Source organism: Globicephala melas, chromosome 12 (genome assembly GCF_963455315.2).
Source record: "Globicephala melas chromosome 12, mGloMel1.2, whole genome shotgun sequence".
Taxonomy (NCBI): domain Eukaryota; kingdom Metazoa; phylum Chordata; class Mammalia; order Artiodactyla; family Delphinidae; genus Globicephala; species Globicephala melas.
In genome coordinates, this window is record NC_083325.1 from 35,549,479 (window position 1) to 35,693,657 (window position 144,179).

Below are 144,179 nucleotides of genomic sequence, written 5' to 3' on the forward strand. Positions count from 1 at the left end.
TCTGTTTTTAATTTCTATTAGCTCTATAGTTTTCCCTTTCCCTTTTAGGTTTTTTATTCATTGAAATTTCACCTTTCCAAATGGTATGAGATATGGATGCAGCTTTACTTTTCTCCACGGTGAACCAATTTTTCCAACATTATCTATGAAACAAAACTTGTGTGTTAGGTTGGATTATTGTTCCCAATCCTTTGTGTCCTCCATGCTATAGAATTATACTGCCATGCTCTTTGCCACGTGGTTTTGCAGCACCTTCCACCAATTTGTTAGACTTGGCCATGTGACTAATTTGGTCAATGAAATATTAGGAGATGGCAGCAGACGTGTTAAATGTGTTTGGGTGATGAGACTTCATCTCTTGAGCTCCTGTCATTGCCAGAATGAGGCATGTGATAAAGACCTGAACTAACCTGTGTCCTGGAGCAAAGCCCAGCTGAATTCGGCTGAGTCCAGCCAAGTCTTGACCAGACCAGATGAGATCAGTAGAGACCTGTGAGAGAGAAAAAACAATGGCTGCTATAAGCCACTGGTATTTCTGGGTTGTTCATTACATGGTATTATTACTGCAGCAATAGTTGACTATCTCTACATGATTTTCTCATAGATTTGTGATGTTACCATTATCACATACCAAGTTCTCATAGGTAAAAGTGTTGTTTCTGAGTTCTCTATTCTGTCCCACTGTTCTACATGTCTGCTACTGTGACTTATGTCATTATCTGGAAGGGTAAATTTCCCCTCTATGATTTTTGTTTTCAAAAATGACCAGATTATAATGGAATTCAATCTTCCATATGTATTTGAGAATGTTTAAATTCTTCAAATCCCATTAAAAGTTTGAATGGTTTGCACTGAGTTTATGAATACATTTAGAGATCACTGATATCTTAAGAATGTTACTCCTATCCACAGACATTATATATACCCCTATTCAGGTCTTCTTTGAAGTCTGTTAATAGCATTAACATTTTTTCCCATGAAAGTTTTGTGCATTTTTTTCTTAGGTTAATTTCCAAAAACTTTAGAGTTTTGTTGCTATTGTAAGAAGTATCTTATTTTCTAGTTTGTTAGTACTAGTATGTAAGTATACTTTTGGTTTTCATGAATTGATTTTGAATTTGGGAATCTTGCTGTATCAGGATAAGGTTTGGCTATCTGTAACACCAGGCACACACATACACAAACTAAAATAACAGTGGCGTGAATGAGATAGATGTTTATTCAAGAAGTTCCAAAGTTTGGAGGTAGACATTTTAGGGCTGGTGTTAGTATAGCAGGTGCCTTCTTTCTTGTTCTGCTATGTGTGGCTTCCATATTCAAACTCAGCTCATGGTCTAGGATGACTGCCGAAGCTCCAGCTATTGTATCTTCATTTCAGATGGCAGGAAAGAGGATGAGGCACATTCCCTCCTTTTAGGAATGTGTGCACCAGTTCTGCTTTTAACCCATTGCTTGGAACATGGCAGTACTTAGCTACAAGGGAGGCTAGCAAATGTTGTCTTTATTCTGGTTGGCCTTGTGCCCCATTAAAAAAAAAAAGTAGTTCTTTGGAAGAAGGGGAGAAAAGCATCTCTGTCACCTTGCTGCATTCTTTTATTATTTCTAATAGCTTATTGTTTCTATAAGGTGTTTTATGTGGTTGATCATATTACTGCAAACAATCCCAATTTTATCTCTTTCCTTCTGATTCTTCTATTTAATTTCTTCTTCCTTTTATTACAAATCTTATTTTGTCAGCCAGGACTTTCAATATCATGTTAAACAGCAGTGGCAACCTTCTCTTGATCCTACACTTAAATGGAATGTGTTTAAAGTTAATCAATTTATAATATTTTGCTGTACATTTTTGGTCCTTCATAAAGTTAAGTAAATTTCTTACTATTCCTAACTTTCCTGAAAGTTTTTATTATTAATAATGATGAACATTCTCGAATGATTTTTCTCTCTTATTCTTTTTGAGGTGAGTTATTTGGATAGGTTTTCTGATGTTAAATCATACTTGAATTTCTAGAATAAACCCTACTTATTATGTTTTCATGATAAATGGCTAGATAGGTAGCTAGACAGGTATATTCTAAAGAGAGGGAAATGAATATCAAGGGTTTTCCTAGTTCACTGGAGTAAGAATGTTGGATTTGGTTAGTTAATATTAAGAAATTTTTGCATTTATGTTCATAAGCGAAATGGGCCTATTTTTAAATTGTCCATTTTCAGATTTAGGGTCTAATTCTGCTGTTTTTCTTTTTTTCCTTCTCTGCCTCCTCTTGCTCATGGTGGCGATTTTTCTTTCTTTCTTTTTTTAATATCTTTACTGGAGTATAATTGCTTTACAATAGTGTGTTAGTTTCTGCTTTATAACAAAGTGAATCAGCTATACATATACATATATCCCCATATCTCCTCCCTCTTGCATCTCCCTCCCACCCTCCCTACCCACCCCTCTAGGTGGTCACAAAGCACAGAGTTGATTTCCCTCTGCTCTGCAGCTACTTCCCACTAGCTAGCTATTTTACATTTGGTAATGTGTATATGTCCATGCCACTCTCTTCGTCCCAGCTTACCCTTCCCCCTCCCCGTGTCCTCAAGTCCATTCTTTACATCTCTGTCTTTATTCCTGTCCTGCCCCTAGGTTCTTCAGAACCTTTTTTTTTTTTTTTTAGATTCCATATATATGTGTTAGCATATGGTATTTGTTTTTCTCTTTCTGACTTCCTTCACTCTGTATGACAGACTCTAGGTCCATCCACCTCACTACAAATAACTCAGTTTTGTTTCTTTTTATGGCTGAGTAACATTCCATTGTATATATGTGCCACATCTTCTTTATCCATTAATCTGTCGATGGACACTTAGGTTGCTTCCATGTCCTGGCTATTGTAAATAGAGCTGCAGTGAACATTGTGGTACATGACTCTTTTTGAATTATGGTTTTCTCAGGGTATATGCCCAGTACTGGGATTGCTGGGTCATATGGTAGTTCTATTTTTAGTTTTTTAAGGAACCTCCATACTGTTCTCCATAGTGGCTATTATCAATTTACATTCCCACCAACAGTGCAAGAGGGTTCCCTTTTCTCCACACCTTCTCCAGCATTTATTGTTTGTAGATTTTTTGATGATGGCCATTCTGACTGGTGTGAGGTGATACCTCATTGTAGTTTTGATTGGCATTTCTCTAATGATTAGTGATGTTGAGCATCCTTTCATGTGTTTGTTGGCCATCTGTATATCTTCTTTGGAGAAATGTCTGTTTAGGTCTTCTGCCCATTTTTGGATTAGGTTGTTTGTTTCTTTGATATTGAGCTGCATGAGATGCTTATAAATTTTGGAGATTAATCCTTTGTCAGTTGCTTCATTTGCAAATATTTTCTCCCATTCTGAGGGTTATCTTTTTGTCTTGTTTATGTTTTCCTTTGCTGTGCAAAAGATTTTACGTTTCATTATGTCCCATTTGTTTGTTTTTATTTCCATTTCTCTAGGAGGTGGGTCAAAAAGGATCTTGCTGTGATTTATGTCATAGAGTGTTCTGCTTATGTTTTCCTCTAAGAGTTTGATAGTGTCTGGCCTTACATTTAGGTCTTTAATCCATTTTGAGTTTATTTTTGTGTATGGTGTTAGGGAGTGTTCTAATTTCATTCTTTCACATGTAGCTGCCCAGTTTTCCCAGCACCACTTATTGAAGAGGCTGTCTTTTCTCCATTGTACATCTTTGTCTCCTTTATCAAAAATAAGGTGACCATATGTGCGTGGGTTTATCTCTGGGCTTTCTATCTTGTTCCATTGATCTATATTTCTGTTTTTGTGCCAGTACCATACTGTCTTGATTACCGTAGCTTTGTAGTATAGTCTGAAACCCAGGAGCCTGATTCCTCCAGCTCCATTTTTCTTTCTCAAGATTGCTTTGGCTATTCAGGGTCTTTTGTGTTTCCATACAAATTGTGAAATTTTTTGTTCTAGTTCTGTGAAAAATTCCAGTGGTAGTTTGATAGGGATTGCACTGAATCTGTAGATTGCTTTGGGTAGTAGAGTCATTTTCACAATGTTGATCCTTCCAATCCAAGAACATGGTATGTCTCTCCATCTGTTTGTATCATCTTTAATTTCTTTCATCGGTGTCTTATAGTTTTCTTCATACAGGTCTTTTGTCTCCTTAGGTAGGTTTATTCCTAGGTATTTTATTCTTTTTGTTGCAGTGGTAAATGGGAGTGTTTCCTTAATTTCTCTTTCAGATTTTTCATCATTAGTGTATAGGAATGCAAGAGATTTCTGTGCATTAATTTGGTATCCTGCTACTTTACCAAACTCATTGATTAGCTCTAGTAGTTTTCTGGTAGCATCTTTAGGATTCTCTAAAGATTCTCTAGTATCATGTCATCTGCAAACAGTGACAGCTTTTCTTCTTTTCTGATTTGGATTCCTTTTATTTCTTTTCCTTCTCTGATTGCTGTGGCTAAAGCTTACAAAACTATGTTGAATAATAATGGTGAGAGTGCACAACCTTGTCTTGTTTCTGATCTTAGAGGAAATGGTTTCAGTTTTTCACCATTGAGAATGATGTTGGCTGTGGGTTTGTCATATATGGCCTTTATTATGTTGAGGAAAGTTCCCTCTATGCCTACTTTCTGGAGGGTTTTTATCATAAATGGATGTTGAATTTTGTCAAAAGTTTTCTCTGCATCTATTGAGATGATCATATGGTTTTTCTCCTTCAATTTGTTAATATGGTGTATCACATTGATTGATTTGCGTATATTGAAGAATCTTTGCATTCCTGGGATAAACCTCACTTGATCATGGTATATGATCCTTTTAATGTGCTGTTGGATTCTGTTTGCTAGTATTTTGTTGAGGATTTTTGCATCTTTGTTCGTCAGTGATATTGGCCTGTAGTTTTCTTTTTTTGTGACATCTTTGTCTGGTCTTGGTATCAGGGTGATGGTGGCCTCGTAGAATGAGTTTGGGAGTATACCCCCCTGTGCTATATTTTGGAAGAGTTTGAGAAGGATAGGCGTTAGCTCTTCTCTAAACGTTTGATAGAATTCGCCTATGAAGCCATTTGGTCCAGGGTTTTTGTTTGTTGGAAGATTTTTAATCACAGTCTCAAATTCAGTGCTTGTGATTGGTCTGTTTATATTTTCTATTTCTTCCTGGTTCAGTATCGGAAGGTTGTGCTTTTCTAAGAATTTGTCCATTTCTTCCAGGTTGTCCATTTTATTGGCATATAGTTGCTTGTAGTAATCTCTCATGATCCTTTGTGTTTCTGCAGTGCCAGTTGTTACTTCTTGTTTTTCATTTCTAATTCTATTGATTTGAGTCTTCTCCCTTTTTTTCTTGATGAGTCTGGCTAATGGTTTATCAATTTTATCTTCTCAAATAAACAGCATTTAGTTTTATTGATCTTTGCTATTGTTTTCTTCATTTCTTTTTCATTTATTTCTGATCTGATCTTTATGATTTCTTTCCTTCTGCTAACTTTGGGGTTTTTTTGTTCTTCTTTCTCTAATTGCTTTAGGTGTAAGGTTAGGTTGTTTATTTGAGATGTTTCTTGTTTCTTGAGGTAGGATTGTATTCTATAAACTTCCCTCTTAGAACTGCTTTTGTTGCATCCCATAAGTTTCGTGTCGTCATGTTTTCATTGTCATTTGTTTCTAGGTATTTTTTGATTTTCTCTTTGATTTCTTCAGTGATCTCTTGGTTGTTTAGTAGCATATTATTTAGCCTCCAAGTGTTTGTATTTTTATAAACTTTTTCCTGTAATTGATATCTGGCCTCATAGCGTTGTGGTCAGAAAAGATACTTGATTTCAATTTTCTTAAATTTACTGAGGCTTGATTTGTGCCCCAAGATATGATCTATTCTGGAGAATGTTCCATGAGCACTTGAGAAGAAAGTGTATTCTGTTATTTTTGGATGGAATGTCTTATAAATATCAATTAAGTCATGGTGGGTTTTTTCTTCATTTGTTTTGTAATTTGGATTGTGAGCTAATGTTTGGGCTCTCTCTTTGGGAATGCTAATGAGACCGGGTTGAAGCCTCTATCTTCAATAAAGGATGTGCTTTTGCTTCCCGGTCCATGTGGGTTGTATATAAGCTCTATGACATAACAAAAATCTCATATAGTACTTTTTTTTTTTTTTGGTAACCATACTAGTTCTTAGCACATCATTAGTCTCACTCCACTGTTTAGAAAAAAAATGACAGTAACAATATAAATGTATTGATATCATTTGTATATTGAAATTTGCATTTTGAAATGTGATTCCCACATATAAAAAATTCTGTCTTTGTATACTTTGAAATCATAAACTAGTAAGTTTCACACATATTGTAGATTTATACATAACATCAATTACAATGATATTTTTAAGCTTTATACATTTATTTGACTTCCCCATATTTTAAGTGTTGTAGTTATAAGGTATGCCTATGGTATTTATGAAAGCCCATTTGCCAACTTCATTATTTTTTTGTTAGGGATCACCCTGCCAGTGTATAAGACAGTCCTGTGCACAAGAAATGTAGAAAGGGAAGTGATCACAAAAATGAGAGATAGAAAATATATAGGAGAAAGGAATATATGTGGAAGAAAGGAAATAGATATGTGTGAGAAAGGGAAAAAGAAGAAAGGAAGAAATAAATAAGAGTTTTTAAATTTTCAAAAGGAAGGAGTAAACAGGGGTTTTCAAATGAAACATTTGATATTTTAATATTTATTCAAGTCACTGGGGGTATTTGCTAAAAAAACAGATGTCCAGGACCAGACTACAGAGATAATGAGTCAATAGATCTGAGAACAGACTCAGGAATCTAGGTTGGCCTTAGACAACCATTTAAGAAATACTGGAATAGGGTGAGCACAGAATTAGAAAATGACACATGGTGGGGACTGGAGACATGCCAATAACAACTGACAAAGGAGCAACTTCTGCCACAGGATGCTAACCCTAGCTATTTGGAGATCCTCTGAAAGATACTAGTGTATGTCTAGACTCAAAATCTCTTTCTGTGTTTTCAGTACCATCCACAGTATGTAAGATAACACTCCGACCAATGATATTCACCTGAGCCATAAAATGACCTCACAGTGAAAGAAATAAGAAACAGGCTTTCTAAAAAGTATTATCAGCATTATTCTTAAATGCAGTAAAACAGCCCACACTAGAAACAGAGCTGATTTTTCTCACATGAGGGATTTAGTGTGTTTAAATTATCACAGGGTGACCTGGCTAAGGGAACATGGCCCACCTCCTGCAGATCACTATGTCCTGGGATGAGGATGCTGGCCTCCTTGCACTGCCGAACTCCGAAGAAGTTTCAAAACACCGAGGGGCAACAGGTACACAATCTGGGCACTATGAGAAGTCTGCAGCCCGATTCATTTTCTTAGGTGGGCTTAGGATACAGGCTGAAATCATGGAGTAGGGCTAAAATCAGAAAGAGAAGACGTAAGTGGTGTCAGGCTGAGTGTCACAATTACAGTTTAGGGGAAGGATCCATACCTTAAAATTACAATAATCAAGGAAAGCCCCAATATGACTGGAATAAGCCTGAAGGCTTATTGTTCACTTATTATGTCTCCTCTGAATTCCAGACCACTGTAGGTTTTAATCTTATAATTATGGGGGAAAAAAAATGATCTTGCTCACTTCAAGACCGTAAATCAACCCTAGGTCTCTCTAGTTGACTTGTCTATGGAGAATGGACTTTGGGTATTCTAAGTGGTTTTGAAAATCTTTTTTTTGTAGGTATGCGATATGTGATTTGTCTTTCCTTGGTTTCTTGGTAGGAAGCAATTGTCGTAAATTTCAAATAACGTGCAGAAATGCACCTTGTGGGAAAGAAGGTGGATTTTTGCCAGTGTATTTTCTTTTGTGGGCATCTCTGTTCAGGTTTATTAGTGATAACAGTTCCTTTCAAGTACAAGTGCGTGGAAAGTGTTAAGGTCTGTAAAATGATTACGAGACAGTAGGCAAGAAATTGAGAAAAAGCCATAGCTCCTGGGAATGAGCCGCGAGAAGATCTAGTAGTGAGTGCTCCCTAGGATTGCTGTCAGGGTACAAGGTGAGGACCGTGGGCAGAGAAGTGGGAGCGGTGCGGGAGAGAGGGCTGGAGGGAGCTAATACATATATACACGCACAAAGCCCATACGGCTTCACTCATGCCAGGTTAAGAAGTGCCTTTTCCAGAAACTCAATAAAGAAATGGTATGCATTCAGGAGCTGTTTCAACCTGTCCACACCCTACCCTGACTTCCCCACAAAACAGGCAAGCAAGGAGGCAAATGCCATTGCCAAGCCTCCGGTCTCTGGCGTCCAGCTCCCTCAGCACAGCCCCACAGGGCGTCACACGGAGCTGTCTCCAAGAGTGGGCACTGCACCGACCTGAGGCAAAGTTTTGATCTGATTCACTCCAAATCTGTCTGCCACTCGAGAGTGGGGTTTGGCCGCAGAGGCTCCCCGGCAGCACCAGGCAGAGGCTGAGCAGCAGCAGCAGTAACAGCCTGCAGGCTGAGTAAGGAGCCAGCCTCCGCCGCCTCCTCCTCCTGCCGGCGCGGAGTCGGCAGCACAGCCAGTCCCTATCGCTGTCACGCCGCCAGCGGCGCGGCCCCTCCGCCCCCCACCCCACCCCACCCCGCACGGCCCCAACCCTCTCACTGTTGTTTGCTTGACTGACCCGAAATGGGCAGGAGGGAGGACCCGGGCGCCTGAGGGAGGGGAGGGCGTTGGCCCGCCCCACTCCTTCCCCTCTGGCTCTCTGAGGCAGCTTCTCCTCCTCATTGGTCACACACTTGCGTCCATCACCTCCACGCGGCCCCGGGATTGGCAGAAGGCGCACTTCGGAGCGAGGAGGGCAGAGTGACTCCGCTGGTCTTCGGCGCCTCATCGTTCCCTCCACCCCCCTTTTCAACGTCCACCCACCTCTCCCCAGCCCCCACTCCATTCCCCCTCCCTACTCCAGTTCGCGGCAGTGTCCTTAGAAGACTCATTGGGCCAGGGGCGAAGCCAGCCGCCTATCGAGCCGCGCCGTCATTGGCCGACGCCCACGCCCGTCGGAGCGGCAGGCTTCGCCACTGGGTGGCTTCTCTCCGCTCCCCGCCCCCCCCAAAGCCTCGCCCTCTCAGTCGCCTCCTCCCCTCCCGGCTCTTCCACTGCCCCCTTTCCCCTCCCGTCCCCGCCGCGTCTCCCCTGTCCAGCTGGGCGGGGACTGCTGTACGACTCTGTAAAGTCTGTGAGTCACTGCACAACCTATCAATCCAATTAAATGTCTTGAGCGAGCCGAGCAGGCGGTGCTGCCGCCGCCGCCGCTCGCCCAGCCGCGGCCGCCCCTTCTCGCAGCGCCCCTCTGATCCATGGCTGTCTGTACTTGTTACGGTGTAACCTCCTCCTCCGCCTCCTCCGCCTCCTCCTCAGGAGCCGCTGCAACTTCCCCTCAGCCAGCCTCCTCCTCTGCTTGGGGACTGCAAAGGCATGGGATAGACCTAGAGCCACTTCTCTCTCCCCTCCAGCCCTCGCTCAATCTCCCCCCTTTAAATTAAAGTCTATTCCTCGCTCCTCGTCGTTTTAGGGATTTATTTGTCAGTCTTTTATTTCCCCTGATTTTATTTTCCCTCCCTGGGGCAGGGGGGTCGCAGGGGCCGGTGGGTTTATTTTAGGGAAGGGGCTCTCCCCCCCCCGTTTCTCCTTGTCGCTTTGCGGCCGTGACTTGATTTTCCTGCCCCTCTCCGCTCCCACCCCTCGAACTCAGCGTCCTGCACTCGAGTGACGCAGCGACACCCTCCGCCCACAGCCCAGACGTCCCCTCCCTCGCTGCCACCCCGACCCGTCTCGGGGCTGGACCCGGTGCCGACTTCACAGAAGGGTGAGTACCGTGTTGGGTTGGCGGAGGGGTGGGGGAGAATCTAGAAAAATGTTGTAGCCGGTCCACTCTGGGGAGGGCAGGGATCACGTTGTGGGCTGGAGGTTCCCGGTCAGGCGTGGATTTGAGGTGGCGACTGCCTCCCCCTCGCTCCCTCTTCCCCCGCCCCTCGACTCCTTATTCACCAACCTTGCTGTATTTCTAGGTATTGCCAGACTTCCACCATCGGGGCATTATAATGCTTATAAAATGAGCTGTAATGGCATGCTTTCTTAGTGAGTGGTCATAGTCAGCGATGTGATCTGATAGACTGTATGACCTGCAAAAAGTGCAAAACGGCTAATGGGTAGGTTTTCCTCCAAATCAAAGTTAAACTTTTATTCAATAAAGGCAAAGTAAAAGATATTTCTAATTTGAATGTGTGGAGACAGACCAAGAGAAGACAGGTTGCCTTGTGGCATGGCTTACTATTTTTATTTTAAAATAGTTCTTTAGGTTCCCTTTTGAAAAAAAAACGTGAATTCAGTATTAACGTAAAGGTTATGAAGTCTTTGAACCTGTTGGAGGAAAGCAAGGTAAGATGCAAATCCAGCTTGACACTTCATCTTTAGCTCACCTCTATTCTAGCAAGAAATTAAAGCACAGAATTTTTTATTTCTCCGTCACTGGGCACAGTGGGGTGTGCTAAGGACAAAAAGGGCTTTTTTTTTCTTTTGATATCTCTCTTTTGTATACTTGATTGCTCTTGAACAAAATTTTAATTTGGTCTCTTGGTTGTTGGCTGTTCAAAAGTACACATACTTGGCCATATATGCTTTATGAGAATCTTGCCCTGTGCATCTTTAATATTTAATTTGAGATAAAACTAAAAATTATGAGAAATAGTTACTCTGAATCACCTTCTGAGGTCGCTTTTGAGAATTCAGCCTATTTAAAATGGTATTCCTCTTTTTGAATCAAGTTCTGGTCTAGTTGTCCACAAGATTCAAATTAGGCCAAACCAAACATGTTTTGAAATATTAAAGTACAGGAAAGGCCTTTTAGTAGTTCATTCTCTCCTTCTCTTTCAGACTAACCAGAATAAGTTGTTGATAAATTTAATTGTAAAGAATAGACTGTTTCTGTACTGAAATCTGCCAAGTTTCTACAGAAAGATTTCTTTTTAAAGAGGAGAAATGTGTTTATGATCAGCCAAAAGTAGTAAAGTTGACTCAAATGTAAGTGCTGTCATAAGGAAATGCTTATCATAAGCCCCAAAACCTTGCAGAGTGTTTCAGGAAGACTTATACAAAGTCTTTTTGAATTGTTTAATAAATTTCATCATGTGGTCTTTTTCTTGAGTGTAAGACTGAATTATTGAGAGGCCTCAGAGCAGAGGGGAGCCATGCTGCCTGAGTTTGAATCTAGCCACCATCCCTGGACGGCTGACTGACCTTAGGCAGGTTTCAAACCTGGCCTGTGAGGGTTTTCTCCTGTAAACGGGAGGAATGAGTTTTCATCTAAGGGTTGCCTTAAGGATAAGTGAGGGGCACAAGTCACAGAGTACTTGCTGTTCAGCTGCCCCATCATCATCATCACCATCATCATCGTCCACTGAGAGGATGTGTGATGTAGTGGTTAAGGGGACCTCCACAACCAGACTGTAGGTTCAAGTGCCAGCATTTCCTCTTGCTATCCTTGTGATCTTGGCCGCGGTAACCTCAGATTCCCCATCTATAAAGCGGGGATAATAGAAAAATTTACTTCACAGGGTTACTGTGAGGTCAGAATGAGTTTGACTAGTATTTGGTACATCTTTTCAAGTTTAATTCTGTTTTGTTCCTGGTATGTCTTGAAACAATGGGTGACTATATTTTTTAGAACTATACTTTTTGTAAAGATAAAGAATTATTGCTGTCATTGAAAAAAGCAGAGTTCTTAACCATATGCATGATGATTTATGGGATTTATACTTTTCAATGAAGTTTATATGAGTTTTTATGAAAGTTAGTTATTGGATGAGTTGAGTTGATCACTCTTTCATTTAAACTTGCATAACCAAATATATATACCACTATTATAACGATACCTATCACATATTTGCTGTTATATGTGATTTTCTCCTGTACTAAACAGAAAGCTCTTTGAGGGTAAGAATAGTGTTTCATTCATAATTTAATCCCAGGTGCCCAGCAGAGTACCTGGTACATAGATAGGCTTAATGAATGCTGTAGAATGAATTAAACAATGTTATTCTCAATTTGTTTATGAGTAGTTGAATGACATTGTAAGTGATGTTATGGAGCATACTGTTATTTGTGGTGTTGAGTTGAATTTTTATGTTCTCAATTACTATTTTTGGAAATAGAGAGGGAATTATAACATGTTTTATTAGGAAAATATTTTTCATTTTGAAGATTGAACTTAAAAATATTCTGAAAAGTACATATCAAATGTCTTCTTTTAATACCTGATGTGGCCATTTTTTTTACTGAAAGACTTTCTGACTCCCAAACTTCCTGTAACTAAGTTGGATGTTATTATAATTAATACGAATTATACAAATTAGATTTTGAATGTCCCAAATGATGATGTGATGTTATTATCGGCTTCAGAATCAATAATAATAAAGAGAATTTATCAAACCAACACTGTGGAAATAAACCGATATCATTTGCTTAAGGACCTAAGCTTTATTTCTCTTTCCATTCAAGAGTGAAATTCTTTCTCTTGAGCAGTCTTAATAAATAATTAGCTTTTCAAATAGGCGTAGTAAATAGTGTAATAGGAATCATAAAGAAGGTATATGTAATTAGCAAATAAAGCACTTTAACTAACTTCACCACACACTTAATAGGCATTACACAATGGGGTAATGTATCTTTTTAAATAAGAAAATTGATCGGGCCTGTGCCACCCGCTTCATTTATAGAATCATTCTGCTTTACTTGTCAATAAAACCAGTTTAATTACTGTGCCCTCTGAAATTATAAAAATGCAAGAAATATCTTTCATGAAAGAGATATCCTCAGTAACAAAATCTGAAAACTAATCTACTCAGAAGTGTTACAGAGTTCCATAACATTGTTAAAACTTTTCAAATATGTGAACTATCTAGTACAATGTGGGTAATTTTGTATATATAATCCTTTGTCTAACCAAATCATCAGTTATCCAATTTAGTTGAATATATTGCATTTTCACTGGCTAAAACAATTAACTTTTTAAAAGTCGCCCTTTTTTGTTCATACACTTTTAAAACAGCTAATCTAAAATGAAACTTTAAAAAATTAATTTATAGGCACTTAGAAACTACACTTAAGTGTCTGGTCTGCAAGATGAAAGGTCTGAGTTTTTGCTTAACACATTTCAGCATGACTATTTTTGTAGCTCATATCTCTTTCATTTAACATTTTTCGTTTTGTTGAAGACATTTGAGTATTTATTGATATTTTACAGATGTATATAATGTCTTCAACTTTTAAAAAAGTGAAGTTTCTGATGAAGAATTGTCTGGGGGTTTCCCTGGTGGCGCAGTGGTTGAGACTCCGCCTGCCGATGCAGGGGACACGGATTCGCGCCCCGGTCTGGGAAGAACCCACATGCCTCGGAGCGGCTGGGCGCGTGAGCCATGGCCGCTGAGCCTGCGTGTCCGGAGCCTGTGCTCCGCAGCGGGAGAGGCCGCAACAGTGAGAGAACGGCATACCACAAAAAAAAAAAAAAAAATATATATATATATATATATATACACACACACACTCTGTCAGTGATCAAAAGGAGAGGAAAATTATTTTTGTGTTATCTATTGACATAAACTTAGAATTAAAGTCCCTGGAGTTCTAGACTGAACCATGCTACCGATTGGCACATGACCTTGAGCATTACACTTAACCTCCAGGACTCTCCCTGTTCTTATCCTTTTTTTTTTCATCGTTATTAGATTATAATTGCTTTACAATGTTGTGTTAGTTTCTGCTGTACAACAGAATGAATCAGCTATATGTAACCTATATCCCCTCCCTCTTGGGCCTCCCTCCCACCCTCCCCATCCCACCCCTGTGGTCCTCACAAAGCACAGAGCTGATCTCCCTGTGCTATATAGCAGTTTCCCACTAGCTATCTATTTTACACATGGTAGTGTATATATGTCAATGCTACTCTCTCAATTCGTCCCACCCTCCCCTTCCCCCTACGACCCCGCCGTGTCCACAAGTCCGTTCTCTATGTCCTGCCCTGCCACTAGGTTCATCAGTACCATTTTTCTAGATTCCATATATATGTATTAGCATACAGTATTTGTTTTTCTCTTTCTGACTTACTTCACTCTGTATGACAGACTCTAGATACATCCACATCACTACAGATGACTTAATTTCGTTCCTTTTTATGGCTGAGTAGTGTTCTTATCCTTTCAGTGGGAAGAGGGAAGGCATTTACCCTGCCCTCACTCACAGAGGACATTGTAGGGATAAGTTGCAAGTGCTTTTTAAAAGCATTGGAGAAGGACAGGGTGCAAGCAAATGCAAAGTAAACATTTGCATTTAGAAATGGACATTTGTTTGTCATTATTAAAAAGTTGTGACTTTAGATCTTTTGTCTGAAGGGCATTTTTCCTTTTAACTTTATATTTGTAGAGACTTCTTACTGGTATGTTCACAAGAAAGTATAAGGTACCTAAAAGAGCCAAGAAACTTTGAAAGGGATTTTAAATGTTAACATTGAGTTTTGGTATATCCTAGATTATAGCAGATGTTGATATTGTAAGAACAAACTTTATGTATCTAGGAGATAATACATTTTATTAACTTAAAGCTTGTAAAACTTTCACGTGTGTTGCAGGAAAAAATGTTTAGATGTATCAGTTTTGTTAGTAGTATATTCAAAGAGAAAAATTAGATTATTTACTTTTAAATTTCAAAAGGATTACTTGGCTAGAGGACCCCTTCTTACACTAAGTTATTTTTGTACCTTGAATACAGTGAAATGTGCACATTTCAGAATATAGTGGCTTGAAGGATTTTATTTACTCCAGCGAATCTTTTATTTAGGAAGATGAGTGAAGACAGGTATGGAAAGGCTATATTTTAAGAAACTAGTTTTTTTTTCCTCTTGTCCCTAAAAATGAGTTCTGAGTCTTTAAAAGTCAAAAAGCCCAGAGTTAGCACATTATGTCAGTTTCTTTGAATTCAGCTTTCCCTCTCTGTGGTTATTAACAGAAGAGTTGTCACAACCTTATGATATTATCACTTTTTAAAGTGGAAATGAAATTCTAGTGTACTCAGAGTAAGACCTATTAAAACAAGTGGGACATACAAAGAAATATTTTTTGTTCCAACTAATATTAAGTATCGTGAACAGTGATCCTCAAATGCGAGGTTGCTAAGCAGAAAGCAACTTTTAAAAGTGTATTGTCCTTTTGTCCTTATTGTTCAACATCCAATTGATGAAAACTCAGAACGATCAGATTTCTTTTCTACTTTTTAATGTATAGTCCACACTGATGTTTATAAAGTTTTGTGTGATGTTACGTACAACTCTGTAGTATTGAATGTTTACTTTTAACATATTAAATAAAATGACCAAAACAGTCCACCTTTTATTTAAATTTTATCTGATTTTCACAACCTTCTTCCCTTTGTTCTACCATTGTTGTTCAGTTTTCTTAATATTACCACTTGAATTTGTGTTTCTTTTAATGCGGCATCTTTCTCATTTTGCTCTTCTTTTCACATTGGTCTTTTTCCTTGATTATGACAGGTTTTTTTCTTTGCCCCTCTTTTGCCTTTGCCTCTGTTTAAGGCATGGAATAGGGGTTTTCATCTATTTCAGTCTGCTTTTATGAGACTGAGGCAAAGGCCTTCCATAAAGAAAATTTGCTTTGCCTTATTTTGGAAGATGAGCTCTCTGATCATCTTATCTACACAAAACTTAAGGGGCCATTTTGTAAACCTAAAACCAAGTTTTAACTTGGTTAAACGATGTGTTTATTATTTACTGCTTTTCTATTAATCTCTTTTTTTGGGGAGTTAACCACAGAATTTTTTCTGTCCACATTACCTTGAAACATCTCAAACATCCAGGCTTTGTGCTGCTCGGTGCCCAGTGCTGGGCGAGCCCTGGTGGCAGTCTGAGCTATGACCGTGGCCACCTGACCACGTGGGGGGCGAGTGGGCCTGAGAACAGCACATTAGACATGAAGAGCAGGTCCTTTGTTTTGTTTTTAACTCCGTAAAGCCAGACAGAACCTCAGACTCTGTCCACTGTGAGGTTTTCCAGGGTTCGCCATTGTTGAATGACTAATGTTCCTGGTGAAGTAACCATTAGCTTTATTGTCTTCCAGTGGCCTCAGCTCAAATGAAATGTATCCCTTTGAGTTAATTTTGTTTTGATTTTAAGACTTCTTTTCACTGAGAAAATCAAAGGGTATGAAAATGAATATGTATTTTTAAACAAAAAAGATTTACATAAAAATCCTTTGAGTAAAAAGATTTTCTAAGGACTCAAATCCATTAATTTGGAGAGAATGTTTAGTAGTTTCTTTCTTTCTTATTTTTTTAACATCTTTATTGGAGTATAATTGCTTTACAATGGTGTGTTAGTTTCTGCTCTATAACAAAGTGAATCACCTATATGTTTAATAGTTTCTTAAAATACTTGACATTATTCAGACATTGGTAGTAGAAAACCTTTCAATTTGATTAAATGAAATGAATCCCCTTTTTGATTTACAAAACAAACAGTCCATTGTTACTTTTTATTTAAACAATTCAAATATAGGGTTAGATAAACTTCATTTTGGAGTTGATTACATAAGAGACTTTCCAGAAATTGTACTTTGTAAAATCTATGCCTCTTGGAAGAAGCTTGGTCTTTTCTTTTTTCTTTTGTAAACCTATATCCCATTCCTGACTTCATTCATGTATTCATTTCATTCAGCAGATTTATTGAGCACTTACTATGTGCCAGCTACTCTTATGAGGCATATACATTATAGCAGTGAAGAAAAGTAACAAATATTATTGTCCTTGTAGAAATTACATTCTAAACTATTTTGATGTGTTTAGAGCTTGTTATCTACTATTTTGAGTAGTGATAACTAAACACTGTGTAATAATGGTTTGAAAAAAAAGTCAAGATTTCTTCATACGGATTTTATACCTTTTAAGTTGGTACAAAAGTCTAAAACTGAGTCCTGAAACAAAACTGCATTCAAATGGACAATTTTTATTTGAGTTTGAGTTGAAATATTAAAAACCTATAATGTTGCTGATGTTTCCACCAGAAATCATGAAATCATCCTTGTTTATGAACCCTGGGAAACCTTACATTGGACATGGTCTGAAATTTCTCCTAGCTTTTCTCCTAGCTTTTCTTTACATCTTTGAAGTTGTTTTCTCACTTTGCTTTGTTTTCTTTGTGACAGAGCCTGAAAAACATGTGTAACACTGAAAATTGCACAATGGAAATGTAGTCATCTCAGCTATATGGCACAATTAACAAGAAAATCTTAAGTTTCCTTTGTCTAGTGTACATAAAGAACTAATCTTTTGTTTCTGTGATTGTAAAAACTATGTAATTTCCTAAACAAATAAAACTCTTAGTGTACATTTCCACCTCAAATATTAAAGAAGATATATGTGTTTTTGTGGTACAAATAGCACGAGTATGATATAATATAATGATTTTCATTAATTATTTTATTTTTGTTCATACACATGTCCCAAGTGCTTGGGGATATCAGAGACTAATAGACATGGCACCTGTCCATAATGGTTTTCACAGTCCAGTTGGGGAGACAAAAGATCCCCACATGAAAATTGTCTCTTGTGCTGGGCAATATGAGATTTAACTTGATGGAAAGTCTGGTGTAGGCCACTACAGTAAGCAAGGTCAAATGGACTTGCCTTCTGGAAGTCCTGGATGGCCTTCATAGGAATCCATCCTTCCTTTTTTTGTTTTTGTTTTTAATCCTTTTAAGTTTGGGAAAGATTGCCATCTTTGTGCCTTAGGCACCTAAGGGTAGAACAGTCCCTTTTCTAGCTACTGCAACTGCTCAGCAAGGAAGGAAAGGAAATGGAGTACACACCCTAGCCATTTATTATCAATACATTCGCTAGCTATCCCCGAGGGAAGCAGGGACTCTGAACTGAAAACAGAATACAAATGCCCCAACTTCCAATGGTTCAACTTCCAATGCTTCAACTTTACCATGGTGTGAAAGTTCTATACATTCAGTTGAAAATGGAGCTGGGATTTTGAGTTTGAGTTTTTCTGGGCTGACAGTATGCTACACGATCCACTCGTGATGACAGTCACGAGGTAAATAACTAATACACTTACAACTATTCTGTACCCGTACAACCATTCTGTTTTTCACTTTCAGTACAGTATTCAATAAATTACATGAGATATTCAATACTTTAGTATAAAATAGGCTTTGTGTTAGATGATTTTGCCTGATTGTAGGCTAATGGAAGTGTTCCGAGCATGTTTAAGGTAGGCTAGGCAAAGCTATGATGTTTGGTAGGTTAGGTGTATTAAATGCATTTTCAACTTAACAGTATTTTCAGTTTACGTGGGTTTATCAGGATGTAACCCTGTTGTTAGTTGAGGAAGATCTGTATGGGCACACAATGGATATGGTTCGGGTTCTTGAGGACAAAAATTTTTCCAGAGCTTTGGGAAGGCTGGTACATCAATGAGGGCCCTGTACACAAGGGGAGTTCCCTGAAAAATGGAAGAAACACTGAAAGGGGAGGAAAGAAGTGGAGATGGAGACTTTTGATAGCTACTGAAGACACACTCTTTTTCCCTCAGTTTTGCCTGGAGCAGTCCTGCCTGTGAGATGGGCATACCCTGGGTCTAATATGCCAAACTTAGGAAGTCTATATATTGCTGTAATATGTAGGTATGATCTTTCTAAATTGTTTTGCTTTTCAGTTAGCCGAGATTCCTGATATGTGTGTGTTTAAATTCTAAAATATAATCCCATGTGACTATAGCTTTTGTTTTCATTTTCCTGCACATTTAAAAATATTAAGAATTTCTTTGTTTTTTGAGTATATTTGTTTATTTGGACCTAAATCTAAGGTAGAAAAACACAATATATGCTTGCCTGTTAGATTTAAATTAGGGGGAAAATTCTAAAGCCTTAATGTTTATTTTAGCCATGGATGAAAGCATTTGGACACTTGTATGGAGACTTTTTTTTTTTTAATTGTTTCTTTTCTGAGAAACTGTATCTGTGCTAGAACCATCACATATCTATTTGATTTAAAGGCCACCTGGGATGGTTATGTTCATTATCTTGACTGCTGATGATTTCAAGGGTATATAGATATGTCATGACTTATCGAATTATACATTTTAAATATATGCATTTATTGGATATCAATGAAACTTTAAGAAAAAGCCACCTAGGTTGTAAGGTATATTTTTCAAGACAAAACCTCTATTGTAAGATTATATTTTTAAAGTTTGTCATTTATTTTTTATTTCTTTTTAAATTTTATCTACTGTTTATTTACCTCTAGCCCATACCCCAGTCACATATGTTTTAAGAAAGACAAATGGAACCGCAGAGACTCACGTGCCAGCTGAAATTTTGATATAGGACCTTAGAGAGCTTTCTGCTGTATGTAATGCTCACTAGAGTATTTTTAAGTAATTTGCACAAATTTGAATTTGGAGAATTGGAGTTGTGTATTTTTCAAGGAATTCTTCTTTCCTTATAGTTTAACAGATTGTGACTCATCTTTGGCGTGGAATAAAGAGCATGATTTTAGTAGGACTTTTTTTTTTAAAAGAGATTAAATGGCGTAATGCTTCTCCTTAAATATTGTTCCTTTTTTTAATGGCTTTTTTTTTTTTTTTTTTTTTTTGCGGTTCGCGGGCCTCTCACTGCTGTGGCCTCTCCCATTGCGGAACACAGGCTCCGGACGCACAGGCTCAGCGGCCATGGCTCACGAGCCCAGCCGCTCCGCGGCATGTGGGATCTTCCCGGACCGGGGCACGAACCCGTGTCCCCTGCATTGTCAGGCAGACTCTCAACCACTGCGCCACCAGGGAAGCCTTAAATTGCATTTTTATAAATTAAATTTTGGCATGTTGGACCATAGAGTCTATGGATAGATTTGTTTAGGGAATAACCGAGTCTGCTCCGTTCTTCTTGCCCTCGTGGTCTTGAGCACAGCACAGAAGGCTTCATTATCGATCTGTTAGAGTCCTGGTCTAATTTTAATTGAGTATTCCTTATGTTACCCAATGTGTGTTTCAGAGAAATTTCTTCATTGTTGGAATTAATGCTTAACTTTAAAACGGCAATTTTGTGTGTGTGTGTGTGTGTGTGTGTGTGTGTGTGTGGCTGCGCTACATAGCATTCCCCGACCAGGGATCAAACCCCCACCCCCTGCAGTGGAAGCGTGGAGTCTTAACCACTGGACTGCAGGGAAGTCCCTAAAACGGCAATTTTTTATGAATAAAGAACATTCCAGAAAAAAAATTTGAGTTGTGTTTTTGGGATTGGGACTGTCAGGGTATTAATGAGTTGTGCCTTGCAAGCTCAGGCTCCTTCTACCATACAAGAGGGCCACATTACAATCACCCATCCCCAGGCCACAACCCAGGGTGAGGCCCTGGTTTCAGTATTTTTGAAAGTCCTCAACTTATTCCAGTGTAGAGCCACACTGTGCTCTGCAGTGCTGTATCTCACACCATATTCCCCCACACCCAAACTTTCTGTTGTAAAACTTTTCAACTATGTAGAAACCTTGAAAGAATAATTCAACAAAGACCCATATTTCCTCCACCTAGATTCAGTAATTATTAACCTTTTGCTTTATTTTGCTTTATGCCTCTCTGTCTCCCTTTCTTTATATGTATAATTTTTTGTACCATGTGAAAGTAAGTTTTAGATATCATGACTCTTTACCATTAAATATTTCAATATGCATCTCCTAAGAATAAGGACATCTTCCTACATAACCACAGTACCATTATCACACCTATGAAAATTAATAATAACTTGGAATGCTTTTCAAGAGCTCAATTCCATTTATTAAAGATGTATGAATTCACATTCTGCTAAAAGTTAAATGCATATGAAGTGAGAAGTTCTGCAGAATATGAAATTCTGGGTATTTTTGCTAAAGATATGTTTCTTATCTGTGTTTGCAAGTAAGGCCACTACTTCAAACATTTTTGTAAGGTAAATGCCTTTTCTTATGTATGGCGAGGTAAGATCCTTTCTAGATCTAACGTCGCATGATCATATCATGAGAAAAAAAAATTTATCGAAGTTCATGCCACAGTGTGGTTTAATGGAAAAAGCCCTATTTTGAGCCAGAACGATGTTGGTTCAAATTCTTGCTCTGCCACTTACTGCAGGTGACCTTGGAGAAGTTGAATTCATGTATCAGGATGCTTTTAGAAACCACCCTCAAGCTTGCTGCAATCATCAGGAAATTTATTATTTCACAACAAATCCAGAGCCACGGCGGGCTCCAGGGTTGGTCAGTTCTGTAGCTCAGGTTCTTAGCGTCTTTTGGCTTTCAGCTGGGTTCCTTGCTGGCTCCCACGTCTGTTTTGGCTCCTTCCTCAAGCTGGTTCACATGCTGATGTTATGGCATTCAGAGGAAGTCAGAAACCTCCACAGGTGTGGACTGTCAGTCTTTCTGCCTGATTGGGCATCTCTGCCCACATCTGGACCAGAGGGCTGGGGTTCTCTTAGGGAGAGGAAGGAAGGAATGGATGTCGGGTATACCACTAACAGTGTTCATTACCCCTCTCTAAGTCTCCGTTTTCCTCGCTATAGAATAGGAACAGTGATAATCTACCTCTATGATTATTAATGGTATACAACAGGTAAAGCAACAGTACACAGCTGATTTTAATAAATGCTAATTCCTATTTTTTCTTCTCTCCTTTTCATCTTATGGAAAATTCTCTCTTCCTTTGATACTGCTACACTCCATTCTAGTAAGTATATGTAAGTGATTCTCTCAACTGGTCTTTTACCTGTCCTCTAACCTCAGTATCTAGGGCATAGCATTTTTTTTTAAATAAATTTATTCATTTTATTTATTTATTTTTGTCTGCACCGGGTCCTCACCGCTGTGCGTGGGCCCTCTCCAGCCGCGGCGAGCAGGGGCCGTTGCTCGCCATGGCACGCGGGCCTCTGACTGTGGTGGCCTTTCCCACTGCGGAGCATGGGCCCCAGGCGCATGGTCCTGAGCAGTTGTGGTGCGCAGACCCAGCAGTCGTGGTGCGCGGACTCAGTAGTTGTGGCACACGGGCCCAGCGGCTCTGCGGCATGTGGGATCGTCCCAGACCAGGGCTCAAACCCATGTCCCCTGTATTGGCAGGCGGACTCTGAACCAGTGCGCCACCGGGGAAGCTCTAGGGCATAGCATTTTATGTGAATTTTGCACTTTGGTCAGGCACCCTCCATTAATCTATCTTGGCCCTTCTTATTTTTTCTTATATGTTTCAACTTTATATTATTCCAAAGCCAGGGAAGGGAAACTGTCAACAGTGTGCACATATTCATCAAGAGACAGATCAGATGGGAACAAAAATCTCTTTAATTTCACTATTCGTAAAAACAACAGAGTTGAAATAGATTTTTTCCCTTTATTTAAAAGAAATGCACCATGACCTGTGGAAAAGTCAGCAAAATAAAGCACTATATTTGAAACACAGTACTTTATTTGTCCGGGATAGACCGGGTCTTTGATATTTTGGGAATATCTAGTCTTGTCATGGTAGGTTAGCCAGGCCTATCATGGCAGTTTAGCCACTCTGGTTTCTCTAGAACGTACTTTCTAAATAGAATTGTGTCTGATTTACGAGTCAGTCTTTTCTGGATTGTTTGATCTTGAGCCCTCTCTCACCCACTGTGAGAAAGTAGTCTTTTAAAGACGCGTTTTCCAGTATGTGTGCACACTGGTGGGTTTTTGTTCACGCATGCCCTTCTCAAAATATGTAGAGAAGGATTGTCATATTTTCCCCCTATGGAATTTCTAAAGCACTCCTGAATCACCTGCGAAGCCTGCAACATTGTCACAACCCAATCACGTGGGAAGATCTTCACCTTTTTTAAAAATTTTCTTCCTAAATGATGGGATCACTCTTGAAGGAGAGCTACTGATTCTTCTTGACCCCTCAAGTAGACTATTTGATTCCTGCCAGTCTCCATGGAAAGAACAGAAGAAGGGAAGAACAGAAGAACAGAAGAAAGTCTTGTGTCTCTCTTGACTTGGAAGATGCTAAGTCTTGGCTTGTCCCTAAATTTTCAGTTACAGTTTTTTTACTTTGTCTTTCATTTTCAGGCTTAGTGTTGATGAGGTACCTATTGCTCTAGTAAGCTCTGTGAATACTGAAAATACTCAGATTTTGAATGGTTCCATCCATAATTCAAAGCTTCTGCTGGCATGAATTGTTTTGAGCCAGAGGAATACTTTTTAAAAGAACTATTTAAGGGCTTCCCTGGTGGTGCAGTGGTTAAGAATCCGCCTGCCAATGCAGAAGACACGGGTTCGAGCCCTGGTCCGTGAAGATCCCACATGCTGCGGAGCAGCTAAGCCCATGCGCCACAACTAATGAACCCACATGCTGCAACTACTGAAGCCAGTGCACCTAGAGCCCGTGCTCCGCAACAAGAGAAGCCTGTGCATCGCAACGAAGAGTAGCCCCTGCTCGCCACAACTAGAGAAAGCCTGCATGCAGCAACGAAGACCCAACACAGCCAAAAATAAAATAAATTTTTTAAAATAAGAATTATTTACGTATGTTTTGATGTTTTTTATACATCTCAAATGAAAGTTCTGTAAACTTTAAATTACGAAGCAGCACAATGAAAGCAGAATTCTGAAATAAATTGTATTTTATTAAAGAAGCCAGAGAAGGACACTGTGGCTATAATCTTAGTTAAAAGTGCTAGAGTTTGGGGGAAAAAAAGTTAGAACTTTGTATTGCATTTCCTCAAAGTGCTGTTGGTTACTTTTAAAAAGGGTGACATAAGACTGTAACTTGTGAAGCTTGGTTTTGTTTGGGCAAATTTTTAATTTTAGTACCTTGCAGAAAAGTTTAGTGGACAAGATTCCCTTTGCTGTGTAACAAATGCTTTTACTATTTAGCTAAGGTTTACTACCAGTGGCTCAGAGGCTGAAAGGAAAAGTGAAATGACTGTTGTTTCCCATCTAATACTAGATTTTATTTTTATTTCCACTACCCAGTGTTAAAAAAGGAAATGAAAAGAAAGCAAAGATCAAGATCCAAAAGCTCAAACTAAAATGTAATTTCCGGGGCTTCCCTGGTGGCGCAGTGGTTGAGAGTCCGCCTGCCGATGCAGGGGACATGGGTTCGTGCCCCGGTCCGGGAAGATCCCACATGCCACGGAGCAGCTAGGCCCGTGAGCCATGGTCGCTGAGCCTGCGCATCCGGAGCCTGTGCTCCGCGACGGGAGAGGCCACAGCAGTGAGAGGCCCGTGTACCGCAAAAAAAAAAAAAACATAAAAAAAATAAAAATTAATTTCCTAACTAGAATAAGGCTGGTTTTGCCATGATGTGAAAAGTCATCCGTAGGAAATGTTTGTTAATAGCTAAACAGTTGGCCATACTGATTGCTGGGATTAGTAGTTCGATTGGGATGTACTCCTGTCTTCAGATAGTCAATCAGGCCAGGTAAAAACCAATCAAGGCTAAGCAGTTGGGACTGACTCAACTTCTTTTTTGCCTCCCTACAGAGAAATGTTTCAACTATGCTTCTTGCCCCTACTTTTTCGTCTCCCTGAGAGAATGGAACAAAAGTCCAAGTGACAGTGGATTGGAGAGCAGTGCATTATCTGCCTCTTATTACCCAGGACTTATATACTCTAATGATAGAATAATTGCTAGAGCTTTGTTTATCTTTCTTGATTCTATCATTTCTGTGTTGCCTTGGGAGCTTCTCATGGGCGGGGTCTAAAGTTGTGTGGAATGGATTCTAAGGACAAACTGCTTTTGTCCCAGGCCATTTATTGTCTTCATTTTCCATAAGAAGTTCTTATTTTGGCTGAAAAATTGCAGCATGACCAACAAAAAATTGTTGACCAGCTAAGAAAAGTATATTTACAGTAGCTTTGAAAAAACTATTTGCAAAAGAGATTATACTTAAAGATTATTATTTCTGAAAGACCCATATACCATGGAGAAATTTTCTGGCCATGAATCTATTTTGCTGTATTAACCATTCGTGCCATTCAGTCTGTGCATCTTTAATTATATGCTATATATTTGAGCATGAGGCATTTGGGGACACTTACTGGTCAACTTTGAGTTTTGAGAAATTTTTTTTTTTAAGTTGCAGGCAGACAAAAACAAACGATAGTTTGAGGATATTAATGGAATTGAATTATGGTTGAAAATTTTGATTGTTAGAAAATTTGTCTGTAATTAGCCATAAATTTAGTTTTATTGTGGACCAAGTCATGGACTCTGCTGGAGATGCAGAGTCCTAACTTAGTGTGAAAACGTTCTGGTACAGGGACCCTCCTGTCTTCTCAGCACTGTTGTCATGTTCCACTTCAACCCATTTCACATGTTGTGGCTAATGTAGTGACTGCTGAGTGGTACGTGCACTAGATCAACAGGGGTCATAAGTTTTTGGTTTTGTTTTTTGCAGTACTTATGCATCATAAGAACAACATGGTGAAAACTGAAGCATTTTCTATTTGGGTTAATTTAGGATCACCAATAGAGATATAAAGCATTTAACCTTTTTTTTTTTTTTTTTTCTGTTTTGCTCTCACCTGATTACTGGATGGGGAGATGGGCAAAGAATCGATGTTGAGGGAAGGTGATGGAAGAGAGGTGCTTGTTGCTACCACTTTTTGTCCATCTGTGTAATCTACTAATCATTTCATATGGTCTCTGGCAACTGTTCTGGTGACAAGTTTTACTTCTTTTGGAGAAACTGTGATTTTTATTTTTGAATAAAAATAAGAATAAGAAAATGGGTTTTTAGGGCTTCCCTGGTGTTGCAGTGGTTAAGAATCCACCTGCCAATGCAGGGGACATGGGTTCGAGCCCTGGTCCAGGAAGATCCCACATGCTGTGGAGCAACTAAGCTCATGCGCCACAACTACTGAGCCTGTGCTCTAGGGCCCGTGAGCCACAACTGCTGAGCCCGCGTGCCACAACTGCTGAAGCCCGCGCACCTAGAGCCTGTGCTCCGCAACAAGAAAAGTCACCACAATGCGAAGCCCGCGCACTGCAACGAAGAGTAGCCCCCGCTCGCCGCAGCTAGAGAGAGCCTGCGCACAGCAATGAAGACCCAATGCAGCCAAAAATAAATAAATAAAAAATTAATTAAAAAAAAGAAAATGGGTTTTTAAAAACAGATTTCCTATTTCCTAAACTACAGTGGGAAAGGACTGCTGTGAGGCTGAGAAATGTGGAGGCCAGGAGACAAACAGTGGGTGCTCAAAAAATGCAGCTCCACGCCCTTGGGGAAAAATAAAATAAATGTGGAAGCCTTTTCTTTTGTTCTTCTGCTTCATCTTATATTTGTATGCTTATAAACATTTGGTGTGAGAATTCCTCTTTTGAAAACTTTCAAGTTGTTTTTCGGTCCAAGTTGTTGGCATTCTACCTCTCAGTATCCCTACTTCTTATTTGAGGAATACAAAAGGAGATGCACTTTAGACTACTTATCCTTTAACTTTTGAATACTGGATGCAGGTATTAGTGCAAATTCAGTATGCCATTATGCGATGAGGAAAAAAAAAAGACATGTTTATGACTAGGAAACAGTTCTTGGCAAAGAGAAGTTTTGTCCTGTTCAATCAGTTACTGAAATGGAGTTGAGTTTTCTTTTATGTATGTCTTTTTTTTTTTTTTTTTGCGGTACGCGGGCCTCTCGCTATTGTGGCCTCTCCCGTTGCGGAGCACAGGCTCCGGACGCGCAGGCGCAGCGGCCATGGCTCACGGGCCCAGCCGCTCCGCGGCATGTGGGATCTTCCCGGACCGGGGCACGAACCCGTGTTCCCTGCATCGGCAGGCAGACTCCCCACCACTGCGCCACCAGGGAAGCCCTATTATGTATGTCTTTGAAGTTGAAATGATTCAGTAGTCATCTGTGAGCACTAGAGTAGTGAGTTCTTGGGAACGTTTGTACTCCCAAGGAGGCAGTTTGTGAAGCAAATGTATAGTGAGTAAGTATATTGTGACTTTTCTGACAAGCGTGCTATAGAGCAGATGATGTTTTGGTATACTGGAGCACAGCAGTTAAGCCACGAGGTGTCAAGTGGAAACTCAGGCACTTGGTCAATCCAGTTATCAGTTTCTACTCTTCATATGCTCTCATTTTCTTCGTGTGTATTTGTAATTGCTTTAAAGTGATCCTGCCAATTTGACAACCAGAAAGGGTAACAGAAATAAAGTCCAAATTGTTGATTTTAGAATTTTAAGTAAGTTGTATTAGGGGAACATATTAAGTGTGAGGATAACCATCAATTTGATTTTTCTTACTGTTCCTCTTGCTTATCTCCTTGACTGACAAGTTGACTGCTTCACTTTATGTAAAGTTTTATTTGTTTTAAATTAAAAATAAAAGTTCATGAACTTTGTACTGACTTAGGATGTGTGATGCTGTGTTTTAATCACTGCTCTGTTCAGTCAGTAAAATTCCTATACTTTTAAAACATCCCTCACTGTCAGGTTAGCACTGCTACTACGTGCCGCCATTTTGTTATCATTGTTTTGCATCATCATTGACTTGTGTGATCAGGTGTCTTTCACCACATGAAGGGATGAAACTGGCAACAGTCATTTTATAATGGTGTATGTTAATGTATAATGTTTAATCTACTCCACATCTTTCTGCAAAGTTTTGTGGCATCCTTTTTTAGCATTCATGTTAAAGGAGGCACCCAGGATGGCCCTTCAGGTTTTTTGATGTGTTTAAGAATATGCGGTCAATGTTACTTGCTGGAACCAGCCCTGGAAAAGTTGAACTGGTGCCATATATTTCTTGCTACTGTTATGTCTAACTATAAAATGAAGGAAGTGCTAATAACACTTCCTACTTGTTTAGCACGTTTTCCTCCCCAGCTCTCCAAGGAGTTGGCCAATATCAGGCAAGATTCCCAGCCCATGTTTCTATTATTTTATAATTCTTGTAACAATGTTGCATAACGCTTCCACTCGGTATCTTTTTTCTTAAAAAAAGATTTCTTAAAATCTTTTTTCCTAAAATTTGGAAAGTAATACTTGCTAGTATCATCCCCGTTTCTCAGATAGTAAGAACAAGGCACATCTTGGCTAAGTATTTGACCTAGGATTATACTATAATCAGCCGCAGTGCCAAAACAGAATGCGGGATTCTTCCTCGACTTCATTTTATTACCGAGCAATAGTTTCTCTCCTTTACAGATACATATACTTACAACAGGACCAAAGAAAATACATTTCCAGTTTCCAAAAATATTTCCCACATCTCTTCTTCAGTGTTCCAGTGTTAGGATTTATACTAGATTTATTGTCTGAAGTAAAGTTTCAGTGCCGGTTATAAACACGATCTGTTCCCATATTATTCCTGATTTGACTACTATCCCAGAAGGTGATGGATAGCTGAAGAAAGAGTATAAGGAATGTATCCCCTATTTTCTTTTTGCCCTTCTAAATTTGATTTAATATAAGGTTGCTTTCTACCAGGAAATTTCATGAATGGGCATATGTTAATAAGCCAGAGTTTTTTTTCTTTTATAGTAATAAACTTAACAAGATATCTCCCCAAAGTGGATTCAGTTAGAGTGTGTTAAACTTGAGCGAGTACTTCCTGAACTTACAGGGGGAAGCAACGCCGGCCACTCTGAAAATGAAGTTGTTCCTATAAAACTTAGTTACTGCAGTCTGAATATATTTTGTGCTTTGATGTAGATCTTCAAAATTCCTTTTGTTAGTGAATGTATAACTTGAGGAGGAGTCTGTAAAAACTAGAAGAATTGATCGTTCTGCTTTAAAAATACTTAAAAAAAACTGAGGATAAAGTTTCTGAGAGTGGCAGGTTTTTGTTTTTTTTTTCCTTCAGAGTAACAGAAGTGAAAGCTGCATTTTGGTCAATTTTGCTCAGCCTTCTTAGTGACAACTCCAGGCGCAAAGCGTGTGCTGGTGTGCACACACAAAGCAGTCTTCTTGTTTTGGTGCCCCGCACGTGAACCACTGCATGTCCACACATGCCTCACATAAAGAGTCCATTCTTGCTCACGCGCAGCCAAGGAGGCTGGCCGCTGCAGTCTTCTGCTCAGGGGAAATTGGCAGCCTTTCTTCTCCTGTAAACAACAGCCTGACGTCACCCCCTGCAGCAGTGATAGTGGACCCACTTTAGAGATTCTCAACTGGCATATCTGCTGAAGGCCTGTCACTGGCTTTGATCATCTTCACTCACACTTGAATAAATGCAGTACAGAGAAATTCGTTAATGTCAGGAATACTGGTGTAGCCCTTTAAAATGGTTTGTGAAGTACTTGACCTTGAATTTTCACATATAATCCTAATGGGAAACCTGTGTGACGAGCAGGAGAATTGTAGTTATTTCTATTTTAGAAATAAGGTAACTCAAGTCCAGAGAATTAAAAAGTTAGCCAGTGGTGGAATGACTGAAATTCAGGCCTTCTAAACACTGTTTTGTCTCTTTTTACTATGTTAAATAACTTCTTTAGTAATTGTTAATTGTTCTGTTACTTCCTCTCTGAACTAAAATGTGTGGGATGATGATTTATGAGTTTTTTCCCAGTCAAGACATCTGTGCGTTAAAATCAGATACAGTCTTGTTGCATTCGGAAACTCCCAGACAATACATTAACCCACTTCCTTGCCTCAGAGAGAGCCTTTTGAAATATCTAGCATAAGTCTACACTCACCAGCCTAATTGGAAAGATTTATTAACAAGATGATCCTGTTCTTCATTTGGCCTCTGAAAGCTACATAAAATCGAGAGGGTGGAAGATCGTAATTCTTTTGTGTTGTTAACAGGAAGAGACAAAGCTAACATGAAGGGGCTGTTCTATTAGTTAGAAATCAGAATTTTATTGGGAAGGAGGGGAGAGTTGAGCTACTGGTTAAAATATAACTTATTTGTTGTATAAGTAGTTGTCTTTCTCACGTACCCACTTCTAGTTTATTTTCAGGCAGTTACAATGACCTTTCATGATTTATAGTTGTGTATGTGGTTTGGGAATACTTCAGGTTGTAGACAACTCTTGGTTTTCTCTTTTTGACTCTGAGTCGGTTTTTCAATGTGACGTTGAAGAATAGGTAGGAGGGTGTTTAGGTGTGTGTGGACTACGCACCGTAAATTAGTCGGACCTTAACTTCTCTGCTGAACGCCGCAACTTGAGCCAGCTCCCCTGATTTTGAAGTGTATGTTTAGAGAATGCAAATTAATGTTGATTTTAGCTTACCCCTGACAGAAAATGTGTTTAAAGCCTATGTATTAAAAAGGCAAATATAATTAAAAAAAAGAAACTGCTTTCTAAAACTGCACTTTGGTATACAGTAGGCACTCAAAAAGGAATTTTAAATGAAACTGTGATAATCAGAAATTAACTATGTTAGCAACCTCAATAAGCTAGCATCTATTATAGTAGTTGACTAAAGATATACCTAAGGAAAAAAAGTGCGTTTGGGGTGGAAGAAACATGTTTTATTGCATAACTTAAAATGAACCAAAAGAGCTGTTTATTTTGCTTTTTATTTCACTGAATGGAAAAAAGTAGCTTTGCCTTTAAAAGACAGTACTGCTGGTTTTAAAAATTATAGCAGGTTGAAGGAATAGAAGGGTAGTACATCAAATCTACTTTAACAAAGAAAACAAGTCACTGCCTTCTCACCATCTTTTGCTACTGTCTATGGCAAAGAATAAGGAGCAAGTAACAGCTGCCAGTCAGAGCCCGTCATTTCTGTTGGGCAGCGAAGTCTCAAAGTCTGGGTATGCTGGGGGAGTGGAGTGGCCAGTGCAGTGAGCCGCCCCAGCAGTGGGGGCAGTGCCACCGGTGCAGTGTGCGTACCAGTGCGGGGCTTCCCCAGCGCTGCCCTTGGGGGAAGCCCATGCCCACTTGTTACAGGAAGGGCTGCAGGGGGTCTGCCCAACCCAGCTTTAAGTTAATAAACTGATGCTTAAAGTGTCCCAGTCTGTCAAGTAACAGCGTGGAGTTTCTCATCACTGCAAGCGGCTGTTTGTAATTGTAAGCACATAGTAGTAAGGGCAGAGGACAGATGTTAGATAAGTGAAGTCAGTGGGAGAGCAGTGGGAGAGCCAAGCTGGCCTTAGCTTTTAACTTTTAAGTAATTATCTTGCTATGTGTTCCACAGTGAGTAACATATGAGCAGAAAACAAGGTGGGATTTGAATTTTAGCCCTCCATAAAAGCATTAGCTTTTTATTTTAGCATTTCAGAGTTGGAAAATACCATTTTGGCAGATTTGGTACGAATGATGATACCACCTGGATTTGTATGGTGCCTTGCAGTTCATAATCGCTCTCATGAGCATTATTTTATTTAACACTTGCAGCCGTAACCACCTCGTGAGGTACTGCCCTTTGCCTTTATAAATGAGAAAACAGAGTTCTGAGAGGTTATGACTGGTCAAAGGGCACCCAGCTAGCAGGCAGTACTAGGGCTTCGACTGGAATCCCTGTCCTTTGACTCCAGCGTTCCTGTCACCGAGCTGGGAACAAGCACCTTGATAACACCCAGCTTCATGGTCTTCCCACCTCTTGCTCTCGCATCTGCGCAGAAAACCACAGGCAGCAAATCGAGCTTAGTGACCGGTTCCTGTTGCTCACAGTAAACTGTATCGTCAAAGGGTAGCTTCTTGAATGACTTTGAAGTTAATAATCCAATAAAAAGAGAAGACTTGTTATTTCTAATGCAGGATTAGAAGAGTAGTGCACAATGAACCATAGGGACCATTTGGTTTTAATACACATTGTTTTACCCAGAGTAAAGCCCCCCTTCATAAGGAAAGTGAAACTCCAGTTAATTGCAGAGGACTAGAGCCCATTTCCCCAGCCTCTGACCAGGTGGCGTTTTCTTTTAAAAAGGACACCTCCTTAAACAGAGGCTAGAGTCCTCATCCCAGGAGCTAATTTGACTTGAGCTTCCAGCAGAAGCATTTACCCTTTGCGAAGCCTTGTGCTGGAACCAGGCTTGTGGGAGTTTAGGATCTAGTGGGGGAGACTTACTCCAGGGTGAAATGCCCCAGTGCTAAGCGTTCAGTCATTTAAGAGACTAAGAAGGTCACGGATAGATTCATGGATAACTCACATTTGGTCTCAGTCTTCTGGAAAACATTTATGAAGAAGCCCTTTCTTATATGACCTTCTATTTGTAAGAAAAATGACAACTGTGGCCACTTAGGAGTGTTTCAGAGTAATGAACGCTGCCTATCCCTAAGAAGCTGAAGTGTGAAGATTAAAAGCAGATCAGATTGTGATTGTTAGCCCTGGATTTCTCTTTAGGCATTGTCCTAGAAGTTTTGACTGAGAAAATCATATATTATTTGTGCCTTGTTATAAAAGCTCTGCTAATACCTTTTAACTCCTTGGCATACATTTTCAAAGAACTGATGGCGAGCGAGAGCTTGGAGAGCCTTTTTGAACCCCCTGGTAATTTGGGCAGTCTCCAAGTCAGGCTGAGTTGATAGGGGATGCAGAACTGATCAGAATAATTACAAGTTCCATTATGTAAAACTTTGCCAACAAAAATGCTCAGGGAATGCCTTTATAGGACCTAACTTGCACCAGAATTAAACTTGTCTTTCTCGGTAGTTACTTCCAAAGCTGAACAAACTTCATTGAGTAAACGGGTCAGTTTGTGCAGTATTCTTCTTGCATGACGTGTTCAGGTATACACAAAGGCAGTTGGATTATAAATTTCAAGGCCAAACTAGCTTCCAGTAAAGCAGATATATGAAGAAGCTATATTATATTATATTCTTAGAGGAAGAGAAAATTCTCTTTAAGAGCTGCGTTCAATTTCCCAGTCTCTTGGATTGGATCGTGCTCACCTCTGTCAGCTCCAGGTTTGGCTCTCACGTTCCTGCCTCTAGGTTCTTCAATCATACTCAGCAGTACTTGCTTATAATCGGGTGGTCCTGTCCTCACTCCGTTCTCCAGGGCCTAAGAAGTGGATAGAATGATTTGGGGTTAGCTTTAAAAAAATAACCAGATACCCCATTGATTACAGTCTGTGTAGTACCTTTCTACCATAATGTGTCTCACTGGCTTCAAATCAGGCCAAAGACAGACGTAAAATACTGTAAATGGTACATATGTAAACTTTGCTGAAGAGGCTGTGAGGGTCCTACATTCACTTACCATGTTTGCCCAAAAGTGTCCCTCATTTCATTTTGGTAGTGAAGACCAAAGCTGAATTTCATTAACAATCTATGAATATTTATAGCTTTTTGTGGGTTTTGCCAGTTTTCCCTCTTAGGTGATAAATGGTGGTGGTGAAGGGGAGTTCCATAAATTTTAGGGCAAGAACCCAACTCATTATTCATTCAATTCATTATTTAAATTTTCAGTTCATCACTTCAGCCCCCAAGACTTTAGGAGAAAAACAGGCATTGCCTGTGTATTTGTTTGACGGAAAGTGTCAGAAACCTATCAAACTAACTTAGAAAATGGAGACTTACTGACTTATAGAATTTGAGAAAGGCCTGGGCCACCAGACTGTGGGAGGAGCAGTACCGCAGTCGGCTTGAACGCGGCCAGGACTCTCTCCGTCTTTCATCTCTGTCTCTTTCTGCATTTTTGTTTCATTCCTTCTCATGGCTGGCAACATGGCCACCAACAGTTTTTATTATAGCTTCTGTCACTGAAGAGTTCTCTGAATGCCAAGTTAAGAAAAAATCATAGGCAAGAAACTCAGATCATTGTGTGTCATGTGTCCATCCCTGGGTCATTCAGCAGGGTTAGGGAGGTGGGGGTCATGTAGAAACATGGTGACACGTGTGTGTTTACCCATAGGACTAAAAGTGGGTAGGTGGGTATTGCCCAGGGTAAGACATGCTTGTTGGGAAGAAAATTCCCCAGCATGTGTGCTCACTATAACATGTCAGACCAGTGCCTTTCAAATGTTTTGACAGAAAACCATAGTAAAAAATACGTTTTACATTTAAGCACACACACACACGCGCACACACACACACACACACACTTAATTGATAAAAAAATTGTGAAACAGTATTTACCCTCACTATGTACAAGGCATTCTGATACTTTCTGTTACATTCTATTGTAGTTCATTTTTAAGAAATATTGATTATAATTTACCTAACTGATTTCATGACATTAAGATCTGTAGTTTGAAAAATACTATGCTAGATGTTAAAAGTAGCAGATAGATAATTTCACATGCAAACAGATACTTGCTAGTGGATATTTATTCAGTCTTGTTGAATAATTTATGTTCTAGAGAGATGCTGGGGTCTCATAGGGTGACAAATATGTGATATGAATGCCTTTTCCAGTTTCCATGGTGGATGATATGGTTGTGCTTTTCCTACCGAGGAATATTCTGGAGGCTTTCCCAGCCCTTTGTAAAGTATAGTAAGCAAGACGAGTGCCATATGCAATCAGCTGCACTCCACTCTGTTATGGACTTACCTCTTGCTGAGAAATACTGAAATCCTTTGGACCTAGAAAATTTCCCAAAGTGCTTTCACTTCTCTCTTAAAACAAAACATCAGCACCACTTTCTTGAAAACTTTGTTGTGGCAGCATGAAGGGCAGCTTTCCTGATCATTGTAATACTGTAAAAGGGTGGATGAAATCTTTGCTTATCCAAGAGTCTGCGGAAAAACTAAGACCTCTTGTTTTTTATTTTCTACTGAAACATTTGAATCCCCAGCCTCCTACTTTTTAAGTTGAATTGAGAAATTCAGATGGAAACTTAACAGCAGTAGAACAGAGTGACTCCTGAACGAGACATACGAAAATGCAGAGAAGAGTAGTAGAGTTCCTTCTTGCAAAAGCCCATGGAGATCCTATATAACAACTGATTAGCATATAGCGCCGTGAATCTTCCTGTGAAATGCATAGCCATAAAATGTTTAGAAGAATATATTGGAGAATATAGAATTAGGAATACAGAGAGATTTCATAGAACAAGATACAAAAAGTACTGACCATCAAGGAAAAGATTGATAAGTTTGACTACTGTTGATGAACTTTTATTCATTAAAAAGATTGGAAAAAGTAGATTGAGAAAAGTATTTAGAACACATATAATAGACAAAGGACTGATATTCAAAATACATAAAGAACTGTTGATGGGAGTGTAAACTGGTATAACCATGTTAGGAAAAAGTTTGGCAGTGTCTAGTAAAGCTGAAGATAAGATACCCTGTGATTCAGCAGTTTCACTCCTACTAGATTTATAACCTAGAGCAATAGTTCGTCAAACCTTTTGATCTCACTGTACACTTTTGAAAATTATTGAGGACCTCAAACTTTTGTTTATGTGGATTATATCTGTTGATAGCTACCATATTAGAAAATTAAAAAAAAATTTAATATTTATTTATTCATTAAAAAAACCATTATGTGTTAACATAACTTGTTTTTTATGAAAAATAACTAAATTTTTCCAAAGCAAAAAAAATTAGTGGGAAGACTGGCACTGTTTTACAGTTGTGCAGACCTATCTAATGTCTAGCTTAATAGAAGAGAGCTGGATTCTCCTATCTGCTTTTGCATTTATCTGTTGTGGTATGTTGTTTTGGTTGAAGTAGACAAAGAAAGTGTAGCCTTCCACAGATATGTAGTTGGAAAAAAGAGGAATATTTTAATAACCTTTTCGAACAATTGTGGATATTCTTTTTTGTAAAATCTGAAACCATATCAATATACTTTAATTTACTTAAAATCTTTTAGTTTACCTTGCATGTTGTTGAGTAGATTTTTCACTCATGCCTGATTTTGTAACATCATACATTGATTGTTTGGAAAATATTGTTTAACTGAGTTATGCAGATATTTTCATTGTTGACACATTTCATTATACAATATTAAAATGTCACATTCTTTAACTTTACTACTGATATCATCAGAAAAGTGTTTAAGTATTGGGAAGCTGTCAAGCACGTAGTGGCAGATAACAAGTTTTCCAAAATTCTAATTTTCACTTGAAAGCCCGAATTTTATCACTGGCACCAAAACTCTGTTGTTTTTCTCGAACTGATTGGCTCACTTGTCTGCTAGATACTCAAGTCTGAATAACCACAGTTTGTCTGACTGTCATTCCTTCAGTAAGAATGGTGTCCCATGAAGCAAGCAGCTACCGTCAGCTCAAAGGCAAACAATTGCCCAAGCCCTCTCTCCAGGCAACCTTCGTCCCTTGGTATGTGGTAGAAGTGCTTTATGTGTACTCTCCCATTTCGTCACACAGAACATTAAAAAGACATGTACTTGAGGGTTGAGATTTAATTAAATTAATATTTTTTTCTGCTTTAGTGGGTGAAGGTCAGGGAAACAATGACTGCTAGTACCATTTGGTGCTACTGCCTTTGTTCATGTCATCCTGAATCCATCTAAGCTTTTCACTGTTTTTCAATAGTGAAAAAGGCAAAAAAAAAAAAAAAAAAGGCAAATAATGTCTTAGAATTATTATGAAATAGTTTTTGACTTTGTGAATCCTCTGCAGGGGCCTGGAGATCCCCAGGGGTCCTAGAATCCCCCCCCCCCCCCGTCCAGGAATTGGACCACACTTGAGAACTGTTCCCTAGAGAAAGCACAACTCTTGTGCACCAGGATACACAGGATCCATCAGGTTTACATGAATGTGAGTGTGGCGGGGTGGGGGGCATATGATCAAGGAGAGGTGTATGGTGAGGAGGATGCTTCTGGGATGCTGACAGTGTTCTATTTCTTGGCCTGAGTGGGGGTGTTTGTTCTATGACATGTGAATCTGTCCATTTTTATTTATGTACTTCTCTTTATGTCTTTTATTTACAAGTCATTCTCTGACTTTCACTAGCATTGTTAGTGTTCGTCTCTGGTTTAGCAAAATAAAGGGTGTTGAGAAGGGAGGAACCACCCTCCAGTGCTCCCCTCTTTGTATTGTGTATGGGATGTATTTATCCAGCCTTTGTATTGTGTATGGGATGTATTTATCCTGCATTTTGGGCTGTGGTTCTTTTGGTTATATTACAGCTGAGGTAGGAATTCAAGTACTTCTAGTGTGTTTTCCCCCTCATCGTTTCTGAGGTGGCTAAGGCAGTGAAAATTATGAGGAAGCTTTTCTTCTTTCAATTGAAAACTTTATATAGTGCTTAGTTATTTGAGACTTAGGAACCTTACCATAGAAGCTATTCCCATATTCTTATTTTCTGGAAGGAGAACAAAATGAAAAGTAACTCGAGTAAGGACACAAATGCAGAGTAAAACCATTTCTTCTTTTGCTGTTATTAAATCATAAAACTATGGTGACCATACATGAAATAAGAAGTTGTAATAAGATTTTGGCATTACTGAATTATCTTACTTATGGTCATGCTTTGAGAACACTTTCACTTTAGTTGTCTAATTTTATCTCCATAACACTGAATTAAGCACAGCAAGTACTAATACTTCCATTTCATAGATAAGAAAACTGAGGCACAGAAAAGATCTGTGAATTAATTCAGTAGCAAAGCCAGGACTACTCTAGATTTCATGACTCCTAAGGAATTCAAGATAGTCATCAAAACCTGGGCATTTTTGTCTTTGCCTCGTTAGTTCTCCTAACAAGCCGAGCTCCTCCACTCTTGGTCAGGAACATCAGTCAGTGCTCTGTAGGTACATCAGCACCACCTACCATGCTTCCTTATGCTCTGACACTTGGAATGAGAACATTTAGAAAACCACAAAGACTAAATTAAATTTCAATTTTGTCTGTTAGAAACTGACTCCATTGAGGTGTGTGTTCTATGCTACTAATCATGGCCTTCAACCTGAACCCTCGTGCCATAAGTGAGAGGAGTGTTTATGCTCCTTTTGTTAGCTGTCAGAGTGACTGGAAGGTGGTGGAGCTGGACTGCAGATAAAACCAGTTCACTTTCAGATGTACCTGATCTCCCAACAGTACTATCTTCTTGTTCCTTGGACGAGGTCCACACATGTGGGATTTGCGTGTGCAAGAGTGCATGCACTAACAGAAAAGAATGATCCCAGCGTGGCTGCAACAGACTAGGCAAAGAGCCTAGGCAAAGAGCTCCTGGGCTCTGGAGGATATGGAGAATGGCCTATAGAACCAACTCTGACTTAAACGGACATGTGAAGTCTTCCCGAAAGTGGCAACAGAATCTCTGGCAACGGAGTGAGGCAATTAGAAAAAAATTAAGTCTCTTTTTACAGTTTGTCCAGGTTAATCTTTTTTCTTTTTTGAAAGTAATGTTTACCTTTGTTTAATGTTAGAGTCCCAGGATGAATAGATATTATATATAAATGGATATCATGGGCCCTGTATTTCACAACCAGGACCTACATTTAGTAAATATTTTTCTCATTAACTCCTACCAGGATGTTATTTTTGAGATATAGGTCTTAATCGAGCCTTTCACAAGTGAAATATAACAGAAGTCTTAGAAATGAATCTACTAACTGCATTTTTCCGGATGCATTTCAAATACGGTAGTCTAATTATAAGCAACCCCTACACACAAATGGCTGCTGCTCTTGCCCCACTGTTCCCCTTCTGACCAGGCCCAGGTGCGGCTGCCACGGAAGGCCCGTTGTCAGTGCTCAGAGAATCTGTGGGTGGGAGTGGAGGAAGGAGGGACAGTTAAAGAAACAGTGCCTGGGGAACAGACCCCAGGAGCAGAGCCTGTGCCGTCATACTGTGGCAGTTTCCTGTCCCCTTGTCCACAACCAGACTTATTTGTTTTACTTATCCTCATCAAGTGCCATTGGACAGAGTAACAAGTGTGGATTAGCAGGAGTCTTCTTTTTTTTGTTAATTAATTAATTTTTGGCTGCGTTGGGTCTTTTGCTGTGCACGGGCTTTCTCTAGTTGCAGCGAGCGGGGGCTACTCTTTGTTGCTACTCTTTGTTGCACGGGCTTCTCACTGCGGTGGCTTCTCTTGGTGCTCTAGGTGCGTCGGCTTCAGTAGTTGTGGCACACAGGCTCAGTAGTTGTGGCTCACGGGCTCTAGAGTGCAGGCTCAATGGTTGTGGCACACGGGCTTAGTTGCTCTGCGACATGTGGGATCTTCCCGGACGAGGGCTTGAACCCGTGTCCCCTGCATTGGCAGGCGGATTCTTAACCACTGCGCCACCAGTGAAGTCCAGCAGCAGTCTTCTTTAACCTGTAGCAAGGAGAATAAGAGCATGAGTCTGGAGTCTGACACTGGAGACTTGAAATTGGGTGTTACCACCTCCCAGCTGTGTGGCCTTTGAGCAGGTTGCTTTACCCCACCTAGTGAGTCTGTTTTGTCTTCTGTGAATGGGAATAATTGTACCTACCTCCCAGGGTTACTGTAGGATTATATTATGACCTGTATGCATATGGTATACATGACCCCATGCCTAAGCTGTATTGATAGTAAGCACTCAATAGATGGTAGCTCTTTTCCTATATGCAGACAAAAGGTTCATTCATGATCCCTACAGCATAAATTATTTTTAAGACAAGCCTTTATTCCACATATCTATCTGAACTCTACTCCCCGGAGGAGCTGACATTTTTTTTTTTTTATGAAATAATTTTTTAATTTAATTCATCATTTTCAAGGTATCTTTATTTTTCACACTGGACTTATAACCACACATCCACTAAAGATCAATGTGGATCTTTTTTTTAATTTGAATTTTGTTTTTTTTTTTTATACAGCAGGTCCTTATTAGTCATCCATTTTATACACATCAGTGTATACATGTCAATCCCAGTCTGCCAATTCATCACACCCCCAGCCCCACCCCCTGCCGCTTTCCCCCCTTGGTGTCCATACATTTTTTCTCGACTTCTGTGTCTCAATTTCTGCCCTGCAAACCAGTTCATCTGTACCGTTTTTCTAGGTTCCACATATATGTGTTAATATACGATATTTGTTTTTCTCTTTCTGACTTACTTCACTCTGTATGACAGTCTCTAGATCCATCCACGTCTCTACAAATGGCCCAATTTCATTCTTTTTTATGGCTGAGTAATACTCCATTGTGTATATGTACCACATCTTCTTTATCCATTCGTCTGTTGATGGGCATTTAGGTTGCTTCCATGACCTGGCTATTGTAAATAGTGCTGCAGTGAACATTGGGGTGCATGTGTCTTTTTGAATTATGGTTTTCTCAGGGTATGTGCCCAGTAGTGGGATTGCTGGGTCATATGGTAATTCTAATTTTAGTTTTTTAAGGAACTTCCATACTGTTCTCCATAGTGGCTGTATCAATTTACATTCCCACCAACAGTGCAAGAGGGTTTCCTTTTCTCCACACCCTCTCCAGCATTTGTTGTTTGTAGATTTTCTGATGATGCCCATTCTAACTGGTGTGAGGTGATACCTCATTGTAGTTTTGACTTGCATTTCTCTAATAATTAGTGATGTTGAGCAGCTTTTCATGTGCTTCTTGGCCATCTGTATGTCTTCTTTGGAGAAATGTCTATTTAGGTCTTCTGCCCATTTTTGGATTGGGTTGTTTGTTTTTTTGTTATTGAGCTGAATGAGCTGTTTATATATTTTGGAGATTAATCCTTTGTCCATTGATTCGTTTGCAAATATTTTCTCCCATTCTGAGCGTTGTCTTTTTGTCTTGTTTATGGTTTCCTTTGCTGCGAAAGCTTTGACGTTTCATTAGGTCCCATTTGTTTATTTTTGTTTTTATTTCCATTACTCTAAGAGGTGGATCAAAAAAGATCTTTCTGTGATTTATGTCAAAGAATGTTCTTCCTATGTTTTCCTCTAAGAGGTTTATAGTGTCCAGTGTTACATTTAGGTCTCTAATCCATTTTGAGTTTATTTTTGTGTATGGTGCTAGGGAGTGTTCTAATTTCATTCTTTTACATGTAGCTGTCCGGAGCTGACATTCTGAGAGGGGTAGGATAGTAGGGCACTGTTAGCGTAGATATGCTAGGGAAAAGGGCAGGCCAAGGTGAGAAAGTCAGGAGATGTGGAACATCATAAGGCCCTGGGAAGTGGGGAAAGGAAGACTAAAAGGTGAGACTGGGTACATTCTTCCCCCAGAAAAGGGGTGAATTCTTCCTCTTCTTCCTTCCTATTGAACCACATACACATTGTTGCTAGGACCCCAAACTCAGGCTGAGACTGTTAATACTGTATCTGCCCTCTGGCTGTACATTCAGTCACCTGCAGAGCTTATTAAAAAGGAACCATGCTTGGGCCCTGCCCCAGTCCCTCAAATCTGAATTTCTTAGTGGGTGAGACCCAGCAGCACCTCAGGTAACCAGTGTGCATCCAGGGTGGGGAAGCATTTTAGCTACGTAGGGGTTAAGTATACCTGTGAAGGCTAGCCTGGAAACCTGCCCATTCCAAGTTCTAAACAAGTGGGAACTTTCCACACACAAACACATGCACACATACATACAGACACACACACACGAATGTACATATGCAGTCTTAACTTCAGCAAAAAAACTCTGTCCTTCATTTATTCAACAATCATGAGGAGTGTAGAAGAGATGCTGTTGTCAATACTTTTAAGTGGAGAAATAAGCTTTATCCATGAATAACTATAAAAATTCCAAGATATCATGAATGCTGTAACAGAGGCCTAAATTAGGATGACAGTTCAGAGGAAGGACAGAGTATCTCATTAGTGCCAGCAGGGACAATCTGGAGTATTGAGGATGAAAAGGGGAACAGCATTTCAGAGAGAGGGAATGTTGTGAGCAAAGACTTGGAGATGAAGAAGCCCAAGGTATATAGAGGAACAATAGGTGGACCAGCTGGGGAGAAAGTTGAAGCTTGTGCTAAGGAATTTGCCAAGTTAGTGCAGGTTTTGAAGAGGAGGGTGGTGTGGATGGAGCTGTCTGTAGGAAGCTGGATCTGACGGTAATGGTACCCTGAGGGGAGAGGACTGGAAATGGATGTATTTTCAAAGACCTGTAGAATTGAACATAGACATAGAGTTGAACAGTGAGCAGTGGGGGAGGGGTGGCACGGAGAGAATGGGAAAGGGGAGGGGAGGGTCGGCAGCTGGAATGAGAGAGGAAACTCATTCTTTCACTTGGCCCTGCTGTTGCCCAACGTCTCTCTGTTATTCTGCGAGATCTATGTCAGTCCATCTCTAACCACACTTTGGATTTTACGTAGGGATGCAAAGGCACAGAAAAAAGCTGGAAAAAAATTTTTTGAAAGCTACCCGTTTTTTGCAGTTTTTTTTTTCTGAAATTGAGTGTAGAATATTGGAGAAATTGTTTAAACTAAGGTGTTTCTGTTGCAACCTGCTCATAACTGCTGATTCTTCCTAAATTATTTCTAAAAACCTGGCAGTAGAAAGACTTCTCTGAAAAACCATCTGCAGCTCTCACTTCCCTGAATCCCATTCTCCCTTTGTCAGGCATTCTTTATCTAATGGCCCAGATAAAATGAACTCTTTGGGAGAATCTGAGTGCATTTCCACTTATAAGCACAGAGAAATACTTTATTTAGAAATAGGAAGGATTTTGTTGCAAGCCTGTTGCAAGGCTGCAGAGAGCTCGTATCCAAAAATTAAGGAAGGAGTGTGGGTGTGGGAGCACCTGTCCTGTATTTGCCTGGATTAGCCCTGGACTCAGAATCCTGAGAAGAGACAGTGATTTATGTTATTTCCAGTTAATATAAATATTAAGAATGAGAAGAAAGGCTATTGTTAGTTCTGCCTTAGAAATCAGATTAATTAGGCAAAACCATACATGAGAGAAGTTTTAATCAGTGAGATTGCAGGTGGGAGGTGGCTTCTCTTATGAAGTTTACTTCACTATAAAGAAACTGAAAAATTGATACAGATAGAAAGACGATAAAAAGACAATAGACTAATATGAGAAGTTTTTATTTTAAGAAAGATACCTAATCGCAAACACTGAACTACTGTTTTTACTTTTGACATTTGCTTTATTCCATGTATGTATGCTTTATATATAGGTATAAATAATATCTATACAATGATGTGGTTGGGAATACGTACTTAAAATATAACAATCATTTGCTTGTATTTCTATAGCATTTTTATCATTGAAATTTACTTAGTATTCTATTATGTTTATAAATCATAATTTATCAAGCAGTTCTCTAATGCTGGATCATTAGATTGTTTCTTGTTTTTAGGTACTAGAGAAACACTGTGTTGTGTAGCTCCTTTTTGCTCTTATTCAATTATTTCCCTAGAATCAGAGTCCTAAGAGTAGATTTATTTAGTCAAAGAGTATAATATCTTTATGGTGCTTGTCTCAGTTCCTTTCTGAAAATGAGTACTTTCTATATCTGCTTATTAACACTCTAATAATAATAAACCTAGAAACTATAAAACCTTCTTTATTACCACAGTTTTGATTTCAGTTTTTAAATCTCAAATTGAAAAAAACTATTATTCCTTTAAATCTAGCATCGCATAAATACATTTACATCTGTAATATAAATTAAGAGTAAATGCAGTTCATGAATTTATAATTATCAAAATAAGCTATATCCTTTATTATATAAAATAAATCCCACATACTATCTTCTCTTTCCTTCAGGATTTCCAGAAAGTTTATATCACTGTTTTTTTAAAACTATAAATCCCTATAAAATCCGAATTTTTCTTTTTTTCATAATACGCTAGGTCAGTTCAATCATATTTATACGCCTAGTAGGTACCAGAGTTTGCTTTAAAAAAATCGATGTTTGTGTATGCACACATTTGTTAATTTTAAAAAGGAAAAACCCAATTTTTATTTGAGTTATTAGATATCAGTCTGGAATATTAAAATATTTTTTTCTGCAAGCTGCAAGTCATCTGTGTTCAGGTAGGTCTTTTTCCAAGGACTTGTTTTCTGTGTGTCTGATATATAGCTGTGTTAAGACTAAAATAAGCTTTGTGGCTTAGAATAGTCTCCTTGCCAGTCGGTCCCTGCCACACTTTTTTTTTCCCCTTCAGTCCATCCTATTCATTACTCCCGGATTAATTTTCCTAAAACACTGCTTACTGAAAAACCTCACTGGAAAACCTTAATTGACTCCCCATTTCTAGATGAATTGAGTATAAACTTTTCACCTTGGCATTTAAGACCCATGACAAAACATACCTTTGCAGGTTCACGAGAACCACTGGCCAGATTAGTGTGCTGCCGCGGTTCCCCACCCCAGATTTACCTCATCAGAAACTTCTAGGAGTGGGACTCTCCGAAATCTCTCTCTTTTCAAAGCCCCGCAGTTGAATGAAGCACCACTGGGCAGCGGGGGATGCACTCTGGCACCAGCAAAGGGCAGACACAGGCTTACATCGTGGCTCTGCCACTTAGCAGCCCAGGGATTTCCAGTATGGGTGCCGGCCTCTACACCTAGGCTTTCTTCTTTTTTTCTGTAAAACGGGGTCAAATTGTATTTTGTGAGAATAATCACAATTATGCATACCACGATTGGTATAGAGTAAGTACTAAAGAAATACTGGCCACTACTGTTTTACAGTGACAGTAGTAGTAATAAAAATCGTAAGCTTTTGTTCAGGCAGATGTGGGCTCAACTTACAACTCTGTTCTTCCTCTCTCTAGATCTTATCCAAATTACCTTATTCTCTGACCCTCAGTTTCCTCATCTACAGATAGGGCTAATAATGCCTCCCTTATTTAATATGAGATATGAAATATCAGCACATTGCTGCATAGTAGGCACAAAATGATAGCAAGCGTTTTATTATATGCCAGTTACCGTTCTAAGCTCTTTATGTTTTCTTTGTTTGTTTTTAGCATACCTCAGTTTTTATTTTCAAAACAGGGACACATGTTCTTGAAGAAACTTAACCATGAATCAACTGAATCATTTGACAAGAAGTTCACAAGCCAATGTGAAGAAGGGGAGAGGGTATGAGAGCATGTAAGCTCTTTATGTTTTAACTACTCTTCCTGTGAACCTTATGAGGTGACACCAGTATTGTCATTATTTCACAGATGAAGAAACTAAGACACAGAGAAGTTAAGTAATTTGCTCAAGGTCACACAGCTAGGAAGCTATGAATTTGGACTCACTCCCCTGACTCCAGAGCCCACTCTCACCCACTGTGCAGTGTTTCTTCTCATTATTATATTGCATTGTTATTGACTTACTTTATTTTTCCTCCACCCCCTCCTCTATCTATACTAGCTCCCTTAGGACAGTGAGTAATCTTTCTTTATATCCCCTACAGCACCTAGCAAGTACCTCATCTGTAGAAGATATTTAACAAACATGTGTTCAATTGAGCATAATAAACATACTCATTTCTCACATCTGGTCACAAATAAACTACTCTTGGTTTCAGGCAGTTGTCTTCTGGCAGAGACCGTCTTCCAGCCAACAAGTCAGAGGACTCTAATTTGTCCACTTAGCTGCTTTCCCAGCCTCTTCCCTCTGAGCTTCAAAAGTTTGTGTTCTGAGGAGGGGAGGATGTGTCATGGGTCATGGGATTTTGGTAGGGACTCTCCGGAAGGACTAGGCACCTGGAAGGCAGCCTTGTCAGGGTGCTGGGAGGTAAGAGGCCAGGCTCGAAACAGCTATCTCAGGGGAAGGCAGGTTCAGCTGCCCCCCATGACTCCCCTCCACAGAGACTGTGCCAAGGAAGAAGCTCCCTCCTGCAGTTAACCCTACACCTCATCGGTTTCTGAGAGATGTTGCATTCATTTCCCCAAAGTGTGACCCTGTTTTCACTTGCTGTTTCAAAGGGGCCATTTCTGAGGTGACTGTCTCCTCTGACCTCTTTCCCATTCTGTGACATAATGAGAGTATCAATTACGTTCTCTTTTCATGCTGCTACACTTACTTCTATGGATCTCACACTTACTCCTTAGGACCCTTTTCTTTTAGCTTTCTCCAAAGGAGACGTTTAGGTGTACATCTTCCTTTATTTTATTACGTTTATTCTGATTGGAGATTTAATCAAAATTGCTATTTCTTGAGTAATCTGAAATCCTGTATTATAGTTGTGATTGTTTTTCTTTGATATTAAAATTTTATCAGGATCTTAGATTTCTGTTTCTCATAACACCTCCTGTTGTATTTTTCTTATTACAAAATCAGTAAATATTCATTGTAGAAAACTGTAAAAGTGCAGAAAAGAATAAGTTAAAACATACAAATGATGTTGCATTCTGGTATCGAGTGATATTTACTTTTAACAGTTCGACACATGTTCTTCATAAAATTAGCATGTGGCTCTACATACTATTTCTTAATTTTCTTTTATTGTATGATTTAGAAGTATCGTTCTTTGACTTGTTTAGGAAAATAATGGCAGTGAATGAAAGGCAGACTTTGTGTACATTGCTGACAATCAGCATTAGGCATTTTTTACTAATGCATTTCTTGGGATCTAGGCAGCCTTTTGTCCGAGCTCCATTTGGAATTCTGTCTCCATAGTACGAGTGGCTAACAGAAAGTGAGCTCGATAGGGAATTTTGAGGTGGTTCCCTCTGTGGATCGCAGGCACCGGCCTTCACCCTGCCGTTTGAGTCCCATTACTGAAAACAAAGCTGGCTTTGGACTGTGCACTACTGTATGTGGTACTTGATTCTGTATGCCTTGGTTTTCCACATGCCTTGCCAAATTGGTTTCCTGACCATGACCTTGTAGTTCAGCATTTCCCTTTCCCTCCACCCGTTTCCTGCCTTTACTTTTGATCATCAGGATTCTTTTTCACATGAATCCCACGGTAGTAATGTAGTAGTCAGACCCACAGTCAGGAGACCCCACCCTTGGTCTCCTGAAATTCTTTCTGGAAAAGTACATTTTCCAGGTCTATACTCAATAATTGTAATATCAAAGTACCACACAATTTTTTAAATGTCTTTTATTTTGTTTTTAGTAGCAAATTTTGGAATAGAGAAACTTTTTTTTTCTTCATCAACCCTGGCATTGACATTGCTCTTAAGGAGCATTTTCAGCTCTTACCTGTATGCACGTGTTGACTTCTACAGTTTGTTCAGTCCTCATGTCTTCCCACTGCTCCAGTCCTGTATTTCTGTATGCTTTTATTAGGACATCTCCAGTTAAGTATAACATTGTCACTTTAAGCTCAACCTGTCTCACTTGGACCTCATTATCTTGCATACAAACCTGCTTCAACTACCTTTTTTCTTTCCTGTGGAACCTAATGTTCATTTGCTCTCCCAGAGTACTAACTATTAGAACTGGCAAGAGAAAACAATAAGGTGACCAGATGCAAAGTGAAGTACACAGAATTCAGTAGCTCTCCTATACATCATCAATGATCACGATGAAATAAGATAAATATAATGATGAAAAAACATATATATTTGAAAATATAATGAAATAAAGTCCCAATCACCATGGCAATTAAAACTATAAAATATATAGGAACAATTTGTTTTAAATAATTTTTTTTATAGATTTATTTATTTTTGGCAGCGTTGGGTCTTTGTTGCTGTGCGCGGGCTTTCTCTAGTTGCAGCGAGAGGGGGCTACTCCTTGTTGCGGGTGTGTGTGCTTCTCATTGCAGTGGCTTCTCTTGTTGTGGAGCATGGGCTCTAGGTGCGTGGGCTTCAGTAGTTGTGGCACACGGGCTTAGTTGCTCTGCGGCATGTGGGATCCTCCTGGACCAGGGCTCGAACCTATGTCCCCTGCATTGACAGGTGGATTCCCAACCACTGTGCCACCAGGGAAGTCCCTAGGAACAGTTTTTAATAATAATTCTGTAAGACTTTAAAAACTTTCTTTTGCTGAAGGACTAAATATGTAGAGAAACATATTCCTAGGTGAGGAGATGCCAGTTCTCCCCAAGGCGATCTATAGATTCAGTGCAGTTACAACCAAAGTCCTGATGGAATTTTTAATACAATTTGATAAGCTAATTCCAGCATTTCTCAAAATTTGAATAAAGAAGAATGAAAGGCATAATCCTACCAGGTACAAACATCTACCTCAAATCTAGAGTAATTAAAACATTATGACCATAATTCAAAAAGAGTCATGTACCACAATGTTCATTGCAGCTCTGTTTACAATGGCCAGGACCTGGAAGCAACCTAAGTGTTCATTGACAGATTAATGGATAAAGAAGATGTGGCACATATATACAATGGAATATTAGCCATAAAAAGAAATGAAACTGAGTTATATGTAGTGAGGTGGATGGACCTAGAGTCTGTCATACAGAGTGAAGGAAGTCAGAAAATGAAAAACAAATACCGTATGCTAACACATATATACGGAGTCTAAAAAAAAAAATGGTTCTGAAGAACCTAGGGGCAGGACAGAAATAAAGACACAGACGTAGAGAAATGGACTTGAGGACACGGGAAGGGGGAAGGGTAAGCTGGGACAAAGTGAGAGAGTGGCATGGACACATATACACTACCAAACGTAAAATAGATAGCTAGTGGGAAGCAGTTGCGTAGCACAGGGAGATCAGCTCAGTGCTTTGTGGCCACCTAGAGGGGTGGGATAGGGAGGGTGGGAGGGAGATGCAAGAGGGAGGAGATATGGGGATATATGTATACGTATAGCAGATTCATTTTGTTATAAAGCAGAAACTAACACACCATTTTAAAGCAATTATACCCCAATTATACCCAGTTATACCCAATGCTGCTTTAAATGTCATCATATATAAAATTATTTTTCTGGGTTTGTTTCTGAACTCTATTTCATCCCATAAGTCTGTTTGTCTATTCCCATGCTTATATAAAATGCACCACCTTGAATAGTCTTAAGCAGCAGAATGACATAATCAGATTTGTAAAGAGGTCACGCTGGCCAGTTAGGATTCTGTTCCAGTAAAATTCAAGCAAGAGATAGTCTCAGCCTGAACTGAACTGAAACAGTTGGGGTGGAACGGGCAGAACTTGGTACCTGCTGCAATGTGGTAGGTTTACAAAGAGGAGGAGGTAAGGAAGATGCCCAGGTTTCTTGCTTGGGAAACTGGATGGATAATGATGATGCCTTTCACCAAGAAAAAGAAAGAGCAGCAGGTTTGAGGAGAGGCATGAGAAGAGGATGAGTTCAGTTTTGGACATGTTGTATTTAAAAAACCCAGAAGACTTCTCAGAGAGGAAGTAGAGTTAGGCATTTGAATTTATAAATCTGAATCTCATGAAAGATCTGGGTGGAGAAATACTTGTGAGGCAGATAGCCCACAATTGATGTTTGGGAGTAGATGAGAGTGTACAGGGAGAGTATATAAGACAGCAAAGGAGGACAGCATCCTCAGGAATAGCTTGAGGGAGAGAATCCTCCAAAGAGACAGATTGAGTGGCCAGAGAAGTAGGAGGACATTGACAGTGAAGTGTTTTGGAAGCCAGGGGAAAAGAGCATTTAAAAAGGAGAGAACGGTTAGTAGTGTACAGTACTACAAAGAGATCAGGAAAGCTAAGTTCTGAAAGGTTTCCGTGGACTTAGTAACAAGGAGCCCCTTGCTGACTATGACAAGTACCGATTGGATGGAGTGGTAGTGTGGAAGCATGTTGTAGTGAGTTGAGCGGCGAATGGGAAAGAGAAAAGGTGAATGTAGAGAACTGGTTAAGAATTTTGACCGCAAAGAGGAGAGAAGTGGTGGTACCTAAGAGACTATGAAGCTGAATAGTTTTCTGAGTTCCTTTTTTGAAAATGGGCAAGACTTCATCTCAGTGAAGATGCTTACTTAGATGCTGATAGGAAGGATCCAGAAAAGGGAAAAGGAAATAATTGATAAGTCCTGGTCTCCAGGGTGCCTGAGAACAAGAGCCCCGGAGGGGTTGGAGTGCAGAGAAAGCGTGCATATGTAGGTGACTTTGTCAGATAAGGGTCAAGTTAAGAGATTGTGAAGGCTTCTATTTTCTCTGTGAAGTAGGAGCAAGGTTTTCTGCTATGAATAAGGAGAGATGTGGTAGAATGACAGGTTTGAGAAAAATGCAGAAAGTTTGAAACAGCTACTGTGTGGAATGGAGAGCAAGGCAACTAAAAGAGTATAGGATTTTGGCCACGTGGAGTCTGAATTCAGACGGACAGTTTCTGTGTGAGGTGAGGGTCTGGAGCTGAGGCTTGAGTTCAAGATTAGATATGGAGATTTGAGATTTGGGATTGTTAGAAACTTTAAATTAAGGGTTGAGAGGAAAAGGGACAGTTGGCAGAGCAAATGGAATCAGAGAAGGAGACTCCAGACAAGGATATTGAAGAACATTAGGAGCAAGTAGAAATACCCAGTGAGTATGATATTGTGGCAACCAAGAGTTTCAAATAGAAGGGGTGAGTTAATGAATGGAGTCAATGCCGTAGATTGTGGTTCTTGACCCTGGAGAATCACCTGGGGAGCTTTAAGCAAGTACCCAGCCCTCTGCCAACCCCAGACCAATTAAATTGGAATCTGTGGGTGGGGCTCTGGCATCAGTATTTTCTTTGTACTTCTGATTTGTAGCCAGGTTGAGAATCACTGCTATAGAGAGAGTGTATGATGAGGACTGAGACGTGACTGGACTTGGCAACCAAGTCATCAGTGGCTTTTGAGAGAGCAGTTTCACTAAAATGACGAGACTAAATTCCAAATTGTAGCAGGAGGCGCTGGATGAGGATACAGAGTTTTGTGGTAAAAGTAAAGTAAATGGAGGGAATTGATGCTGCATGGCCCCCATCTTCTTATAAAGTAAGTGTTGTTGTCAGCTACTAACTATGAGTGGGGTGTGGATCTATTTGAGATTTTGTGCAGAGTAGGGAAAAAAACTGAACAGATGCTCTGAGGAATATAAGAGACTGCAAAGCCACAGTAATGGCCTAGATGAGCGTGAATTGCATTCTGTAATTATCTGGCCTCTGTTACTCACGGTTATTGAAGTAACACATGCAGCAAAAATTGCATTTGGTCAGAATGGGTCTTGTAAATCCCTTAGGAAGGTGCACAGTGGGGACTGACATTCCATCTCCTCAGAGAGCCAGTTTTCCCTAGGATTAGTGGAATAATCACTGTTTCTTCCACTGAGCACCAGATGAAATAGTTGACTTGTATATAACTAACGGCATATTAAAAAATGTCTCTTTACTCTAAAACCACACTCAGCTTAACTAAATATTCTCATTAAGGAGAAGTCCTTGGGTCATTAAGGAGGAGTAACTTAAGGGACTTCCCTGGTCGTCCAGTGGTAAAGAATCCGCCTTCCAATGCAGGGACGCAGGTTTGATCCCTGGTCGGGGAACTAAGATCCCACGTGCCACGGGGAAACTAAACCCGTGTGCCACAACTACTGAGCTCACACGCCTCAACGAGAGAGCCTGTGTGCCGCAAACTACAGAGCCCACGTGCCCTGGAGCCTGTGCGCCACAACTAGAGAGAAGCCCGCGCCACAACGAAAGATCCTGCATGCTGCAACTAAGACCCGATGCAGCCAAAATAAAATAAATATTTTTAAAAAGTAGAAAAGGAACATAAAAATTTAAAAATAAAACAGGAAAATTTAAAAAAAAGAAAAGAAAAGGAGGAGTACTTAAGTACTAAAATGGACTAAAGGTACAAAACAATTAGTTTCCCATCTCTGTCCTGAGCATACTATGAGTAGAATAGGTGGAATTGCCTATACTACCTAAATTGTTATTTTCCAGTTTTCTTTTTTTAATTGAGCACATATAGTTGACATTGTATAAATTAAATATGATGATACAACTCACACCACTCTATTTTTGTTTCTCGCTTGTCCAAAATCATCTTGAGGGAATATAATACAGTGGTTAAGAACGTGGGCCCTGGTTCAGACCTGGGTTCAAACCATGTCACTGTCACTCACAACGTGTGTGACTTTGGTCATGTTGCTTAATCTTTCTTCTCATATTTCTCATTCATAAAGTCAGCATGAAAATAATATCTACCTCATAGGTTTATTGTGAGGACTGATAAGTAAGTCGATCCATGGAAAGCACCCAGTACTGTTAGAAATTATTTTTGTGAGTCTTAATGACAATGGCGTATGCTGATTCATAAGTGTGGTTTGGACTGCAACTTACATGACAAGGTCAGACTTTTACTAGACCTTAGACTGTGGCCCAGGAGATGATCTTTGCCTTTCAAGTCAAGGACCAGGTGAAAAAGCCGCTGGCAAAGTTCAGATGTCTACTACCAAGAAAGGGGGCTGTATTTATGACTTTTAAATAATCAAACCTGCTACAAACGGGTCTCTCTCAAATCTCACAGTTAAACAAATACAGATCTTCCTCGACTTACAATGGGGTTACATCCTGATAAACCCATTGTAAGTTGAAAATATCGGAAGTCAAATATGCATTTAATACGCCTAACCTACCAAACATCATAGCTTAGCCTAGCCTGCCTCAGAGCACTTCCATTAGCCTACCATTGGGCAAAATCATCTAACACAAAGCCCCTTTTATAATGAAGTGTTGAGTATGTCCTGTAATTTATTGAGTACTGTACTGAAAAACACAAAATGGTTACAGGGTCCTGGGGTGGTTGTAATTGTATTGGTTGTTTCCCCTTGTGATCACGTGGCTGTCTGGGAGCTGCGGCTGTCCCTGCCCAGCATCACGAGAGAGCATTGTGCAGCATATCATTAGCCCAGGAAAAGGTCCAAATTCAAAATTTGAAGACCAGTTTTCTACTGAATGTGTATTACTTTCGCACCATCATAAGATTGATGAACCATTAATTCGTTAAGCTGAACCATTGGAAGTCAGAGATGGTCTGTACACTGATGAACACACAAAATCTTGGTTTTTGCACTAAGGTGACAACTATGTTGGGATGTAGTAGATTTCTAGAAATGTAAATTTTATAGATCATCTCTATCAAAACCAACAGTGCTATGTGTTAAAGGCAGACTCTTTTACATGAAATAATATGATGAGTTGGCCAAATTTTAGGCCTTATGAATTTTTGCAAAGTTGGAGAAACATTTATTTTAAAAGAGCATCCCTGTTGAAAAGGGACAATGAAATGAAGTCTGATGATGTGTTAATGAAATTAAAGAATGGCTAAAAGTGGAATTATAAAGAAGTAAAAAGAAAGAAGCATCATTTTGATAGAATGGAGGGGAAAAATGTACATCTAAGATTAGAGCATTTCTTAGTACTAGGTTTTTCCTGTAGTTGGATTTTGCAATGATCCCTTTCAAATTTGTGGTAATTACTGGCATAAAACTCCTCATTACCACTTCTTTGAAGTATATGTATCATGTTTGCAGAGATTTTTTTTTCAGAATAAGACCTGCAACTCATAAACATAACCACTTGCAGAAATTGTTTATTTGAAAAAAATAATACCATATTTTGGCTCAAAATAAATAACTAGACTAAGCCTCTGAGCTCTTTGAAACAATTGTAATACTATATAACCTTATAAATAACATTTAGTTAACGCAGAGTGTTAAAGCACCTCAAAGAATTTAATTATTCACTTTTTAAAAAAGAACCATAATAAGTTGAATTATAAATGCCTTAGAACTTAAATTTACCCTGGATAGTTCCATGGCTACCCCACAATATTAGAGTACTGGAATCATTTACGCCTCAGTCATGTAATAGCTATTACTTACTGAGCATTCTCCGTGTCAGGAACTGCTCTAAGTACTTTATATGTTATAAGTGCTCAGTTAATCCTTACAGCTTTAAAACAGGTCTCATTTTGCCCAAGTTTCACAGCTAGTACGTGGCAAAGCCGAGACTTGTACTCATACGATCCACCTCTGGGACGTTAACCACTATGCTAGACTGCCTATATTTGAATAAGCAAATTCTGAGAGGGAGTTTAACATGCTTGAATTCCCCATGTATCTTCATTTTTAAAGAAGTGGAGAGAGTTCACAATATTAACTTGAATTTATTGTACAAGTTATGGTCCCTGTAGAGAGCTTTCTGTTTCAAAGGGGGAATTCTCGAGAATTTAAGTACTTCAGAATATTACAGAAACAAAAATATTTTTAAAAAAAAAGACTTTCAGATACGCTGGTTGTACTGTTTACTGTACTAGACTGACAGTTTGTATTACATTACCTCTTCCTGGTATCAATCTTGCCTTCCATATTATATGCCAGGCATTTGACTTAACTACTTTGAAAATTGATTATATGTCTGAGGAGTTGGAGATAAGTAGTGGGTGAATATCTTTGAATTTGTAGCAAAATAAGAGACATTCTGGTGGTGCTGAACAAAGGAATTCAATTGCATTTTGGACGTGTTTTCTAGTGTAGGTTTTCTGACTGGTCAGAACTGATGGAGTGCCATCTGGACAACTGATGGCCTTGGTTCGTTCCCTCAGTTTCCTTGCTTTTTGTGTTAATTCAGAAGAGCATCATTTACAAGATAAAACAAATTCTTTTCTTGGGATGCTTTACCTGGGTAACTGCTCTAGCCTCTGTCTTTCCCTTGGGTTTTACACCTCTAGAATGAAAAGGGGGGGATTTTATTCCCTATGAGGCTAGTTTGGTATATTTTTAAGTTTACATTGCCATAATGAAAAAATTAAGATTCTCTCATGTCTTATCTGACTACATATTAAATTTAAGTCCTTTGGAAATTGTACTAATTCTGTATATGTACATGTATATGTTGTTTTTATTATTTTGTATGTTTATAAAGAGAATAGATGTTTGTTCAAGCGATCCAAACCATAAAAATATAACCACCCCCCAATCCCTCTACTCAGAATCCACTGACATCATTTTTTAAAAATAAGTTTAGTTATTTGTTTGTTTATTTATTTATCTTTGGCTGCATTGGGTCTTTGCCGCTGTGCGTGGGCTTTCTCTAGTTGCGGTGAGCGGGGGCTACTCTTTCGTTGCGGTGTGCAGGCTTCTCATTGCGGTGGCTTCTCTTGTTGCGGAGCACGGACTGTAGGCGCGTGAGCTTAGTAATTGTGGCTCACGGGCTCTAGAGTGCAGGCTTAGTAGTTGTGGCTCACGGGCTTAGTTGCTCCGCAGCATGTGGGATCTTCCCGGACCAGGGCTCGAACCCAAGTCCCCTGCATTGACAGGTGGATTCTTAGTCACTGTGCCACCGGGGAAGCCCCACTGACATCATTTTAATGAATAAGCTTTTAATCCCTCCCCCAGGAAATAAATAGAAATAAATAACTTTATTAAATAAAGCCATACTATAGATGCTGTTTTGCTTTTTGTTATTTTCAGTCATGGAACTCTTTCCATGTCAATATAGATTATATTTTTAAATAGCAGCATAGTATTCCAATGTGAATGGATATGTAATAATTTATTCAGTAAACCACCATTGCCAGACATTTGTATTGTTTTTCTTTTGTTCTCTTGGAAGCAATGTACTTCTGGGAACATCACTTACACTTACATCTTTGCACACTTTTCCATTTTTCTCAATAAGATAAATTCGTAGGTGTAGGTTTGCTGAGTCTAGCAGCACATTAAAACATTTGATAATATTGCCGAGTTGCTCTCCAATGTTTGTACCAGTGTGTGCTCCTACTAACAGGGCATGAGAAGGTCTGTTTTATTATACCCATTTGCTTCTTTCCTAACTGATTCATTTATTTAATAAAATCTGAGTGCTTACTACATGCCAAGGTATACTAAAGTTTCAATAATAAACAATAAAGGGGCTTCCTTGGTGGTGCAGTGGTTAAGAATCCGCCTGCCAATGCAGGGGACAAGGGTTAAAGCCGTGGTCCGAGAAGTTCCCACATGCCGCAGAGCAACTAAGCCCGTGCGCCACAACTACTGAGCCTGCGCCACAACTACTAAGCCTGCGCTCTAGAGCCCGTGAGCCACAACTACTGAGCCTGCATGCCTAGAGCCCATGCTCCGCAACAAGAAAAGCCAACGCAATGAGAAGCCCACGCACCGCAACGAAGAGTAGCCTCCGCTCGCCGCAAGTAGAGAAAGCATGCACGCAGCAAGGAAGACCCAATGCAGCCAAAAATAAATGAAATTTAAAAAAAATTTAAAAAGTAAAAAAACAATACAGAAACTGTACAGGGTTTGTTTGGGGAGACTAGCATCTGTTTTGTTTTTGCTTTTTTTTAATCTTCATTTCTTTTCTTCTCATTAATTTGAATATTTAAAGTAAATATTGACTAGTATTCTTTTTTTGTGAATTGCATATTTACAAACTTATTTTTTCTGTAAATTATTCTTATTTTATTACTATTTTTAGATTGTTATGTAGTCAGATCTGTCTTTCTCGGCAGGCCTTCTCCACCCTAAGGTCATAAAATTGTTTGCTCCTTGGACTAGCTAGGGTTCTTGGTTGCAAAAACAGAAACTGACTCTGTTTTACTTAAGCCAAAAATGGTATCAGGTGCTCACAGAATTGCCAGGAAAGCTGGAAACAAGGAGTCAAGAGGAGGTGGGTGGCCTGCAGCAGAGTAAGGCCACATGACAAGGATAGATTGGTAAGACCAACCTTCTCATCCTTAACCTGCTACTGCTAAAATAATAGCGTCAGGAATATGTAGTCTTTTCTTACTTTTCTTCATTCCTCATTCCTCCCCACCCCCCGCCCGTGGTGGCTTCATTCTTAGGTATATTGTCCCCAGTGGTAGTAAAGACAGCCAGAAGTGACAGCCTTACCTTTTTAGCATCCTTAGCAGAAAGAGGGCACTTCTTTTTTTTAAAATAGATTTTATTTATTTATTTATTTATGGCTGCGTTGGGTCTTCGTTGCTGTGCACAGGCTTTCTCTAGTTGCAGCAAGTGGGAGCTACTCTTCCTTGCGGTGCGCAGGCCTCTCATTACGGTGGCTTCTCTTGTTGCGGAGCACAGGCTCTAGGTGCGCAGGCTTCAGTCGTTGTGGCTTGCAGGCTCTAGAGCGCAGGCTCAGTAGTTGTGGCGCATGGGCTTAGTTGCTCCACGGCATGTGGGATCTTCCTGTACCAGGGCTCGAACCCGTGTCCCCTGCGTTGGCAGGCGGATTCTTAACCACTGCGCCACCAGGGAAGCCCGAGGGCACTTCTTTACCAGTTGTTTGTGCAGAAGTCTTGGCATTGAATCTCATTGGCCTGTCTTGGGACACATATGTATCTGTGAACCAGTCACTGTGGCAAGAGGGGTGGGATGCTTTGATTGGCCAGGCGTAGGTCAGGTGCCCGTCCCTCGTACTGATAGTAGAATCAGCTGGATTGAGAAAAAAGGGAGGAGTGGTTCGCAAAGAAAAGCGGGGTGCTGTTACAGAAAAAGAGGAACAGATGCAACAAAGCTAACAGATGTCCTCCGAAATCATGGTATTTGACATTTTCAATAATACTGCATTCTGCATTCTTCCAGCAGAGCAAAATTCCACTTTGTAACTTATTGCTTCAGAAAATTAAAATGTTTTTTTATTAAATTAGTTATTTCTCATTGTACATCAGTCACTAGGAAGAGGAAATATTAAAATCCTAATAAGGAAAGTAACTTATATCCTTCATTTTTGAGTCAATTATATTGAATAAAACACAGCTGTATAGGGCTTCCCTGGTGGCACAGTGGTTAAGAATCCTCCTGCCAATGCAGAGGACACGGGTTCGAGCTCTGGTCCGGGAAGATCCCACATGCTGCGGAGCAACTAAGCCCGTGCACCACAACTACTGAGTGTGTGCTCTAGAGCCCACGAGCCACAACTATGGAGCCTGCGTGCCACAACTACTGAAGCCCGCGCGCCTAGAGCCCGTGCTCGGCAACAAGAGAAGCCACTGCAATGAGAAGCCTGTGCACCGCAACAAAGAGTAGCCCCCACTCGCCGCAACTAGCGAAAGCCCACGTGCAGCAACGAAGACCCAACACAGCCAAAAATAAATAAATAAAATAAATAAATTTATTAAAAAGAAAAAGACAGCTGTACAGAGGAGTAAAGAATTGTTCCTTTTTTATCGTATACATAAAACACGGATTCTTAAAGATGCAAGATTCATACATGGTGGAGATGTACATTTTACTAAAAATCCATGTTACTCAAATCTGATACAGTGTTATAAATATGTTTAGAGGTCCAGATAGTAACATATACAAGGAAAGCCAAAAATATAAAACAGAAAAGAAAAATACATATACAGTACCCTCAATCACATTGCATGAAAAGTCACTGCTGTGTGTTACAAGACATTTTTGCAGTCATTCAAAACTGTTTCCCCATTTGAGTCAGTACTTGCTTAATGTATTGTCTCCCATGAGTGCCAGTGACAAACAGAAAAATATCAAAAAACAATGAAGGGTAGTGAAGCAAAGAAGGGTTTTGGAGTCAGCCGAACTTGAGTTTCAATCTCATCTTAAATGATGTGACTTTAAGCATGCATCCCCATCTGAAAAATGATGTAATATCTATCTCATGAGTTTAAAGATTAAATGACACAGTTTATATAACAACAGTAACTATTGCCATTATTATTGCAATTTAGAATTATTTTGGGGGGAACATTCTTTTGGTAAGATTCTTTTGGAAAATCCATTGTGTCAGCAAATTCAGAGACAGTTGTGTATATGAAAGAAATATGATGCATTTCCACATGTGTACTGGGATTTTCTTTTGATACCTACAGTTTAGGTATAGTTGTGGTAAGCCTTTGAGGTGAAAAGATCGATTTGCCAAAGGTAGGCTGTGATGTGCCTACTTGGCTTTTTCTAGTGTTCAAAGATCTGTGAGAAACGTCCTGTACATTTTCAGGTCTAGGGAGGAACAGCAGCAGCTCGAAGTGCCTGGTTACTGCACTGTGGTGCAGCACCCTAGGCATTGAATGAATTATCTGTGGAGTTAGCCCAGTCTGGCCCAGCAGCGTTTGAACTCCGGGCCATATTTTAATTTGATTAACACTTTCACTTAATGATGACCTTGTTGTTTCAGCACTTTGAAATTGAATGATTTATACAAAGGCTTTATCCTTTATTTGCTGTCTAACTACAGAGTTTATCATCAAATAATTTCATGACGGACCACATTTGGCATGCCTAGTTATTCAGGGAATTTTCAAAGAACTGTAGTGGGACTTTTTAGTCACACATCCTCTCTGTTCTTAGTCATCCATTCCTTTTATGGTAGTCATTAGCAAATATCTCTCAACCACTTCTATAATGGTTAACAGTGTAAGCTCTCTGTAGTGTTGGCTGTTTTGAGCTCTGTGTACTTAATTATGAGACAGTCAGCATATACTTGTGAAAACATAAACTAAACGTTGGTATATTCTCCACATGGTTTCTTTTTACAGAACAACAGTTGTTAATACACACATTAAACTATTTCAAAATCATTAATTGAAAGATTTTTCTCATATATACTTTTTAGGGTATTATCTTTTCTCTCCTTCAGTTGTACCACTTATTAAAGTGTGATTAATTACTTTTAGAATTAAGGAAAAATAACTGAAAATCAGGGTGATTAGAAGTTCTGTTTTAATGAATAGGAAAACAGACTTGATGTTCCAGGCAATCAGAAGCACCTTTTACATTTAACTACTTGACCCTAATGGCCTGGTCAAATTCCAGTGTTGCACAATTGCGTTCTACCTTCCCTAATACCTAGTAAATCTAATTGTTTGGCTGCTACATATTTCCTTAACTTTAAAAACTGTTTATAGGCTGCGCTCTTATTGTAAGAGTATACCAGAAGGTGAACTTGGCACCTTTTCTAAAAATTTGATAATTTTCACTCCAACTCCTTCTTCTAACCCTTCTACTTTCTCCCCAAACTCACAGACACATTTCTCCAAACATACTCAATAGTGTTCTTTTTCGTACATCCAAAAGACATTGGACGTGTGGTCTGAAAACAGCACCAAGGGTAATAATTAATTAAGGTGAGAAAAGGAGATAATGGGTAGGACCTTGCTCCTGATCTCCATAAGGTATTACAAAGTGCTCTTCTAAATGTCTTGCAGGCCCCTGATTCAGCATATCCTGTGTCAAACTTGTTATCTCTCCCCAGCCTCTAGCTTACCCTCTTAAATTCTCTGTCTCCTGTTATGGCATCTGTCTCCATCCTTTTATCATCTTAACTGCACCCCAGCTCTTCCTCACACTCCATGTCCAATGCCTTCAGCTCTTGGCTTCAGCTCTTCGGGCGTGGCCCGAAGCCCCAGTCCCCAGTGAACTCATCCAGCAACCAGCAGGGGCATCCCTTTACGTATATTTGCTCTACACATATTTTCTTTGTGTGCATGATTTGAAAATGTTTGGAAAGTATTGCTCTACAGGATAAAATATGCACTCCCATAAACACTGTGCCAAAGATGACCCCAACTGACTTCTGGCTTCAGCTCCTCTCGTTCCCCACAAGTGCATTTTATGTTATAATCTCATCAAACAAGTCTCAGTACTCTAAATACACTTGGCTGTTTCATTCCCCTGTCAAAATTGGCTCATTTTGTGGTTGCTTTTCCCTGTTTCTGCCAGGTGAAATTGTGTTCATCCTTTAAGCACAACCCAAATGTTATCTCTTCCTTGGCCCCACTAGGCAGAATTAATAGCGCTTCTTTCTGTGACTCCAGAGCTTATGCTTTTAACCACTGGCTGTGGTGAGCCAATAAATCTCTATTGCTTGGAGCTAGACTACCTGAGTTCAGATCCCAGCTGCATAGCAGCTGAGTGACCTTGGGTTATTACATAAACCTTCAAGTACTCAGTTTCCTTCTTTGTACAGGTACGTAATAATAGTCTGTAACTCATGGAGTTGCTATGAGGATTAAGTGATAGATAAAGCTATTTAGTGCTCAGTAAATGTTTTCTTACAATGATTATTTGAACTCCTGACACATTATTGTATTGCTTCTTGTTGTGTGCCCTTTGCTGGGTTTAAACTCCTTGGAGGAAAGGGGAGCTATGTCTTACTCACTTCTCTCCAACATGTGCGCTAACACTTGGCACTATGAGTAGTAGCAGTGGTGCTGGTGGTAGTAAGGGCTCTATAGATCTTCCTTTGCGTCAGGCACTATTCTAAGAAGTTTTGACAGTATCTCCTTCAGAGGGTTGTTGAGAAGGTCAAATGCCCTCATAACAGCCCTATGAGGGAAATACTATTATATCTGTTTAACTGATGAGGAAACAGGAACAGAGAATTTAAGCACCTTGTCTAAGGTTACAAAGCTAGTAAGAATAACAACCAGAATTTGGACTCAGGCAACCTGGTTACAGGTCCTATGCTCTTAACCATTATACTAGGCTCCCTAAGTGTAGGTGCTTAATACATATCTGTTAAAACAAGTAAATGAATGAGATTCCAGTAAACAGGCATGTGGGACAGAGTGGCTAGGAGATGGGCTTATTCAATGAGGTATGGATAAAAAGCCAAAACAATTATCAAGAGATAGACTAAATGAATAAAAGAAAGCATTGGTAAATAATGGTAACACAGGGAGATAATCAGTATTAGTGACCACGGGTAGCTGGTCCTTTGCAGATATATAACTGTTCAATAGGCAGATCAATTTGATCCTTTCTAGGCTTGTTTTTAAGTTGTTAGATGGGTCTAGAGCAGGGTTTCTCAACCTTGGCACTACTGACATTTTGGGCCATAGAATTCGTTGTTGTAGAGGGGCTGTTCTGTGGATTGCAGGGTGCCGTGTGGCATTCCTGGCTGTTACCTGTTAGATGCCAGTAGCATCTCCCATCTTTAAGATGCTGAAGGAAAAAGGAGCCAGTATAAAATTATATACAAGGTGAAAAATCCTTCAGAAATGAAGACGAAATAAAGACCTTTTGAACCAACAAAAGGTAACTGAATTTATGGCCAGCAGACCTGTATACCAAGAAATGTAATGGAAAATTTTTCAGGCTGAATGAAAAAGATCCCAGATGGAAACTTAGATGTTCCTAGAAGAATAAAGAGCAGTGAAAGTGGTAAATGTGTGGGTAAAGAAGAAAGACAATTTCTCCATTAACATTAAAAAAAAAAACCTCTTTAAGTGACAATTGACTGTTTAAAACAAATAGATTGTATTTTGGGGCTTATAACTTATGTAGAAGTAAAATGAATGACATCAATAGTACCAAGAATAGGTCTTATAATGTATGTGAAGTTGTATACTATTATTTGAAGGTATAATGTATAAAGTTTAAAATGCATATTGCAAATGCTAATAAAGAAATTAAGTGAAGAGGAATAGCTAATACACAAATGGAAGAGATAAAATGAAATATCAAAAAATAGCCAGCCCAAAAGAAGAGAGGAAAGAAGAAAAATGTAACAAAGAACAAATGACATAAATAGAAAACAAAAAATGAGATGCTAGACTTAGAGCCAACCTATTTCAATAATTACATTAAGTGTAAATGGTTTAAACAATCCAATGTAAAGGCGTCAGACTGGATTAAAAGACTCAACTTTATATGCTATCTACAAACAGGGCCCAACTATATGCCATCTACAATTATATATTATCTATACACTTAGAATATAAAGACAGAGATTAAAAGTAAAAGAATAGAGAAAAATAAACTATGCAAACACCAATTAAAAGAAAACTGTAGTGGTTGTATCATCAGACAGGTAGACTTCAGACTAAGAAATAGTACTAGGGATAAAGTCATTTCATAAAGATTGTAGTAGTTTTAAAATGTGTCCTCAAATTGTTTAACACTCCTTTCTTTAAGAAGTGGAGCCTAATTCTTCTCCCTTTGAATGAGGGTTGGACTTTGTGACTCATGAATAGAATATGGTGGAAGAGGTAAAAGACAGTATGGCTTTCAGCTTGGTTGCACTCTATTTAATCACTCACTGTGGGGGAAGTCAGCTGCCACATCATGAAGAGAGGTCCATATGGTTGGTTGGCCTCCAACCAACAGCTATGTGAGGGATCATCTTGAAAGCAGATCCTACAGCTGCAGTCAAGCCTTCAGGTGACTGCAGCCCCAGCTAACATCTTAGCTGCCATCTCCTAAGGGACCCTAAGCCAGAACCACCCAGCTAAGCTGCCTCTGTATTTCTGACGCTCAGAATCTGTATGAGAATCAAAAATAAATGTTTGTTGTTTTAAGCTGCTGTTTTAAAGTAATTTGTTACACAGTAATAGAGCTAATAGAATGATAAAAGGTGTTGACTTATCAAGGAGATATTCAGATCTTAATCTGTATGCACTTAATAATGGAGCTTCAAAATATATAATGTAAAACCTGTCAGAACTAAAAGCAGAAATAGGCAAATCCATAATAATTTCCTTCAGCTGGAGATTTCAACACTCCAAGCTTATTTATTTTTTAATTAATTAATTTATTTTTGGCTGCGTTGAATCTTCGTTGCTGTGCGTGGGCTTTCTCTAGTTGTGAGCGAGGGCTACTCTTCGTTGCAATGCGCAGGCTTCTCATTGCAGTGGCTTCTCTTGTTGTGGATCACGGACTCTAGGCGCGTGGGCTTCAGTAGTTGTGGTGCACGGGTTAGTTGCTCCACAGCATGTGGGATCTTCCTGGACCAGGGCTCAAACCTGTGTCTCCTGCATTGGCAGGCAGATTCTTAGCCACTGCGCCACCAGGGAAGCCCTCAACACTCCACACTTATTAATTGATGGAATAAATACACACACACACAAAATCAGAGAGGAATTGGAAAACTTGAAAAGCACCATCAACCAACCTAACTTAATTGATTTTTATAGAATACCCCAACTAGGAGTACAGAATGCACATTCTTTTCAAGTGCACATAGAACATTCAGCAAGATAGACTATGTTCATGGCTATAAAAAAAAGTCTCAGTAAATTTTAAAAGACTGAAATCATGGAAAATATGTTCTCTGACCACAATGGAATCAAACTAGAAATCAATAACAGAAATATATCTGGGAAATCTCCCAAATATTTGGAAATTAAACTTCACACTTTAAAAATAACACATGGCCTAAAGAAGAAATCAGAAGGGAAAATAGAAAATATTTTGAACTGAATGAAAATGAAATCACAACATATCAAAATTTGTGAGATGCAGTTAAAGCAGTGCTTGAGGGAAATTTATAGGCTTATGCTAGAAAAGAAGAAAGGTCCAAAATCATTGACTTAACATTTCTACCTGGATAAACTAGAAAATGAGCAAATTAGACCCAAAGTAAGTAGAAGGAAAGTAATAACAAAGAGAAATCAATCAACAAAATAGAAAAAGGGCAAAGACTATTAAAAATCTATGAAACAACAATTGGTTCTTTGCAAAGAACAATTAAATTTATTATTAAATATATTATGAGTGATTCCTTTTTGCAGTCTTAAAAACATATAGTACACTGTTAAAATGAATTTTTAAAAACTAAAAAGCTGTCTCCTTAATTGTTTTTTATTTGAGATACATGGCCTTTTTTTGATATCTAGGTATTGAGCTATAATAAAACATATTTGTCAGTTACAAGTTTAGTTATGATTGATTGTATTTATTTCAGAAAGATTTCTTTGAAAGATAATTAGTTATACTCAGGGAGAAATAGTATTTGGGAGGGAACCTACACAATTTTTTTGTTAAATTCTGTATTTTGTTTTGAACAAAAAAGTATATAAAGCAGGTGATAAGAAGTTTAAGTAATAATATAAGTTCCAGGAAAATTCAGTTAAAGATATTGAAAAACACACATCGGGTGTTTGTAGATTTCATTTGTCAGAAACATGCTTTCACAGTACACATTTACTGTGAGGTGTTATTCAGTACTATAGATTAACCAATACCTGCCAAAAGAAATAAAAGTGTACAGGGACTAAACCACCAGCATGGCAAATGAGGTACAATTTTGAATAGTTGACTGCTTCAGTTATCAAACCCATTCATAAATAATCTGTACCACTATTTGCAGTGTTACTCAGTGACAGAATTTTTTTTTTTTTTTTTTGGTTTGGTACGCGGGCCTCTCACTGTTGTGGCCTCTCCCGTTGCGGAGCACAGGCTCCGGACGCACAGGCTCAGCAGCCATGGCTCACGGGCCCAGCCGCTCTGCGGCATGTGGGATCTTCCCGGACCGGGGCACAAACCCGTGTCCCCTGCATCGGCAGGCGGACTCTCAACCACTGCGCCACCAGGGAAGCCCAATGTGACAGAATTTTGATGAAACAAAAGATGAAGCAAGGTAAAAATATATAAGGACTAATTTTGTCCTTAGTGAAAGTGATCTTAAATATTCAATTTTATCCGAATTGTAAGATAATAAACCACTTAACTGTACTGTTCAGCAAATACTAAATACAAGCCCAAAGAAAAAATAAAATCAGGTAAAATTCTCTTAATCACTAGGATATTTGGTAAATTTATATTCTTTCTTGATTATTCATTATCTGATAGTTTTATTCATGGATTATACAGCTTTTCTCTTTTGCTTATAAAATCTTAGAATCAAGTGACATAATCCAGCTCCCTCCTTCGGTTTCCTTTTGCTCTTCATCTTTTGAAACACCTCACTGATTATGAGCCTCCCAGATACAGGAAGAAATACTTAAAACCAAACCAGCTACATTCTAATAGCGTTTTTGAAGTTTCTTCATGTGGGGTGGGGATGGAGGAAGGATACACAATGATAAAACAACCAAGACTGGGATTTCAGGATCGTAGGTGGAATTCAATTTCAAACTCTAATTTTTAGCTTCATTTAATCATCTCAGTTTGTAATATGCTGTCCACCTGCTTCTCAAGAATAGTTTCTTTCTGTTTTTGAGAATCTTCCTTCTTAAGTATGAATTTTCACCCCAGGCAAAAAAGATTTATAGTTAACAGACTGATAGGGCAGACTCAAGGAAAACTTTATAAGGATTCCTTTTCTGAGGGGATTTTGATGGTTTGATTAGATAGGGTACAATGCTCAGAATTAGAAGGAGACTTTTGACTGGTCCAGAGAAGAGCCAATTTTAAGGACAGGAGTATCATTCTTCCTGCCTGTTGTACAGTTTCAGCTACCAGGAATTCTTTAAATGCTGTGAATCCCAGGGGTTAAGTGTGACAGAGTAATAGTTATACCTATTATTGTTGAGAATTGTTTGCACTCATGTTTCCTATATGCATGTCCTCCTACATTTTTTGAGTTTGCTGTATTTGACAGCTGTGCATCAGTGGTGTTTTTATAATTCAAAATAAATAGTAGAATGTGCTATAGCTGTAACTTTGTATTTTCTCTAATTTTCTCTCTTTTTTACTCCCTAATAGGAGGGTTTGTTTTTGTTTGTATGGAGCTGTATTTATTATTATTTTTTTAAGTGGGAAATAAACACCAAGCAAATTTGAATTCTAAGATTTATTTATTGAGTATGAAGTCTAAATCCATCATAAATTACAAAAGAGAGATAAAATGAATGTGACCATCCACACTCAGCTTGTTTTTCTTTTTGATTTGTTTTAATGAGTGTTTCCTTGTTCTGAGTTCAAATTCTCCACTTACGCTTTCACTTTTTCTTATTATTCTTAGGTGTCGCCTCCTGGGTGAGGCAGTTCTTAATTATTTCTTCTCAGAACTTCTTCCGTACATTAAACAAAAGCAAAAACAAAGAAGACATGCCCTTCCCAGAACCTCACTTTTCTTACCAAGGTTTATTTGGCAGATAGTGTTTTTTAAAAATGAGTCTTGTGAAATCTGTAAATTTTCCAGTAAGATGGCTTTCTATTATAGCGGCCACTCATTATTTGTTAAATTAAATGAATTCTCATGCATACATTTAATGCAGAATTGAGAAATACCAGATCGTAGAAGTCCCCAGAAAAGGATCAGTTGATCCTAGGAGACTAAAGACAACGATTGTGTGTTCCATTGGTTTTGTAATTCTGCAGAGTCTGACAAAAGTGAACCCTTAGTTATTGGGTCACCTTGCATAAGAAGACGAGTGTGAGTTCTAGTCATTCAGCCAAGTTGTCTACCACCTGGAATGAGCCAGGCATGGTGCTGGTCTCGGGATGTGTTGACAAACAAGGTAAAGAAGGTGGCACTTACCTTCCAGGTTCCCTGAGGAGGTGGTAGACTGAAAAGGAATCTAGGAATTTTAGTCAGTTGTCTGAAGGAGAACAAGCTTTGGAAAAATGCCTGCAGGTTAACATTGAAAGATGGGACTTTAGCCTTCGAAAAAGGTGCTTGTTTCTGTAAAAGTCCTTTCTTTATACTTTCTTTCCATCCTGCTCTCTTAAAACAGCAAGTGCAAAAAGCACTTGGTATACAACTCTATGAATATACTAAAAGTCATTGAATTACACATTTTGTATGGATGGGTTGTATGGTGTGTGAATTCTATCTCAATAAAGCTGTTAAAAAAGTTATCTGCTGTATTTGAGTTTTTAAAAAAATGAATCTGGAGAAAAAAGGTTGGTTACTCTCTGTGCAAGAGAGAGTTTACTCAGGAGGTTGGAATTACCAAGATATGAATATTTATGTTACCAATACTTAAAACGTTTCCAAATCTGAACATTTAGAAGTTTGCTTGTTATTATTGACATCTCTCATGAATTTTATAATTTTTCGTGTCACAATTAGAATTCAATCCTAAATTATGTTATAATCAAGGTACTATTTTATTTTGGTAGAAAAGAGTAAGAAATCATTATGGCTATGTAATATAGATCATTGCTGTGATATTAAATCATTAGTCCTAAAAGATTTAATAAAGTTAATTATTTGGTTATCTTCAAAGACTGATTTGCTAGTGTCCAAATTGTATAGCTATGAACAAAGTTATTTTCATACTCTGGATAATGTATTTCTTTCATTTTCACATAAGCACTACCTACAAATTTCTGATATGTATAAAAGCAGCAAAACCATGAAACGAAATTTATGTGTGATGTTTTGAACTTACGATCTCTTATCATTGATATTTATATTTTGGAACAGCTCTATTTGTTACCAGTTGCTGCATAACAAATTACCGCCAAACTTAACAGCTTAAAACAACACACATTTATCATCTTAGTTTCTGTGAGTAAAGAATCTGGTTGCAGCCTGGTTGAGTGCCTCTGCCTCAGGGTTTCTTGGCATCAGGCAGGGCTGCCGCTTCATTCGAAGGCTTGATGGACAGAGGATCTACTTCTAAGCTCACTCAAATGGTTGTGGGCAGGACTCAGCTCCTCACAGGCTGTTGGAATGGAGGCCTTAGTGCGTCATGGGTTGCTGGAAGGAGTTCCTTGATTCGTGGGCCTTTGTCTAGAGTAGCTCACGGCATGGCATCTGGCTTCCATCAGAACAGCCGAGCAAGAGGGTGAGCAAGATGGAAGGCACAGCCTTTTTGTAAACCTAATCTTGAAAGCCACATCCCATCACGTTTGCTGTATCATCTGTCAGCAGTGAATCACTACCTCAGTCCATACTCAGGGGAAGGGAATTTCACAAGAACATGAATACCAGGAAGCAGGAATTGGGGGATGGGGGGCACGCATTAGAGGCCGCCTACCACAACATTCCTCTCAGAAGGGTCTACATAATATGTATTATGGCTTAGAATTCATTTTTTGCTAAGAATATTATGGCATCTCTTGAAATATTAGTGATGCTCAAAGGTGTAATGGATAAAGGACTGGGGAACAGTACACTAGAACTGTTATCATATCACTTTCTATCTTATTGCTCTGCTATGCCTGGAGCATTAACCTTTGTCCAGGATGGCTCAGCGCTCACTAAAACAGCCACTGGAAAGGGGAAATAGAGTGAGGGGGATGATGGGTACAGCCCAGAAGTAGCAGCTCTCATTTCAGCTCATATCCCATTTGCCAGAACATAGTCACATGGCCACACCCAGCTACAAAAGAGGCTAGGAAACTTAATCTTTGGTTGGGCAGTCATGGGCTCAACTAAAAATTATGCTATTATAATTTTTATAAGAATAAAAATCCCTGAAGAAGGGGAGAATATTTGGGAGAAGCCTCTGGCCAAAGCTTTCAACAGCATTCAAATGGCTCTCACCTGGCCATGCACTAATGCATTTCACTCTGAGGTGAGTAAATGTCCTCCTTCAGAGCCTATTACTCTTAATTCAGACAGAATTCTTATTAGCTTAGTTACGGGACTTCTCAAACCACTGCAGATTAGGAGGAAATATAGTGAGAAGCAGGCAAAAATTGAGAGTAGAATGCTCAGTAACAAATATGGACATACAAAAGGCTGAGGCAAAGACTAAGCTGGCGGTTCAGAGGGATTTGATAGAGGGGCAGCCAGTCCTTGCAACTTTAGTAGCCTGAGGCAGTGCTCATTTAAAACATCGCCACCGAGCAAAATACTTAGATTTAGTTGTGATGATCCAGAATCTTCCATTGTTTTTCAAAGAAGAAAAAACATTTTGGCGCTCTGAAAGAGGTAAGCTTCATCAGTTATCTGGAAAATTCATTTATGTAGAACATTCTGTAAAAACGATCCTGGCAAATAAAGGAGAGGCCCTTCTACTCACCATACTCCTCATCTTATCTAATTACCACCACATTATTTGTATAGGAAAATTCTTTCTGAGTTCCATTTCTGGTATCTAGAATTGTATATTGTCTCAAAGTGGTTGACATTAGTGATTTCTTTGCTTTTAAAGAAAGTATATGTATTAGCCAATCGCCATATATTTCAAATTGTAACCAAAGCAATTACTCCCCATCCCCACTATCCTGTAAAGAGTGCAGAACTTTCTGGTTACACATAGAGTATTATTGTAAGTGTAGGATTGTCAAAGAGTTCTCCAGTTCTCATATTTTTAAAGCCAACTCATCATAGCTACTATTGCCATTCTGATACATTAGCCTTGAATGTTCTTTCCCATTTCTCAATCTGGCAAATTCTTACTCATTTAAGACCCAGGTCCATTACAAAATAAAATGTATTACACATGAAAAGCGTGATCCGTAGAAGGAATAACTGACAAATTAGACCACCAAAATTTACAAGTTTGCTCTATGAAAATCTATGTTAAAAGGATGCAAAGCCACAGGCTTTGAGAAAATACTTGCAAACAATGTATCTGGCAAAGGACTAGTATCTAGACTATATAAAGAACTCTCAAAACTCAAGAATAAAAATAACAAACAATCCAATTAAAAATTAGGCAAAACACATGAAGAGACACATTTTTCAGATGTTCAGCATCATTAGATTAGGGAAATGCCAACTAAATCAGTGAGATATGGACACACCTATCAGAATGGCTAAAATAAAAAATAGTGACAACACCAAATGCTGGTGAGGATGCCAAGAAACTGGGTCACCAATCCATTGCTGGTAAGAATGTAAATGTTGCAGGCACTTTGGAAAATAGCTTGGCGATTCTTTTAAAAAGAAACATGTCACTGTCACACGACCCAGCAATTACACACCTGGGCATTTATCCCAGAAAAATGAAAACTTAAGTTCATACAAAAACACAAACACAGGGCTTCCCTGGTGGCGCAGTGGTTGAGAGTCCGCCTGCCGATGCAGGGGACACGGGTTCGTGCCCCGGTCCGGGAAGATCCCACATGCCGCGGAGTGGCTGGGCCCGTGAGCCATGGCCGCTGAGCCTGCGCGTCCGGAGCCTGTGCTCCGCAACGGGAGAGGCCACAACAGTGAGAGACCCACGTACCGCAAAAAAAAAACAAAAACGCAAACACAAATGTTTGTAGCAGCTTTATTCATAACAGCACCAAACTGGAAACAACTGAGATCCATCGATAAGTAAATGGCTAAACTCACTATGGTATGTTCAGCACTACTCAGTAACAAAAAGGAACCAAGTAATGATACATGCTGCAACCTGGATGGATTATGTGGAGTGAAAAAAGCCAATCCCAAAAGGTTGCATACCATATGATTCCATGTCTACAGAAATGGAGAACAGATCAGTGATTTCCAGGGGTTAAGGAAGGTGGGGAGGAGTTTGAGGGAAGTGGGTGTGGCTATAAAAAGGCAACACAAGGGATCTGTGTGGTGATGGAAAAGTTCTGTATCTGGACTATATCAATGTCGATACCCTGTGGTGTGGTTTTGTAAGATGTTACCTTTGGGGGAAACTGAGTAAAGGGTACACAGTATCTCTCCATATTGGTTTTTACAACTACTTGTGAAAATACAGTTATCTCAAAATTAAAAGTTTAACTGAAAAATTATGAAGTCCTCAGAATTCCATTGGACTGTGAGCTCCATGAGAGAAGGAATATCTGTATTTCACCAGCATCTAGTACAGTGCCTGCCTCATGAAAGATGCTTTGAAAATGTTTTATGGGTACCCTTAAGGGAGAGAAGCTGAACATATGAATGTAATTATATTAAGCACCCATAACTGACAGCACACCCCCAAATGAAGGGTATTTCTCTTCTGAACTGTTCATTTAAAAACTATTGAGCATCTACCTTACCTCATCTTCTAAGTGCTGGAAATACAACAGGGAACAAAATTGAGGGGTGGGGAAGGAACCCCTGCTTTCATGGAGCTTACAGTTTAACTGGGGCAGAAGACAGTAAACAGAATACAGAAATTATATATGTTAGGAAGTGGTAAGTGCTAAGAAAAAAGTAATTTTAAGCAACGTTTAGGGGCCGAGGATATGGAAACGACTGCAGAAGTGAGTGGGTTGCAATTTGTAATTTTAGCCAGGGTTTAAATACCAAGAGACAGTGTCATTTGAGCAAAGTCTTGAACGAAGTAAGGGGAAAACCATGTAGGTATATGGAGGAGCAGCCAGTGCAAAGGCTCTGAGGTAGAAAGGTGTCTAACATGTTCAGGACTAGCAAGGAAGTGAAACCAGTGTTGGAGGAACAAGAATGAGAGAGGGAGAGTAGTTTGGCAAAGTTAGACAACAAGAGTGCAGGACATGTAGAGCCGTGTAGGGTGCTGCAAAGTCTTTGGGTCCTACTTTGAATGAAATGGGGAAGCATTGGAGGGTTTTGAGTGGAGGAGTGACATGACCTGACTTAACAGCTGTTGTGTTGAGAATGAACGGTAGCAGAACAAGGTAAAAGCAAGGAAGAGAACTTCAGAAGCTACTTCAGTACTCCAGGCAGGAAGCTACGGTGATTTGTCTGGGGTAGTAGCAGTGGAGTCCTGAGAAATAATCCATTTGTGTTTAGATTTTGAAGGCAGAGACAACAGGATTTGCTGGCGGGTTAAATGTGCATGAGGAAACTGATGACCTCTGTACATCAAAGAAGAATTTTAGTCATTAAACTAATCTATGGCTCATTTCAAGGACAAAATTAGGTATTAGAAGATTTGTTTTAAAAAGCTACTTTTGGTTCCTCAAAAAGTTAAGAATTACCATATGATCCAGCAATTCCACTTCTAGGTATATACCCAAAAGAATTGAAAGCAGGAACTCAAACAGATACTTGTATGCCAGTGTTCATGAGCAGCATTATTCAGAGTAACCTAAAGGTAGAAGCAGCCCAAATGTCCATCAGCAGATGAATGGATAAACAAAATGTGTTATACACATACCATAGGATGTTGTTCATCCTTAGAAAGAAATGAAATTCGAATACATGCTACAACATAGGTGGACCTGGAAAACATACTAAGTGAAATAAGCCAGACACAAAAGAACAAATATTGTATGACTCCACTTACATAAGGTACCTAAAATAGTCAAATTCATATAGATAGAATGTAGAATAGAGGTTATCAGAAGATGAGGGCAGGAAGGAATGGAGAGTTATTGTTTAATGGGTACCGAGTTTCTGTCTGGGATGATGAAAAAATTCTGGAAATGGATAGTGGTGATGGTTGTACAACAATATGAATATACTTCATGCCACTGAATTGTACATTTTAAAAAGGTTGGAATGGTAAATGTAAATACCACAATAAAAAGAAAGTATAGGATGCAGATAAAACACTGTCTAAAGGGAAACTGATGATATATATAGGTAGATAAAAGCAATGAATGAGCAAAAAAAAAAAAAAAGGCTATTTTTTAACTTATTTCTTCTGATCTAAGCTTGCTTTAAGCATCGTCTATGACTTGACTTTCCTTTGAGATCCTTTAGTACATGTTTGTTACAGTCCTTTCTTAATGGCTCAAGCCTTAGCCATTGCAGTTATAGAAACTAGTGTCCCCTTATAAAGGTCATTATCATCAGAAGGGCAGGGGAAGAGTCAATTGCTACAGAGTGATCTAACTAATTACAATTTTTGGAAAAAGAGTTCATCTAAAAGAAATATATATATATATATATATGTGTGTGTGTGTCTGTATATATATATATATATCCCCCTCATATAGTAAAACCTTTTTCTTTCTCTCACATAATGGTTCTTGAAAACAATGTTCCTTGAATGCACATGTAAATAATTTTCCTGCTAAAACCGGCATTTTTGATAATTTAGCAGAGGTGATATGGAGAAAACCTTGAGTACGGGAAGGTTTTGTGGCACAGCATATTTAATAACCGTGACAACTCAAGAATTTTAAGCAGACTCGCCTCCCTGTCTGGGATCTGTCGGCACCAGTGTGTCTCTCCTGGCAAGCCCTTAAATGTACTATTTCAGTCAAAACTGCACTAATGATGGTCTACCAAATTTTAACAGGATATTTTTAAGACTTGATATTCTCATGATTAAAAAGAAAAAAAAATACTTTCCCCTATTTCTTTCAAAAGCTGCCACTCTAAAATATGTGGCAAATTAAAAAAAAAAAGTCTGAAATTGCTTTACAGCCTTGATGAAACAAAGACTGGTGTGTTGGTGTGGCTGCAGGGAGCTCTGCGCTGCTTTTGTATGATTTCAGAGGTGAATTTAGATGGCTGGAAGATAGATGGGTGCCAGATGCAGTTTGACATAGATTCAGGCAGCTGCTCCTGGGCTAGGTTTCATTAGCTGGTAAGTGCGCCAGCAGAAGCAGCAGAGCGAGGCCCCAAATGCCAAAATGACAGTGAGAACAGTGGAACAATACAATATTCACTAAGTGATTTTAATCTCGGAGATTAAATGTCACCCAATCAGTTTCCAGGTTTTAAAAACCAACTCGTATGAAGCCATTAGAGGGCCCAAGTCTTTGTCCACCGGGGTAAAAAGTTCTACTTAAATTTTTTTTTTTTTTTAGTTTTAAAACAGACACAAAGTGTTGTAAGCCCGTTTTGGTAATATACAATTAAAAATCATGTCAACCTCTTCAACACACATACCGCAGTAAAAGAAATGTATTCATTTTTGCAACCAGGCAAATATTCCTCAATAATGGACCCAATGTTGGTTTGTTATCTATCTTTTCTTAAAATGAAAGTCTTGGAAGAACTTCCCAGGCCAGTGCCAGCTTAGGGGCCCTCCCCACCACTGCCACACCCATTCTTCTTCAAAGAAAGACCAAGATCTCAAAACAGAGAGCGCATATTAATTTGCTTTTGAGACCTTATGATCTGTATAGTTAGTGATGAATGTGTACCCAACCACATAATTAATTGTGAATTAAAACCATTTTTTTTCCTGTAAAGAACTTCTGCTCTTACTACTTGTGGGGTCATAAGTAATTATGAAACTGACTCCAGAACTCCCCATGCTTGATTTCAACTCACATGTTTTCTCGTCTGAGAAAAAGAACCTTTATTTAGTATATTAAACTTACTAAACTTATCTTTGCTTTCCTGTAAAGAGTGTTATGATCTAATACATCAGTGATGCAACCATTTTATGTGGGGTAATTTTTTAAATTAAAATTAACATGAAATAAATAATTGATTGGACATGTACATATTTGAAAACTGTAAATCTAACCAGTCTCTGCTTTTCTTATTTAGTCTTAGGAAGCTAATGCATCACTTATAATAGCCCTGAGGCATTACGGTGTATTTCTTTTTTTTTTTTTCCTCCAAACGCATATGCACTCAGCTCTCTTAATAACAATGGGAGTTGTGTATGTGCTCAGCAGAGAATAGCTTCCATTGTGTTTTAGTATTTTTAGTATTTTGCTTATTAATAGTGTTGTAATGCTACTCTTTTTTTACCATGTCTACAGCATGGTTAAAAATTTAGAAATATGCTCTGATTGAGTCAGAAACTCTGTATGTTCAGGAGCAATTACAATATTAATTAATGGCTATATGATACCCTACCAAGTTTTAATACATTCTGGACTTGAATATGTTGCATACATGTTCTCTGAAAGTTTAATTTCCTTGGGACAATGCTCCCATCTGTGAACTTACATTTGAATTTAAGGGAATCATATCTTAAGTGACATGGTTTTAGTTCATCTAAATCCTTGGGAGTTGTTCATAGTAATCTAAGCTCCACCTTTCACCCCCTTCCCTCTTTTTTCCCTCCCTTCCTCTTTTGGTCTAGCACTGACAACTTGACTACGTTGACCTAAATATCGAGACCTCTTTTAGTTTCACTGTACATGCTACTCACGAGGGCTGTGCTTGCAAATCTCTTTGATAAGGGGTGAGTCTTGGGTTCATGAAGAGTCTGTTCGGTTCAGCACGTTCAGTTTTGGTGAACCTAACTAGACTCAGATTGCATTTCTCATGGATAGCCCTTAAAAGCCTACCTAACCTTTCTGAATCTCCTCTGGGAGGAGAAAATGAGGTAGCATATGTAACACATTTAGCAGAGTACTTGGCACAAGAACTCATTCTATAGTTCTATATTCTGTTTCTTTCCTTTACCTTATGCAGATATTCCCTGGAAAATTTCTCATTTAACCTTGTGAGAAAAGTTAATATGTATAGAAAACATATGGAGATCCTCAGAGAAAAGTGCTATGTGAATAAGTCCAAGATGTTATTGTGGTTATTACTATTAATTACCAACCAATACAAAGCCGTTTTAATTGTTAATAATCATTTGGCATTTTAAGTTATTTTCCCCCCAGTGAAGTTTTAAATTTAAGTCACAGTCTCTTACCACTTATGGCAAATTCTATTAATTATCTATGCTATAGCTATTCCCCTGTTCCCTCATTTTGGTTTTGTTTGCTTGTTTTTGTGGTAAAATATATTAAAGCTAGCATTTAACATCTCAACCATTTTTAAGTGTACAGGTCAGTGGTATTAAATACATTCGCATTGTGTGCAGCCATCACCACCATCCATCCCCATAACTCTTTTCATCTTGTAAAACTGAAACTCTGTACTCATTAAATAATAGCTTTCCATTCTCCCCTAGCTCCAGCCCCTGGCAGCCACCATTATACTTTGTTTTTATGATTTTGGCTGTTTTTTGTTTTTTTTTAATTTGGCTGTGTTGGGTCTTAGTTGCGGTACACAGGATCTTCGTTGCAGCATGCAGGATCTTTTCTTGTGGCACGGGCTTCTCTCAAGTTGTGTCACATGGGCTCAGTAGTTGTGGTGCACAGGCTCTCTAGTTGTGGCGTGTGGCTCTAGAGTGCGTGGGCTTAGTAGTTGCGGCGTTCGGGCCTAGTTGCCCCGTGGCATGTGGGATCTTAGTTCCCCGACCAGGGATCGAACTCACGTTCCCTGCATTGGAAGGTGGATTCTTCACCACTGGACCTCCAGAGAAGTCCCGATTTTAGCTGTTTGAAGTACTTCATATAAATGGAAGCATATAGTATTTGTCTTTTTGCGGTTGGCTCATTTCAGTAAGCATAATGTGATCATCCATGGGTGAGGTTTGTCCAGTTGTAGCGTATTGCAGAATTTTCTCCCTTTTTAAGTTTGAATAATATTCCATTGTATGTATATACCACATTTTGCTTATCCATTCATCTGTTGCTGGACACTTGGTTGTTTCCACATTTTAGCTATTGTGAAAAATGCTCCTATGAACATGGGTGTACAGAGACCTCTTTGAGACCTTGACTTTCAATTCTTTGGGTATATACCCAGAAGTGGAACTGTTGGATCATAAGGTAGTTATACTTAAAATTTTTCAGAAACCACTATACTGTTTTCCACGGTGGCTATACTATTTTGTGTTCCCACCAACAGGGCACAGGATTCTAACTTCTCCACACCCTTGCTGGCGCTTGTTGCTTTCTGGGTTTTGTTTGTTTGTCTGTTTTTTGATAGTAGCCATCCAGATGGGTGTACGATGGTATCTCCTTGCAGTTTTGATTTGGATTGCCCTAATGATTAGTGAAGTTGAGCATTTTTTCATGTGCTTATTGGCCATTCATATATCTTCTTTGGAGTAATGTTTATTCAAGTCCTTTACGCATTTTTGAATTGGGTTCTTTGTTTTTGTTGTTGAGTTTTAGAAGTTCTCTATATGTTCTGAATATTAATCCCTCATCAGATATATGATTTACAAATATTTTCTCTTATTCTGTGAATTGCCTTTTTACTCTCTTGATAGTGTCTTTTGATGCACAATATTTAAAAATGTTCATAAAGTCCAATTTGCCTTTTATTTATTTGCCTGTGCTTCTAGTGTTATATCCAAGAAATCAATGCCGGATCCAATGTTGTGAAGCTTTTGTCCTATGTTTTCATCTAAGATTTTTATTGTTTTGGCTCTTACTTTTAGGCTCTTGATTCATTTTGAATTAATTTTTGTATGTGGTGTTAGGTAAGAGTCCAACTTCACTCTTTTGCATGTGGATATCCAGTTTTCCCAGCACCATTTGTTGAAAGATTGAATGGTCTTGCCACCCTTGTCAAAAATCATTTGACTCTGTATGTGAATGTTTATTTCTGAGCTCTCTATTCTATGCCATTGGCCTATATGCCTGTCTCTATGCCAATACCACACTGTTTTGATTATTGTAGCTTTGTAGTAAAATTTGAAGTTAGGAGGTGCAAGTTCCTCCAGTTTTGTTCTTTCTCAAGATCACTTTGGCTATTCAGCATCTCTTAAGATTCCATATGAATTTTAGGATGATTTTTCTGTATTGTATCTGCAGAAAACATCATTGGGGTTTTGATAGGGATTTCATTGAATCTATAGGTTACTTTGGGTAGTATTGACATTTTAACAATATTAAGTCTTTCAATCCATGAACATGGGATGCATTTCCATTTATTTATGCCTTCTTTAATTTCTTTCAGCAATGTTTTGTAGTTTCCGTGTGCAAGTCTTTCTCACCTCCTTGATTAAGTTAATTCCTAAGTATTTTATTCTTGTTGATACTACTATAAATGGAATTGTTTTTGTAATTTCTTTTTCAGATTGTTCATTGTTTGTTTATAGAAATGCAACCAGTTTAGAGTAATTATTGTTAAAGGAGGGACTTCTGTCATTGTGGTATTTGCTTTCTATATGACTTACAGATTTTGTCCCTCATATCCTGTATTACTGTCTTCTTTTGTGTTGAGTTGATTTTTTTTTATAGTGAAATGTTTAAATTCCCTTCTCATTTCTTTTTGTGTATTTTCTATAGCTATTTTCTCTGTGGTTACCATGGGGATTACATTTAACATCCTGAAGTTATAACATTCTAATTTGAATTTATAGCAACCTAGCTTCAATAACATACAAAAACTCTGCTCCTTTATAGCTCCTTCCCAACCCCTTTCAGTTACTGATGTCACAAAATTATACCTTTATACATTGTGTGCCCCCAAACATGAACTAATAATTCTTTTAAATGCAACAGTCTCTTAAATTGTAGAGAAAACAAGATTTGGAGTTACAAACCAAAGTTACAGTAATACTAACTTTTACACTAATAATTTTTTTTCCTTAAATCTATTAGTCTCTTAAATCATGTAGAAAACCAAAAAGTTCGATTAAAAACCATTTTTACAATAACACTAGCTTTTATATTTGCCCATGTGTTCACCTGTATTGAGATCTTTATTTCTCCATATGACTTTGAGTTACTGTCTAGTGTTCTTCCATTTCACCTTGCAGGACCCCCTTGATCAGTTCCAAGACAGTCCTAGTCATCATGAACTCCCTCAGCTTTTGTTTATCTAGGAAGGTCTTAATTTCTCCTCACTTTTGAAGGACAGTTTTGCCAGATATAGGATTCCTGGTTGACAGTTTTTTTTTTTTTTTTTCCTTTTAGCACTTTGAATATATCAGCCCACTGTCTTTTGGCCTCCCAAGTTTCTAATGAGAAATGTGCTGATAATCTTATTGAGGATCCCTTGTATGTAATGATTTGCTTATCTCTTGCTGCCTTCAAGATTCTCTCTTTGTCTTTTGAAAGTTTTATTATAATAAGTAGGTCTCTTTGAATTCATCTTACCTGGAGTTTCTTGAGCTTCTTGGATGTTTATATCCATGGCTTTCATCAAAGTGGGAAATTTTCAGCATTACTTCATCAAATATTCTCTCTTACCTTTTCTCTGTCTCTTCTTCTGGGACTCCCACGATGTACATGTTGGTCCACGTGATGGTGCTCCACAGGTCCCTTAGGTTCTGTTCACTTTTCTTCAATGTTTTTTTTCTTTCTGTTCTCAGATTTGATCATTTCCATTGTCCCGTCTTCAAGTTTGCTGATTCTTCCTTCTATGCAAATCTGCCTTTGAATCTTTCTAGTGAATTTTTTATTTAAGTTATATTACTTTTTGGCCTTAGAAGTTCTTTCTGGTTTCCTTTTAGGTTTTCTTTCTCATTATTGAAATTTCCATTTTGTTCACACATCATTTTCTTGACTTTCTCCACATCTTCCTTTAGTTCTTTGAACATTTTAAAAGCACTGTTTTAAAGTCTTTGTCTAGTATATCTCCATTAGGTCTTTTTCAAGGACAGTTTCTGTTGATTATTTTTTTCCTTTGAATGGGTCATATTTTTCCATTTCATTGAATGCCTTGTGATTTTTTTGTCAAACACTGGACATTTGAATCTAATAATGTGATGACTCTGGAAATCAGATTCTCCCTCTTCCTCAAGGTTTCCTGTATTTTTCATTATCATTTTTGTTTTTTAGAACGTGGTAGGCTGTCTCTTTGCCAAGATCAGCCTGAGGTGTAAATTTAAGGTCTTCTCAGGTCTTTTCTGAGCCTTTCTCTGGGCGTACATGGTTATGTTCTTATTTTCCCTGTATATTACAGTTTTTTTTAATGTCCTAGTCTTTAATGTCTAGGGTAAGTGAAAAATGAAGGTGGGGAGGGGTAGGTTCTGGCCGTTTAAATCCCCTGGAAAGTCACTTCAGGGGGAGAGGCTTGTGACAATGTGGTGGGGTTGTGGGGGAGCAAGTGCAGCAACAATGGTTGCCACCTCTTTGTCTGCACTAATGTCATCAGAAGCAACAATAAGAGCGCAGACCCCTAATATTTAGAGGATAGGGTTCTTTTTGCTCCCCTACCTCTTGTAAGCTGCTTGCAAGCTGCTCCAGGATCATGTGCATAGCTGGGGGTCGGAGGGTGGCTAGCTGCTACTGTGCTAAGAGCTGTAATTGACTGAAAGTAACCAGATTTACCATATTAGTCTTTCCCTGGAACTTGCAAGCCTTCAACAGACTTCTGAGTCCCAAAATAGTTACATCATTCAGATTCTGCCAGCCCATTTGTTGTCTAGGTGGAAAGATAGATTCCTGGTGCTTCCTACTCTACCATCTTCCCAGAATCCTCTCCTCCTCATTCTGTTTTAAGAGAACTCTGAATTTATTTAGGGTAGTTCTGTGCTAAGCTAAAATACTTGATGTTCTGACACCCTTTTAGATGAGATGGCTACGCTCTGCTCTGTTCTGGTCCATGAGATGTGGGTAGAGGTCCCTGGGGAGAACATGCCTTGAATAAAAAGACAAAGCCTCATGAAGACAAGGCTTTTGACTTTATTCTTACATAGAATGTAGATGAAATAGCTGGTGGATAGCAGCCTTCTTACGACCCTCAGCACCATGAGGATGGTGGAACAGGTACCTTTGAGCCATCTTTCCAGTCCTGAGCTGCCCAACCCTAGACTTCTAATTTCATGAGAACAAAGAATAAACTCTAAGTCATTTCACACTGTTAGCATTTCTTTACTTACAGCCAAGTGTAAATCCTAATATACCATTCAAGCCCATAATCCATGAAACCGCATAGAAGCGTGGCCAATGGAGATATTTGTGTCTGTGATGAGCACCAGCATTTTTCAGAGCAACTCAAGAGACTGAGATTTGAGATCTGAGTTTCAGTTGCATAGAGGTATAATGGGTATTAAAGAAAGATGGGTACCTCTACTCCTAATAAGACTTAAAGCTTTCTACATTTTTTGTGTACATTCTCCATTTCTTTGGGCTCACTTGCCAAACATTAATGGCATTTTTTTTAGGTGGAAAAAGAAAGTATTATAGCCTAGTTATAGCAATGAAAGTAGGAAGAGATATGCTGTTTGCTTCTCTTACTTATATTTTAAAGCCATTGAAGAAAGTAGCTGATCTTTCTTAGTCTTTATTATGCTTTGTTATGTACGCATCTTCCCATAAGAATATAATTAAAGCAAAGGGACAAGGAGGAGGAAATTACAAATAATTAACAATCCAGAGATCTTACATTCTCCCAGTTCTTTTCTTAAGCTTAGCCTGGGACCTGACACAGTGGACAGTCAGTAAATGTTTGTTAGACAAAGAAAAAAAAAGGTGGGGTTGGTTTTATATTGAATCGCAGGGACAGAGGTGCATTTTGAATGCTAGTCAGATGATGAGATTTATTCAATAAAAATGTCTTTTTCCTGTGCTCCAGTCTTACCTAATGCCTGAAGTGAGTGGAGCTCCATCTAATGTCCAGTGTGTATCCCAAACCTGTACATAAGATTCACCATACTTGGCAGCGATGCTGGGGAGGAACAAGGGAGCTCTCCTTGCAACACCAGTAATCGCTGGCCCAGTATAGAATTTAATGAGCATTATCTAAGTAATTATTAATAACAAAAAGAGCTACCTTTCTTTATCATTTTCAGAGGCTATGCTAACATCTTTACATGCATAATCTCACTTAACCCACATGATAACACCATGCCTCAGGTCCTGATTCTGTCTCCCTTTTACAGTTGAGAAAACTGAGGCTTAAGCAACCTGCCTAAGGTCAGATCGCCAGCACACGGTCAAGCTGGAACTTGAAACCCTGTCTGTCTCGGGACTATTTGACTCCAAAGTTAGTGTTCTTAGGCATGTCAGAAAATCTTGACTATAGTTTGCTTAATTATATGTTAAATAATCTCAAAATACTCTGTATTTTGTACTTTGGTTTCTCTGCAAAGAGCCAAAAGATAATGGTGTAAAAGCAGCCTAACTCATAGTGAAGACTTTTTTACTGTTAATATGGAAAAGATGACTTCTCACAAAAGGTGCTTTACATAATCTTTTTCTATTTACTTCAGTTTCACAGCATGCGCTCTCCTTCAAGTGGGAGGGTGGGTTGGAGGTGGATGAATATGCTTTGCTGGAGTTACAGCAATGCTTGGTGCGGGCAGAAGAGCGTGAATGTACATTACGCAGAGTTCAGCTTCACATCCGATGGGTATATCACTGAGCTGCATGACTGTGGCAGCTTGAGGCATCATCGTATTTTAAGCTCCGTGTGTGTCATCAACATATGTGGGTTGAAATTGCATGGAAGCATAGTAGTCCACAAGAAATATAAACAAAAGTAAAATACACCTTTGGAATAACTGCAGCATTTCATATAGCAACCAAATATTTGTGAAATCTGTACATTTTGAGCTCTTTGTTTTTAGAGCTAATGATTTCGTTTATTAACTTAGACCGTCTTAGTATTTTCTATTTACTTAACGTTTAAGATTCAGTCATAAAATCTCACTCTGACCTAAAGCTGTTTATAGAAACTTAGCCAGTGTGTGGGCATATTGAAAAGAAAAAGATAAGATGTATTTTTAAAAGCTATGTTAAAAATTTGCTGCTTTATAAATAGGTAGGTAGATAAATAAATGGATAGATAGATCACCATGCTTAAAGTTCCCATCTGAATCTATTTTCAGAAATGTGCTTTGGCAGAGAGTCTTCATTAGATGGTTAAGTGAAGTCGTATTTGCAATAATGTAAATTTGAAAATAAAAACTGGATCTGGAATCCAGGCTTTGCTGCTTGGTCACTGTGGCATCCTGAGAAAGTTTTCTTTGAACCTCAGTTCCTCAAGTGTAAAACAGAATAGTAGTAGCTGGGGCTACTTGGGGCTTTAGGATGTGGGGAGCAACTAAGATGGTGATGTCAACGTGCTTTATCATGTGTATAAATAAGTAATTATACAGATTCAAAGGTGCGGTATTGTTATTGTATACTCCACAGCCAGCAGATGGACCAATCTAACACCATCCTTCATCCAGGCAGGTGACAACGTCTATTTTAGTCTCTCAGACAACACAGATTTATTGAGCTCTTATGCTGTGTGAGGACTTCCTTCACATCAGCAGAGCTTATGTTTAGATTTACAGCAGCTATGGTTTATGCAGTGGCATATTTTTATATAGCATACAGGAATTCTATACATGTACCTTTTTTATACAGATGTTTGAAGTTTCTCTTTAAGTACCCAAATTTGTTTAATGTAAACTTGTTCAATAAAAATCTTTCCCTGCATCATTTCCCTATACTGTTGTTTTATTATTACATTTTTCCCACAGAAAACATTGAGCATAATGGTACCTTTTCTTCATGATTCAGGATCATTTAGATTGCTTAGGTATTCTGTTGGAATACAGAGCCCTTTAGGGCAGGGCTAGTGAGGGGCATAGTGCTATTTGCCTCTAAATGATCCCCCACACTAAATTTTTTGAGCTCTTGTATCAACATTTTTTAATCCCCCCAACCCTGATTTCTAATTGTTAGCTGCCTTTTTCTTTTTCTTTTTTTTTGTGCTAGTATCAATTTGCTTCTTTTTAAATCCATTCTCCCCTCTAATTCCCATTTACAGTCTATGGTTTGGGGGAACAAATAAATAAAATCATCTTTAAGATTAAATAGACACTCAGGAAGTACATGATAATGCATGAGGTTGGTGCATGGGCTTCGTGATTTCTTCTTTTTTTTTCTCAAGGATTTATTTCTGCTTGCTTTGTTGGTTCTGAGTAACTGGAGTCTCTCTGAATGAATCGTTTTGCCCAACACCACCATTTACAGTCTGCATCAGTTTCCTCTAATAATCACCAGTGGTACTTATCTAGCTCTTTACCAATTATAAAATTCTTCAAGGGACTTACCTGGTGGTCCAGTGGTTAAGACTCCGCACTGCAGGGGGCGCACCGGTTCGATCCCTGGTCGGGGGAACTAAGATCCCACATGCCACGCGGCCAAAAAATTCTTCAACATCCCTTCAACATGATCATGAGAGATAGGCAGGATATGTGTGTGTGTGTGTGTGTGTGTGTGTGTGTGTGTGTGTGTGTGTATTTTTTTTAAAATATTTTACAGAGGAGAAAACTACGGCATAGTTGGAGGTTATTTTAGCCGGGGGTTGTAGCTGAATGTCCCAGGGAGCCTCGTTCACCCAGACTTGCATGTTCCCTTTACCTGGATATCCCATTTCCATAGGTCTGGGCAGGACCCAGGTTATATTTTGGAAAAAGATCCCAAATAATTCTAACATGCATAGCTTTCCCCAACCCTTTTCCCCATCTTCCACACCCTTCCACCACCTCTGCTCCCATTCAGAACCATTGGCTCAAGTTTTTATGACCAGCAAGTGATTTATTTAGATGCTTTCACATGCAGGTCAACAAATAGTGGCTTAAATTTATGATTTTTAATGACCCTGTAGTTAACTGATGTGGTGGTCAGAATAGTGCCCTCCTTCCCCACCTGTGTTACTTTACATGGTAAAAGAGACTTTGCAAATGTTTCTGAATTAAGGATCTTGAGATCCTTGTTGTCCAGGTTATCCTGGATTATTTGGCTGCGCTCCATATAATTATAAGCGTCCTTATTAGACGGAGGCAAGAAGGTCAAAGGCAGAAGAAGGAGATGGGACGACAGAAGCAGAGGTTGGGATGGTATATTTTGAAGATGGAAGAAGAGGCCACAAACCAAGGGGTGCAGGTAGCCTCTAGAAGCTGGAAAAGACAGGAAAACAGATTCTGCCTTGAAGCCTCCAGAAGGCATGCAGAGCTGTCAACACTGCAGTTTTAGACTTCTGAACCTCCAGAACTGTAAGAGAATAAATTTGAGTCATTTTAAGCCACTAAGTTTATGGTAATAGGAAATAGCAGCAATGGGAAACCAGTACAACTGGGAAGTATAAAATACAGATTCTTAAGCCCTCCCACAAAGATACTGTTTTAGCGGAGCTGGGCGGGGTCTAAGGATGTGGGGTTAAACCATTCCCTTGGTGATTGAGTGGCCTGTGTCCTCGGACCTCACCTGTGGTTACAAACAGACTCATAAGGCCATCTGTTGTTTCCCTCGGAAGTCTGGAGGTGAGTAGCCCTAGAGCCAGTTGTTCTCATCAGCTCATCGGCTCAGTGATGTCCTCGAGGACCCAGGCTCCTGGGGTTGACTTCTACCCCATCACCCTCAGTCCTTACCCTTCTAACATGCACACAGGATAGCTACCATAGCTCCAGGGACCACATCCTCACACAGCCATGAGAGAGAAAAAGAGCTCTTCCTGCATGCTCTTGTGTCCCTCATTTTTTAATCAGAGAGGAAAAATTCTTTCCCAGGGCTCCCAGCAGACTTTCCCCTTCTACCCAATTAGCTGGAACTGCATCACCCATCAAGGGAGGCCGGACGGCAGGACACCTCGAGTACTGTCTCAAAATGCTCTCCTGTTCTCCTCCTCCTGGGAAGCTTTCGCATCCCTCAAACAACACTTACCTCTCATCTAGCTGGTGCCTTCCCCCTCCAAAGATGATCCTTTAGTGCCAGTTCTCTTCCTATCGATACCTTTTAAAATCACCTCATGTGCCACCAGTGGGCACCCTTCCCTTTGAAAAAAAAGCATTTTCTTAATCTTTATAACACTGTGGGGTGGGTAATGTTTCCCCTTTTTTACAGTTAAGAATCAGAGATTGTGAAACATGCCCAAGGTTCACAAGTGAAAAGCTCATAAGTGGCAGATCTGCCTTAACTGTAAAGCTCAGGCTCTTAACCATTACACTGACCCAGACAGTGATTCTCTGTCGTGTAGTGTTAGTAGCACATTTTCAAATATTAGCGTTTGGGGCACACTTGAAGAGATTAAAAACTCAAAGCAACACTAAACAAGTCAATCATTACAACATAGTCACCACCACCGGAGGGTTTTAAGAGAGGAGTGACGTGACCTGACTTTTGTTTTAAAAGGATCACTGGCCAGTATCTTGAGATACACGGTTAGGGGCCAAGAGTATTGCGGTAATTGCTTCCCATCTGACTTAAGGTCAAAGTCAAAGTCATTGCATTGGCATATAAGGCCCTCTACACCCTGCCCCTCCTCCCTGTACCTTCTCTCCTCCCACTCCCCCCCCACCACCACTCCTCCCCTCTGTCTTGATGTCTTTGAAACCTTAGGCACATGCCCAACTCCAGCCCTGCTCGCATTTTCTGTTCCCTCTGCCAGGAAAACTGTGCTTGGCTTGAGTCTTCACCTCCTTCAGATCTTTACTCAAATGTCATCCTCTCTGCGAGGCTTCTCTAAACCACTTCTTCAGAATTGCCCCCACCCCACACATACACACCCAAGCACACATTCCCCATCCTTCTTCCCTGTTTTACTTTTCCGTAGAGCACCTAACTTCTAATACGCCATATAATTTACTAATTTATCTTATTTTCTCTCTTCCCTCTCACTGGAATGTAAGAGCCATGAGAACAGGGATTTTGGTGTGTTTTGTTTGCTGCCACATTCCCAACTCCTAGAACCTAGGATACAGTGAGCATTCAATAAATATTTGTTGAATGAATATATTCTTTATACACAGCTCTGATTAGTTCTGTGGGGTAAATTCCTAGAAATGAAATGACCACAGTACAGGATATGGACATTTTAAAAGGTTCTTGATACAGATGTCCAAACCCTGCCTTCCCAAGGTTGAATTCATTGACATTCTCATCAGTGGCTATGACCCAGCCTGTCCACTGTGTCCTCACATTGTTATCAGTTTTAACACACCTGTAGCCAGCTTGGTGTGTAGCAGTTGTATTTCTAATTTGTGCTGCTTTGATTAGGTGCATTTGTCTTTGTTTTTTCATGCATGTCTTCCTTAGGTGATCATCAGCTTTTGTCCTTTGCCCATTTTGCTAATTTAATTTCAGTGTTTCCTATTGTAGTATTGGTGTTTTTCTACTTGATTCATAAAATTAGGTTAGGTTAGGTTACTGAGTCTTTGTCATCTGGTTTGCAGATATTTTTCCAAGTTTGTCATTTTTCCTTTAATTTTGCTTATGGTATTTCTTGATGTATAGGTTTTTAATCCATTTTAATTTTATAGTTCTTTTTTCGCTTTGTGTTTGGAAAAATCTTGTCTCCTTCTAAGATCAATTATTCATCTGTAATTTTTTTAGTTCTCTTACATTTTAAAAAATATATTTTATTATTTAGTTAATCTCTTGTGTTTTTTCATATTGTCACGAGACAATACGAGAATCTGACATCCATTTTTCCCCTTAAATCATAAACTATTGCACTAACAACGCTATCTTTAGAATATACTAAATCTTTATACTAAGGTCTGTTTCAAGTTTTTCAATTGTAGATGCATTTATATTTTTCTTTTGCCAGAACCCAACTCTGTTAATTATTACAGCTTTTTAATACCTTCTTTAAAATTTATTTTATTTTTTCATTTGTTGGTTATTCTTAATAAATTTTAGGATCATTCTGTCAAGTTCAGGAATAGATGTGGAATTAACGTCCTAAAATAAAAATCATATTGTGCCTCTCCCCCATGGGAGGTCTTTTTTTTTCTTTTTTCAGCCATACCATGTGGCATGTGGGATCTTAGTCCCCGACAAGGGATCAAACCCGTGCCCCCTGCAGTGGAAGCACGGAGTCTGAACCACTGGACCCCCAGGGAAGTCTCCGGAAAATCTTTTAATGACTCCTCACCACCTTCAGAACATAAAGGCCAGACCCTTTAATGTGGTATCCAAGGCCTTCCTAGACGTGCCCAGTCAGACTCTCTGGGCCTGTTTATTGTTATTCCCTGCTTGCGATTTACGCTTCAGATCCGCACCCACATCCTCTGCTTTTTCTCACCTCCCCATCTCTGCAGCTCCATCTGCCTTTAATGACCTTGACTCACTCCCATTTACCCTAAAATCCATCACTACCTCCCTGTTTCCACACTGGCCAGGCTCTGTGGCCACTCGTGTGTGTCTGTTGTCACCCTGCGCATGTCTCTATTGCCACGTAACCCACTGTGTCACAGTGATGAGTTAGTCTACCCTGTGAACTCAGTGGGAGCATCTCTTGTTCATTTTGTATTCCTTGTACCTAGCATGCTACCTGTCACACAGTAGGTAGTGTAGATGGATTAGAGGAGAATATCTAGGACTGAAAGTCGGGAGATGGATTGTTGCAGTAATCAAAGTGAAAGATATTAGGGTCTTGACTAGGGCAGTGGTGGTAAAAATGGAGAGAAGGGGACATATTTGAAAAATATTTAAGAGAGAAAATTGACAGGACTTTATGTCTCGTTAAATATGAGAGAAGATACTCTGAATCTTAAATTTCCAACTTAGACATCAGGGGTACCTTGTAGTTACCTTAACCATATTTAGGCATTCAGGAGGAGAAGCAGATTTAAGGAGGATAAAATTAGGACAATTTTAGATGTGCTGTGAGTTGGAGATGCCCTTATGATACCCAGTGGAGATGTCTAATAGGCAATGGGATAGAAATAGGCTAATTATATACTTTTATTGTTCAACCCAGGACCATTTTGAGATTGAAGCAGGGTGTTATTACTAATTATGCCAGGACAAGCATAAACTAGGAATGACCCTGACAAATGACAATATGTATGGTCTCTCATATATATAAAGGTCAGATATGAACCTCAAAGAGAAGGGTCTGGAATGTGATTATTGATTTATGAATCTTTAGCATACAGATCCCCTGAGAGTGGGTGAGGTTGCCCAGGGAGAATTGATAGGATGAGAAAAAGAGAAGAGGGAGCAAAACAAAACCATAGGGAATACAAACATTTAGATAGTGATTATCAACTGGTAAAATTTTTTCAAAACACCCATGTCTCCAAATTTTCCTGAAGATTCTGATATCCTAACTAACCATCCCCATTCCCCACTCACCTTTGTAATCTTCTCTGGTCCCAAATTGCAATAGGGGGTGATTTTTTTTTTTTTAAGTGCAGAACTGTAGGTTTATAGGTTGGTCAGAGGAAGAGGAGCCAGCCAAGGAAACTGCACGTGGACAGAGAGATAGGAACCAGGACACTGACTATAGTTCAGCCAGAGTTACTGAAAGAAATGGTTGGAGGTGGTCATTAATGTTAAATGCTATAGAGAGAGAGGCTCAGTCATGAGAGGAACTCAGAAATGTCCATTGGCTTGGCACTTAGGGGGCACTGGTGCTCTTTTCTGGGGGTGATCAATATAGTTTTTCTGCAGAAGCCAGAGGAAGTAGGTGGGACTAAAGCTGTGAAGGGTAAAGACAGAAGTAGCCACCAACATTCCTGCAACATTGAAGCAGGGAAGGATTGTTTCTTGTTTTATAAGTGAAGAGAGAGAACATTGAGTCTGTAATTTATTGACTGCAGGACGGAGCCAGTAGAGAGGGCAAGGCTGAGTGTATAGGAGAGGAAGAAATACCAGTCTGCAGTCATATTTAAGCTGTTTTACTCAGCCCCATTTTCTTGTCTGGAGTACCTATGCTGTAGGTTGAATGCCACCATTCTGTCCCAGTAGGAGTCACTGAGACTTTAAAAACCATCCTTCAGATGTCTATTTGGTTGGCTTGGGACCTAGATTTTTCTCCCTCTTTTTCACTAAAGACTCAAGATGGGAGCCTTTGAATAGAACATAAATGTATCTTCTAGATGCATTGATTTGCTGAAATGTCACTGGCAAAGTGTTGATAACCCATCACTAGATTTATGGGTTGATATGATTATGTCTTTGTTGATAGATTTAGAAACATACACTTCAGATGAACATATTCCTTTGGGACATATATATGTGTGTTTATGTGGTATTCTATGTATTAGAAGGAAAAGTGAGTTTTACACTGAGAGTTGATTTTTTTTTTCCCCTTGAGAAGCTCCATTAAGAAAAAAATGTTGAGTTTCAGAATAGAAACTGTTCCATTTTCTGATCTGCTACCTCATAGTAAGAAGTCCGTTGTAAGGTTAACTTTCTCGGAGAGAAGGCAAGGACACCAGCGAAAGGAAAAGGAAGGTTTAATTGCTCTGCAAAGGCCCAAACATGCTCTGAAAAGTAAAGATTTCAGGCTTAATGTGCATGGAACAAAAGGCCGTTGTGAACTGTGTACAAGAGTTGGTGAGAGTTTGTATTCTGCCCCTTTTTTCTGTGGGAGTTATTTCCTGTTGTTGACTAGAGTTCTTTATTTAGAACCACCTAGCTTCAGAATGCCTGCTAGCAAGCAGAAAAGTGTGTATTTAAAACATAGGCTTATTTCAAGACAATCTCTGAAAAAAAGTCACACTACCCGTGCACTGAGACAGCATCACATTCCCAAAGGTCAAGAGAGTGTGTGGGCTTTATTCCTATAACCCTGTATCGAGGGACACAAATAAGAGAGAAGCAGAATGCATTTGGCGTAGCAGTAAGTGGTCACCTGAACTCCAAGTGAAAGATAGTTCACGGGGAAAGTGTGTTTCCATTGTTTTTTAAAACAAAAGAAAACAAGATTTCACTTTTTAGTGTTAAATGCATTATTTGGTATGTTAAGGAAGTAACAGGAAGCCTTACATATTCTGTAAGGAAGTTTTTATCCTTTCTAGTCAGGTGAGAAATATACCCCCAAATACTGGCTTTAAACCAATTATTCTCTTATACCTGCCTTGTCAGCTGGGCTTCCTATTAAAAACTTTGGTTACGGTAGCATCGTCATTGAATTTTGCAGTCTATTATTAAGAGACAGAGAAGACGGACAATATATCAAATGAGTAAAAGGAATTAAGTTATTACTGAAATAATGGGGGATAAATAAATGCATGAAATATAAATATTACCCAATGCTTTATTAATAGATATTAGAAATTGTGGGAAAAAACCTTACGAAGTTCTACTTCATGGGAACCATATGGAAGAAAGGGAAAAAATGTATTTTTTTAATGTGATGAAATCTAAAACAATAAATTTAAATTGTTTATTATAACATATTTGCTTGCTTTACATGTTTTTAAAAAGAAATTAAACTTTATAGTGTCTCTCCCTGATTCCAGTATTCTCCTCCATTTACGAAAGTCAACCACTTTCCTGAATGTTTTTTGTCTGTAATGTTTTTATTCTATAATTGCATACGTCTGTATTGGTAAACAATATATAGTATTGTTTTGCATGTATTAAAATATTTTATATAAATGATATTATACTGTACATACTTTACAGCTTGCTTTATTTTACTCAGCATTGTGTTTTTGAGATTTAACCATGTTGATATTTGGTATCTTTAGTACTTCTTATCCACCGTAGTTTTCAAGTATATCAATTTATTCTCATCTTAATGAACATTAAGGTTGTTTCTGATTTTTAGCTATGACAAGCAAAGCTACAATAAACACTCTTCTATGTCTCCATGGGGAATAAAAACAAGAGTTTCTCTAGATTCTAGATTTAGCCCTTCTCATCCAGAATTCTTCCAGAGAATTAAACCCCAGTACCCTAAGGCATCTATTGTATGTAATGAATTATCTTCTGTCTAGAATGGTTCACGTGTTGGACTGGAGCTGGAGACTGATACCTGCTCCTAAGAGCCAGCGATTACGCCAATCTTTCTAATTCTTCAGTTGGGAGGTTTGAAATCAGCCATGGTGGGTTATTTGCACCACAGAAATCAGCAAATTCTACATATAAGGGCTTCTTTCCTTCTTTCCCCATTCCCCACCCACACACCAGCCAGTTGTTAAACATTTACCAGCACACCACTGGTTCTTACCTTTATACCACCCTTGGGAGATCTGAGGAAATAGTCACTTGAATTCTTTTCTGTAGGGCTTATTTTCTTACGGAACCCTAGCTGAGAAAGACTGCATGTATGTGGGCAGGGTGTGTGCATCTCCAACTCCACTAGATAATACCACATTATCTCCAAAATGGTCAATCTGATAGCCGCGAACTAACCTTTTATAATTTGCATTTTTCTTATTGCTGATGAGATTGAGTATCTTTTCACGTATTTGTTGGATATTTGAGCTTCCTCTTTTACCCATTTTTCTGTTGGGTTTATATGACTTTTTAAAAATTGATTCAATTCTTTATTAATTCTGAATATTAATCCTTTGTTGATTATATGAATCACATATCACTCAACAGTCTTTAGCTTGCCTTTATCTTTATAGTATATTTTGTTTAATAGATGTTTAATTTTTAATATAATCAAAGTTATTGGTCTTTTTCTTTATAGTCTGTGCATTGGCTGTCTTGTTTCTTAATAATCAAAGTCTCGGCAGGAAACAGTATTCCACTCAAGTGACTCAACTAAAGAGACTTTAATGAAAAAGTACTTTTGACAGAGAGACAAAGGTTGAGGCATGGAAGACCAAGAACTGTAGGAAGCTGTTATTATCTTTAGGTCTAAAGGGGAAAGGGGAGGAAATGGTGTTGCTAGAATCTGTGAGAGTTGGCACCCTGGACAAGGGGCTGCCTGCAGAAGCTGTGGTCTTGGAGGGATGGGTGATGCTATAACAGGGGCCCAAAGCAGGAAGGAGCAGGGAAGAAATACCCCAGCCTCTCTCCGCTCTGACCCACTGGTCTCTTTCTGGTGCCTTCCTGTTGAAGAATCCAGCTGGAAGCTAGTTGGCAAAGAAGCTTAGTCCATAGGGGTCAACATTTCAAGGTACGGGGCAAAGCAGAGGCAAGTAGAGAATGAATCTTAGGAGACAGACAGAAATCACATATTCCTTATCCTGAACCTATAAACATATTTTCCTATATTCTCTCCTAAAAGTTTTAATGTTTTGTTTCACATATTTAGATGTTAGTCCACCTGAAATGTATTTTTTCTAAAAATGTCAGGTACCTCATTTAATTTTATTTTTCCGTGCAGGTAACCGGGTGACCTTTAGTCATTTATTGAATAGCCTGTTCTTTCCCACTGATCTGTAACCTCACCTCTGTCATATTTTATGCTTCTGTATATGTGTGGGTCTGTTTCTGCACACTCGATTCTATTCTGCTGATCTATATATCCCTTGCCAGCACCACTCTGTTTTGATTACTAGAGCTTTATAATAAACCTTGATATCTGATGGGACACATCTCCCATCTTGTTCTTTAAACTTACTACAGCTATCTTTTGTCCTTTGCTATTCCAGATGATTTCTGGATTTGCTTTTAAAGTTCCATGGGTGGGGAGAGGGGAGCATTGGGATTTAAGTTGGAATCATATTTAATTTATTGATGAGTTGTGGGGAGAATTGATATTTATATAGTATTAAGTATTCTTGTCCCTAAATAGTGTATCTCCCCATTAATTCTGTTCTTTTCATCAGATGAACTTTTGGAAAGGTTTCTATTTTCTCACTTTTCATTTTTGGCTATAATGTGAAAATAGTAATTCTGGAGTCTTTATCTTTATAGCTGTTATTTTTTTTTATCACTAAAACTAAGAGCATGTCTAACAGTTCTAAAGTGATAACAAATGAGGATTGATTAAAAATGAATGTCTGATTCATTGAAATTCTTTTCAACCTTTATAATTTGGGCTTTTTTTTTTTTTTTTGCGGTACGTGGGTCTCTCACTGTTGTGGCCTCTCCCGTTGCGGAGCACAGGCTCCGGACGCGCAGGCTCAGCGGCCATGGCTCACGGGCCCAGCCGCTCCGGGGCATGTGGGATCTTCCTGGACCGGGGCACGAACCTGTGTCCCCTGCATCGGCAGGCGGACTCTCAACCACTGTGCCACCAGGGAAGCCCTATAATTTGGGCTTTAATAACTTAAAGGAAAGTAAAAGGAAATATAAATGGTGTTGAAATTACCAATACTACTCCCACAAAAGCTATTTATCAGCCGTCCCAGTATGGACTATGCTGTCTTCTGTGTAATGAGGCCAAATGAATCACTGTAGTCAAAGTCAGGGAATCTGGCACTTTTTAAATGAGTCTTTTAAATTTGATGTGACTCATATGTATGTTTTCTTTGAAAGGAATCATCTTTAGGGACAATTAAATACATGCATTGTTTGAGCAAACTCGAGTTTGTAGAGTGTACATTTATTTGTAACAGAACAGAACGGCAGTGGGCGTCTATGCTATAGATGATATTCTCGTGGTATTTGCTGCCATCCACTCTCCTTTCTAAATTTGGTGTTACAGATTCAACTTCTGTTTTTAAAAAGGGAAGTTACATATAGCTCATTCACACTATTATTTTCTCCTTAAAAGCCAGTTTCTCTGATGATTGCCCATTTAAGGAGTTTCATATACATACCTCAAACAAGACTTCTCTAAGAAAGCAGTTTTGAAACAAATATTACTCAGCAAGATAAAATCTTTTGTTCAATATTTAGAGCATGTTTAGGAAAACAATTGACTAGTTACACCAGTGTATCTAATGTAGCATTGGTGTTTATCTGAGATGTTTGCCTTAGTTTCTTCCTACTTGACTTTCACTCTGCATTTCTGAAATTTTAAATGTAAAATTTTTTTAATTGAAAAATACATATTTTTCAATTTAAAGCAAGTATTATTGGACAGTTGGATAATTTTGAAAAAGTCTTGTTTATTCTGGCAACAGGTCTTTAAAGAACAGTTCTGCGTTGGTGACTAAAAGAAAAGATAAAGTCTTACCTAAGTGTTACGTCTCCTCCGAAAACCAATAAAAATTCACAGTGGCAAAGAGCTGATTCATTTTTTGTTGTATGCGCTATTTCCATTTAAACTGTCCACATGTTTATTTTTAATGATACTTCATAGCCTGAACTTAGAGGTATTTCCTGGGCATCTATACACATTAAAGCTTTGACTTTTTTTAACTCCTCAAAGTAGAATTTCTACAGCTGAGACTTCAAAAAGTGGTTTAAATACGTTATTTACATTCCCGAAATCACCATACTTCTCTTAAATGACCTCTTTACTCACAGGTGATTTAAAGGTACACAATCTTAGATCGTTTCTACAATAGATATGAGAATGTGTATCACAGAAAATAGGATGTGAAGTTGGTTTTATATTCTTCTAAACTCCTCCGTGAAGGCAGTCCCCATTGTAGTCACCTTTTCATAGACTCTTAGTTCTGGGAAGGGGCTACAGAAACCCCTGAGCCCTAGTGCCTCATTTTGTGGGGTGTGGATGCGGGTCCCATGATGTCAAGGCCCTGATTCAGCTTCACTGCTGACTGGCTGAGGAACTAGACCCAAGATCTTCTGACCAACCACCTGTGTTCTTTTCACCGGAACCAGTGCTTATCCTAAATCTGTGACATAGCAGATTAAGAAACTAAAAAGTCAATGATTAATCATAGCTAAGAGATTTATTTGTACAAGATCTTCAAACTCCTACTCCAGGACTCTTCCTCTCACCAAGCTGGTTCCCAGGGACAAGGATGGTCTGGAGGCTGCATGATTTCTAACATTCATTGAAGTTTTCTAGGGAAGCCCGGAGTGCTGAGTACCTTGAGAAGAGTGTAAACTGCTCAAGAAGGGAGAATGGTTTATAGACAGGAAGTACAGGATCAACCTGCAGAGGCCACCAGGAGAGTAGTGCCGTGTGGGGAACTGGGGACAAGGAGAGAGGTTTCTGAGAAGCACCCACCAAGTCTTGGCAGAGTGGCATCTGGCAGGAAGGGAGCACTGGAGTTGTCACCAGCCAAGGCCTTCGCTTTCCAGCTGAGAGAGGATGAAAGCAAGAGCTGGAGTCTCTAAGGAGGGCCGCTCCGAAGTGGACCTCACCATTTATCTGAGGATTTTACCGGAAAATAGTGGCAAATGAAGTAGGGAGGAGGCTCATGCTCAACAGATGCCATCTCCTCTAGAAATGGTTAGAAGGGACTAATCAAAAATGCCAGAAAAAAGAAAATGGTTTTAAGAGCATTTTCTTCCAATGTTATCATTAAGATTTTCTTCCAAATGAGGATTTAAATACTATCAGATTTTTAAGAGAGAAAAAGGCATGTATTGCTAACAGAAAAATGACCCTCTCCCAGAACATAAGGGGCAGTCATTGCAAAGCAGTCCAATAACAAGGAGGGAAGCTTTGCAAGAGCAGCCCCTCACCGGAGTTGAAGCTCTCTTCTTGTGAAGCGTGACTTCAGGGAGAGGCAGGAAAAAACCTGACACACGTAGGGCGAAGAGATGGAGAAGAATCTGCAGTAGTAGAGAAGTTAACTGGCTCCTTTGGTACCGTGACGTTTTAACTTGCTAGTGGCTGAAAAGTACTGAACCTGTCCATGCCATCTTTGTGAGAGTGTTTAGTTTAACAAATCATCGTATCCTGTATCAACTCTTTGATAATCAGTTAGGTGATATGAGACGTCCAGACTTTATTTTGAAGATTTATTAATAGGTTTCAGTGATCAGTGAATGGGAAGTCCACATTCAGTTAGGATCTCTGTATTTTCCACGAAAAGATTATTTAGCCCAGCTGGCTGTATATAATGTGTTTAATAACTGAAACGTTTATTGAGGGGGTAGGGGCATAAGACCAATATTTCCAAGGTATATAGATGGATGATTATTACCAGTATTTCATGTGGAACTTGAAAGGTAAAATGTAATAAAGGAGAAAGAATGAGCTTGAAAACTGTCCTAAAGTCTTTCTCAGTTTATGTAGACAGCTTGTCCTTGTGTCAGTTCTTTGGTGCATACTAATTAAGTGCTAAAAGTGGCCTTCAGTTAGTGCAGTAGTCTGGTTGTTTGCAAGATGTGAGGGCACAGAAACTTTCAAGAGAAGCAGTGAAGTGCAAACTAGTACCCAGAACTACAAAGCAATGTTGAGAAGTACCGCTCTGAAATTAAACTCATGAGTATTTTTAAAAATTACCATCACAGTTCTATACTTATAAAAGCAGTATTTCTTTTCTCCCTAAACAGGTACGTTCCTGATAGTTAAATGTGGATGACTGGCCTAATTTTTTGTATGTGAAAGTGAGAGGGAGAAGCTCCTAACTCTAAATCCTGAGGGTAGGATTATTGTAAATGGACTTTTAAATGTTCCAGAGAGTGAAAGTGTGAAAACCACACTTATGTGTTCACTAAGCACTTCTTGTTCATTTGCTAGGAATAAACTATATATATATATGTATGTGTATATATATATATATGTATATATATATATATGTGTGTGTGTGTGTGTGTGTGTGTGTGTGTATACACACATACTTTTTTTTTTTTTTTAAATCATGCATACTGAAGGGAGTTGACTTCAAAAGCTCAAGGAGGGCCTTTCCTTAGCCTCATGGTGTTGGATTCCCAGGACCAGGCAGAAATGGCTCTGCTGGCCTGTGGGGGACTTGGCCCCAGGGGAGGGGGCCATGAACCACCTGGTGTGGGACTACATCAGCAGCTGTTGAAGCTGCCACTTCATCCTTTGACTTCTTGGTACAAGATGCCAGAATCTAGCAGTGGGGGAAGTGGGACTTATATATAACATGTGCACGGATAAGACATTTACCTTCAAAAGTGTGGAAAGGTGAAAAACATTTTCCCCCATAACTTAGATTGCTTTCCTAAGAACTCAAACCTTTACTGAGCACACACAGAATACGTACTTTAGCAGAATCAAGCGTCCACTCTGAAGACTTAAAAATTGTCTCTTTGATCTTAGTTCTTTTGGTAATTCATTTGCTAGAAAATATCCAAGCGTCACAAAAATTGTGCAAGTCTAACTTGCTGCTCACTTCAATTCATGAATAACAGTTTCAATTTATTTTAATTTCAACAGAGCCTCTGGCCTCTGCTACAGAGATATCACAGGAAGAGATTACTGCAGCTTCTATTTCAATGGCTTCTCCTTAAACTGAGCGCTGAAAGTATAAGTGAGTGGGTTGTTAGGAAACTGTTGGTAGGTAGTGTCCTCTCTGAAAGGCAGAACTCTAGAAATGAAAAATATCTTGGCTTCACGGCAAAATGTTTGAATATTATGCCACCCAGGCACAAACTGAACAGGACTTGCTGAGGGCCCTGAGCACTACTTCCACGATGTGTAATTTGGAATGCCACTGTAATGAAACTTTCCAAAGATATCCACAAATAATTAGCTTCTGGCATTGGTTATACTTAAAGAAAAACCTGTGTAACCTTTTAATTATACTGAGGGGCCAGTAAACACCTTTTTCATTCCCTTGAAAGATAAAACAAGAAACATTGTTCCGTCTACCAACATTTTAGCCCAGGTTTAATTTCAATAAGATCATCGATTTGATTGATAACACATCATTACTGAACAGTTCCAATAGGTGTAAACTTGTCTTGATGTTAACGACTTATAATCACCTTTTTTTTTTTTTTGTGCGGTACGCGGGCCTCTCACAGGCTCCGGACGAGCAGGCTCAGCGGCCATGGCTCACGGGCCCAGCCGCTCCACGGCATTTGGGATCTTTCCGGACCGGGGCACAACCCGTGTCCCCTGCATCGGCAGGCGGACCCTCAACCACTGAGCCACCAGGGAAGCCCTATAATCACCTTTATGTTAGGTCTTAAAGCTTTATTATCCTTAAACATAACTAGTATAGTGGACTATTAAGCTCCGAAGAGATCTGAGACGATATTGATTGGGGTGGCAGCCAAAGTTTTAAGGTGCCTGAATTACTTTTTGTAACATCTTTACACTGAACGCGCATGTAATTTTTAAAATAATCATTAATTTTCTAGGGGAGCTCTCCTTTCCTAGGGCTTTAAAATTCGCACCGTACACACAACCTCTCCCAACTAGTATAAATTTACCTGCTAAATGTAAGTAGTTCAAGAAAGGAGAGAGAAAAGGCTAGCAATGTGAAACTGCGCCTCGGTATCCCCTGCGTATCCAAGCCTGGCTTGCCTACCTGCGTGGGCTCTGCCAGGGTAGGCGGCCGGCTGCCGGGTCTGCACCACGGCCGCGGCCTGCCACGAAGGATGCAACTCGGTTCCGTCATGTTCCGAAGGTACTCTTGACTTGGTGACCCATTTCAAGTGTTGGGCTGAGGCCACTGCACGCAAAGGGAATTTTCTGTCCCCAGCTCCAGCTGGAGCCCCCACCCATCCTGTCGTTCGGACGTCTCTGCGGGCCACTCGTGCGTCCTGAGACTGGGGCATCGGAGAGGGTCTCAGCTGCGGGAGCGCCGCCCCCGCCCTCCCGGAACGCCTGTCTCGAAAGCTCCGCTGGCAGCGTGAACGCCGCGCCTTGGGGTCTGATTTTCTCTCCCCCCATTTCCCCCCGGGACCCTGCCTGCCCGGCTAACCGGCCCCAAGTTGCAGAATAGCTCAGATGCTTGTCATATTTGCGGTCGCGCGACTCAGCGGGCTGTGCGCGCGCGGCTCTCGCCGCCGCCTTTGTCACTAGCGGCTCCGTCATTTGCATGAGTGGTGTGAGGGGATTCTTGGTGGTTAGTTGTGGTCCCCTGGCCGGAGTGTCTCTTTTCTTCTCCCCTGCTCCTTAAGCCTTCCCTTAAGAGAAAATCAAGGACGCCCCGGCTGGGAAGGGAGCCGTGGGCGGCGCTGCCACCCGGCGTCTCGCGTGCTCCGCCTGCCCCTTCCTGCTCCTGGGGCGGCCGGGGCCCCGCTAGGCATTTATCGCGCCTCCCGGGACCTCCGGGGGAGGGGGCGGGGCCCGGCAAGAGGCGGGGCCTGGTGGCCGAGGGGCGGGGCGGGCCGAGGGGCGGGGCCTGCTGAGCCCAGCGCCCGGAGCTCGCGGGAGGCTCGCTGGCCGCACGTCACTCCTGCACAGCGAGTGCTGGAGCACTAGCTGCCGCTAGCTCGGTCAGGGCGCCCCCTCCGCCCGCCTCCCGCTTCCTCCTCCGCTGCCTGCCGCCGCCGCCTCCTCCTCCTCCACCATTGTATAATGCTCCGAGCGCGCAGGCAGAGGACGGCGGAGTCTTAGCTTCGGTCTCGCCTCCAGCCCGCTCCTCGGAGCCACCCTCGGGCCCCCGGAGCGGGGGATTCCGCATGGAGCGGGAGTAGCTTGAGGAGTGGGCAGAAACCCCTCCTGATGTGTTAGTTCCCAGGTGGAGCTGCATGTGGTAAGTTCTCCCGGCGCCGGGTTGGAGGGGATTCTTGGATGCGCTGGGCTCCCGGTGGGTGGGGGCGGCGTTGGGACCTCGCCAGGGCCGGCTGAGCCGGGAGGGCGGAGGAGGGGCCCGGGCGGCCGCGAGGGTCGTGGGCGCCTCGGCGGGAGGGACCTGGGCTGGAGCAGGTACCGGGAGGAGCGCTCCCTCCGGCTGCTTCCCTGCCCCGCTCCCTTGGACCCCCGGGGCCAGCGCCGGGGACCCCCAGCGTTCGCGGGCAGATCTGCTGGGGGAAGGGCAGGGGACGGGCAGTCACGGACCGGGGTCAGGAGGGGGTCGGGAGCTAACCAGAACCCAGCGGTGGGGCGGAGGGAGCTTGGAGCTGTCGCTTTTACAGCTGGGATATGTGTGCGTGTTGTGGCGGTTGTGTTGTTGTGAACGTGCGAGACTTTTTTTTTTTTAAGGCTCGTATTGCTGGCGCGAAGGCTGCTTCACTCTTGAATTCTGTGGCCGGGTTTGCATCCAACTTGCTTTAGTGTGTTTCTGTTAGTTTCCCTGTGTTTTAGCTTAAAAACGTACCCGTCCACCCTCTTTTCGCCCGTACCCAAGTGAATTGATTTTGAATGTGTATGTATGTTAAACTTGATGTCTCATTGGTTTTTAAGTTAGGAATCTACAAGTCATCTTGGTCGTGACCGCCTATGACTGAAAGGGAGGGGGCTGAGGGGAGCCAGCTGTCCCAAGCCCTGGACTTTGTACCATTAAGACAGGGTGCCGTCAGAGGGCCACTGCGTCGAGAGAAAGATCATAAATTGTTTTTTTCCCCCTTGGCCACGAGTTATCTTACTTTTAGCAGAAGTAATAGTAATAGATTGAGATTAGAGTTCTGTGTTTATCCTTAAATTTCTCAAAAAGATTAGATATAATTTGTTTTAGAATAACTTTTTGCTTTCAAGCTGGTTAATTTCAGGATGTTTCAGGAGGTGGAAAGGAAGTTTTTACAGGCACTGAGTGGGGAAGGACAATCATCAGGGCGAGACATCCAGCCTCAGACCATACTAGTTTTAATTTTAATTAAGTCGGGCAGCCTCATTTGGTCTTAAGGAAGACAGTATATGTTTTCAAGCTTTGTTCATGAAATATACTGTTTGATTTCCCAATATATGTCAAGAAATGTACATAATGTGTGTAAAGAGCCTAGAAGTTGTAGCCAATAGGATCCCTGAGGCCTTAAGTGTTCAAAGTAGCCTTTTATAATTAGGGACTAGTCTCTGACAAGAGTGAAGTGGGCTCTTGGCTGCACTCAACCCCTGGAGGACAGTCCACCTGATTGCCTCTGGGTTGTTTTGCTGATGGTGGGGGGGGTAGTTGTTCAGCTACTCAGAAGGCGTATCTCACCCCTAGAGTTCCTCTCAGTCCTCCCCCTTTTTATAGCCGTCTATTCTGATTTGAGTGTAGTAGGGTGTGCTCTGAGGATGAAAATACCCATCCTCAGATCCCTGCTTCTGGCACGAGCAAGAAGAGCTCGTTCATGCATCTCCGCTTTCCTGTTCATTTTAGCAATTTCTTCGTGGAAAAACGACAAAAAGAGAGATAAATGTTAGAAATTTTCCTTTAGCTTTATTGATTTACTTGGAAATATCATATGTTAATGTAAAGTTGTCTATGTTGTTCATCAGGTTTGGAGCCCTTTAACATAATTTTTATTTCTTTCCTCTCCCCTAATTAAAATGTGCATAACCATGTTGCTGTCAGGTGAGAAATCTTATGAAATGGATTTGACAGCCTTTCTTTTTCTTAAACATTCAGCTCTGTTCCTTGTGTTTTTACAATAGGTGGGAGAGAAGACTCACATTTTATAATACCAACCAAGTGTACGACACGAGTGTCCTAGGGAACAGTTTTATTGTCAGGCGAGTGTCACAGCTTCTTAGGTAACAGCTGCTCCGGCCTGTTTCCCTTAAAAAAATTAGAAAGGGGTACTAACTCAGATTTAGAAAACCTTTAGACTTCTATTTGCTGAATTGTCCCCTTGAAAGCTTTTTTATTTAATTGAGAAGCTGAAATATAAATTTTACCCATTTGCCATGCACTGAATTATTAATAATGAGATACTTAGTATATATTTTGATATTTTAAAACTCAAATTTGTGTAGCAGCTGATAGCTTTTGGCATATGCTATTTTAAACAGTGTTCCAATGACAGAATAAAAGTTACAATGCTACTTAGAAAGGCGCACACACACAAAACAGATAAAAAACATATAAGGGGAGGTTGAAGATATATACATATATACAGACATACAAATACATAAAGATTTTTTTCTGTCAAAAATTAAACTGACAGAAAATAATAAATAAAAATAAAAGCATACTTCAAATTATCAGTAGCAAATTATACCAAAAGTTTGCCCTTGGTCAAAATATTTTACACTTTAGCTATTTAAGAAAGTTAAAAGTTACAACAGAAACCCTTAGAGGTTTCTTTTGCTGTGGTTCCTTGTTAGAGAACACTAGTAAAAGCATGCAGCTTTATTTTATATTTTGTTTATGTCAATAAAAAACAAGACGACTTTGTCAGTATTACAACAGAGATTTTTAAAATGTATAGGTAAATATGGCATTTAGGAGTGTGAACTTTAATTCACTTGTAGAACTTCTTAAAATTTTGTTGCTATAGAAATTTCATATTTACTGTTACGGCCTATCCTATAGGAGATAGCTGCAGTTGCAGTAGTTTCTTGCCAAAGGAGAGAGGGAGAGGGGGCAGAGAGACGAGAGAGAGGTGTCTCTGATTGCTGAGTGCAAAGATCAGGTGTATGCTCAAGGCACCAGAGGGCAAGCTCCAGTTTTAAGTGAAAATGGCCTTGAAATAAGGGTAACAGCTACTTTCATAGGTCTTTCCATTAATCAACACTGACCAGCAGAACACGAACATCTAAAAATGCAGTGGCCACTGCATATGCACATATCATATATTTTCTACTGACTGTTAATAATTATTCCTTAAACAGTTGGCCGAAACCCCCAAGCTAGGACTCCTGCTTAAGAAATGGGTGGATATTTAATTTAGTTTCAATATTCTTGAAGGAAAGAGCAACTAACCAAAGTTAGCGTATCTTTTAAACGAAATTATTGTCTCCAGTGGCTAGTGCGGTTGGTGTTAAAGGCAAACTTGTGCCCTCCGTGCAGATGCTGGGAAACCCTGTGAGCAGCACTGTCCCCTGGAGCGCCCATCACTCATTGTGTGGAGCAGTGTCTTTCTCCATGAGCACTGTGTGGCAGTTCATTCTTTGTATGAATCTGTGAATGGCATATGTCAGGCCAATAAGACGACATTCCTATTCTGGGTAATAAATAGATGCCTTGTTTTTTTTTTTTTTTTTTTCCTTGAAGATCATGAGACAAACAAAAACATGCTTGGCTGTCTAAAAATTTTCTTTGAAATACAAATAAAAATTTCAAAATAAAAACATCGCAATATCTTTGAAAACATATGATTCCTAATAGGACAAAACAGATGCTTATCATTTAAACAAGCACCACATAGAGACAATGAAAACTCCCTTTTGGAAGGAAATTCTGCTGTCTTTGTGGTCTGAGGGCTGCTGAAGCTGGAAAGCCTCCTTCGTCTCCTCTCAAGATCTCCCGTCCCTCCTCTCAACTTAATTGGGAATCCCTGCCAGGATTCACTGAAGCAAACCCCACAATTTGATGTATCTATCTTAGCAACCTGGGAACACAGAAGCTGTATTCCGCACCAACTGCAGCTTTCAGTTCAGAATGGAGTCAGCATCTGCTCTCTTGTCTGGCCTCCTCTTACACTTGCACGCCGTGTGTCCAGAGCTGGCCCTGCCCCTGAGCAGGGACGGCAGAGGAGGGCTGAGTGTGCCCGTTCGGCGCCGCCCCGAGTGGAGTGAGCAATGCGGATGCGCGGGGTGGGGGCCGGAGGGAGGAGAGTGGAGGACAGCTCTGGAGCCGACCGTGCAGCTGCTACAGCAGGTCTGACTAGTTTTAGGTGCCCAAAGGCAGCTTTGTTTCTCCAGTAACTCCAGGTAGCAGCAAACCTCAGCTCTTAAAACGAATTCATGTCTGAATTACTATCTTTCTGTCCCTTTGCAAAAACCTGTAGCTTTGCAGAGTTGCTATTTAATTCTAAGCTTTTTTTCCTTTAAAAACCTTCATAGGTGGTTAACTGAAAGCAAGATGATAAACCAGGCATTTTTGTGCTTCTAAGGAGTTTCATGTAGAATAGTGAAGGGGAAGGAATTCTGGCTCTTCAGGATACACACACACACACACACACACACTCATTCACTCGTGTTTCTAGCTGTCTGTGTGAACCTGTTGAACAAAAGTAAAAAGTATTACTTGATCATGCCATGGTAAGAAAATTAAATAATGAAGCGTTACTTGCTGCAAATCAACCTTTAGCCCCTTGCTCTGCTCTCCTGGCTGACTGCTTATCATTCCACGCCAGCCGCAGCTCCTGGGCTTCAGGCAGGCCTGCTGGAGTACCCCACCCTGGTGTTTAGAAGTGTTGAGTTAAACTCTGGGAATCTGAAAGTCCCAAGGTCATCTCTGCACCAGAACAGGTTTGCATAAAATTCTAGCCACACCAATGAGATAACGAGGTGGTGACTGTTTTAATCTGATCCTCCCTTAGTGGTTACCCATTTTACAATAATACATGATACAGATTTGCTTTTCAGATTTCTTTCCCTTTTTGAGGAGGGAATCTCCATGTATGTGTGTACTTCTCTGTCTTCTCTGCTGTCGTAGAAAACCCAACTGGCAGAGGAATTTGAGCACCATGCGTGGTCCGTAGCTGATGAAGAAATTTTTGCGTTGCCTCTGTGCTTGTCACAAACCTGGTGATGGTCTTTTCTGAACAGTTTTTTAAACAGACTGCTTTTAAAAATATTTTTATTATGGCCGGAAATATAAAATAAAATAGATTTTACCTGGTGTTGGTTGTTAGCTGTCTAACAGTAGCTGGTTAACAAATTCAAAGCGTGGATTCCTCAAGTGGCACCTGCCTTCTTGCTTCTGAAGCCCCTAAAGATAGGCAGGATGTTCAGGGGTGGCAGTGGGGTGGGTTGGAGGCAGGTCTCCTTAAAGGTCCTTGAAGATCATAGAAGTTGAAGTTCTGACAGGTAGTTTCCTTAGAAAATAAATATTTATTACATTCAGTGTGGTGCTCTGATTAATTTTATTGTATTTGACTAAATGACTTTGTGTAAATAAAGTTCTGTGGGTCATTAATTATCAATACCCAGAAGTCCTTGGGAAGAAATACTTTTATCTCAAAATAGCCCCAAAATAATTATTTAAAAAAATGAATGGCTGCCATCTTTACTAAGTATCATTCACTGCTCTCAAGCATAGTTTGTATCCTCATTTCCTTTTTCTACTTTGTGAATTATTCAAGTATATGATATAAAGTTTAAATTGTCTTTGTAAAACCTTAACAGGAGCCTGCCTAGTTCTTAGAATTAACTAAAGTAAACATTCTGAATATGTACGTTGCTTATATGAAACAGATATTTACATAGTAGAATAGTTATCTCCTCCGCTTTACGCATCTCTTAAGTATATGTCTTTTATCATGTACCTTAAATTTTTATACCCATATGTCATATTGTAAAAATGTGATAGTTTTCTTTTAAGGAATCCAGATTTAGACCATACAGTACAGTGTTTAGATTTACTCAGTGAGTAAATAAGTAAATAAAGAATATTTATCTGGTTTTCCTCTTTAGATTGCATGTGAAAGTTAAAAGAAATATGTTCTGTATTTGTGAGGAATATAAAGCATGTCTTCTCTTAAGTGATTTTTCACAGTAATAAAGCATCCCCAATTTGAAAACAAAGATGATTAAAAACTAATAATAACCTGTAAGAAACACTTTCATAAAAACACTTCCCGACATAGCATACTTCGTTTTTGTTAGTTTTATTCAGTGGCAAGTTAGTTGGCTAACAAAACCTAGATGGTGATCTTTTGTTTTAATTAAGATGCAATTTTATTTTTCACAGATTTGTTCTAGAAAATTATATTTACCTGTTTTAGTATGACTGTTTTATGTATCTGAGAGCGCTCTTTAAAACAACAACAGAAAACCAAAACACTGCCACATACTTTTGGCAAAGCATTGGGTTTCTACCCTAAGCTTTTCCCCTCTGACCTTGTATATGAAGGGTCTCTAGTGTGAGAGGAAAAACAAGGTATCTTTGGAGAAAAGATGGTACAGGAGGGTTGACACCAGAATCCCATGCAGGCAATTACAAGTACTGGAGAAAAAAATATTTTCATTATGCATGGGAATGGGGGTGGGGTGAGGCTGGCTAGCCTTTACTGGCACATAATCTTAAGGGAAAGAAATTAAAATCTAAGAATTCCTTCCCTTAATGATAATGAGGCTTTAGATTCAGCATGCTAAAGATGTGTTCCTGACACCAAATTAGTGTGGACTAGCATCATAATTTTAATGACTACAATAATATATTATTTATAAAAATAACATAATAATAGTTCATGTTTGCCAAATTTCATATGGAAGGATTGGTGGTAATAGTTGATGTCTTATGAACACTGTTATTGAACATACAATATCGTAGAACTTCAACTTGTAATTTGAATAGGAAGAATTCCAGCAAGTTATACAATCAACTTGCTTCATTATCTCTTTAAGGTTACCTGAGTTACACTTTACGATTAAACGGCTCCTCCCCAATATTCTTTATGAAGTTTTCCCAAATAACAGCCTGAAGCCATTTCTGTTCAGTGTGGAGGTAATTTCCTGTTATTAAGAAGCAATAGGATTATTGAAGGCTTTTCTATCCTAGTAAAATTCCTACTGCTAACCTTGAGAATCACCTTAGGATGCCCCCACTGGAAATTCTGAACTGCTGGCTTCTCCCAGTCCACATCTTATCAACTCGGGTTGTACGTTTGTTGTTGTGTGTTTGTTCTCACTTCAGGAGTCCTCCATGGATTTTTTAACCATGGTTTTGGAAACATCAGTGTTACTTATATACAGACAACAACCTTTTTTACATGTAGTATTTCCAGATTTTGAACCATAGCATAAAATAATTTAGTTTGGTCTTTGCGGGGCTCTTGGCTTGCTTAGCAGTGTCCTATGGAGACCTGAATTTGGGAACAATCTTGGAAATGTGCATGCTTTGAGAGATCTCTAGTTAGAAATTGCAGTGAATAACCAGACTTCAGGAGTGCCTGTTGCTCTGCTGCGCCCCCTCGTGGTTAGATGTGATATGCTCTTTCAAAGCTTAAGAGGAGTCTCCACTTGTACTGGGCGTGCTTGTTTACGTAGAGCATTTATAGCTTTCTTCTATGTAAAATAACCTATCAAGTTAATATAATAGTTCTCGCTAAGGGTGTAAATAGTTTATCGTGCTTATTTGATTTTTTACTTTGTAGAATTTTAAAAGTATGTATTGGTGTGTGTGGGGGTGTGTGTGTGTGTGTTTTACCTTTTTCTTATGGAAAATTCCCAACACACTCAAACTTTAAAGAGAAGAGTACAATGCATCCCATGTGCTTATCACCCGGCTTCAACAGTTATCAACATTTTGTCAGTTTTGTTTCATCTTCACGGCCGTTTTCTTCTAGAACATTTTAAAGCAAATTCCAGGCATCGTATCATGTTATGTTTTTGTTAAACTTAAGTTTAGAAACTGTATAATTCGGCTCAATCTTTTACTTTAGGTGTGCAGTGCTTTTAGCCAGAATTGTTAGGTAAAATAAGAGAATTGTTGGCATTCTCAGTATCTTTGGAAGAGGTGACTGGTGTCCCTAGCTTCCTAAGAGTTAGGTTTAAAACCTAAAATTCCCAGCTGGCGGAGGAACCAGTAAGACAGGATATTAGAAACATTTTCTAGTACTTAACAGTTACATTCTAAAAAGCCCATGTTTCTTTCCAGATGTTTATTAACAAGGCTGTAATTTATTCCAAAGAAATACTCATTTGAAACACTCTCTCCCAGAATTTGCCTACTAAATGAAATTAGTTGTCAACATTTTTAAACGTCCTTTTCTTTTTCCAAGAGAAAATATGATGTTTGACAAACCAGCAGCGTCAGAAACCGTCTTCAATTTAATAGAGGTGTGTAAAAATCCTGAGAGGGAAAGCTAGAGTTTCTTAAAATGTAGACTTGAGGAAGACATCCCCAAACCGTAAAAGTTGTTGTTTTAATTGACTTCGAGGTTGCCTTCCTGGCTTAATTTATGTTTGTCTCCCAGGCTTTAAGACGCTGTCAAGAAAGCAAGGAGGATTGTTCGCGGCGCCCCGGGTCCAAGTGCAGAGCCTGATCGCGGCTACGCGGCCGTGCAGTGCCTGCGGCCGAGCCCGTGTCCCCCGCGCCGCCCGGAGACCCCGGGGAGGCGCCGCGGCAAACAGTGGTGTCGGGTTACAGCTTCGGAGCCGCGGCGAGCGCGCCTAACTGGCTTGATCTAGTGACTGGCTTCATAATTACATTGCTGATTTGTTAGGGAAGGCTTTGTCTTACTTACCAATTAGCATGGATGTTACTGCAGGGACCTCATCCTGGATGAGCTTGGGTTTAAAAAAAAAAAAAAGCTTCCCCGATCCGGGCAGCTTTAGGTGTTCAGTTACTAACCCTCCCTTGTCTTCTGGGAGTCCTCACCCTGTCTGTAAACACGCAGAGGCTTTCTCCCTGTTGGAATTTTTTTGTTTATTTTATTTTACTTTGGCTGCGTTGCGTCTTCGTTGCCGTAGTTGCGGCGAGTGGAGGCTACTCTTGGTTGCGGTGCGCGGGCTTCTCATTGCGGTGGCTTTTCTTGTTGCGGAGCACGGGCTCTAGGCGCGCGGGCTTCAGTACTTGTGGCTCACGGGCTTAGTTGCTCCGCGGCATGTGGGATCTTCCCGGACCAGGACTCGAACCCGTGTTCCCTGCATTGGCAGGTGGATTCTCAACCACTGCGCCACCAGGGAAGCCCTCCCCGTTGGAATTTTGCCCGTGTTTCTAGCGTTCCCTAAGGCCAGAGGCAATCACTTTGGGGTCTGCAGGAGTGCTGACCCACAGCGCCTCCTGGAGGCTCACCACCCCGGTTTTGGGGGAACTGCACCGGCCATAGCGCATGGCACACCCCCGCTGGGAGATCCTTTCAGGTTGACCCCCCTTTCTGTCAGCTCTCTCCCCGATCTGCCGATCTGCGGCACCACCACCTAGCATGTCCCTTCAGGGTGGCCTTTCTGTTCTCCTGGTGGGTTCTGTTGTTACTTGGGGGAGGAGGGGTGTTAAAAGCATAGGTGTTATCAGATTTCTGAGTCCTGGGTGTTTTTTAAGGTGTAATATTTTAACAGTGTGGAAAGTTGTCTGAGCAAACCTGGCTTCCCCCCGTAGAAGGGGGTTGGGGCCTCTCCTTCCTTCCTGGGAGCTGCTGTGTGACTGTCTGACAGAAGAGCCTTTTCCCAGAGTTCGCCCATAGCTGGTGGGAGGTGTCCTGGTTAGGAGCAGAGGCTCTCCATTTGGACCACCTCTTCTGAGGATCCAGAGCGCGTTGTAAGGCAGGTGTATGGGGTGAGGAGAGGAGAGCTGAGAATATTCTGTTTCAGAAGTTGTCTCACCAGCATTTCTGGCCAGCCTCTCTCCTGCTCTTGGAAGACTGTCGCACACTCAGTAGTTTTGCCAGGGGCACTCCTTTCTTCTTCTACTGCCCCCAAAAGAAACTGAAAGAATGTGTTTCCACTTACAGGACTTTGGGTTTGGTGGCTCAGGATGTCAGAGTGAGGAAATCGCCTCTGCTAGCCTGTTTGAAGACACTCGTCACATGTCTCGTCTTAGCTTCTTTTTTCTTCAAACTGGCTAGATCCATGAGGAAAAATCATCGTTCTGAATCATGGGCATTACCCTAAATGCCTCGTTTTTATGATTTTTAGTGTCAGCATGGGCACTTCTGGACTCCTCAGCAACCAGTAATCACACCAGTGGTCACACAGGATGGTGTAGTTGCGGAGATTGGGGACCCTCTGGATTAGGAGCCTTTCACTTGAGAGATGTGAACTTAGTGACGCAGGCATAAGTGTGCAGACCAGTGACTCATCCCAAAGCAGGCACCAGGGTCTTCACCCTGGTGAGGATGTAGAAGGAGACCAGTTCTCTGGGAGCCGAGGGCCCCACTAGTAACTACCCTTCCCCAACAGAAGACACCAGGGCTGAGTTCTGCCTCGTTAACTGACCGTTGAGACAATACATCACTTAAGCCTGCTACACTCGAAAGCCCTGGATTTCTAGTTGTCACTTACTACTCCAAAAGGAAATTGGAACAAGCTTTTGAAAATGTACACGAAGTACAAACCATCGGGCCTTGAGGTGTTCTGAAGTGAGTCTTTTGGGATCTCCCCTGTCTGCCCCACCTCTGTGTGTGGACCAGCATCCCTCCGCCTGGATGGATGAGCTAAGCTGGGAGCCATTTCCACTCCCTCCCCGGCCACTTGCCTCCGCTCTCAGCTGCCTCTTTGATCATGTGGTCAGTCATACCTTCCCCAGTCATTTCCTCCCTTCAGAAACTGGAACTAAGCTATCAATTTTGACCTTCTTTTAAATGCCTTTTGTAGCATTAATTCCCTTAGATACTGAGTAGGATGAGATGGAGGGTTTTCCTTCTATCTGGGGTGATCACTATTTGGGGGGATGAATTGAGTTAAAGCATAATGCAGTCTTTTGCATCTTTTTTTGACCCGCAGCGAGTCAGAAAGACAGCCCTAGTGGTGCGCAGAGAAGGGCTCCCAGTTTGGGCCTCTCACAAGCCCGAGCAGTGATGCTGCCCGCAGGGGCCACACAGCCCCCTCTGTGCACCTGTCAATCAGCGGCCACTAGGCTCTGGGCCTCTAGGAAGCACTAGTGGCCACAGAGGGCTGCAGGTTAAAGCAGTGGATTTTGTTGTTGCTAGTGGGGATGACAGAAGTGGTGGTTTGCAAAAGTAGATTTAATATTCTTAATTTAAAAATCATAACATTTATTTTGACAGCTCCGAGAGTGATTTAAAATTTTTTTCCAAGGCATAGCTTTTAAACAGTTGAAAAACATTGAGTTTAAAAGAACATTTTTGATTGCTTGTGTTTTTCTTTTAATGTTTGCATTTTTTTCCCACAATGCCTTAAAAAATATAAAAGCTACGAAATGCTCCCTTTTAACACATAGGTACTCTTCCAGTTTCTCTTTGGACATTGGGCATAAGGCCTCACTGCCATTCACTCTGTGATCACAGCAAGAAGAATCTAGGCCCCAGTGAGCAAGTGGGATCTGATATATCAGTCTGAGAAGCTGAGCTTTATCATTAAAATTGAGCTGAAGACATCTTAATTCTGCATGGAGTCTTTCTTTTTTAATGTCAGCTGCCATCACAGAAACGCTGCTCATTCTTTTTTTCCTTACCTGCTTAGGCACAAGTAAGGAAGCCCTTTAGGCTCCAGTTTAATTGAGTAAAGACATTCTCAGGCTTACATATGAAATAGCTGGATGGGGAAGAAAGGAAGTCATGGTTTTCAAAATGAGGTCCGCAGACCAGCATCACCTGGAAACTTGATGGAAATGCACATCTTGGGCCTCCACACCAGACGGACTGAATGAGAATCTGGGATAGTGTGTGTGTGTTTGGGGGTGGGGGGCAGCATTCTGTGTTAACTAGCCCCCTTGGTGAGTCTGATGCTCCCTCAAGTTTGAGAACTAAAGATCGAGGGAGGCATCCCTGCCCACCCGCTGTGCCTCGGATACTGACAAATCTCCTTACCCAGGGTCTGCCCTGTACAGCTGTGCCCTCTGAGATTCGTTCAGCCTTCCCCTTTGTCATACCCTCCCTCCCATGCCAAGTTTACAGTCAGAGCCAAAGACACACATCTCTGTCTTTGTTTTACAGTCCTTCTCTGGCTGTCCCTCAGTGTCTTTTCTCATTCTTTCCATTTACTATTCATCCAGTGACTCTTTCTGGAGCATCTTCGGTGTATCAGGGACTGCCCTAACCTGAGAACACAGAGACGAACGGAACAGTCTGAAACCCTCAGAGGGCTTACCGTCTGGGGTGGGAAATGGACATTGAGAGACAATCCCGCCTTAAACAGAAACCTCAGATCCTGTCCCCTTCAGAAGTCCCCTGGTCACCTCAGTCTGTACTAATCTCTCAGACTCCCTGCTGTGGGAGCCATTCAGAATCTGGAATTGCAGACTCCCAAACAGGTGATATCTTCTCCTGTTTCTCTGGTTCTTTCTCTTCTGAGGAATCTCCCAGTGACATGTGACTTTTGACTCTGCCCAAGCGGATGGTAGCTTTTGAGGGCAGGGTCCTTCCTAATGAAAGCGGCACAACTGCAAGCCAGTTTAGTATCTGGAGAGTTTTATTCACTATTAAACTTCCTGGAAGACTCCGGCAGAGAAGTGTTCATTTGTATTTGCTACCCTTGAGTTTTGGTCTCTATTTTCAAAACTTAGATCGCTGCAGTTACTACTTGCCAAAATTTACGTTAAGCAAATCAGAATGCTAGGAGTTTCTTTCTAGCAAGCTTCTTGGGGAGGGAGGGTGTTTTATCTGGACCCTTATATTAAGAGCCAGTGAATATTCAATAAAAGAGTGGCTGTGGTTAGTTTTAGGCCCCTCTGGGTGGGCAGGAAAGGGAGGGAGCGCCCACCTCACTCCCCCATGTGGGGATCTCTAACCAGCCCTGAAGCTCGGGCCCCTTCTGGGCCTTTGACTGAAAGGTTGGGTAGAAGACATGAGCTTTGGGGCCTGGGTCTTCTCAAGCCAAGGGAGGAGGCAAAGTGGGGCGCCAAGCCTCGGGGTGGCCTGGAAACCGACTTATCACAGGCCCCCTTTGGTGAACTACAGGCTACCACCCTGGTGTCCAGGTCCACCGCCAAGGGGCCTCTCGGGCAGGAACAGCAGACACCCCCTTCCCTCTTGTAGCTTGAAGCCCCTAATGAGCTCCAGCCACTGCTCCATCCTCAGGCTGCAGCCAAGTGAGGCCTTTTAACACGTCACCTGCCTCTCCAGTGGCCTGAAGAGCTATTGCTGTCGTCTTAGCGCGCCCGCCCGAGGAAAAGGCTTCAGGCAGCCTGGCCCTTGGGTTCCTGCGAAGCTTGTCTTTTCTTTGAATTGTGTCTGCTCCAAGGTGTGGCGTTCACACAGCACCGAGTGAGGGTCCTTCTCACTTCCAGGAGCTGGAGGCCTCTTCTGAACGTGGGCAGACGGGACTCTCAACAGTGTGTTAAGCAAACTTTAGGAAAACTTTAATTTTTTACAAATTTTAAATTAAAAAAAAACTTTTTTTAACGTTAAGGTTCTACGTAGGAGTGAGGATTAGATTTTACTATGTTGTTTTTCACTCCTTTCTGTAAAAATGTAGATAGACTTCAGATTACAAGTCAGGATTGTGTGCATTTTGCAATCTTACTGGGTGTGTAGAGCAGTGTTGCCTCGTAAAATGAAATAGAAAAATGAAGGCAAACCTGCTTGGAGCCATACTCTATCGTGAGTCCTTATTTACACATTTGAGAAGCGTCCAGGATTCGATTCGTCTTGCCTATTCGCGCTCACAGATTTTGCTTACACGGGCCCTCCTCTGTCCCCTTCCAGAGAGCATTACGAATGTCTTACCAGGCTTTCCCTAAATCATTAAGATTATCACACAGCTATGACCAGCTAGATCATTCTAATTGGAAATTAGGCGCTTCTCATGTTGAAATCTCTCTGAAAAGTATCTCCATAGATCTCCCGCAGCAATGGGAATTCTGCTAAATGCCTGTAGTACCACGTGCTTTTTAAGTATTTAAGTTCTATGTGCTCAGTGATTATTTCTAGAGAAGTATGAGTTATTGAAAAAGCCCTGTTGTTTTTTCCTGTCAACAAGTCCTTAAAAGACAGCTGTGCATGAATGACAAAAAGAAAGGAAAAGTCTACGTTGTCTTTTCTAAGGGTTACTTCTCCAGAAAACCGGTAAAAATTTTAAGTGGCGATGAGCTTACTAATTTGTTTTGAGCTGTGTATTTGGTTTACATTTTGGGACAGTGCTTCTCAAACTTTTTGTGATGAAGGACGATCTTGTTTGTGTTTTCCTCCTTTATAGACTGATACTTTAGAAAAACATGACAAAAATAATGACTAGAAAAATGAAATAAGAGTACAAAAATGTAAAAATAGAAGCCTCGTTTTAAAAAATTGTATTTACAGAGATACAATTACTCTGTAAATCTGCTATAAAAGTTTCTAAACAATGCAGTATCTTTACTTACCTCATCATGAACTAGTAACAGTTTACAGACTGGTTCCATCTGTGGACCACACTTTGAGAAACACTGTTTTAGAGTGTGTGTGCGTGTGCACTTGTGTACTCTGGCACACGTTTGGATGTACTGGGTACATTCAAATTACAGCATATAACGTAGATTATATAACAGCTTTATATGATAATTAAATGCATTTGGTGAGCTCTTTGGTAAAAATGGAGTTTTTCTAGAAGTGACATTAAATGCTTCAATTGTAAACCAATACAAATGGCATATATGTGAATACAGTTATCTGTTTCAAAACACAGTTGTCCGGTAATACTTCTAAAGCATAAAGTAGAAAGTGTTTTGTAATGTGAAATGAAGTCACCTCCTCTCTGATTCACACTCAAGTTTAAATGGGCACAGATACTTTAGATAGGAAATGTTCTGTGCAAAGTGTATATACAAATGAGGCTTTTAGCACTGAACAGTAGGAAATGTTTCTGTCATGTGAAGCCTTAGATAAGGGAGTTGTTACTATCATACCTTCCTTGCCTTAGAGAACAGTTAATTATGGGACTGGTCTTCGGTCCTAGTGATAGACAGCCATTTTCTTAATGTTTACAAAGTGAGAGAAAGTGTTTCCTACAAGCAACTCCACATTCTTTATGAGTGTTAACAAATTCTCCAGCTGATTCTGACTTGATGGCTTGCAGCTGTCTTCATCCTTCTCTCCTGGAGACTGGGGCACGTGAAGGCAGTCACCCGGAGTGGGACCTGTGCACCGGGCTCTGTGTCCACTTGCATGTCTGTCTGCCTGGAGGGGCAGCGTGGCCTTCTTTCACAAAGCCTTGGGAGGAAGTTCTGGGAAGTTTTATTATGGTTAGCCTTATTCCTTTAGGATGAGACTCCTAATTGAAAATGATAATGAGGTGTCCGCGAAGATGTTCAGCCCCTTGAAGACCAGGCTTTAGTCCTGTGCAGGACTACCCACCTTCTGGCCGAGTGCCCAAGACAGCGTAGATGCGGGATGAGTTAAAGGATTGAAGGAGGCCATTCAGTAAAAGGCAAGTCGCCTTTAGAAGAAAAACTGGATAACTACAAAGCACTTTCTTGTGTGTGACGATATCAGAAAGAGTGAGTGGCCTTGAGGAGAGCATTAACACGTGCCTGTGGGTAAGTGGCGTAGAGGGCATAGGGAGCGAGCGTGGGCCTGGCTTGATTAGAAGCATGTCTGCTGGTCTGAACGACGGCGTAAGGACAGCTTTCTTGATTCACTGGTTGGAAAGTGAGGTCTCTGAGTCAAAGGCGGGTGGACTTGTGATTGCCGTTTAGCTGGTAGAAGTTCTGAGATGAAGGACCACTCCCCTGAAGGCACAGACAGCTGAGGGCGTCTCCACTCAGGCCAGAGCACACAAGGAGACCTCCGAGGCTGTGCGTGTCAGGCGAGATAGTCAGGAGTTAAAATCCAACCCATTCCCCAGTGCTCAAGGTCTGAGATAGGAGGTCATTGTTTCTTTGAAATCCCTGCTGGAATCACAGTAGGTATTGTTTTAAGAAATGTGTCGAGTACCCAAACAGCAATGCTTATAATCAGAGCAAATTTCTTTTAAATTAGTCCAGTTGCACTCAGGCATGGCTGCATGCGATGAAATTGAGCCATGGGAAAACTTGGGCTGGGCAATCCACCTTCCTCCACTTGATTCTAGACGGAAAAGCAGTGGCAGCTCAATCACTGTGGTCAGTTAACACAGTCCAAGCACTTCGCCACATGTCACCAAACAGGCAGAAAGGCTCTATGTGTGATGAGGAAGGAAACGGCATTTTGAAAGCACACGTGGTTCTACCAAAATTGTACATATTCCCTTTTCTCCAACTGGGTTCTTTTCATCGCTCTAGGTGTGTTCAAGCTGTAATCTATGATACCTTTACCTGTTTAGGTCATAGTATTGTCAGTGTTTTCTTGGGCTTTAAAAATAGATCTGTTTGGGGGAGGGAAGTTGAACCTGCATGGTAACGCCGTAGGCATGCGAACGCAAGCCCAGGAGCACAAAGTCAAAATCACGGTTTCCATGGTAACGTTTAACTTGTCTGTATTGTACACATTTCTCAAGAAATACATTCAACAGACTACCCAGTGATAAAAATTGCTCCACCGGCACACAAAGGTAGATTTCCCAATGAATTCCTCTGTTGTAACCGACCCTGGGCAGGGAGCTCAAGTCCGGGTCCTGACCTCTGAATCCACGTCTTTTTTTAGGGTAGAAATTCTTTTTTGTGGGATTGATTCCATCTCCTTCCTTTCTCCTTGGCAGATATATGTTGGGGAAAGGAGGAAAACGGAAGTTTGACGAGCATGAAGATGGGCTGGAAGGCAAAATTGTGTCCCCCTCCGACGGTCCGTCCAAGGTGTCTTACACCTTACAGCGCCAGACTATCTTCAACATTTCCCTTATGAAACTCTACAACCACAGGCCCCTCACAGAGCCCAGCTTGCAAAAGACCGTGCTCATCAACAACATGTTGAGGCGGATCCAGGAGGAGCTGAAGCAGGAGGGCAGCCTGAGGCCCGCGTTCCCCGCCTCTTCGCCGCCCGCCGACCCGCTGGGCTCCAGCTACCGGGAGGCACCGCCTGCCTTCAGCCACCCCGCGCCCGCGCCCTGCGAGCTGGGCGGCGCTGCGCCCCTGGAGGCCTGCCTCACCCCCGCCTCACTGCTCGAGGACGACCAGGACACGTTTTGCACTTCCCCGGCCGCGCAGCCTGCGGCCCCCGCCAGACTCGCACCTCCTGCCCTCCCGCCGGAAAAGGACAGCTTCTCCTCCGCCCTGGACGAGATCGAGGAGCTCTGTCCCACATCTACCTCCATGGAGGCCGCGGAGGCCACCACCGACGACCCGAAAGGGGACTCCGGCGGGCCCGGCGCGCAGAGACCCGAGGGGCTCCAGGACGGCCGGCCCGACGACCCGAAACTGATGGACTCCCTGCCCGGCAACTTTGAGATCACCACGTCCACGGGCTTCCTGACAGACTTGACCCTGGACGACATCCTGTTTGCCGACATTGACACGTCCATGTACGACTTTGACCCCTGCACGTCCGCGTCGGGGACATCCTCAAAAATGTCCCCCGTGTCGGCCGACGACCTCCTCAAGACGCTGGCCCCCTACAGCAGCCAGCCCGTCGCCCCGAGCCAGCCTTTCAAGATGGACCTCACGGAGCTGGACCACATCATGGAGGTGCTGGTCGGGTCCTGAGCCCCGGGGCCCGTCGCCTGCACCCCGCACCCCGACAGCTCTCCGCACTGTGCATGTACCCTTGCTTGCCTTTTTCTGAGAAAAAGAACATTCTACAAAAGGATCACACTAGTTTTTGCTTTGAGCAGAGTTGGAGTGCCTTCATCCAAGTATGACCACTTTTAATATGCTTTTTTGAGTGGTTCCTCAGAGACCTAGTACCCGGGAATAGGAAAGAATACATTTGAAGACAATGTCGCTATGTGGAATGACAAAAATAAACAGCTCAAGTGAAGCACAAGGAATAAGTTGGAAAAGCTGTAAATTGCATGTGCATATTTGTCTATTTTTTCTATAAGTTTTATTGCAAGAGGTAAAAAAAGAAAATATATATATATATTATTTAGATAATCTCAGTACCTTTTCCGGCATTTTCGCCCTGTATAGGTTGACTTGGCAATTCAGCCTTTTTAGAGGCATTAACTACTCCTCGTAAGTGTTGCATTTACATGGCTGTTTAGAAACTGCTGCCCAAATTTATTTTATATTTTTGTACAGATTCCGCAGTTTATGATATTGTTTTTCTAAAAACAAATGCTGTTTATACATATGAGATAGCTATTTTGATAGGATTTGCTCACATAGTTCCTGCAAACTTCAGATGTACAAGTTGCACTTGTACTTTTATAGAGTTGTAATGTTTTATATGTGTTTGGTGCAAAGAGAAAATTGGATCAAATCAATCCGCAGTTGATGTCCCCAGACGCGCGCGCACACACACACACACACACACACACACACACACACGCAGCGCTTTAAGAAGGGCCAGGAGATATCACACCCAAATTTCACAAGCACCGACCCCCTGGCATGAACACCCGCCAGCACTGTGACTTCCAAAGCCAGAGCCACGTCTGCTCATCAAACTTGCATTAAGCAGTTGGCGGGAGGTGGCCATGGAGCTCGGGGTTTAAGTGATGGTTCTCTTTAGCTCTCTCTCTGGAGGGGAAGGCTACCAAGTACTCATTGTATTTATGCCAAGTCTGCGCTTTTAATTGTTTTTATTTTTTTAAACAAAACCCCAGTTCTTTCCCTTTTTGGCATAATTTTTATGAAGACCTGAAATTTTACACACGAACAAAATTTTATGAAAAGCAACTGACCTCTTCATGGAACTAAACCCTGTTGCGACGCTTAGGGCTCGTCAAGAAGGAACTCTCCCCCAGAAGGCATCCATCATGTCGCTCTGTTGTCTTTTCCTGCTTCTCTTCCTTAGAGCTTTCTTTCCCTCTGTTGCTAAGTGCTGAAAATGGCATCTTCACGATCACCACAGTGAGCCCAGCTCTCCTCGGCCCAGCCTAGGATGCACTCTTGTAACACGCATGGCTCCTGAACCTGGAGTTGGTCCCATTACGTCACGGCCTCCGATCTGGTTGCTTTCTTAAATCAACTGCTTTAACTACACTTTACAAGGCTGTTTTACCCAAATACACAGATAGGACTTTCTATGCATGTTCCCCTCCTCCCCCATTGCCATCCTCTCTCTGCCAGGAGAACTTGAGAACTAGCTTTTTATTCCTAGCGGTGTACATTTAATTTTAAAACGTTTGCAATGTATCATGCTTGTTGCCGAAATTGTTAATGGCCTTTCCGTTTCAGTTTTTTCTTTCTTCCAATGGTACTTTAGCTGGTTACAACCTATATTGTTGAAATGCAGGTGGCTTCTTTAGGAATAACTTTTATATTTATTTAAGAATTTTTAAATTATGGGATTTGTGTTGTTGTTGTTGTCTTTGTTGTTGGTCATTTGTCAATATTCAGTCACCAATTCTGCTCACTTCTTGCCATGGATAAAATTGAGTCTTTCTGGCCAATTAAAAAAGACAGCTTTATAAAATGGCACTTTAAACAAGCCATAGATAGTTTTATTTTTATAATACACATGGCAAAGCAAATACACTTTGATGAAGGAACTGCTCATCTAAGCAAAAGATTCGTGTATGATATGATTAAATCTTTCTACGTTCTGATTTACTCCCCCCCCACCCCCTCCCGCCAACTTGAATGTGTTTTTAAAGGCTAATTATCAACTCAGACGAGCAGTGAGAAACCGATCAAACTGCACCGTTCTCCAGCAAGCACCCTCCACCGGACACCTCTTACTACTGCAGATGTGTCATTCCCTTTGATAGGACCAGGGACCATGTAGTTAAGGTGAGGGTTGTGGTAGATGCTTCCGGTGTCACCGTGCCTGTCCGTTTGAAGGGCTTCCTTTTCCTGTAGAGAACAAGTCCGCCCAGGCTCCATGCTTCTGCTAACTCAAGGACCTGGCAGACTCTCCACATGCCGCCCGCATACACATACGTGTACATGCACAATAGTGTTGATTATTCCGGACAATAACAGGGTAAGGCGGCTGATTTGCCATTGTTAAAAACTGATTGATAGTAACTTAGAACAACTGTACTTCGGTTGGATTAGCAAATCGTGTGTTTAAACAAATCCCATATGTTGGGCAGCAGTTCAAATAAGCACAGCGAAGTGTTGCCCACACGTGGTTCTCTGACTCTCCCGCGTTTGTAAGGCTGGGCTTCAGGATCAAAAACAAAAACCCCCAACAGCAGCGCGCAAATGCTTTTTAATTCTCTGGACACCCTCACCGTAAATTCTTGATATTCAAGGTCTAATGAGGAAGACGTGGGGAATTAGTGGCCCTGTTTCAAAAGAACAAAACCATCAAGTGTTCCAGTTATCTTTGTGTCTTATTTTTACAAAGTGATGTCCCGACAGGGAAGAACGTGAGCCTGTGTGTGATCTCCAAGTCCCAGCTTGAGTGTGGGACGTGCTTCCAGATGCCACCCGGCAGCAGTGCCTTCCCGTTTCTAAAGGACATCCTGTGGCATTCAGAATCAGGCAGGCAGTTTGAGGTGCCTTTACGAGAGGGACAGAGAGACAGGCTGGGTGGGGCTGGGAGAGGACAATTATTGACAGTGATGTGCAATGAAGTGACAAGATGAGAGCAGAATAATAAGAGCTTTGAATTTGAAGTGATTTTTTTCATAAGTTATTTATTCCTTTTTTTCTGTGTAAATATATTTATTTTACTGTGGAGCTCTAACAACATCTGGATCGTAACATGTGCAGAATGTATGTAGGAATTTATTCTCCTGTAGGAATGTCAATCTGTATTAAAAGGGGGTCCGAGCCAGACCCCTGGGTCTTCTCATCGTATGCACAGTCCACGTTCATTTTTACTCTCTCCTCTAATATGGGTCGATTTGAAATATGCAAAAGGTATGGATGAGGAATGTTTTAATACCTCCAAATTTTTAAGAAAATCAAGCATCAAAGGGTTGATATTTTTTAAAGTTTTTCTAGTCGCACTTTCTCTCTTTATGACAGAAGGGGCATCCACACCGACGCCCTCGCTCACACCAAAGGGTGAGAGCTAGCCACAGCCGCCTCCACCGGAGTGTCTTTCTCAATTGTGCTGTTTATTGCCATAGCCCCTTGGAGTGTCCCAGCCGCCCTGAGATCCATCAAGGAAATTCCTTAAATAAATAAACTCCAAAGAGCCAAAGTGTCAACTTACGGATCATTTTTAAAGCTTAAATTTATTAACCACCTTTGTAGTAAACAATGAATTATGAATCCGCAGGGCAGCCTTCTCAAATGACAGGTGCAAAAAAAAATAATAAGAGAGAGAGAGACTCTACTTTGTGCAGCGATTGTTATTCTCTGTATGAATTGTCTTAATTTCAAAATCTTGCTGTTACAAATTGGACCTTTATATGCTTTCTGAAAATAATTGAAAAGAGCATATTTAACCTGTTTCGGCTGGAAATGGTTGACTTCCAGTAACTGCCAATGGCAGTGAGGTGTGCGTCCTGCTTATGTACAGTTGTTTTCAGGGCTTCTAAGAATGAGTCTGAATGGTTCTTGAGAATTAGCCAGGATCAAATGCTCTTGCAAGCAAAGCCAATAAAAATTTTGGACGTCTTTTGGGGATAACAAGTTTGGAAGGGAAGTCGGTCCATACGAGCAAACAACCAAGATTTGGAAAAGATGTACATAGTGACATGTTTGGTGCATGGTTTTTGAGGAGGGCTTTTGTCAAACAGGAGGTGTAACCTTTCCCCCACAGACCTGAGAGCTGTGCCTTTTCTATGCAATATTACTAGACGTTACATCGGAACCCAGATGGTTGTATTCACATGTAGGTTTGGGCTGTAATCTAAACAATTGGACAGATTAAATGTACATGGAAATGAGCAGTCTTACTTTTGTAGTTTTATATTATACAATAAACAGTTAAAAGATGAGAGAGGCGTGTTTGCAGTTTCCTTCTGCCCGGAGCACAGCCAGCTCATGTGTCACCGTCTGCCCACGTCAGGGAACGGTCTGCCCGCGGCTTCTGCTGGAGTTGGTGCTGTCACCCGCCCCCTGTCTCTCACTCTCAGGAGCACTCTTCTCTCTCGGTTCTCCCCCTGCCTCTTGGGCCCTTCTCGGACCTCCTCCCCCAACTCTTACTAAACACTGGGCGGGGTGGGGGGGGGTTCCAGCTCTTTGCTGAGCCTCCACTCCTGCTTGCTTTCCCGAGGGCACCTAATCCACTCAGGACTCTGAAAACGTATTTCCAGCCCCTACCTCTCTCCCAGGCTCCGGACTTGGTATCTGCCAAGTTTTGCCATCTCACGCTCAGTGGGTCTAAACCAGCCTCGTTCCCCCCACGGGGCTGGGCCTTCCCCTTTGGGCCTCTCTTTGGCCTCATCACCTTCTCCCAGGTGTGATTCCGCCGCCTCCTTTCCGAACTTACCACAGCTTCTTCCGCAGCCCGGACCCTCTTCCCCCCTCGCCTCCAGTTATTGCATCTGCTTCCTATCTGCTCTTCACTGCCACCTGCTTGTTTCTCTAACATCCTTGTTGCCCCCCACTGGTATTCCACAGCACCGGTGGTTCACGAATTTGTTGCACATCCTCCAGCAGCCCGATCCACATTTCCACAGTGCGGCTCCCCACCCCTCCCACCATCTTCCACAGGGTCGTGGAGGAGATCCTGGGGAGTCTCCTTGGCAGCGGGGCCGTCTCTGAGGGCATTGTGTGATCTAGCCTCACCTCCTCCAGGCAGTTCCGGGCCACGATACTAGCTGGTGAGGGAATGGGGCTGGAAAATGAGGGTTCCGATCAGTCAGCAGTGGAATATGGTGGCAGAGTGGGGAGCATTGGGGAGGTATTATAGGTTGAATTGTGTCCTCCGAAAAAGATCTGTTGAAGGTCTAACCCCCAAGACCTCAGAATGTGACCTTAATTCAGAAATAGGGTCTTTACAGAGAAATTAAAATGAGGTTACCCGGGTGGGTCTTAATCCAATGACTAGTGTCCTTATGAAAAAAAAAAAGGCGGGGTGGGGGGAGATTTTGACACATACAAGCACAGAGGACACCATGTGAAGATGAAAGCAGAGATCAGGGTAACATGTCTACACCCAAGGAGCACCAAAGGCTGCCAGCAAACCACCAGAAGCCGGGGGAGCAGGCTGAACAGAGTTCTTCCTCACAGCCCTCAGAAGGCACCAGCCCTGCTGGCACCTCTGTTTCCGACTTATGGCCTCCAGAACAATCTATTTCTATAGCTTAAGTCACTCTGTGGTACTTTGTTATGGCAGCCCTAGCAGACTAACACGGGGGAGAAGAGGCTGAGCTCAATCCAGACATCCCGATGGAGATGCTCGTTAGGCTGCTAGAAATAAGAGGCTGTTTCTCAGTGGAGAGGTTTGTCTCTGGAATATGAGCATCTGCTATTAATTAGAGATAGAGCTTTGGCGACTCGTTCAATCTCTCTGTGCTTGTGAGGAGGAGATACAGCCATGGCTCCTAAATCTCTTTGAACATGTTGACGGTGCAATAAAAGTGCAAGCTGTGGATGTCATCTCTCCTCACATGCCTCCAACTGCACCTAGTGCATAGTAGGCACTCAAAACATTTGTTTAATTAAAAACAAACAAAAAAACCCTGTGGTTCCTCCTCTACAGCAGGAGGGAAGCACAGAGCATGGTCTTCCTTGTTTGGGTCCCAGGCCCACTCCCATCCGGCCCTCTGGACGCCCCCATTGCCAGCACACGGCATGCCCTTGCTTGTGCCCCCAGTTCAGCTTGTAGATATTCTACCCATCACTCCCAGGCCGAGCTCAAGTGTCTGTCCGTGAAGTCTCCTCTTCTTCGGGACGGCTCTGCCTCTGCAGAGGCACTTAGCAAGCCTTGCTTGCCATGTCTCTGGCTAGCTGTGCAACTTTGTTTCCTGTGCTACCCCCCTGCTGCTGCTCTTTAGAGAGCAGTTCAAAGAGATTTAGGAGCCATGACTTTATCTCATGATGTTCATCTTTGTCAGAGTTCGGCAAACTTCGGCCCTTGGGCCAAATCCTGTTTGTGTGAATTTTATTGGAACACGGCACATTCATTTATGTGTGTATTATCTATGGCTGCTGTCCTACTACAGTGACACAGAGACCGTAAGGCCCTCAAAGTCTAAAATGTTTGCTCTTTGGCCTTTAACAGAAACAGTTTACCAAACCTTGATCTTTGCAAACCATGCAATGCTTAGAACAGGGTCTGACCATAGTTGAGACCAGGCCAGACTTGCTGTGCTCAGGGGCTTACACAGACTGGGACGTCTGGAGAGGGGTCTGGAAAGTGAGTACAGTACAGAGGTGAGGGCAGGGATCCCAAGGACAAAGAGTGCGAGGTGGGGATGCGAGGGTCCGAGAGGGCGGAGGAGCCAGAAAAGCCCCGTGAGGATGGACATCTTCAGAGCGCTTAACACCTGGGAAGGAAAGGGCCCCGTTTTACAGATGTGAAAGCTGAAACACAGAGAGGGGAAGTGATTCTTGTTTAAGGGGGGAGAGCATAGCATGGAGGTTCAGAGTTTGGCTCCGTAACTGGACCACCTGGGTTTGAAGCCTGGCTCCATCATTGATAGCCTGTAACCTTGGGCAAGTTCCCGAACCTCTCTATGCCTCAGCTTTCTCATCTGTTAGATGAGGGTAGTAATTGAGCTTATCTCGTGCAATGACAGGGATTAAAGGAGTCCATACATGTAAAGCACTTATAACAGTTCTAGGGAATTAAAACAAGAAGTCCACAAATGTTGGCTCTAGCTAACCTTAGAGCGGCAAGGCTAAAATCCAGGCCTCCCCTTGGTGTGGGGTCTTAGGTTGGGCCATTAAGCAAACCTGGGGCATCTTAATGCTGAGAGCACGTTTTGTGGGACCACCACCATTTCCACGCTTGTGGTCATGACTCTCAGCTATGTATTTACTGAGGACACTGTGCTCCAAGCTTGTGTGGCAATCTGGGGTCCCAGAGTCCCTATTGTCTCCTCTGTCTTTGCTTTTAATGTATGTTTGCTCCTCCTGGAAAGGAATCTTAACTGAAGGTGGACATTCCGGATTACCACTTCCCGAGCACTCACACGAGCCAGACACCACTGAGTGCCGTGTATGGGATCTCGTGGACTCTGCCCGGGCCCTTTGAGGTTTATCTTACCACCTCTGCTTTACAGAGGAGGGAGTCCAGACTCAGAGAGGCTAAGCAACCGCCCAGAGGTCACACAGCTGGCATGTGGCAGAGCTGGGATTGCAGGCCAGGCCTCTCTGACCCTTATAACCCCTTCAGCACACTCTCCCGTCACCCATCCTCGCTCCTGGTGTCATCCAAGTCCACCTGCAGGCTGCTGGCTGGAGGCTGAGCAGGTGTCCCAATCCAAGCTTCACCTCTGTCACTTGCCTGACCTTGGGCAAGCCACTTCACCCCTCTTCTTCTCCACAGGGGCATGGCTCCCTCCTGGCACACTGAAGCATTAGCCAGTGGGACAAGAGAGGAAGATGTCCCAGTGGGACCAGCAGTGAACCAGGACCTGGGACTGCTCTTACAAGGCTGAAGTCTCTGTGTGACCTTGGGTCGGCTACTTCCCCTCTCAGGGACTCAGTTGGCTGGGTGGCAAAGGAAGGAGGCACACGCATGCCACATGCTTCGGGCCATGGTTCTTCTTGGCTGCAAGCTGGAAGCATGGGGGCCTCCGCCAGCATCTCTGGGCACGGAGCCCTAGGCCTCGGGATCTTATGGAATCGCTCAGGTGGGAGGAGAGCTGCTGCTCTAAGTCCCCCATTGCCAGCCTTCCCGGCTGCTGGTGTGCAAGACCGGGAAGGCACACACACCGTCCCCGGAGCTGGGAATCCCCTTGCGGCAGGCTGGCTGTCCCAGTCCCACAGCCCGCCCCTGCTTCCCTCCCTACCTCCCTCCCTCCCTCCCCTGGCAGGCGGGGAAGCCAAGCTGCCAGCTGCTAGCAAGGCCTATTGTTCAGCAGTGACAAGAAATGGTTGCAGGGGCCCAGACCCGGGAAGGGCTGGAGACAGAAAGGGGGAGGGGCGGGCCGAGCTGGGGAAATGTCTTCGAGGGGCCTTGGCTGCCTGGAGAAGCTGGAGCACAAACACCCCCAGCAGACTTTTTCACACTTGTCTTCCCGGGATGTCATCACTGGAGGATGTGCGTGTCACTGTTTTTGTGTGTTAGTGTTACCGCGTCAGGCTGCCTCTAGAAAAGGATTTATGGTCACTTGTCTCCCAGCTGAGCGCTGAAAACAGTGCCAGGTGGCCAAGTGCTTTGAAAATGGTGTTGTTCGAAGTCAGTCCAATCCACGCGCTCATGGGAAATACCGCCTTCCTGGGCCTGGAGACGTTCCAGGGATCCTGGACATTTGTGTATAGCTTAATGGTGTAGGAAGCATTTCACATACATTTGTGCTGTTTGATTCTCGGGACGACTCTGGAGAGGGTGGCAATGGAGGGAGGCTGAGCTTGCTTGGGGAAACTGAGGCACACAGAGAGGCAGGGCTGCAGACCCAGGCTCTGGACTCCTAAATTTATTACCTTCCGGTGCTTCAGAGCTTAAAGAAACTGGCCAGAAACTTAATTATGAAAAATAATGGTCAACAACCAGCCATGGAGCTAGAAGTTACAAATCCCTTGGAGCTTTGTAACAGACTCAGTGGGAACTGAAGTTATTCAGAGCTTCTGTTCTGTCCTTTCTAGTGCAGTAGCAGGGCCCTGAGCTGGGGAGGGCTTAGGAAAAATGAGGTAGGGCAGGACTGGTCAGGGAAGGAGGTGGGAGTTTAAGTTCAATGGGAAGTTGCTGGAGGGCCAGGAAGTGGCCTGATTCATGTTTAGAATGAATTTGAAATTTGAAATTAAAAATATGAAACCATTCACATTAACACTATATACTTAGGTATGAATCTAACAAAATATGTACAAAACTGATATGAGGAAAACTACAAAGCACTGATGAAACAAATCACAGAAGATCTAAATAAATGGAGAGATATTCCATGTTCATGGAGAGGAAGAGTCAATACTGTTTAGAGCTCAGCTCTTCCCAACTTGACCTATAGATTCAACACAGTCCCAGTCAAAATCCCAGCAGCTTAGTTTGTGGACATTGACAAACTGATCCTAGAGTTTACGTAGAGACGCAAAAGACCCAGAACAGCCAACACAATAGTAAAGGAGAAAAACAAAGTTGGAGGCCTAACTACCCAACTTCCAGACTTACTATAAAGCTACAGCAATCAAGACAGAAATCACAGTATAGGAAAAAGAATAAACAAATAGATAAACGGAATAGAACAGATTGCCCAGAAGTACACACACACAAATACAGTTAACTAATCTTTGACAAAGGAGCAAAGGCAATTCAGTGGAGACAGGATAGTATTTTCAACAAATGGTGCTGGAACAACTGGCCATTCACACACACACGCACACACACTAAAAGAATCTAGACAAAGGCCTTATACTCTTCACCAAAATTAACTCAAAAGAGATCGTAGACTTACGTGTAACACGTGAAACTGTTTAAAACTTCTACAAGATAACACAGGATAATCTAGGTGATCTTGCATTTGGTGATGACTTTTTAGATAAAACACCAAAAGTATGACCCATGAAAATTATAAATTGAACCTTATTAAAATGTAACATCTCTGCTCTGCGAAAGACACTATTAGGAGAATGAAAAGAAGCCACAGACTGGGAGAAAATCTTAGCAAAACAAAGTAAACAGTCCAAGTCCAATTAAAAACGAGCGAAAGATCTGAACAGACACCTCACCAAAGAAGATATACGGATAACAAGCATATGAAAAGTGGTCAACATCACATGTAATTAGGGAATTGTAAATTAAAACAATAATGAGGTACCACCACACACCCCAAAACACTGACAACACCAAATGTTGGTGAAGATGTGGAGCAACAGGAACTCTCATTCATTCTTGGTGGGAATGCAAAATGGTACACTTTGGAAGACAATTCGGCAGTTTCTTAAAAAGCTAAGGATACTCTTACCATATGATCCAGCAATCATGCTCATAGATATTCATCCAAACAAGTTGAAATATAATGTCCACACAAAAATTCAGCACACAAATATTTATAGCAGCTTTATTCATAACTGCCAGAAACTGGAAGCAACCAAGATGTCCTTCAATAGGTGAATGGATAAACAAAACGTTTATTGATGCCGAAAGCTCAGCCTCTCTGTACATCAGTGCCGAATCAACTCTCTGAGATAGAGTTTTGGGTGAAGCACCCCAAGCTCTGGTCTGCCTCAGGACCTTTGCATTTACTGTTCCCTTCCCCTCTATCTTTGTATTTCATTGAACCCTATGAAATGACTATTTTTGTAGATTAAAAAAAGGTTAAATATCAGGATTCCTAATATATCTTATTCCTTCTCATCCTCCAAATCTCAGCTCAGAAGCCACCTCCTCAGAGTGGCCCTGACTGACCATCCCACTCCCAAGTAGGCATATCACTCTGTTTTATTTTCTTAGTAGCATTTATTACCATGTGAGGTTATCTCATTTATTCGTTTGCTTTCTCCTTCTCCTTCTCCTTCTCCTTCTCCTTCTCCTTCTTCTTCTTCTTCTTCTTCTTCTCCTTCTTCTCCTTCTTCTCCTCCTTCTCCTCCTTCTTCTTTCTCCTTCTCCTTCTTCTTCTTCTTCTCCTTCTTCTCCTTCTTCTCCTTCTTCTCCTCCTTCTTCTCCTTCTTCTTTCTCCTTCTCCTTCTCCTTCTCCTTCTTCTTCTTCTTCTTTTCTCTCCTGTAGTATATAAACCTCCTGACAGTAGGGACCTTGTCTTGGTCAATAAGCTTCTCAGAGAACAGATGGTCTGGGGACCCCAGATAATTGTACCACCCTAGAGAGGGGGAAGCTACCCCACTGCCCCTGAAATTTGACTGATGTCATATTTCCAGCCAGCTCTCTGGTTGGGAACAGAGCCTGATTTACCTGACAGAACAATAGGGAAACATGATATTTTCCCCTTATGTGTTGAGGGCCAAGTTCAAAGCCTCCTCCGTTGGTAGAGTGGAACAGCAGCATGGGCTGGAGGCAGAGAGGACTGGGTGGGAACCAGCTTTGCCCCAGCTACCACCTCCTCCAGCCTGTCCCCCCGTAACAATAGAATAGCTTTCCTTACACTTACCATGTTTCCTCAGCTCCTACTCTGATGCACAACCTTTAGTGACTCCCTATTGCCATAAGGAAATATGCAAACCCCTTTTCAGGCTTTCGAGGCCCTGCTTTCTCGCATCCCACTGACTCTTCCAAAAGTCCCCTGCCTAGGACACCCTCTTTCCTCCCTACCTCCCAGGCCCTTCCCATCCTCTGGAGTTCAGGCACACCTCTGGGAACCTTCCCTGACTGCCTGTGCTCACAGGCTCCTGTGCCCCCCGCCAACCCCCCCGCCATTCGTTTGCTCAGCTCATGGGGTTTCGAGGATTGCTGGGGCCTGTTTCAGAGCTCAGGCTCCAGAAGAACAGGGACTGAGTCCAGGGAGTGTGAGCGCCAGCTGGCTGCAGAGTGTGACTTGTTGGAAGGGGAAGGAGGGGAGACTGAGGGGCCTCCCAGTGGGAGAGGACCTTTGTCTCCTCCTTGGTGGGTCCAGACCCCTAAGAGCACACCAGCTCAGGAAGCTGGGCCACAGTGCTCTGGAGAGGGGTCCATGCAGCCGTCCCTCCTTCCCTTCCTCTCCCTCCCCCAGTGTGGAGCCAGCCGAGTTGACTAAAGTGGCAGGAAAAATGTCCCCCAACCCTTCCAAGCTGCTGCACATCTGTGCCCAGACAAAGCCAGCTATTAATCCTAGCTTTTGTGTGAGTGTTTGGGTGTTGAATTCCACTTGGATCTGCCAGCCTTTGGAAGGGGAGATTGGAGGGGATTTAGTGACAACAAAAGGAACCCACTGAGGGGAATGGGAGGGGGCCAGGGGAGCTAAGAAACCCAAGTGCATTCACTCTGAGCCTGGTGAGGGCTCCTGGGAGCCCAACTTCAGCCAGAGCCTAGCAGGGCTCCCAAATTCCCAGGGTCTGAGTCACAAAAAGAGGCCACTCCCCAGGAGAAAAACACCAGCTTCACGGGCCTGCTGTCCACTCCAGATGCTGTCTGGGCCTCGGCCCCAGCCTGACAGGGCCTGTGCCCTGCCCCGGTACCGCCTCTTTCAGACTGGGGCAGCCCACTGCCCAGGGAAGTCCAGGATGGAGGGAGACAGGAAATAGGGAGCAGGCAGAAGCCCCAGGGACTGAGTCCAGATCAGGGAGCGCCTCGAAGTCCCCAGGAGTCCCCAGCCAAGTCAACCGCACAGCAATAAGGGCCGAGGGCCTGAGGCACTGGGCTGCCTAGTTGCCTGGATCCGGTTCTCCCGAGGAGCCCTTGGACACGTGGTCCCAGCCAGATGCTCAGCCTCCAGGGACTCCTCTTCCCACAAACCCTAACTCTGGCTGAGGCATCAAACCCTCAGAATAGCCCTGGACAGGGTCATGGTGTGTGTGTGTGTGTGTGTGTGTGTGTGTGTGTGTGTGTGTGTGTGTGTGTGTGTGTGTGTGTGTGTATGTGTGTGTGTGTGTCTTAGAATGTCCAGTAATTCTGAGGGGGAAGACCTGCCGCCCCAGGCAGGTGTTATTTGACTAGTTTATGTAGCAGAAGCTCTGATCTCATTGCTAGATTAATAAGCGGCCTGAGGTGTGAACTGAACCCCACCCGCCAATCTGCCCCTGCCCCTCCTGCTTTGTGAATTTCACTTTTTAAAACGCGCTCCCCATCTGTGGCTGTTTGACCCCCAAAGGCTCACCAAGCTGTGGAGCTGTTGTCTGACACAGTGAAGTACAAGTTGTTTTAACTCTGTGTGGTGCGGAGACATACCCCGAGCTTCCTCCGCATTTCTCTACCTTATCTGAGATGTCTCGTCATATTCATTCATTCATTCAATAGTTGACTGAAGTACTGCTCTGCAGGCCAAGTTCTGCTTTAGCTGCTGGGCAGGAGATGCAAAATGTGGCTGCCTGCTACAACGAAGGTTCCGGGCTTAATGAATGATTTTCTAGTGGTTGTTAGCACATCCACAGATGTTTTAGTCTACCTTAATTAACTCTAGAAATAAAAGGGTGAACTCGAATCATTCGTTCATTCATTCCCTCACTCATTCAGGAGAGGTGAAGTCAGGCTGGCCCACCAGGTCCTCTGTACTAAAAACCCCAAATGTTCTCCCAACTCTCTCCTGGTCTTTGGGGAAGGGGATTTCACAGGTGCTATAAAGGCTCTCTCCTCCTGGCACTGTTTCTGGTGGACCTGGTCTCCGGCAGCCCCCCTCCAGAGGCGAGTGAAGAATAGGTGGGCCATGTGCTGCCTCCAGGACGATGGCCTCCTCTGGGTCAGCGAGCGGGCGCAGCTTCTCCAACTCCGGGATGGAACCTTCTGGAAGCCAGAAAGCCACTCCATTCCTGGTTTTGTCAGAGAGCACCTGCACTGTTGCTGAGGAGGCTCCCCGAGGATGGGTGAGAGACCCCGGCTGCTGCACTGCTTGCAGAACCCCATACCCGGGGACACCTCGCTCTGCACTGTGTCCCGTCCATAGGGGCTTCCCGCCAGGTTGACAGCGAGGGCCTTGGAGGCACAGAGATGGTCATGGGAGTTGAGAGGATCGGTGACTGCAAGTGGTTTTTAATCCCTTTGTCCTACATTGTAAGGGACGGGGGTTGGGGGCGGCAAGATGAGTCCACAGGCCTTGGGCGGCACTGACGCATCCGCACGTGGACTGCGATAAATGGGGTTACTACTGTGGGGGAAGGTCAAGACAGGTACCGGTCTGCGGGCATCTAAGGATGGGGTGTGGAGAAGGGCTGGGGTCGGGAGACCTCACCAAGTGCGGCTCGCAGGTAATCGGTCCTGGCGCAGAGACTAGGCAGGCCCTTCTGCATTCTGTGGCTCTGGGGCTCGGCTTCTCTCTCCAGTTTTCCTCCCAAGATGGTCGCAGGACCTCAGTGAAGGTCACGACCATCAGAGGCTCCCTGTGTGTATCTGCCCACCCCTGGGGCAGGAAGGGTCTGGCTTCCCAAATCAGTAATGATCAGAAGTACCATTTATTGAGTGCCACATGCCAGGTGACATGCTAAGCTCTTTACGTTGCATTAGCTCTGTGAAGACTTGCAACCACCCATGAGGTCAGCACTATTATTATTCCCACTTTATAGCTGTGCACACCGAGGCTTAGAGAAGTTAAGGACCTGACCCAAGATCAAATAGCTAAACGGAGGTGGAGCCAGGACTTCAAAACCTGGACTCTACTCTATTCTGATGGGGATCCCTAAGACCTCTGGATCTTCTACTTCCCCAGGGCCACCTCCCTCAGCCATTTCACAGCCCAGCAATGTGGAAAAGGCCTGGAAGAGGAGGAAATATCCAGTTTGAGCCTCTAGTTTGTCCTCTTGGTCAAAGGTGAGATGCAGTGAAGAAGATGAGTGGTCAGCAGATTATCTGGAGATTTTATTGCTCCAGGATGACCCCTCTCCTCTCAGAAGAAAACAGATTAGCAGATTTTGCTCTTGAAGGTAAAATTTTAAAATGAAAAGTTTTTTTTTCCTTTTAACAAAAGCAAAGCCAGAAAATACAGAGACACAAAAATAAACATGTAAAATGCCTTTCTATTACTCAGAGGTGATGACTGCTAAAACCTTGCATATATTTTTGTCAATATGCAAATATTTTGTCAATATGCACTTTCTAAGTGCAGACACATATACGCACATGCTTTTTCACACTATATTTTTAACAGAGTAAAAATGGTATTATTTGGAAACTGCTTATTTTTTTTCACTCAGTAATTTATCTAAACATCTTCCTAAGTAGGGACATATTTATTCACCCACTATATCATATTCAACAGCTGTGTGGCATTCTATTCTACGGCTGTACCGTAATTCGTTGAACTAATCTCCTAATGGTAAGTATTTAGGAATTTCTACTTTTTGTTCCTGCTGTGATCAGCAGCTTGAGTTAAAAATCTCAGTACATCCTTATGTAGAACCTTGAAGTGAAATTAATGAGTCAAAAGGTGTGTGTGTTGCCCAAGAGCCCTCAGGAAAGGTTGTAGACATTTATTCTCATATTCAGAGACCCCTGCCCCTGCCCCACCCAGTGCCTGCAAGCGTGCGTGCGTGCGCGCGCGCACACACACACACACACACACACACACACACACAGTGTTGCTATTTCTGGAATATTCTTGCATTTAAAAAACAGGTTGACAATTTGATACATGAAATACTATCTCATTATTGTTTTATTTAGCATTTCTTTCATTATTAATTGGGGTCAACAGTTTTCATGTGCCTATTAGCCACTTTTATTTCTTCTCTCAGTTGCCCGTTCATGTCCTTTGTCCATTTTTCTATTGGATACTCTTCTTTTAGCACAGTTGTCCTATTTAGGTGAGTAGTTCTCAACCCTGGCATATTAGAATCACCCGGAGGACTTTAAAGAAAGAAAGAAAAAAGGGAGGGAGGGAGGAGTGAGGAGGGAAGAATGACAAGGGCAGGAAGGAAGAAAGGGAAAAGGCCCCATCCCTGAGTAAATATTTGGTGGAGCCTGGGTTTCAATATTTTTTAAAGTGTTCTCGTGCTTCTAATTTGCAGCCATGGCTGAGACCCTTGTTATAAATTAGATTTCTCCCACAGTCTGGCTCCAAATGCTTTCATCGCAGAATCTATTTTCATTTCTTTGACACCCAGTTTTCTCTTGTGAAAAATGGGCAGCAGAACTGGGAAGCAACACAGCACCCTCATCCCAAATTCTATAAATCCCATCGAGGAGGCTGGAGTTTCAGGAAAGAGGGTGAGGAAGACACTGCGGTCAGGCTCTCTGACAGGCGGATTGGAAAAAATTAAAAATGCTCACTCAGGCAATTAGACTTTCCCTGAAGACAGCCTGAGCCCTAAATGGAGGGGACAAAGCTGGTGTTCTTCAGAACACGTTTGCTTCTCTACTGCACCCGCCTTCAGATGCACAGCAATCTTGCCCTCTCTGGGGCTTCAAGGTGTAGAGTTAAAGTCTTATCTGAGGCATTTCATCTCCTTTCAGATGTCAGCAGGAGACAGGAGGAGTGCAGCCGGGGAATCAGGTCCTTCAGGAGGGAGCCATCCCCCTGGCACCCAGGCCTGCCCTGGGGATGGGACGGATCCCTGGGTCGGTGCAGGGGCTGCCTCCACCACCTCTAGTCCTCTCAAGGGGGTTATGACATGCTCAAAACAAACTTGAGTACCGTTAAAGCTCAAAGGCTCTGTCCCCTTCCCCCCACCATAGTGCAGGGCGCGCAGGTCCCACCTGGGGGACAGGATGGGATGAAAGGGTCTTTCTGCTGAATCAGGCAGGAAGGTCCCTGGAAACCCCCAGGCTGCCTTGGTGCCACTCCACGTCGGGCACACGGAGCACAGCAAACGTGAGCCTTCCCGCCACCGCCGCTGCCGCTGCGCCCGAAGGTGGTAGAACACGTGCCTCTGCTTGAAACCTGGCCCACCTGGTGCCTGTGTGTGAACCCAAGCCTCTGCTTCTTCATCTGTAAAATGGAGTTGGATGCTGATGTTCAGGGCTGCCGAGAGGACTAAAAAAAGCGGTATGTGGGGCTTCCCCGGCACAGTGGTGGCGCAGTGGTTGAGAGTCCGCCTGCCGATGCAGGGGACACGGGTTCGTGCCCCGGTCCAGGAGGATCCCACATGCCGCGGAGCGGCTGGGCCTGTGAGCCATGGCTGCTGGGCCTGCGCGTCCGGAGCCTGTGCTCCGTAACGGGAGAGGTCACGACAGTGAGAGGCCTGCGTACCGCAAAAAAAAAAAAAAAAAAAGCGGTATGTGGCACATTGCAGGTCCTCAGTAAATGCCAGGAGCTCTCCGTGCCTGCCCCTCCACGCCCTTTCCCTACCCTCGCCTGTCAGAGCTGAGGGCTCCAGTTGAGCTCAGGAATCTCCAACCCCTTTTTCATCCCCACGGCCCACACTTATTCCATTTCTTAGGGACAGGGAAGGCGGCCCTGCCTACATGGTCCCCGAGCTCCCAGCGCTGAGCGGAGCTTGCCCCGGAAGCTGCACCCCTCCGCCTGTGCCCAGACTGCGCCCAACCTCCCTGCCTTCTCTCCTACCATCTCCTTGAGAATCCCACGCCTTTGCACTTTCCTGCCCAGACTTAACCAAAACACGTACTGTAAACCTAATATTTATTGAGCACTTACTTTGTGCCAGGGACCAAGCTTCATCTCCATTACCTTATTAATTGTTCACAGGAAGATTTTTGTTACCCCATTTTACAGATGAGGAAAGTCAGACTAGTTCTTTGTAAAGTCACAGGGCATTAGAGAACTGGATTCTCATGCCACCATGCTGTGTTTGGTATCATATACACTGACTGCCTATGTGCCTGCCCCAAGGAGCTTAAATTCCAGCAGACGTTCTCTCTCCCTCCCCTCAGCTCCCACTGCATCTTGCTCTGCTCCCTCTTCACCATTTATCCCACCCTGCCTTGCATTGCTATTTTCTGGGTACCTCTCATCTCCTTTGACCATGGGTTCCCCCAGGACAGAAAATGTGTCTTTGTATCTTCATCTTTGAGTCTGGCACAAAGCTTAGAACACTGTAGGTTCTTAAATTATGTTTCTAATTCTAAAGTAACGTGTTCAGTATAGAAAAAAAAAAAAAAGGAAAACACAGAAAAAGTAAAGCAGAAAAGAAATATCACCTATGATCCCACTACCCAGAGAAAACTATTGTTAATATTTAGGCAAATTTCCTTCCAGTCTCTCTCTCTCTATATATATAGTATTTATAGATATATAGTTTTTATTCTGCATAAAGTAGACATTTACAATACCATTTTCTATGATGCTTTTTTTAAAGTACTCTTTGCTTCTGACTTTTTTTTAAAATATGTATTTTATTAATTTATTTGGTTGCACCAGGTCTTAGTTGTGGCAGGCGGGCTCCTTAGTTGTGATGTGAGAACTTTTAGTTGCGGCATGAATGTGGGATCTAGTTCCCTGACCAGGGATCGAACCCGGGCCCCCTGCTTTGGGAGCACAGAGTCTTAGCCACTGTGCCACCAGGGAAGTCCCTATGATGCTTTTTTACCTTATATCATGAGCAATTCCCACATCATTAGAAATTCTTTGGAAATGGTGTTTTTTGATGGCTGTAGAGTGTTCTCTCCTGTGCCGGTGCCCCTCCTGTTTAAATCACTCCCATAAACAACTCCAAATGTTGTGGTTCATTTACAGCCCCTCTGATTATTCCCAGAGGAGAAATACCTGAAGTGGAATTGCTGAGACAAAGAGAAAGGATATTTCCAAGGCTCTTGGCACATTACAGTTGGCTCTGAACAAAGCCCTGCTCTATCAAACCCTCTTCCATCCCCACCCACCCAGATGTGCTCACCTACTAGCTGGAAGGCCCAGTGCCCTAGGGCCCCCTCTCTCATTTCAACTCCCCCAGCCTTTTCAAATGGTCAGAAGCAGGTGGGAGGGTCCTGGGAGATGGGACTTGAGAGACTTGGCCAACCGATGCCCAAATCTACCCCTCTCTGATCTGCACTCCATCATCAGAATGACTCCTTTGGGTTAAGGGCAGTGTGACTCAAAAGTTGTTGGTTGTACAATGGACTTCTAGTTGGAGACATTCCCACTAAGCCATGGCCACTAGGCAGATCTTCTTAGTTACTAGATTAACAGCCGAGACTTGGGCCTCAGGGATTGGGACGTTACAAAGTTATGCATGTTTTTAATTTTATTGAATATATTATGTAAAAATATTAAAGATTAATCTGGGGAAAAAAGACAAAATATCATGCCTACATCTTTTCCCTTTTCCCACATTTTTCTAGGTCAGGGAAGTAGTCTCTGTGAAAGGGAAATAACCTTTAGATCAGTATCTTCAAAAGTATCCAACACTTTCTTGGATAGATTTTCATTCAGCCTATAATGACATCCATAGAGCAATGGCCATGGGTCTCTAGCACAGGGCTGGATATATGAGCCACCAGGTGCTGTGAGCCCCTCAGAGGCCATGGCCAAAACAGCCAGAGTGCTTTTCCAGCTCCACTGTAAACAATTTGGGATTTAATCTAAAGAGATTCTAAGTGGGTCAATTCTTTGAGGTAATTTGTGTCAATTTCCAAGTCACTCCTGGTCATCGTCCAGGAAAGACAATTTTTATTAAAGAACCCCAGGGCTGCCTGTAGGGACAGCCTCCCCGATCCCTCACCAGTCGACACTCAGCAGAGGCGGATGGCTGCGCAGAACAGCCCGCTAACTGAGGGAACCCAGGCAGGATCGTCGTCCTCAAGGAGCTCAGCCTGCCCTCCCACCGAGCTGGGCTGGGCGGTGTCCGTGCTCCAGAGCGGCGGTTCTCAACCTTCGCGAACGTGCGGGTCTCTGGCAGGGCCTGGGAACACAGCCTGCTGGGTCCAGAGACCAGTGCTGGCCCGAGAGTCTGCATTTCTAAGTTCAAGTTCCGGGGGGATGCCGAGGCTGCTGGTCCCAGGGTCACACTTCGAGGACGCTAGCCCGGGAGCTCGGAGAGAGGGAACCAGGGGCACCCCGGGGCGGAGGGGCGCGGAGGCCGGGCCCGGGGCCTCCCGAGAGGGAAGCGGCGGAGGCCGGAACCGCGGGCGGCGGCGCGGCGACTTGGTCCGGGTGACACGGGGGCGGCGGGCGCCTTGGCGGCGGCGGCGGGAGACCCCTCCGGCCACCCAGGGCGCGGCGGCCCGGCCTCCCTCCCCGGCCCCGCGGCAGCTCCGGGGCGCCCCGCGCGGCTTCCCGGGCCTCTGCGCCCACCGCCCGGAAGGGAGACAAAGGCACTACGGGGGACGGAAATGGAGCGTGCCTCCTGAATGTCCAGACTGTCTGGGCCCCTGCTTCTCACACCCTTCCTCCTTCATGGCTGTCATTGGCGCTGGGCTCTCCTCCCTGCCCACGGCGGGGGCGGAGGGAGGAGAGCGCGCTACACATGCAGTAGCTACTCTCACTATCCGCCCCGCACCAGGGGCCGCCGTCTAGAGCCCCAGATTCCATCCCCAGAGCGGCTTCTCACAGCCATGTGACCTTTACAGCTCACCTCAGCTCCCTGGCCTCGGTTTGTCCTGGTGTAAAGCAACTGGGTTGGAGGGGGATGTTTCTGAACTTCCTATCCTATCCACCTTGACCTGTGAATGGCAGGTGGTGGGATGGGGTCTGGTGCAGGCAGAACACGGTTGAAGCTGGGTAGGGGCTGTGAGGTGGTGGAGGAAAGGAAGAGGGGAAGCGGGAGGGGGCCTCCCAGGTACCTTTGCAAGCTCTGCCCGCCCTCAGTCCTGGCCTCCATGTGCGGGCTGGCAGAGCCCCTACCCAGGGAAGACGCCCATGGGAATCCCCTCGCTAGCTGGGTGCCCGGTTTGCAGTGACTGTTTGCCAGAGGATGAGGAAAGGGACAGGAAGGAACGTGCAGGCTGGACTGGAAAATCCAGCTGTGCAGGAGGAGCCCTGACTGTACTTCACACTGGAAGCTGAAGCCTTGCTTGGCCCTGTCTCTGGGGCACATGCCCTGCTGGACCCTGGGGAGCCCCGTCCAGGGGCACAGCTGCCACTGGGTTGAGAGCTCCTGAGCCAAAAGTCTAGTAGCTTTTAGCTTTGAGGCCGCACACATGTGCTCCCAAGATTGTGTGGAAATGTTATTTTCAACTTAAATCCATCTTCCTACAGATTTACTCAATGAGTTCAAAGATGTTCAAAATTAAGAGTTCTTAATTTACAGCCTTGGCAGCAGCTTCCAACACATTGACCCGAAGGCCTTATATCCTCCTCAGCCCACCCCTGCTCCCCTCTGCAGAAAGGGAAGCGCCCACAAAATGTCCAGATGGTTCAGAGAAGTATGTAAGTCTGTTTGCAAGTGGCAGAAATGCCTCTCCAAGTAGCTTAAAGATATATGCACCTATAAAATATATAAATATAGACAGTATTTTATATGCGTATTTGGCTCACAGAGTCTAAATAAAGGTTAAAAACTGGTAGGAAGGACAGGGATGTTGTTGGGCCCTGAATGTGACAGGACTCTCTGATGGCAGCTCCCAAGCTTAACAACTTAAAGTCTCACTGCCAATTTTCTCCAAAAATCTTAGAGCGAGGAGATCCTTAGCAAACCTATCTGAGAAGGGTCTGCCAGAGGCCCAGATCACTTCACCACGCACTGGGTCTGGGGAGAGGCTCCTTTAGACCTGAGCCTGCACGGGGCATGGGGAGCCTACTTCCTGGTAATGGTTCCAAAATACAAGGACCTCCACTGCCCAGGACTGATGAAGCCCACACAATTCTCAGGCTGGCACCCACCAGCCAGTTCTGCCAGAGAGCTGGGACCAGCAGGGTGAGGCCAGCCTCCCCGAAGGGGTGGCCACGTGAGAATTTGACCTGTTCAGCAGAAGTGGTCAAAGCCACTGTGTGCAGTGGTGCGGGTTGTGCACTGCAGCTCCGGAGGTGCCATTTGTGCTGTTGACTCTGTGAAGGCGCCCCCTGGAGTTGTGCAACGCACAGTGCGTGTGGCTCCGGAGGCATTCCTGTTATTCAGGACAACCGGGTGATCCTTACAAACAGATTAGAAACAGAGCTTCCTGAGGTACCTGCACACACATGGCCTCATGGAAGCCACCGGCCATGGTACGGTGACTTGATTTCTCTGGGGGTCACACTGCATTCTCAAGGTGGGGTGCACTGGTCATTGTGGTAAACGCAGATGGAAGCCTTGTTTCAGGCCCCACCTGCCCTGTGAACCACTGGGGCCTGCCTTGCAGCAGCAGGGAACATCCCCAGAGTGGCCCAAGCCCTGGATTTGTAGTTAGAAGCCCCAGACCTCCATGAAAGGGGAGCCATGTGACCTTGGTCCAGTGTCATTCTATGTGGTAGTTTCCTACGACTGAGTAACAAATTACCACAAACTGGGGGACACGAAACAACAGAAATTTATTCTCTCACAGTTCTGGAGGCCTCGAATCCAAATCAGGGAGTCAGCAGGACTGGTTCCTTCTAGAGGCTCTGAGGGAAAAACAGTCCTATGCCTTTCTCCTGGCTTCTTCTGCTTGCTGGCTATCCACACGATCCTTGGCTTGAAGACACATCACTGCAGTCTCCGCCTCCATCTTCACATCCCCTTCTCGCAGTGCGTCACTTCTCCCTTCCTCTTCTCCCTCTTTTTAAAAAACTAAATTAGGGACTTCCCTGGTGGTCCAGTGGTTAAGGCTCTGTGCTTCTACTGCAGGGGGTGCGGGTTTGATCCCTGGTCGGGGACCCGCACGTGGCGCAGCCAAAAAGTAAAAAACAAAAAAAACCCTGAATTTAATTTTTTATTGTGGCAAAATATGCATAGCATACAATTTACCATTTTAACCACGTTTAAGCATATAGTTCAAAGGCATTAAGTACTTTCACATCCTTTCCTCTTTTACAAAGACAGTTGTCATTGGGTATAGAGCCTACCCTGATCCAGGATGTCTCATTTTGAGCTCCTTAATTACATCTGCAAAGACTTTTTTTTTTTTTTCCCAAATGAGATCATAGTCAAAAATTGGGGGGAGATGTCTCTTTTGAGGGGGCTGCCGGTCAACCTAGCCCCTATGGCCTCCAACCCTCACTTTTCTCATCTATGAAGTGGGAATCATCACACTTCCACCTCTACCTGGTTGGTTGTGGGCACTTAGGTGCCATCTGTGCTGAGGGGTCACGGGCAGCAGGCCTGGCTTGTCTTGTAGTTGCCCTGTGTGTGGCCCTGATAAGCCCGGTCTCCATGTGGCCTGAGTTTTGGCACCACGGGGACTCCCCATGAGAGGGAGAGCTCTCCTGCAGAAGGGCAAACAGGCACCTGGTCAAGGCCCAAGGAGGAGGCCGGGGTGGGGACAGGCTGGACATGCTGCCTCGTTGACCTCTCTCTACCTGTAGAAAGCACTCCTTGGACGACCCCTGTGACTTTGATGCAGAACGGGGAACGAGAGTCGGGGAACAAGAGTGAGTGTCATCCTGGAGACCATCCCCCCTTCCACAGGCCACCTCTCCGGGCTGGGGCTCTAGAGGGGAGGCAGTGCGATGGGGCCGGACTGTTGGCCGCCATGAGCTCTCCCTCAGGAACATGCTTCTGAGCAGAGTGACCTTCTAGATTCCCACTGCCCCTGCCCAGCGTGACCTCTCGCCCCTCTCAGTTCCCCTGATTCTTCCTTGGCTCTCAGCCTTCACAGCAGGAGGTGTGTGACACCCAGGGCGACCCTGGGCCACTTGCCCAACCTCAGTGTCATCGCCTGCAGAACGGAGATAACATAGGAGATCCTTCAGGGGGTGGGTAGTGAGGCTCAAATGCGATAGCAGAGCTTGGGGGCGTTGCATGGACACATGGACGGGCAGCCAGCCCCTCCGGGTTTAGATCTGGTCTGCTGTGGGCTTTGGGGCAACTTGTTTAACCTCTCTGGGCCTCAGTTTTATCATGTGTAAGATGAGAAGAATAATAGTGCCTATTTCATAGGACTTATGGGGGGATTAAACAAGCTAATACACGGAAAGCTCTTTGAATAGTGTCTGCCACCTTACCACGTGCTAGGTAAGAGCCGGCCATTATTATTATTGTCGTTGTAGGGTTTAACACGGTATTGTGCATATAGGAAGTCCTCGAGAAATAACTTAAAAAGAAAAACCCAAACCAAAACACCCCAACCTGCCTTCTCCCTTTGGGCCTTATCTTCCCAGTTAGCCTGAGCTCCTGGATGGGCTGGGGGAACAGCAGGAGTTTGACACAACTTGGTTGATTCATGTATCCAAAAAGCTGCCAGGTGCCATCTCTGGGTTTTTCTTCTTACCTTTTTTTCGTTTTTTTTTTTTGTGTGTGTGTGTGGTTTTTTTGGTGGCTGTGAAAACTGTTGGAAACTACGGACCCTCTCCCCAGAAACTACGGACCCTCTCCCCAGAAACTACAGACCCTCTCCCCAGAAGCAAACATCACAATGTGTTGCACAGACTTTCAGGGGATCCCTGACCCCTGCTGAGGACCAGGGCAAGAAGCCCCTCTCTAGATGACACCCTCTCCCATGTCTCATTTGTTGGTTTTACTCCAACAAAACAAAAGCTGGTCCTCCTCCCTCACCCTTCAGTGGGCGGTACCCCAGCTTCTACCCCAGCTCCCAGCCACCTTCAACCCCCCACCCCAGGCCCCCTGGCTCAATGCCCACTCCAAGCCGCAAACCTTGGAGAGGAGTTGAATATAGCACCTGTTCGGCATTTGAGGGCTAAAAAAGAAAAAGAAAAAAACAGACTCAACTTTAAAAAAAATCAGACAGAAGAAATCATCCTCCAGGCCAAACACCATAATTCATGGGGCTCTTATTCACTGAGTGGGACTAAACGATATTTACAGCCAAGAGGCCCTGGACTCACCGAGATGAGCCATCCAGGAGTTGCCCAAACTCTGGCAGCAGAGTGGAGAGGGCAGGGGCGACCCAGGGCCGGGAGGTCAGACCACTGGCAGGGGGAGATTTTATTGTTGTTGTTCACAGATGATGGGGTATTTTTTCCCCCGCTTAATGTTAAGTGTAATTTCGGAATTTTAGTACATGTTCCTGGGAAAATGATAACTTCAAACAATTGTTTCCTTGAGGCCAATTATGTGCTTGGAATTGGGCTATTTGCTGTGGGTGGTGCCCATTCATTCATTCATTCATTCAGGGTTTATTAGGTGCCTTCTTTATACGAGAAGCTGTTCCGGACACCCGGGATACAGCCACGAACAAGGCAACAGAGGTTCCTGTCTTAATGAAGTTTATAGTCTTGGCAGGAGAGACAGATAACACAAAATAAACAATAAATAGATGTTGGGTGGTAACGTGTGCTGAGAAGAAAGTCAAAGCAGGTGGGGCTGGGGAGGGCTGGGCACTATGTTATTGAGTGTTCAGAGCAGAGGCCTGAAGGAGTGAGGTTTGGGGAGGGTCCCAGGAAGGGAGGAGGGCCATCCACCAGGTGGCCAGTCTTGTTTGGGTTGGGACAGCTCAGCAGGACTAATGACCCACAGGACCAGTTCCCACAGCTGGGGGTTTCTGGATGACAAGTTTGCTGAAGGCCCCCAGTCCTCTGCTGGAACTTTTCCCGGGGCACATAGGTCCTTCCTGGCCGTGGCCTTGGGTCTCCCTGCCAAGCCAAAAGCACCCCCAGGGCTGTTTCTTCCTCATCCCTACCCCTCCCTAGGATGGGTTCTGGCTGATCACCACACCCCCTCCCCCACGTTTACATCCACTGTCCTTCAAACTCAAAACAAGACAATTAAAAACATGGGCAGACTGTCAAGGATCACCTTTGAGGGAAGTGCCTGGGAGGGTCCTCTGAGGTCTCCCTGGATTCCAAGCATCGCCGCCATCACCTCTCTCCAAGCCCCTTCAGCATCTCCTGGAGGCCTCCTTGTGGAGCTCAGCTACTTCTGTAGCCCCACCGTTCAGGTCAAAAGTCAGTTGCTCATAATCATTTAATCATGAACGGCTGGCCTGCTGGTCCTTAATTATGCCCTAGAATCAGGTGCTGCATGATAAACAGCCCTGTTCCCCTTAAGGCTCCCAAGTCAGGTGAGACACATTGTAGGTACCCAATAAGAACTTGGTATCCTAAATAATAATAATAATTAATAAAAAAATAATATGTAACATTTATTCAGCACTTACTATCTCCAAGTGTCATGCTAACTGTTTAACAAAAGTTCTTTCTTTAATTCTCCTAAGAAGCCTGTTTTGGTATTTTTTTTTTTTTTTTTTTTTGCGGTACGCGGGCCTCTCACTGCTGTGGCCTCTCCCGTTGCGGAGCACAGGCTCCGGACGCGCAGGCTCAGCGGCCACGGCTCACGGGCCCAGCCGCTCCGCGGCATGTGGGATCTTCCCGGACCAGAGCACGAACCCGTGTCCCCTGCATCGGCAGGCGGACTCTCAACCACTGCGCCACCAGGGAAGCCCTGTTTTGGTATTTTTTACTTTAATTCTGACACCCATTTTGCAGACCGGTTCCTAGTTTCACAATTAGGAAGTGGCAGTGCCAGGATTCAAACTCCAGTTGCCTCATTCCTGCTTCTCTCCCAGGAACAATGTTCAGGCCACATCTTCTGTGGTCCTCGAAGGCTCAGGATTCCTTAGTCGTGGGGCTGGTGAATGCTTGAGGACAGCTGGGAAAGCCATGAGCCCCCAGGGCCCAAGAGCTGCAACTCCGGTTCTTGAGTTTGCTCCCGTCCAAGCTCCATGTTGAAATGATTATCCAGAATAATAGCTCATGCCCCTTCTTTCACAATCCTCAGAGGCAACCCACAGGATGGTTGAAGGTCGGACAGGTTGATGTGTCACCTTTTATGGAAGTGCCTGGGAGGACCCTTTCCCGGAGGCCAGCCTGCAGAGGTAAGTACCCTGGTTGCAGACACTCCCCTTCAGCCAGGAAAATGTTCAGGTCCCCTGGCTTTCTTGTCAGTCATTAGGGGTTCCTGGCGGGTCCCCACTAGC

General features: G+C 41.9%; 1 protein-coding gene and 1 long non-coding RNA gene across 3 annotated transcripts; one reads left to right on the top strand and one right to left on the bottom strand.

Moving 5' to 3' along the window:
• Positions 1-409: 409 nt before the first annotated feature.
• Positions 410-8,828, bottom strand: LOC115864033 (uncharacterized). The gene is made up of 3 exons (XR_004043782.2): positions 8,674-8,828; positions 7,246-7,424; positions 410-490 (listed from the first exon to the last, which is right to left on the bottom strand). It is a non-coding gene; the product is annotated as an uncharacterized lncRNA (long non-coding RNA).
• A 446-nt stretch (positions 8,829-9,274) lies between these two features.
• On the top strand, positions 9,275-121,600 carry SERTAD2 (SERTA domain containing 2). Of its 2 annotated transcripts, none has more exons than XM_030877390.2 (2): positions 9,275-9,858; positions 116,370-121,600. In XM_030877390.2, the coding sequence occupies exon 2, from the start codon at positions 116,374-116,376 to the stop codon at positions 117,307-117,309; it is 936 nt and encodes a 311-aa protein (XP_030733250.1). In that variant the 5' UTR covers positions 9,275-9,858; positions 116,370-116,373; the 3' UTR covers positions 117,310-121,600. The 2 variants fall into 2 exon arrangements, with proteins under 2 accessions (XP_030733250.1, XP_030733248.1); XM_030877388.2 differs by lacking the exon at positions 9,275-9,858 and adding an exon at positions 99,527-99,822.
• Positions 121,601-144,179: the final 22,579 nt, after the last annotated feature.

Bases quoted from the DNA above. Each gene is read 5' to 3' on its own strand.
- SERTAD2 (XM_030877390.2), top strand. From the start codon at position 116,374: ATGTTGGGGAAAGGAGGAAAACGGAAGTTTGACGAGCATGAAGATGGG.